The sequence below is a fragment of the Tiliqua scincoides genome, chromosome 4 (genome assembly GCF_035046505.1).
Source record: "Tiliqua scincoides isolate rTilSci1 chromosome 4, rTilSci1.hap2, whole genome shotgun sequence".
Lineage (NCBI taxonomy): Eukaryota > Metazoa > Chordata > Lepidosauria > Squamata > Scincidae > Tiliqua > Tiliqua scincoides.
In genome coordinates this window covers 221,798,638-221,931,437 of record NC_089824.1, presented here as the reverse complement: position 1 = coordinate 221,931,437, position 132,800 = coordinate 221,798,638, and the positions used below count along the sequence as shown (strand labels likewise).

Below are 132,800 nucleotides of genomic sequence, written 5' to 3'. Positions count from 1 at the left end.
AAGCTGCAGCCTTGAGGGCCAGCAGTTCTCCAGTGGCCGCTTGCCTCAACACTACTAGTGATGCTCTGCTGAATCAGTGCACCCCCACACTTCAAGTCCACATTGGGGAAGAGGGGCTTGTGCAGGAGAGCTTCCTGGTGGATTGTATCCCAGAACCGCTGGAGTTGAACTAACTCTCAATGGAGCCTTTTCTTTACCACTGGGTGAACAAACCTTTGTGGCCAGGTGTGATGTTCAGATGTGGTGACTGGGACAAGCTCAGATTACACAGCTGGGTGGAGGAGAGACAGCAACACTTGCTTGCCCTGATGGTGAAGCAGCATCCATATACAGCCGCAGGGGCTCTGTGGGGACTGGTGGCTCCCATGCCCTGCTTGTGAGCATCAGAGGTGCTTGGAGGGCTGCTGCTGGCTTTGAGGGCCCATAGTCTGACCCAGGAAAGCAGCAGCCCTTGGGTCACTTCAAGGCAAAATTGTTTTAATTATATTTATTTTCAAATATTTGTGTCCTGATTTTTCACTGTCAACAAAATGCTCAAGGAAGCCAATGATACACAATGAAATTATTCAGTGAATAAATACTAATGAGCAACAATTGAATCTATCACCATCAGCAGTTCAATCACGTTATCAGCATGCATGAAAATGTCATCGCTCCAACACAATGGGAGTGAAATCCAGGAGGGAGGAAGAGGAGGCTCTAAAATGGTTGGTTACAAATGGGACCTCCATGCTTAGCAGCAGTCATCCGTTTGCTCACAGAGTGCCTGGGGTATGTTGCTCACAGAGTGCCTCCCCAACAGCGTTTGGCCATGAGGGCTGTTCACAAGGGACTGCTGGACTGGGGGTCCAGCGTGGCAGCCTTTGAGGTGTGTTCTTCCCTAGGAGCTTGACTGTCTTGTGGCATACACAGAAGCCCAGAGGGGAGAAGGCCCTGAGTCCAGCAAGGCAGCGGTTGACTCCTGCCCAGGAAGGAACTCCTCGCTTGCAGAATGTCAGGCATGGGGTGTCTTTTTCTGCTCCTGGCACAACACACTCGAGACCCAAAATAAGCCTGGAAACAAACCAGGCTCAGGCAGAGGAGGCCGGGAGACCAGGAGGGTCTCCGATGCAAGTTCTGGCTTGGGATGGAGATGCCCTTGATCACCCTAAAGAACGCAAAAGGAGACTGTGGTGCCTTGACCTCTCCAGTCAAACCAGCCCTCTTCCAGATGGCTGCTGATGAGCAGAGATGAAGCCCAGAGATGGCCTCTTTTTCTGCATCCTAGCAGGGGCACAAGGGGAGGCCCACACCCAGATTAGGGGGCACCAGCGAGCTTGGGAGAGGGCAGGCTTGCCTTCAGTGCTCACTCATTCCCCCAAATGCAGGCAGCCAGAAAGGGCCGTGGAGATCGCCTCCTGTCAGGCTGCCAGCTTCAAACTACGTAATTAAACAAGTCATCCATCCGCTTCACTCGCTCTCGTGCTGGGAGTTGGATTCTCTCAGTGGAGCGTGCCAAGGATCAGAAGCTATAAGGGCTTTGGGTGAGCTGCGGGGCTGGCCCAGTGACACAAGCAATACACACTGTTGTTTGGGACAGCAAGGCTTTTTGCAGCATCAATGAAAGCAACGCATGGTCTGGAAACTTGTGCCCCAGGAGACCTTCAGTGCTGCAGAAGTTTACTCACCGTCACTCACGCAGAGCTGTAGCGGTAAATCGTAATGTGCGGGAGCCTGTGCTTGTCCTAAACCCCCAATGACACACCTGTAGCTACATCCCATCAAGAACAGAACAACAAAAATCAGCTCTACAATTTCTTCATTAAAGTGTTTTATTTTCCTGCCACTTAGTCCACACATGTGCCACCTGCCACATATAAAACCGAGCTCATTGATCCTAAATGCTTGGAGTGAGTTACATTAGTTTTAAAACAAATGGATAAAAACTGCAAAATGAAATTATAAAATATTCCAAATAAATATAAAAGGTATATCAGTGTACTATTCTATCCATGTGTTCTCAGAAGTAAATCCTGATATGTTCAGCGTACCTTAGTCCCAGGCAATAGAATTGTACCCTTAACGTAACATGAGTACACATGGCCCATGGGAAAGACAATGATTTAGAACAGGTTGTTAAGCAGAATGTCTGTGAGCAATTAAATCATCGGGTAGCGTCTAGGAGCCAGTCAAGAACAAGTTGTGCCGGACACATCTCATCTCCTCCTTGGACAGGGTGGCTGGTTTGCTAGACCATAGGAACAGCAGGGACATGGTGCACCTAGATTTCAACAAAGCATTTGACGTCTCCCATGAGATCCTCCTGGATAAAATGGTGAAATACGGACTAGATGCGCTTACTGTTCAGCAAGTTCAAAGCTAGTTGAACAACCGTTCCCAAGGACAGCCATTAAACGGATCCACATCAATCTAGAGGGAGGTATGAAGTGAAGTGTCACAAGGCTCTGTTGTGTGCTGTTCAACATTTGCATAAATAACTTGGATGAGGGGGTAAAAGGGGATGCTTATCTAATTTGCAGAAGACACAGAGCTGGTGAGGGGAGACAGCTAGCACACTATGTATTGGCAACCTTCAGTCTCGAAAGACTATGGTATCGCGCTCTGAAAGGTGGTTCTGGCACAGCGTCTAGTGTGGCTGAAAAGGCCAATCCGGGAGTGACAATCCCTTCCACACCGGGAGCAAGTGCAGTCTGTCCCTGGTCTGTCTCCCTGGCTATGGGCCTTCCTTCTTTGCCTCTTAGCCTCAGACTGTTGGCAAAGTGTCTCTTCAAACTGGGAAAGGCCATGCTGCACAGCCTGCCTCCAAGCGGGCCGCTCAGAGGCCAGGGTCTCCCACTTGTTGAGGTCCATCCCTAAGGCCTTCAGATCCCTCTTGCAGATGTATCGCAGCTGTGGTCTACCTGTAGGGCGCTTTCCTTGCACGAGTTCTCCATAGAGGAGATCCTTTGGGATCCGGCCATCATCCATTCTCACGACATGACCAAGCCAACGCAGGCGTCTCTGTTTCAGCAGTGAATACATGCTAGGGATTCCAGCACGTTCCAGGACTGTGTTGTTTGAAACTTTGTCCTGCCAGGTGATGCCGAGGATGCGTCGGAGACAGCGCATGTGGAAAGCGCTCAGTTTCCTCTCCTGTTGTGAGCGAAGAGTCCATGACTCGCTGCAGTACAGAAGTGTACTCAGGACGCAAGCTCTGTAGACCTGGATCTTGGTATGTTCCGTCAGCTTCTTGTTGGACCAGACGTGGTAGCTGCTTTACCGATGCACTTGTTTAGCTCGGTATCGAGAGAATGAGTGTCGGAGATCGTTGAGCCAAGGTACACAAAGTCATGGACAACCTCCAGTTCATGCTCAGAGATTGTAATGCAGGGAGGTGAGTCCACATCCTGAACCATGACCTGTGTTTTCTTCAGGCTGATTGTCAGTCCAAAATCTTGGCAGGCCTTGCTAAAACGATCCATGAGCTGCTGGAGATCTTTGGCAGAGTGGGTAGTGACAGCTGCATCGTCGGCAAAGAGGAAGTCACGCAGACATTTCAACTGGACTTTGGATTTTGCTCTCAGTCTGGAGAGGTTGAAGAGCTTTCCGTCTGATCTGGTCCAGAGATAGATGCCTTCTGTTGCAGTTCCAAAGGCCTGCTTCAGCAGGACAGCGAAGAAAATCCCAAACAAGGTTGGTGCAAGAACACAGCCCTGCTTCACTCCGCTTCGGATGTCAAAAGGGTCTGATGTGGAGCCATCGAAGACAACAGTGCCCTTCATGTCCTTGTGGAAAGATCTGATGATGCTGAGGAGCCTGGGTGGACATCCAATCTTGGGGAGAATCTTGAAGAGGCCGTCTCTGCTGACCAGGTCGAAAGCCTTTGTGAGATCTATGAAGGCTATAAAGAGTGGCTGTCGTTGTTCCCTGCATTTCTCCTGCAGTTGTCTAAGGGAGAATACCATATCAGTGGTGGACCTGTTGGCTTGGAATCCACACTGCGATTCTGGATAGGCGCTCACTGGATAGCACACTGGAAGATCAAATTAGATCAAACTGATTTCAACAGGCTTCTGCTGACAATCTGAAGCCCCAGCCCCAAAGTTCAATAGAGACAAATGTAAAGCCCTGCACATAGGAACAAAGCATCAGAGACACAAGTACAGAATGTGATCGGGAAAGCCTGGTTTGGCAACAGTACTATACATGTGAAAACAACTAGGCACCTTAGTGGACTATAAACTGAATATGAGCCAACAGTGTGATACAGCAGCATAATAAGCAAATGTAATCCTGGCCATGGAGTCCAGATCACAAGCAATGCTGCATTTAAACTCTATTTTGCTTTAGTCAGCCCACACTTGGAATACCATATCCAGTTCTAGGCACCACATTTTAAAGACATTGATAAGCTGGAGCAGGCTCCAAGGAGGGCAACAAAAGTAGTCAGGTGTCTGGAAACCAAGTCCTAAGGCAAATGGTTAGAAGAGACTGGAATGTTTAGGCTGGAAAAAAGAAGACTAAGAGAAGATATAATAGTTGCCTTCAAGTAACTCTCATGCAGAAGAAGGGGAGAACATGCTCTCTGTGGCTCCTGAGGGCAGGACAATGGGCTGAAGCTACAGGGAGTAGATTTTAGCTAGGCATGAGGAAGAATTTCTTAACTGTAAGAGCCATGTGGCAGTGGTACAGTCTCCTCCTGGGGTAGTGGGCTCTCCCTCCATTAAGGTTTTCAGAGGCTGGATTGGCACCTGTCAGGGATGCTATTGCGGTTGCCTGCACTGAGCAAGGAGTTGGACTAGAAGACTTCTAAGGTCACTGCCAAAGGTGGACTAGATGATCTCTAAGGTGCCGTCCAACCATCAGCATTCTGTGATTTTAATTTTATATAAACCTAAGAGAATATTTATGGGTTAACCTGAGTGCCACCTTTTGAGATTGAAGCTCTGTTACCCTCTCTCAGTCCTAGATGGTTATGACCAAGCTTGACAGACCAATATGGACTTTTACTAAACCTCTAAAGTTCCCTCAAGCAGAGCCAGGTGCACGTCACTACTGAGGGCAGAGCCAATGACCTCCTGCTGCCCATACACCATACCTGGGGGTGACCTGGAGATACAAGTACAAAGCTCTTTGTGAAGTCGCTCCAGCAATTCTGTAGTGGCCATAGAACCCAATCCTAAGCATGTCTACTCAGAAGTCCCAGTTATATTCTATGGGGCTTACTCCCAGGAAACCGAATAGGTGGTGGAAAAAACCTTTTTGCTGTTGCAAATGCTGAACTCTTGCGAGTCAGAAACCCCTTTTGCCAGTCTCCTGCAAATCATCTAGCATTCAACCAGTAAATCCTGGTCTACCCCATTCTAGAGCACTGCCAAACAGCTTAAACATTCAAAGCAGTCTTATCCCAGGCCAGAGCATAGGTGTGCCTTGCACACACATGGCTCGTTGGACTGGGAGCTCTCCCTTTCCAGACCCTGCTACATGAGAGCTACTTGAAACCAAGACACCCAACCTGGGACCTTCTGCATGCAAAGCAAGTGCCTGCCCTCTCAACCATGGTTGCTGCCTTGGTGCAAGTTAAACCTATTCACTAATCCAGGGGTGCCCAAACCCAAGCCCTGGGGCCACTTGTGGCCCTCAGGGTCTCTCAATGCAGCCCTCAGGGAGCCCCCAGTCTCCAATGAGCCTCTGGCCCTCTGGAGATTTGTTGGAGCCCACAATGGCCTGACACAACTGCTCTCAGCATGAGGGCAACCGTCTGACCTCTCATGCGAGCTGTGGGATGAGGGCCCCCTCCACTGCTTGTTGTTTCACGTCTGTGATGCAGTAGTGGCAGCAAAGAAAAGGCCAGCCTTGCTTTGTGCAAGGCCTTTTATAGACCTTCAGCTATTGCAAGACCTTCATTCATTCATATAAGTTCATCTTTAATATATTCATTTATGTAAACCTATGTAAATTTATTCAAATGTTAAATGTAAATTAACTCTTTTTTTCCCCAGCCCCCAACACAGTGTCAGAGAGATGATGTTGTTACGTGAAAATCCCCTTTTGCCTTTTAGTTGTGATTTTCTCTATATATTTGGTTATGTTACTATGGACTAAAATATCATGCAGGCTAAACTTCTCACACAGGCCACATTTCCAAAACTCTGGTCAAGTCACAAGCTCATGGTTACACAACCACCACCTCCCCAAGGTCACACATTATGGGAGGAAGTCTGGCATCTTAAATCATTGTTTAAGTGTCTCCTACATTACAGTATTCATTGTATTGTTTTAACCCAATCACTGTTTAAGTACTGTATGCAAACTTGAACTGCCTTCTTGTGTTGCTGATTCATTGTATTGTTTAAGTTCCCAGCTGCATCGTCAGCAAAGAGGAAGTCACGCAGACATTTCAGCTGGACTTTGGACTTTGCTCTCACTCTGGAGAGGTTGAAGAGCTTTCCGTCTGATCTGGTCCAGAGATAGATGCCTTCTGTTGCAGTTCCAAAGGCCTGCTTCAGCAGGACAGCGAAGAAAATCCCAAACAAGATTGGTGCAAGAACACAGCCCTGCTTCACTCTGCTTCGGATGTCAAAGGGGTCTGATGTGGAGCCATCGAAGACAACAGTGCCCTTCATGTCCTTGTGCAAGGATCTGATGATGCTGAGGAGCCTGGGTGGACATCAAATCTTGGGGAGAATCTTGAAGAGGCCGTCCCTGCTGACCAGGTCGGAAGCCTTCGTGAGATCTATGAAGGCTATAAAGAGTGGCTGTTGTTGTTCCCTGCATTTCTCCTGCAGTTGTCTAAGGGAGAATACCATATCAGTGGTGGACCTGCTGGCTCAGAATCCGCACTGTGATTCTGGATAAACGCTCTCTGCAAGTACCTGGAGCCTCTTTAGTGCAACTCGGGCAAACAACTTTCCTACAACGCTAAGGAGAGAGATGCCACAGTAGTTGTTGCAGTCACCCCTGTCACCTTTGTTCTTGTACAGCGTGATGATGTTTGCATCCCTCATGTCTTGAGGTACTCCACCTTCTCTCCAGCAGAGACAGAGGATTTCATGCAGCTCAGTAGCGATGATCTCTTTGCAGCACTTTAGGACTTCAGCAGGGATGCTGTCTTTTCCAGGTGCCTTGCCAAAGGCAAGGGAGTCCAGTGCCACGTGAAGTTCTTCTAGGGTTGGTTCACTGTCAAGCTCCTCCAGCAAAGGCAGGCACTCAATGTTGTTCAGCGCTTCTTTGGTGACTACATTTTCTCTGGAATATAGCTCAGAGTAGTGCTGCACCCAGCGTTCCATCTGCTGCACCCGATCCTGGATTCCTCTTTGCCGACAATGCAGCTGTCACTACCTATGCAGCTGTCACTATCTGCCAAAGATCTCCAGCAGCTCATGGATCATTTTAGCAAGGCCTGCTAAGATTTTGGACTGACGATCAGCCTAAAGAAAACACAGGTTCAGGAGGTGGACTCACCTCCCTGCATTACAATCTCTGCGCATGAACTGGAGGTTGTCCATGACTTTGTGTACCTTGGCTCAACGATCTCCGACACTCTTTCTCTCGATACCGAGCTAAACAAATGCATCGGTAAAGCAGCTACCACGTTTTCCAGACTCACAAAGAGAGTCTGGTCCAACAAGAAGCTGACGGAATGTACCAAGATCCAGGTCTACAGAGCTTGAGTCCTGAGTACACTTCTGTATTGCAGCAAGTCATGGACTCTTCGCTCACAACAGGAGAGGAAACTGAATGCTTTCCACATGCGCTGCCTCCGACGTATTCTCGGCATCACCTGGCAGGACAAAGTTCCAAACACAGTCCTGGAACGTGCTGGAATCCCTAGCATGTATGCACTGCTGAAACAGAGATGTCTGCGTTGGCTCAGTCATGTCGTGAGAATGGATGATGGCCGGATCCCAAAGGATCTCCTCTATGGAGAACTCGTGCAAGGAAAGCGCCCTACAGGTAGACCACAGCTGCGATACAAGGACATCTGCAAGAGGGATCTGAAGGCCTTAGGAGTGGACCTCAACAGGTGGGAAACCCTGGCCTCTGAGCAGCCTGCTTGGAGGCAGGCTGTGGAGCATGGCCTTTCCCAGTTTGAAGAGACACTTGGCCAACAGACTGAGGCAAAGAGGCAAAGAAGGCAGGCCTGTAGCCAGAGAGACAGACCAGGGACAGACTGCACTTGCTCCCGGTGTGGAAGGGATTGTCACTCCTGAATCGGCCTTTTCAGCCACACTAGACACTGTGCCAGAACCACCTTTCAGAGCGCGATACCAGAGTCTTTCGAGACTGAAGGTTGCCAATACTAAATACTATACTAATATTAAGTTCCCCCATCTAGGAAGCCAGCCACAGACCCTTTTGAATTTTGCTGATAACTGACACCCTGATCCTTTCAATGTTTTATACACTCCAAGCATTCTGCTGTGTGGTAGTAATCCAGCTCAGCACTGTCTCTGACCCCCTTTTAAGTGAGGGCTTCCTCTCACATGCGCTCTCTCTCTCCAAGGACCAACACATCTGTGTTGTGTCAGAGGGTCCTCTTCACAGGACTCTCCCCTGCCCCTCCAACTGCTCTACAGGACAGGTAACTATCTTGTGCCTGGAACTCTTTCCCTTATTCCCCCCTTTTTTTCTCCCCCTTCTCTCCTCATCTCTAGTTAGCAGCTACGGTTGGCAGATCAGGGACCCCTAAAATCCTTCCCTACAACCTTTCCTTTTTCTAATTTCCTCAAATGCACCACATACTCGTCACATACAACCACCATGAAAGTTAGGTACATTGGATTCAAGTACTGGGACCAAGAAACACACACTTATCAGGAGGCAGGAGGTCAGGTCTAGAGGGTTGAGCCTCCATTTGCCTGAAGATAACATCCACAAGGTCGCCAGTTCGAGGCCACTGGCACTGTGCGACCTTGAAGCAGCTGACAAGCTGAACCGAGCTATTCCATCTGCTCTGAGTGTGGGAGGATGGAGGCCAGAATGTGCAGCCAGATCAAGAAAGAAACATCTGAATGTTCTGGTTTCTTGAAAGATAGAAACCTTCTTTCAAATTGTAAAAATCCCTACGGGGATTTAAATTGCCTGCCTATGTAAACCGCCTTGAATAAAGTCTAAGGAGAAATCTGAGGACCAAGAAAGGCGGTATAGAAATACCTGTATTATTACTTATCATTTCTCCATGTGCATTATGTTTACCTTTGTGCTTTTGTAATAAAACTATAATCTTTTATTAAAAGTTATCTTTCTCTCAGTCTCCTCTTTAAGCAAAAAGGAATTTCTCTGCATTATGCCGTCTTGTTGTCCAGCCTACGATACTAAGGTTCCAATAAGGGCAGTGTAATAATTCCCCTAAACAAAACAGCCCTTTTGGTAACAGTGTGGCCCTCCTGCCAAACTCTGGACACCCCTGCACTAATCCCATCCGCAGCTTTGGCCCCAGGCCCAGCGATTCCTTCCTTTGCAGCCAGAGCTCCAGGTGATCAAGCTGCAAGCATCTTTCTCATCTTTCTTACAAGCTAAGAAAGGAACAGTGATTCATACTGTATGTTGTTGTCTGCAGCATAGCAGCAAGTTAACACCCCAAGACTATTCAATTCACCTTATTAGCTCTAATCAGACTGTTTCATGCAACAGCCAAGAACCAGCAGCAGAGGAACAATTGTCCAATTAGCCTGGACTTTCACAAGTCCAGGCCAAACGGAACTACCAAGGCACCACTCCTAAGGCAGCTGGGTCCGTGTGGAATGTCTCAGAGAGAAAAGACCCAGTGCAGCACAGAAAAATCCCACCGGGGGGGGGAGTGGCATGGGGTAGAGAAAGGGGAGGGCAGCATAGGGCAAGCTTTTCTTTCCTTTTACATAGAACTAGAACTTCATGCTCATGCCTGCGTATTGCCATTGCTGCCTGGCATGGCTCTAACAGCGAGTGCAAGGGGCCGCTTACATGGTATGTTGTACTTACTGCATTGTCCCCCCTCTGGCTATGCTACTGAACAGGTTCCTGCTTTTACAAATCCGGTCTGCCTGTAAACCTTCCCTGGGATACCTACTTGGTCACAGCCAGAGGCAGCTCACCCCTTGGCTGAAGCCAGCACAGCAGCTGCTTTATGAGGTCCAAGTCACTAGGACAACCTGGAGATGTTCTGGCAAAAGGCCTGATGTGAGCAGAGTGAGGCCTGGGTCAGGGTCTCCGAGAGGAATTTTTTTAGGGGGTACAAAATTTCTTTTGGGCTCTTTCTGCAAGGGGAGGGGAGGGACAAAACAGAGCAGAGGGAGGTTGTTAACAGCCAGAACAAGCCTTTGGAGGCCAGGTCTACTGTGCTTCCCACTGTGGAGCCCAGGTCTACCTGCCCACATGGTTGTTGGCAGCTAGATACAGTTAGATAAAAAAAACCAGACACACTCTTAAGTCTCTCTGAAAGCTTTTCAATATAGAAAATCATTACAGGAAATTAGCATCATCTTATTTAGGTGCACACTGGAATGGAAAGTGTCCTGTGTGTGGCAAAACATACTTGGACAGCAGTTGTAGTCCCACAGCTGTGTCCTTGAACTACTGTATGCTCCTTCCTGGCAAGCAGCTCCAGAAGTCAAAGAGCTCCTGGTGCAGGCCAGTTTCCTCCCAGATTTGACAGTGTTAAGGAGTGCCATGTATGCATTCCTTGGCTCGGCGCATATGGCTTATGGCAACAGCTGCTACTGCATGCCCATGGTAGCTTCCCCAGCATTTCACATGGGTAGTGAGTTCAGGTGAGATCAGAAAACATACGATCGCAGGAAGTTTCTGGGCCCCCCCCCCTTTGGCTCCTGGGCCCAGGTAAAAATTATACCCTTTACCACCCTCTCATTGACCTGGCCCGGGTGGTTGGATTCTTTCTGGAAACAATGAAGTTTCCACTGCTACCAGCAGGTTTGATGTCAAAGCCACTCTTTCTAAAAGAGCCTTCTGCCCTATGCTTCAGAGCACCATTGGCCAGTGTGTCCTCCCTGCACACTACAGAAAACAAGCACACAGGACTTGGGTAGTTTGACTCTGCAGGCAGCATCTCTCACTGCTTTGGTGGGTGCAGAGAGCACCCTGGGAGAGATGGCCAGGACTCAAGCATGCCTGTTGCCCTGGCTACGCTGCCGTCACAGCCTCCAGCAGGACACCCTTTAACCTTTCTGCTCTTTCCACGGGTCTGAGAAAGCGGGTGGCGCAGCCAGGCCTCGCTCCCTTCTCAGGGAAACTTTATCCCTGGCCTAAATTGAGCCTTGCGGCAGGGGCAGCTGAGTGGAGAGGCTGGGAACAAGGGGCTGGCGGCTCCCACCTGAAGCCCAGTTGTTGTCCTGCAACTTGAGAGGACCTGGAGGGGCCAGAGAGGACTCCAGGATGTCATCAACAGCTTCTCAACTGTCCACATCAGCACTGGGGATTTCCCTGGGAGGGAAAAAAAAAGGCCAGGAATATGTTTTGACAACTATTAACAAGGTTGAGAGAACAAGTCTATACCATGCTGATTGACAAAGTCCTACTTCTTCCTTGGAACCTCTGAAGGGGCACCCCCAAAGCAGCACAGGAACCCTCTAGAACAGGGATGTCAAACATAAGGCCCAGAGGGCGGATGCGGCCCCTGGAAGCTTTTTATCTGGCCGTCAGGCTCTCAGCTGCTGAGTAGTGCTGAGGTGTTACCACTGAAACAGCAGCCCATATGAAAATTGGACTTTCCTATATCTTGAAATTTGATCAAGATTTGCGTATTTTCTCTTCTGTCATTCGCAGTTAATGAACTTCTGTATGAGAGCAAGGTGCTGATTTCTGGCCATCAGCTGCTTAATGATGTCACTTTCTGCTTGATGACATCATTTCCGGCCCTCAGCAGGCACCCTGAATGTTTACTGCGGCCCTCTGTATGAAACAGGTTTGTCACCCCTGCCCTAGAATGTACCCGGGAGCTTCTGCTTCCTTCGTGCATTCTGTTCAAGTTACCGGCACTGATCACAAGCTCTGCTACTCAAAATTCCCTCCTGGATTCACAATCGAAGCTGCACAATTTTAAAGTTTGCGCATTTACTGTGTCAAGGGCCACCTCCTAAACACACATCCATGCAGGTGGGAGGCTTCCTTCTGTGACTTTTGCTATCAGAAAACTGTGGTGGAATTTTAAGTAGCCCTCCTCTTGCATCAAGGGTATTCCTGTGGAATATTTAACTGTGACCAAAGCAGGCAGTCAATTGATTCACACTGACCTTAGGAACAACCCCAAAGTCAGCACTGGGATGACATGTTCTGTATGCAGGCTGCAGGTTCCTTCTCCGGTTAAAAGGACATCTCAGATAGCATGACTGGGAAAGACCCCTGGCTGAAGATCCAAGAGCTACTACTCAGAGCAGACAGCAGTGACCTGGCTATACATGTGACCATGCATGTTCCAATCCTAACAGAGGACATGGAGGCCACAGGACTGTGGTCACATGTGCACCATCTTCTTAACACCAGTGTCAGAGGCCTGTTTCTAAATAGCCTTAAAATAACTCTTCCATGGGTATAGTATACAACATCAATCCAAAGAGGCAGTACAGAAATGTGAGGACCCCAGAAGCATCACCTTTGCCTCCAAAACAGAGTTCTTTCTGCACCTTGATGGGGGAGGAGAAGAGGAGAGACCACTCAGCTGCAGTGAAGATACAATTTTGTTGCAGTGGGATTTTGTTCCAGAATATGTGGAATAAAATTTTAAGCAGGGATAGAGTGGAAAGACTGCTGTGGTATCAAAAGCTTGGGGGGGGGGGAGAACCACCACCTCCTGATCTGCAATACCCCCATGGAGGACTTGGATCAGTACAAAGTTAGCAAGAGAGAAGTATGGCTGTCTTAAATAGTCTTAAATACTATTAATTCTTGAGTTAATCAATGATATGTTGCTTTGAGCCCTACCTACTTTAAGGGATTGCTGTTCAGGGTACTGATTTCTTCCTAGTCAAGGGACTCTGGACATTTGCAAGATGAACATTCTTCTGCATGAGGCTATTTAGGAAGTTTCCTATTGAAGCACAAGTTCAGTTGCAGAGGTCTGTACTTAGCACAAGTTGAAACATTTATGCAACAAACAAAATTGTGACCAATTCTGTAGAAGAATGGTAAAGAGGGCACGCTGTCTCTTACGCCTGCATCAGTATACCTAGATGGGAGCTGTCATTTTAGAGGAGGGGGCTTGTCTCCTACAGGAATCAAACACACAAAGGAAAAAGCCTGAGAAGGAACCTTGCAGCACAGTCCCGTAAGCAGGACACACAATCCTATACATGCCTACAGGATACAAATACAGGTGGGACCCTTTATCTGTGGATTTGCAGATCCTTGACCCCCTTGCTTAATTACATTTTTGGTATTGTAGAGGCACTTGCAGTGCTGGTTAACTGAATGTGCAGGGAACCAGCCCGCATGCTAGAGAGTGACTGGCAGGAAGCAGGAGTTTCTGTTAAAGAAGCATCCACACTGCAAGTGCTTCTACAACAAAATAAAGAGGTAATGTGCATAGGAGAAGGCACATGGGGCCACTGTCCATACAGGCACCCCTGTATCCATGGTTTCCGTATCTGCGCAAGAGGGTCCAGAACAGAATCCCACGGGAAGGCACCTCTGTAAGTCCTAATGAATTCAACAGGGCGCTCTCACTCTCAGGTGGGTGGCCACAGGCTTAATTCTGCAAAATTGTAAAACCAGAATGCATCTGGGGATTTCAAGTCACTGGAGACTGCTGTTTCTTACCATACAATTGCCTGCTCTTTCCCACAACCACTAGATTCTTCCCTCCCCTGCATACAGGCACATACACAAAGTTATTCAGGTTTTGAATATCCTGGTTGCCCTATTGGTGCAATTCCTTAAACAAATCCATAAATACTGCTCTCCTTTACCCCCCGGAATGGGAAGGTGTCTGGATTTTGGAATAGCTGCATAAATAGATTGAGAAATGCTTCCTCCTGCTCTTTTCACTGCTATCTATACAGGCATCTGCTGGCCTCTTTAACATTTTTCCAAGAATGTATTTACGGGTACACACCCAGAGCAGAGAACTGAACTTACAGCTTGTATCTGCTCTATAGATAGGAATGAGCACAAGACCGTCTCGTGTTCACACAGCAAAAGACAAATCTTGGACAAAAAGTCTGGATTTCGGAATAGTCCAGATAAGGGGTAAACTACCTGTACTTTTAAAAGTGCTTTACAACTGTTTACAAGGAACAAATAAATGACCAACTTTAATGGCCTCAGGCCTGAGAAGGGAATGAGAGGGTAAAATCCCCAAGGCCCAGGCCATGACATTAGACAGTACAAATTAGGGAAAGGGGGGACCATATCTTGCCTCAGGGCCAGTGCTCACTTTCAGTGAGCCTAGATGGCCTTCCCAAAGGATCTCCTCTATGGTGAACTCGTGCAAGGAAAGCGCCCTACAGGTAGACCACAGCTGCGATACAAGGACATCTGCAAGAGGGATCTGAAGGCCTTAGGAGTGGACCTCAACAGGTGGGAAACCCTGGCCTCTGAGCGGCCTGCTTGGAGGCAGGCTGTGCAGCATGGCCTTCCCCAGTTTGAAGAGACACTTGGCCAACAGACTGAGGCAAAGAGGCAAAGAAGGAAGGCCCATAGCCAGGGAGGCAGACCAGGGACAGACTGCACTTGCTCCCAGTGTGGAAGGGATTGTCACTCCCGAATCGGCCTTTTCAGCCACACTAGACACTGTTCCAGAACCACCATTCAGAGCGCGATACCAGAGTCTTCCGAGACTGAAGGTTGCCAACAGAAAGATGGCCTTCAGACATACAAAATAAAACTGAGCATGAAGACCAGTTTATAGGCCAATTCAATCCCCAACCCTGGCACAAATGGATTTGGGAAATGATTCCCATCTCTGCCCACCGACCTCTCAACCTTTCCACTCTGTCCACCAAAAACACACACAGAGACAGGCCAAAGTAATTTATGTAATACTCTTGAAGTATATTTACAACATGGTCCGAAGGCAGAAGTTAAGTAAGAACCAAGTACAGGAAACTAAAGGGGCAGCAGGAGCACTGCCCCAAAGGAAAACAAGGCCAAAGGGTGGTGCAGGCAGAAGGGGGAAATGGCATTTCCTCCTCCCAGGGAAAAACCTGCCCAGTTGCAACATTTTATTTTTTAGTCATAAAAAAATCATTTTGCTTAGTCGTTTTGCTTCCGTATCCAATAGTTTACTAGTGTGTACAATATAAAATTGGCTCAATCTTCTCAGATTAGCCTCTCAAATACAAACAGACACATGGAAGTGACTAAGGTCAGAGCTTTTGCATCAAAAAAGTAAACTACAATGAAAACCAGCAAGAGGCAGTTTAAAAACCCAGCGCATATCCATGCGCACACGCACACTCAAGGGTCTGTACTAAAAAGTCCCAGTGGCAAGAAAGCACCACTCCCGTTTCCTCTTTGCTTGCTGGTGGCCATCCAGGCATTCACACATCAGCAGCGAAATCGGTCTGAGAAATTTGGAGACTGTGGCACCGTCAGAGGCTGGTCGCTGGGCTTGACCTCCACAGCCTGGTACTTCCGGATGGGGTTGGCTTTGTGTACCTGAGAAGTTAAAAAAAGCAAAAAGAGTGAGTGCTTGACTGCCAGGAGGCTTCCTGAGGACATGGCTGCCTTGCAAGAGAGGTCATTAGTTCATCCCCCCAGCAAGGGCTGAGCAATAGCCCTCCAAGGTATCTGCAAGGTAAAGGTTTTTCCCAGCGTTGGCACCTAAAACCATTTAACAGGAGCTCCAAGCATCTTCCCAGGGTCCTTTGGCATGGCAAGTACTCATTCAGCCTCTGAGATATGAGCCAATCCCTCCCCCACTTCCCCAACCTGAGGCTCATCCTCATTTCCCCTGATTTAGGGGAACTGCAGCAGCTGACACTTGAGACTCTACCCTCAAATTACTGCCAAACGCTACAGTCCTGCGTGTCCATTCAGAAGCAAGTCCCATTGTGTTTCATGGTGCTTACTCCCAGGAAAGTGTGCAGGATTGAAGTCAAGCAGTGGGACTCCAGCCACAAGTTTCTTGCCCTGGCGCCTTGCTTCAGGTGCCATCGTGTTCCTTGTGCCCATATCAGGGCACATCCTCTGAGGAACAAGAGTGGGAAGAAGACAAGGTCCAGAGAGACAGCCACTTGGGGACCAGGAGTGGAGAAATAAGGTCTTGAGCAGATAAGCCCGCAATTTTCAACCTTTATCAGCTCAGGGCACACTGACAAGGCGCTCAAATTGTCAAGGCACAGCACCAGTTTAAGGATATTTTTTACATATTTTAAAAGTACAGTATTGATAAGTTTTAAGATGGCATTAAAACATGTAACAAAATGCCCTAGTACAGGCTTTGATCTACACCTCATCTGAACAACTGACTGCAATGAACTGACAGCTTTCAGTTTTACATAAGAACATAACAGCCCCACTGGATCAGGCCATAGGCCCATCTAGTCCAGCTTCCTGTATCTCACTGTGGCCCACCAAATGCCCCAGGGAGCACACCAGATAACAAGAGACCTCATCCTGGTGCCCTCCCTTGCATCTGGCATTCTGACATAACCCATTTCTAAAATTAGGAGGTTGTGCATACACATCATGGCTTTAGTTGCATCACTGGAAGTATCATCTCCTAATGGAGCTATTTGGCGATTCCCCCCCTCCCCAGATTAGGATTTGCAGGTCCGGAACTGGGGGGAGGGGGAAGAAACAGGACAATTTACGCCCACGACCACCCCTCAGACAAAACTATCTTTGGAAAGGTACAAGGAACTGCAGAGGCACTTTGCCCCCAACACTAGGCACGTTTCCAACTGCCTCTTCTGGTTTTCATGCAGTGTTAGGACTGATGTATCAAGACCAACACCACCAGGGGGAGGGGGGTCAGAACTGGTTATGCATCAGTGACTAGATCGGGGCCTTCCAGTCCTTTCTTTAGAGCCCCTTCTCTGTCCTGTCGAAAAACAATTCTTTAACTGGGCTAACTGCAGCAGCAACACCTGGGTGGAAGGTCACGTGGGCACCCCATGGAAACAACTGCATTTGCTGAAGAACAGGTGACTAGGGCCATAGAGCTGCACCTGGCTCCAAATGGGAATAAAATCTGAAGTCTCACCCCTTTTCTGCCAAGGGATCTGACTGCTAACCTGAGATACGGAAAAGGGGAACACATGAAGCTTATGGCCCTTCTTAGCCTGTACACTAGACTTGGGTTAGCGGCAGCTCTCTGAACGCAGGCGGTGTTCTTTCCCAGCCCTGAAACCCGAGACCGTACAGCAGATGCCAGGGCCTGAACTTGGGAACTCCTGCCACAAGGCAAGAACTCTCCCACTAGGTTATGATCCCCGCCCAGTGGTCTGGCACAGGGCTTTGATTCAAAGCTAATGCCAACATGTGCATCTACATTCTCAGGCAACCAGGCACCTGTTCAGTTGCAGTAACTTCATGCCCCTGAGGCATTCCGCCTAAGTGCATGTCTAGCAGCATCCCACCCTCTGGGCACCACAAGGGCATCATTTACCATCTCTTCTCGGAGTTTTGCCAGCTGCTCCCTTTCGTGCTCTTCCTCGTCACGCCTCGCAGCCTCTTGCAGCCTTGCCTTCTCCGCTTCAAGCTCCGCCAGCCGCATCTCAAACTCCTTCCGTTCTCGGGCACGTCGCTCTGTGGCCAGCTCAAAGTTCCCAGGTACTGCAGAACCAGAAAGGGTCTCTGAGTTCAGAAAGTGGGGTGGGGAGGGAGAACATCCAGTAAGCAGCGCGCCAAGACACCTTTGCTGAATGGCAGCTCACATTCCTGACTCCATTTTCTAGTTTCAGGTTCTGGTAACATCTGAGATTCAATTCTAAAAGGGAAACCTCATGGATTGCCCGATCCATTTTTTTTTAGAAACTTCAGAAACTACTACTGTTTGAGAGGCTCTTTCACCATGTGTAAGTCCCTCTGCACCTGGCCAACCAATATGTCCAGAGAGACTTCAGGTCGAGCCATAAGCGACAGCCTCCATGTATTTCCCAGACCCATACTCAGAATCAGAAAGCAGGAACTGTGACATTCACATTACTTGGCACTTGATTTTAATTTCCATTGCGTTTTCACCTTGTTAAGAACCACCCTGAGCAATGGATTCTGGAAGGCCAACACAAGAAGGGAGAAATACCCTACATCGAGAACCACTTTACTGTAGCAGATCAAGCCCTGGATGGGAAGGGGGGAGAGAACTGGGCTCAAGACCCCTTTCAGCCAAGAGGTTCATTCATTGACCTTAGATCAGTCACACTCTTGCCTCTCTCACAGGGATGCTGTAAGAACAAAGGTGGAGGCAGTTGCCATACATGCGGTTCAGAGCTCCTTGGAAGGACAACGGGCTTGGCACTGCCTATCTGAAGTGGGCAGGAAAGACAATCGTTCTGAAGGTAGTGATTTATCAAAGCTTCCCCCTCCTTCATCCAAACCTTCCCCTACTCCCAGCCCCACAAGGCATTCAATTTAATCTGATAGTTCAGAAGCCAGTCCCATCAAGTGACTTAACAATGACCACCCTTTCCTCCAACAAAGAGTGGTATTATTTCTCAGGGCACACAATAACACTACCTGGGCCAGCCCTGAGGGTTGGCCAAGGAAGTCCCACCTGAAAGAGGTTTGTGGTCCTTCTTTGGCACGAAGGGCACCTGGTGCACCACAGTGCTGGGCTGAGCCTTGAAAGAGGTTGCTTCCTTCTGTTGCTTTATCTCTTCCTTGAGCTGCAGTAGGGGAGAGAGAGAGCGACCAAATCACTGCAGGGGGCCCCTCCCTCGACTAGAACAAAGGTAGGCCCCGAGAGGCCACAACAGTTCAGCAAAGCAAAGAACTACCTTTGGACTTTGATTTTGAAATTTATGATCAAATTTAGAGCATCTTCTCAGCCCATTGAAGCAGGTCCCCAAAAAGCCTCACCCATCTTTTCTGTTTTCAAATGGCTACAAGGTCACAAGAAAGTGTGGGAGGAACAGTCACTCCAAGGATAGAACTCCCGAAAGAGGTCGCTCTACCTGTGTCTGTGTTGCGGCAATACAAGTCTTGTGACAATCAGTCAGTCTTTAAGTTGCTTCCACTCCAAGAGCATCTTTCATCTCAGAGCAGCAGGACATGCATTGTGGCCAGCATTATGATAGCCACCGAGTTGACTCCATCCCCCCCATGGAAAGGGAGGAGACCAAGATGGGTTTCAGCTAACCCCATGAGCCACATCCAACTGCTACTTGCAGCAGAGCTGCCCACTCACCTGCTGCTGCCACATTTCATGCCTCATTGCCCCCCGCTTATCGATCGCCAGCTGGAAGGGCTCTGGCTTGGTGGCGCTCTTCACCTTCTTCTCCGGCAAGTCAACGTGGTCAAACTGAGGTAGAGGTTGTGCTTTGAACTTGGGCACCTTTAGGGAGGGAGGGGACACAGAGATTAGCTGCACCACTGGACTGGGAAACTTGGAATCTGCCTACACATTACATATGAAAATGAGCTCTGCTAACAGCTATTGAGACTATTGAGGGCTCTGAGACCGGCAGAAGAAGCTGACCCAAACACAAGCTCTCTTACTCCCATTCAGCAGCTAGCTTTCATTAGAGTTTGGGACAGCAAGGATCAGGGCTAAGAAAGTCTTAAGGGAGAGAGGAAGAAAGTCATGAACCAGTCAGATGGAGAAAGCCTTCAGAACTCTCTGCAGCCAGAGCTTGGTCAACAAAGGGCAGCTCTTCAAGGCTTGTTATAGCCCACGGTGGTCTACCATGTGCAGAGCATCTTTTGTGCAAAGCAGGAGGGAGCATTTTTGCTGATCTCTCCTTCCCTCCTCAGATCCCCATTCCCCCAATCTTTAGAACAAAGCTTTGAGGGCACAGGGAAAGGCAAAAATCACCCCTCTCTCTTGCACAAATGGTGCTTCTTCTGCAGACAGAGCTCCTTAGGATACAACCCCAACGTGCAGCCAGATTCAGAGACAACACTGACACACAAGCCTAACAAGTGTTTGGTTGGTCAGCTGTTCCTAGTCATGAAAGAGCTGGCCAAGGGAACAAATCAGAACTAGAGTTCTAGAATGACTCATCCAAAGGCAAAGACTGGACAGGCACTGGGGAAGCGTCATTCAGCTGCAATATCTACAGCTGGAACTCTCCAAGGGGGGACTGGACTTCAGGCATTCTGATGGGTTGGAAGTATAGAAGTCATCAGCCAAAGAGCAGGAATAGCTAGGGAAGCAAAAGCCAACCACTTTTTCCTACAGGAAATGCAGACAGCAGTGTCAACAATAGTTAGACACCAAGACAAGAACCCTCTGTCTCGATTACTTTTAGAAATATTCCCATAAGCAGAATTAATTTCAAGCAGTATTGCCAACCAGACACGATGCGGGTTTTCTGAAACCCACAGGAACATCTCACTCTCTGGCCTACTCTTTCATTGTAGCCCGTTTCATTGCAAGGATTCACTTTATTTGGCAAGTGTGGACTAGGACATCCCAAATAGCAAAAGCAATTGGCCTCCAAATCAAAAGAGCTTCACTGCCCCTACCCCACAAACAGGCCCCCTTTCTCCCCAAATACCTCTTCTTTCTGCAGCTCTTCAATTTTCTTCTCTTTCTGGAGCAGCCTCTCTCTGTCTCGAGCATCAAAGGAAAAAGGACATATTTCCACCTGTCGTGGCTCTGTGGCTTTTGGCTTAAAGGGCACTCCAAAGTGCGGCATGGGCTTGGCTTTGATCACAGGGACCACTTCTTCCTGCAGGAGACAACAGTCTCAGGAAAGATGCTGGGAAAGCAGAGCACCCTTCAAACTTCGGAACTAGTCATAAATCCTCTTGTGGCAACTCAACTGAGAGAGCAGACGTCCATCTACAACAGGGGTGCTCAATAGGTAGATCGCGATCTACCGGTAGATCGTGAGGCAAAATGAGTAGATCGCGGACCCGTCTCTCCAAACTGTTAATATGTCAGTTTCGTCTAGTGATTATTTAGCTGACACTAAACTGAAACTGACACTTTAGCTGCTCTTCAGGGGGCGGGAGTTCGAGATGGAGTCGCTCCGATGGCGGTAGCCGCGGGAGGCCCCGAGTGACCCTCCCCTTCCCTTCCAGTCCCTCGATTGGGGCTGACAGGTGAGATGACCCCCCTGCCGCCTGCACGTGCAGCCCCTCCCTATGGAAACAGGGAAGCCCCCCGCCCCTTCCGAGGAGGACCTGCGACACTTCCCTCTCCCTGCTGGTCTCGGGGCGCAGCCACAAAGAGTTTGGGGGGCGGGGAGCAGGGAGCTCCTCCCCCCCGTAGTGCAGCAAGGTTGGGCATGTGCCTCTTGGGGGGACCTGTGGCTGCCCCCAGTATGTGGGGTGGGGAGAGAGGAGAGGCCTCCCGTGTGCTTCCTGAAGCATCTGGTGGGCCACTGTGGGGCACAGGAAGCTGGACTTGGTGGGCCTCCTCTGACCTGGTCCAGCAGGGGCTCCATACATCAAAGGGGGTGTCTGTCAGACGCTTCCTTCCCCCCCGGTAGATCTCCGGGCCTTGCTGGGTTTCAAAGTAGCTCTCGAGCCAAAAAAGTGTGAGCACCCCTGATCTACAAGCATGGCTATAGTCCATACTTTAACAGAGTTAAGTATTGTAACTACCGGGTAGATGGGACTCATCAGCCTGGGAAGGCAGCTCATCTGAGAGAAGGAAAACTCTGATCCCAAACCTCCACTGCCTTGTAGCTACATCTAGTTAAGGAAAAGGCTTCAGGAGCCAAATGGTTGGCAACCTTCAATCTCGAAAGACTATGGTATAAGCCTACAGCACCCAGTATTCCCAAGCGGTCTCCCATCCAAGTACTAACCAGGCCTGACCCTGCTTAGCTTCCGAGATCAGACAAGATCTGAGGCAAAATCAGGAGCCGGAGTCCCTGAGGCAGTTCATGGCTGAACACAGTCATAAGAACATAAGAACAGCCCCACTGGATCAGGCCATAGGCCCATCTAGTCCAGCTTCCTGTATCTCACAGCGGCCCACCAAATGCCCCAGGGAGCACACCAGATAACAAGAGACCTCATCCTGGTGCCCTCCCCTACATCTGGCATTCTGACTTAACCCATTCCTAAAATCAGAAGGTTGCACATACACATCATGGCTTGTACCCCATAATGGATTTTTCCTCCAGAAACTTGTCCAATCCCCTTTTAAAGGCGTCTAGGCTAGAAGCCAGCACCACATCCTGTGGCAAGGAGTTCCACAGACCGACCACGTGCTGAGTAAAGAAATATTTTCTTTTGTCTGTCCTAACCCGCCCAACACTCAATTTTAGTGGATGTCCCCTGGTTCTGGTATTATGTGAGAGTGTAAAGAGCATCTCCCTATCCACTCTGTCCATCCCCTGCATAATTTTGTATGTCTCAATCATGTCCCCCCTCAAGCGTCTCTTTTCTAGGCTGAAGAGGCCCAAACGCCGTAGCATTCTGGCAACTCCTGCGACGCCGCTGGAATCAACCATATTGGCCTCTGCCTTTCCACTGGACCATTTTGGCAACGTGGAGAGGGGGGGGATTTGCTGCATGGGAAACAGTCTATCCTCCATATCTACTTTACCCAGGCTTCGCGCACTGAAGAGGACACTGTTCCCGAACTACTATTCATAGCGCGATACCATAGTCTTCCGAGACTGAAGGATGCCAACAACATTGTAACTATAGGTCATCCCTCGTTATCCACTGGGGTTCCAGAACCCCCAGTGGATAAAAAAAAATCAGTGGATAAAAAAACAGTGGGAAAATAGATTTAAAGACCCACTTTCAGGTTTTTGTCCCTCCATTGCTCCTAATAGAATAAAGTCATGCCTCAATGTCCGCAGGAGTTTGATTCTGGGATTCCCTGCTGATACCATAAAATATACTAAATAAAAGCAGTTTAAAAAAATTAAAAAGTGCATCCCTTTACAACTGCGGTTTAGAAACAGTTTTTCTTCCTGTTGTAGAGAGGCAGTCAGCAATTAGAAATGAAAAGGACCCCCTGCCTTTGCCTGGTTCAGATGAAGAACGGAATGATTGCTTGCATGACTGTTTCTCTACAACAGTAAAAAAAAGTTTAGGGATGCATTTTTCCCCTTCTCTAGGGAACAGCACATTCCTTCTCATTTGCAGTGGCCATTCGTGTTGAGTCAAATCCGTGTATAAAAAATCTGTTTATTAACAAGGTTGAACTTGTAATATTGCAGAAGGGAGCAGACCACATTAATTTGTAAAGAAGTGAATACAGGTGTCATCCCCGTATCCGAGGTTTCACTTATCCACCAGTGAAACTCACAAATTCCCTCTCATCATGCAAATAACTGGTTTGTCTGATTGCAGTGCCCTCCTCTCAATGCTTCAGTCTCTCTGTCCTGCTGTAAACACTAACAGGAAGCGAGTTGGAAGGCTGAACACAAATAGTTTGCAGCAACACAGAGACAGCGAGACACTGCAATTAAATACAGGCATGAGAGAGACGCACCTTCTCCTTCTCCTGCTCTCTGGCCAGGGTGCCCATTTTGTTCTTCAGGGCAAAGGCTGGGGACTTGGGAATGGTGATAGGAAGTGGTTTTTTCTCTGGAACACCCTGCAGAGAGAAAATAGCAAATTAAAGCAAGGATGCCAAGCTCAGGAATTCTGAAAATGCATCACCAGGAAACCAGCAATTTGAGAAGCAGACCCCCTCCTCAGTCACACATTGAGAACATCAAGTTTCCACTGGGAGTCCAAAGAACACAGGCAGCTTCGGTTGATGACCAAGACCTACAGACCTTAGGTGGAGCCTGGGGGCCCTCCACAAGATTCTCATCTTGTCCAATCACTTTACTAGCTCAGCTTTGGTTCAATGATTACAGGGAAATAGTTTACAAATTCCAGAGGATTACAGGGGAACAGTGTTTTAAAACTTCTGCATTCACAGGACTTTCCGTAGAGATGTCTACTGAAGAACTCCGAGCATCCACAATGGAACCTCTGGGCATGGCAAAGCCTTCTGAGACAAGTGCTACCTAGAGCACAGAACAAGGGTAATGTGGAGCGCTGACCAGGCCTACTCAGCCTCACCATTAACATATACTCACTGAGCACATGCTCCGATTCATACTCAACATTCCCTGGGGGAAGGGCTGTGCAGTCTGGTAATCGACGGTCATACTGGTTATTGAAACAGCAGAGCACTAGTTCAGCATAGCAGACATGAGACCAAGATACAAATCAGAAAACCCTGATTAGTCTCTTCCCCGCCCATCAATCTAGGAGGTGGGCCTTAGTTACACAGTCTGCAACATGCTGAAGATACTGACCTACCTCACAGGGATGTTTTAAAGATAACAAGGTATTCATGATGTACTTTGAGATCTTGAAAGCACTGTATCAATGCCACCTATGATTTCTTACTGAAGAACCCCCAAATAAGTTCCCCCAAAGGATTCCGGTGCTCCTTGATCCCAGTACAGTTTGAAACTGACTATCAGTGAAGAAAAAGGGAAGTATACCAGTATAGTGGACCCCAAGGGCAGAATCTATTTTCTGCTTGGAGTTGCTTAAGGGGACTTTCCCTCTCAGTAGATAAGGAAGTGGCAAACATTACCACAACATCCTCCAAAATTTTCATTGGACATGGCCGGGACCGGAACTCAAAGCGCTCCTCCTCCTCTTGTGGCCTTTTGCTCTCGCGCTCCTGAATACGTTTTTCGATCTCCAAGTCAAAGCCAATTGGTTTGGTGGGCTCCTTCACAGGAGGCTTCTTGGGCAAGACTGGGCCACCCTCCAAAATTCGTGGGTTGAGTTCTTGAGCTTTGAATTTGTACCTGCAGAAGAAAGATGAATAATGAGAAACGGCCCAGTGCAAAGTGGGAAAGAGCACCTGCAACTCATGATGTGGAAAGATGCTTTAATCCACCTCCACAAGACTGCTGCAAACGTGGAGCTGGACAAAGGAGTTTAGAGTCCAACAATCCCCTTCCTCAATGGGTCTCTTAAGACTGTAAGTTCTTTGAGACAGGGACCTGTCTTCTCACAGCAGTGAGACATCATGATCTACACCTGGGTGGTGTTACTAGGTATGCTTGTTGAACATATATTTTAACAGGAGCACATGGGGGAATTTTGTGTGCTGGGACCCTATGCAGTGCTCAATGGCACAGCTCCATGCAGAAGGGAAGAGGGCAATGGTACACATACACGCTTATTGTGGGGATCACCAAAACCCAGTGTCGCTTGGTCATTCATAAGGCTGACTCTAAAATGTAAACAGTTGGTATGTACAGAAAGCAAGAGGAAGTCCTTGAAGAGGGAAAATGAGCATGCGATGGAGCAAGCACGAAGTGAGAGAGAAGAACGTAGGGATATAAGAAGGGTTTGCCAGGGATAAGGGGAGAGGCTGAGAGAAAGAAAGGAAAGCTACAAGAAGGTTCCTCACATTTGAGCCTCAGCAAAAGGTTATGGCTGATGGTTGTCTGTGGCCTGACTCAAGGGCCACGGGTAAGAAGCAAGTACCTCAGCATGGCCATGAAGTCACTTCACTCACAGGCAATGAGGGAGCCAGTCTCTCCCACCAAATGACCCCTCTTAACTGATATCCCAAGCCTTCAAGAAGGGCAAGGCAGCATGAGAGTTCGGACAGACAAAAGAAAATTTTTCTCAGCATGTGGTTGGTCTGTGGAACTCCTTGCCACAGGATGTGGTGATGGCATCTGGCCTGGACACTTTTAAAAGGGGATTGGACAAGTTTCTGGAGGAAAAATCCATTTTGGGTTACAAGCCATGAAGTGTATGTGCAGCCTCCTGATTTTAGAAATGGGCTATGTCAGATGCAAGGGAGGGCACCAGGATGCAGGTCTCTTGTTATCTGATGTGCTCCCTGGGGCATTTGGTGGGCCGCTGTGAGATACAGGAAGCTGGACTAGATGGGCCTATGGCCTGATCCAGTGGGGCTGTTCTTATGAAAGATGCGCAGCCCCTCTTTGGCATTCTTGGTGGAGCTGGTTTGTTCGATGGAGACAGAAGGCTGATCTCAAGCTTTTCCAAACACAGTGAAGAACACCCTATGCTCACATGCAAGAGGAACTGATCAATGTCATCAGTTTGATTGTACACAGGACAAAGGAAGATGGGGGGATTGCAAGTTGAAGGTGAGGCTGTACCAAGGACTGCCATCAGCCCTGCTTCAAGTCATGGGACTAGCCTGGGTCATGCTGTGGTGGACACTCAGGGCCATGTACTGTGTATATACACATTGTGCATCTTGCACCCTAAACAAAAATGCTGCTTGAGCAACAGGGAGTGGCCAGCTGTCCTATCTACTAGCCACAAGAGACCTTTATCAGGCAAGTCTGACTTTCCTATCTAGCGGCAGAATATGCAAGTCACCCACACTAGAGTCCAAGAGAATGCTACTATGTTCATTTTAGTGCTCCTGCACTGGAAAGCGTTTCCACCTCCTTTGGCTCACATCTAATGAAGACATTTCCTTGGTAGCAAAAGTTTACCCAAAAATGAGCACACACAATAGCAGCCTGGCAGATCAAACCACAGGTTTATCCAGTCCGGAATCATGCTTCCCCATAGGGGACAACCCAATGCCTCTGGGAAGCTCAGGAGAGAGAGACAAAGCCACACCCCTCTCTCAAAACTGGTATGCAGAGGTACACTGCCTATGGGACTGGGTCTGCACACAGCCAGTGACAGACTTCTGCTTCGCTATGAGGTTTGTCTAATCACCTTTTATTAAAGCTGCCACCCCCACATCTGGTGACAAATTCCACTGACAACACATGCATTGTCGCCTTCCTTCAGAAGGAAGGCTCTCCAGCCCCTAATAGCTGTGGTTGCCCTCTTCTGCAATATGCTTTTGGAGACATGGTGACAGGACCAAATGTAGTATAACCCAAATGAAACTGCACCAGAGATCTGTGTAGGGGTATTATAATATCAGCAGCCTTATTGTTGATCCCTTCTCCAGAGGCCCCAGCATGGAATTTGTGCCTTCCTCACATATGCTGCACCGTGTTACCATGTTCTCTAAGATACCCCCATGGGTCCCCACCTCAGTAACAAAGTATCTAGGCATGAACGGCCCAACCCAAGATCATCAAAGAGGAGAACCATGGTCATCCTGGTAAAAACCATGTTTGAGGTTTTTGTTCTTAATTTTAAAAAATTTATCACCCCATACCCAGGATTCACCCAAACACTACCACACAGTGACCAACTCCAGCAGAATTTAGAATTCAAAGCAAGCCAGAGGATGACTGTCACGTACAACGGCCTGAGCAACCAAGCAGCAACTGCTTGCCAAGCGAGACTTGTTCTCATATTAGCAGGAAAAGGCCAAGAGCAACAGAACCTGCTGCCCTGCCCTGGGATGTGTTCCATGGAGCAGCAGGCCCCCCCCCCCCACAGCCACTGCCCTGCTACCTGCCCTCAACAAGCAAACGCTTGGCTCCATTGCTATACAAACACAACACCCAGGAAACACATCCAGGCTGTGCACTGAACTTGGCCCAGGAGTCTTTTCCGGTACAGCCTTCAGGCAAAGAGTACCACTTACTGTTGGAGCTCCACAAGCTGCTCAGCCTCCAATTCAGCTGCACTCTTGCAAGTTACAGGTCTCAAGCGGCTCTTGGTCTCAAGGTGTGGAGTTCTGGGGTTGGTCAGCCTGGCCTTCAGTGGTCTTCTCTGAGGTACACCTGCAGAAAGAGGCCGGAGGTAGCAGCACAACAGTCAGGTCTTTCAGGCAGCCAGGATAGGACAAGCCTGAGAAGCAGGACAATTTGAGAGCCATGGACAGCCATCTGGTTCGCAAGGAAGAGCCCCACTGCTGAAAGTTTGAGCTGAATATGCAGATGGGCTCATCTTTCCCAGCACCTCCCCACCCAGCAGAAAACACAGTTCTAAATTCTGCAGATTGACAGTTTTACTCCAATGAAATTGATTTGGGGGGCATTTTTCTAAAACAATCAAGTAGTCCATTTGAGGTTGGGGCACCTCAAGTCCCCCACCCTGAGCCATCTTGGCCCCTCCCTTTCACCACTGAGGGAAGTTCATGCAAGCTTAAAGGGGATGACACTGGAGCTCCCTACCTTGGGGAGTGAGTGAAGTGATGTGATGGTTTCCCAGCCAGCCACCAGCAGATTCCAAATGGATGGATCATTGCACACCAGTTAGGAGGGGCTGGTCACAAAGAGGCTCAGAAAGAGCTCTCTGCCAGCCCACCTGGACCCTTACCTTCCTCCTCCTTCCTGCTCCTCAGGTGGTAGCGCGAGGGAGTGCGTTTCTGGAAGTTTTCCACCTGCAGGGCCAAGGGTATGTACTCTGAAGCTGCTTCCTCGCGCTTCCTTTTGTTGCCCTCAGAAAGGTTGAAGGGCTTCGGGACTGTGGGCCCCTTTGGTCCTCGGGCCTGTAAGCAGACACACCCAGTGGGTTACACAGCCAGAAATTCTGACAACAGAACTGAGGTGAACAAAGACATTTCTTCTGAAAAGACACAAACTGCTGCCTACCAAACATGCCTGATCTGCAAGCCAGTTTGTTTCTAGAGTCACAATCCAGTGACTCTTCAGAAGAGGTTCAGTGAAAATAACCTTGTCTACTGCTGAAGCAGACAGTCTGCTAACTGGAGAGAGTCAGAACAGGCCCAAGTCAGAGGCCCTCAGAAGCATTTGCTCTCTTCCCTTCCATCTCCATCTTCCCTGCATGCCCTGTGCAGACCCTGCCAGCTGCAAAGAAGCTGCTGTTCTCCCCCAGGAGTAGCATGAGTGACCAGCTGAAGGTTCTGTAGGCAGCCAACCCAATCTTAAGGCCCAGTGCCTCCCCCTTACCGGAGACGGTGGGCACTTCCTTAAGGCAGCTGTGAAATCCACCTCCTTATACTCTGTTCCTGGCTGACTTTCACCACGCAGCTTAATTCTCTCATCGGTGCTGAAGTGGAAGTCCACTGGCTTGGTTATGTGGCTCGCCATCTTTGATTGTGGTCCTGGGGGAGGGGGAAGAGATGGTTCCCTGGGTTAGAGGGAAGCCAGTGCAAACCCAGAAGCATTCCAGGAACATGCATGAGTCCAGTAGGACTAAAGGAAGCTTGGACAACACAGGCTGAAGCATCAGTAGACAAGAAAGCATACAGACCAATGTCAACTATATGCCTTCAAGCCAAATGGACAGGAATAGCTGGGCTGAAAGCACAACAGGCTGGGAGCTGCCAAATACATCACAGACCAGAGGTATAGCTATGCAGCTCCTTTGCATCCGCTTCTGGTCAAGGGAAGACCAAGTTGAAAAGAGGCCATTGGATGCGATCCCTGGCCGGAGCATTTTCCTTTGAAGGGCATCTATGGGGTTGAGCTGTTGGGATCTGATGGTTGCAACTCCCACTCATTAAGTCCCTCTCCTTGTGTCTTCAGGGCCCTATCAAGATTTGCTAGCCTGAAAGGCCAGGAGCAATGCATTGGAACACTGCCTCTAGCTTAGGCACTTAAAATAAGCAGTAGTGGTAACGGCTGGGGGCTGGGGACAAGAAGAGGCCCTCAGTTCAGCTGTACTTGTCCTAAGAGGCAACTAAACAGATGGGACAGGTCAGCCTGGGAAGGCAGCTCTGATCCCAAACCTTCACTGATCCCAAACCTCCACTGCCTTGTGGCTACATCCAGTTATGGAAAAGGCTTCAGGAGTCAACCTCGAGGCAAAATCCGGAGCCGGAGTCCCTGAGGCAGTTCATGGCTGAACACAGTCACGTTCTGGCAACTCCTGCGACGCCGCTGGAACCAACCGTACTGGCCTCTGCCTTTCCATTGGACCATTTCAGCAACGTGGAGGGGGGATTTGCTGCATGGGAAACAGTCTATCCTCCATATCTACTTTACCCAGGCTTCGCGCACTGGAGAGGACACTCTGTTCCAGAACCACCATTCAGAGCGCGATACCATAGTCTTCCGAGACTGAAGAATGCCAACAAGACAAGGTAACGGCAATGATAGCAGTGGAAAGACTCCAGAGTTTGCCAGGACAGTTACTCTTCACACAGTTCAGAAGGAAAGTTGTATCAAACACTTAGTTTCAGTTGGAAGCACTCTGCACAACTCACTGTTGTGGCTCTGCAAATGCAGTTTTGAGGGCCCACCAGTGGTCTAAGATGGTGCTTATGAACACAGTGTACTAGATGGGCCTCGGCATTGAATGCAACAGGTCTCCAAGGCAAGGAGAGACGCCTGTATTAGGCACTGTACAATGACACCCCTATTCATAGCAAGCTCCGAGCAGTAAAGCCCACGTTAGCCAATTCAGTCACAACCAAGCATGTTTGCGCAGCATGGCTGAGTCTGAAATGTGCACATATCCTGACGCAGATGTGCAATGAAGTTAGACCTGTGTGTGCAAGGCCAGTGCCCTTGAAGGAAGTGTAGGGTGAGAGAAGGACGCAGATCAACAGTGCGTCACCATGGCAGGTGGAAGCCACCACCTGGGCACTCCCACCAAGCAACCTCCAAGCCAACCTGGTCCAGCAATGGCGGCTTTCAGAGACTCCTCATTCTTCTTGCGCAGCTCAGCAACCTCTTCCTGCATCTGCTGCATCCTCTCCAGCTCCATCTGTTCCGTGGACTTCAGCTTGCTGGGTGGATTCCTAGCCCTGGGCGGGGTGGGGGAGAATAAGGTTCGTGTCAGAAAGAACATGTCACAGCAGCTTCCACAGGATTGGAAGTGACGGGTGGGGATACCATCATTGGTGGAAAACTGAACTAGCAAGATGCCCCATCCAACAGCATGGGAGGCAAGGGCTTCCAAGTGTATTTGGGGCCAAGTCCTACTTCAGAAAGCTGACAGCCAGGGACAATGGGGAAGATCCAAGCTGCAATCGCTGCTGAATTACAGATTCACTGAGCAAAGCCAGTAGTTAGCACCCCTTCCCCCTTTTTGCACAAGCTAGAGCAAACAAGAAGCTGAAGCCACCTGCAAGCATCCCCTTCCTCAAAGGTCATTTACCCTCTTGCAAAATTAAACTGACAAGTTGGCATCATGTCCAGGGAGCAGCACAGTTTGGTTTGGGGCCACTTTGCACAGTGCTGAATGACTGAAGAGCTTCACGTCACAAGAGCATTTTGCAGAAAGATACGAGTTTGTCAGGCATGGAAAAGCACACACAGATGACCAGCTACTGCAGTTCTGGTGAGTTCCAACCCCACTCGGAGCAGCAGGAGGACTACAAACTCCTGGACACACATCGAGCCATAAATGTGCCAGAAAGCCTTGCGGCAGCCGAGGAAAAGCCAGGAGGCCTCCTCTACTCAACACACAGTGCTAGGTGCAGCACTGCTATATCATTCCCAACCATATCCTTCCAGATGCACCCAAGATGCCTTCCTGCAAGATCCACCTCCAGCATTTGTCATACAGCAGCTGGATCTGCTGCCTCTGAAGATGAAGGATTTTCACTGACATGGCTATGATAAAACTATGAATCTGGAAGGCATCAAGCAGGGCCGGCCCTTGCATCTGGTTGCAGACTCGGGCCCGAGCAGAGGAGTGGCCACAAGACACCCACCACCTTTCCCCATTTCTGCCACTGTGGATGGAGCCTCCTTACCAGCCCCTCCTTCCACAGGGCTCTAATCAAAGCAGGCCACGCTCCCTGCTCTGTGCAGAGCCCACATGGAGAGAGGTTGCTCCATTCCGATCCTTAGAGTGCAGTGATCGGACTTGCTCACCTTCTTCAACTGGGAGCTTTAAAAGAGTGGGGGGGGGGAGCAGGAAGGAATGAGGTTGCTTTCTTCTGCATGGGTTCTTTAAATGCAAAGCATCCTGCAAGTGATACAGGGGTGGGGTGGGGAGGGGTGGCACATTCCCTGTTTTGATTCAAGAGTCTGCACAGAAGGAGGAGCCAGGTAAGGGGGACCAGCAGAGCTGGGTGAGTGGGTCGGAGAGCAGTTGGTCGCCACAGGCAGCCCGAAAGGTGCAGGTCCAAGTTAGCAGCACCCACTACATCTCATGGTAGTTAGTTCTATTGCCAACTCAGGTAGCGTCAACCCTCCATGCAGTGTTTCCAATCTATAAATCCCACACACACCACAGAGAAAATAAGACACCTGCATGTTTTTGCCTGACCCCATTCATTTCAGTGGGGTTTGCACTGGCAATGATCTGTGCATACCTTCAGACTTTCAGCCTGTGTAACCCAGAAGCTCTGGACACGCCACACACAAAGCATGACCCTCACCTGCTTGCAAATATTTATAAGAACAATCCATGTTTCTAATTATTTACCGGGCCATTGAAATCACAAGCTCTTATTAAAGGGTCCTTCACCTCATTTCTGAGGTGGAGGCAAGAGTTTTGGTATGGGAGAAGCATGGACCACATGAGCACATATTCATTAGCTGGACATACACTTTTTTAAAATTAAAAACTAAGCAAAGTAGTCTCCAGCTGAGCTTCTATGAGGACAAAACAGGAGCATGAAGCTTTCCACTGAGTAGACACAGATCGCTTTAATCACAGCCAGAAACAAAGGCTCTCAACTGAACCACATCAAGCTACCTACTTAGGCGTCGCAGATCTGATGGGTGCTTTAGTCCTCGACGGCAAGATGTTCAAGGCAATTTCACCCAGTTTCTCCGAGTTATTAGATCTGTAGGAAAGAGTGAAAGGGATCAGACCTCTGGCTACTGGTCACATACTCTCCAGTACAAGCAGTATCCTAGCCATCACCAGTCTGTGAAGATAGACCAAGACACCAGTGTTGCAAGGCAATTCAGAGATTAGGCTTACCTCAATACATGGGCAGCCAAGTAGCGCCTAGATATCTTGGGCAGTCTGCCAGAGCTGGAGAAGGAACAGCACATGACCATTTACTTGCCCTGAATATGCTGTACATTACATGGGCTGCTGCCATGGCAGGGAAGCGCCTGCAGTTTTCAATTCTTCAGACCACAGGGTCAACCCTACAAGGTTCACTGCTGCTTCTGACCTTTCCCAGACACTGCCAGGTCCTTCCCACAACCATGAGGGTCAGAAGCATTAAACAAAGGGTGTACTCTGCACACGTGTCATCATGGCAGTTCTGCACCAAGGCAACCAAATTCTACAATGAATTCTGCAGTTTGGATACATTTGAATAGTTTCTCTTTCTTTACATAATGGTTTTGTTAGCCATGGAAGATGGGCAAGAAGCGACACAAGCCGCAAAAACCCTCCCTTCAGTCACTACAAATCTCCTTCAGTAATCTCTAGCTTCTCAGAGTTCACACAGATGGGAATCTTCCCATCTACTTGAAAGGACATCTTCACAATCATAAGCACTTGAAAGGTGCCTTTTTTAAAAAGTGCATCAAGTTTTCCAAGAAGCTGCATTCTATGCCAAGCACCAAAGTATGCGCTTAGACAGAATGGGAGCACACACACAACCCCAACATTCATATTTTTGCACAGCTCTCTTTGTTTCAGTGACACATGTGATAAGAATATCCAGCTACATTTTTTTAAACCAGATCAGGCATCTCTTTGAGCACTTTGTTTTGTACTTGAGAAGGATTGGCACTACTGCTAAGTAATCCAGATGCAAAATAGCAATCCATTCCTCTGTACCTCCTAAACCAGCAACCCGTCAAACCTACATTTTCCGTTTCTTTGTGGGTGGTGTCTCTTGCTTGTTGGCCTCAGACCTCTCCGCTTGGCTCTTGGCTACAAGTCTGCGCTGGGCACTCTTTCGTCTAGCTGAGCATCTTTTTGCCACCCTAGATAGGAGGAAAGATGTGGTTAAGAACATAAGAACGCAAGAACAGCCCCACTGGATCAGGCCATAGGCCCATCTAGTCCAGCTTCCTGTATCTCACAGCGGCCCACCAAATGCCCCAGGGAGCACACCAGATAACAAGAGACCTCATCCTGGTGCCCTCCCTTGCATCTGGCCTTCTGACATAGCCCATTTCTAAAATCAGGAGGTTGCACATATACATCATGGCTTGTAACCTGTAATGGATTTTTCCTCCAAAAACTTGTCCAATCCCCTTTTAAACGTGTCCAGACCAGATGTCATCACCACATCCTGTGGCAAGGAGTTCCAGGGACCAACCACACGCTGAGTAAAGAAATATTTTCTTTTGTCTGTTCTAACTCTCCCAACACTCAATTTTAGTGGATGTCCCCTGGTTCTGATGTTATGTAAGAGTGTAAAGAGCATCTCCCTATCCACTCTGTCCATCCCCTGCATGATTTTGTATGTCTCAATCATATCCCCCTTCAGGCGCCTCTTTTCTAGGCTGAAGAGGCCCAAACGCCGTAGCCTTTCCTCATAAGGAAGGTGCCCCAGCCCAGTAATCATCTTAGTCACTCTCATTTGCACCTTTCCCATTTCCACGATGTCTTTTTTCAGATGCGGCGACCAGAACTGGACACAATACTCCAGGTGTGGCCTTACCATTGATTTGTACAACGGCATTATAATATTAGCCATTTTGTTCTTAATACTTTTTCTAATGATCCCAAGCATAGAACTGGCCTTCTTCACTGCCGCCGCACATTGGGTCAACACTTTCATCAACTGTCCACCACCACCCCAAGATCTCTCTCTTGATCTGTCACAGACAGCTCAGAACCCATCAGCCTATATCTAAAGTTTTGATTTTTTGCCCCAATGTGCATGACTTTACACTTACTGACATTGAAGCACATCTGCCATTTTGCTCCCTATTCTGCCAGTCTGGAGAGATCCTTCTGGAGCTCCTCACAATCACTTCTGGACTTCACCACTTGGAAAAGTTTGGTGTCGTCTGCAAACTTAGCCACCTCACTGTTCACTCCTGTCTCCAGGTCATTTATGAAGAGGTTGAAAAGCACCGGTCCCAGGACAGATCCTTGGGGCACACCACTTTTCACCTCTAGTTAATTCTAGTTACCTCTAGTTCACTTCTAGTTAATTCTCTACCTCTAATTACCTCTAGTTAATTCTAGTTCACCTCTTAGTTAATTCTAAAGCCACTAGAGCAGTGTTTCTCACACATCTAGCACCGGGACCCAAGTTTTAGAATGAGAATCTGTCAGGACCCACCAGAAGTGACATCATCAAGCAGTAACATTTTTAACAATCCCAGGCTGCAATGCTACCCACCCAGGAGTAAGTCCCATTTACTATCGTTGGTAAAAGAATATACATAGTAGGTTAAGAATACAGGTCTGTAATATTTCTCCAAATGCAGTCACATACCATGGTAGCATCAAGTCTAATATATTAAAAATAAAATATTGTAATGAATGGGGACCCACCTGAAATGGGCTCATGACCCACCTAATGGGTCCCGACCCACAGTTCAAGAAACACTGCACTAGAGAGTTGGGCAAAAAGAGAGAGAGCATCCTAAAGCTTCCCGGCCAGACCAGGAAGGAATCTAGCTGGAACGAGGAGTTCTATGAAAGACTAGAACTATTCAATTGTAAAAATCCCTACGGCGGTTTAGAACAGCCTGCCTGCGTAAACCGCCTTGGATTAAAGTCTGAGGAGAAATCTGACGACCAAAGAAAGGTAGTATATAAATGCCTGTATAAATAAATAATAAATAAAGCCAACATCAAATTCCAGCTATGATAGCACTATGGAGCCACTTCTGACCAATCAGTCAAAGGTTGATGTGGCAAGCCAAGTAAGCAATGGCAAGGCCTCTGTACCAAGACAGAGGTGCAATTGCTGCACAGGATACTGCCTATCCTGATATCCCAACATAACACCAGTTCTCAAGCGCCAGAGAAGAAAGGAAAGGGTCTGCCAGATGGAAGGCACCCAAGCCATGATCTGGAAAAGCAGATCAGTTACTACAGAATGCTGGAGCATCTCTTACGCTTTTGAATGCTCCATGAAATAGTTTACTCAGTCGCAGAACTTTCCATTAGTTGCTTTAGAAAGTCAATGGAAAAATCCCAACTGGTGTCACTCTTAAACCCAAAATAATAAGTTAGATCCTTGAGCGATGCAAAAGATAATTTTGCTCACTTGTATGGAGATGAAAGGCTGGGTCCTTATGCAACATCATGAGATCCTCAGTCCAGAATCACTGGGCTATTATCAACCTGCAAGATCCTGGGCAGCAATGACGATTAGAAGCCTACAGTCTCGTTTTAGGATTTCACCTCCTTTCCATTGCAGGATGGGAGCTGAGAGACAGACACTGCCTAGTCTAAGGAGTCCCTTTGAGGTACCTTGGCCAGAAGGGCTGGGCAAATACAAGAGCAAAGACTGCCATCTCTTTGGTTGTATTCCCATTTAGAGTTTATCCAAACTACAGACTTGAAACAGAGCCTGCAACCCACCAAGCCCAGCCTGCTGCCATGAAGCAGGAAGAGGCAGCTTCTGGCACCACAAGCAGTTCAGCACCTGCTGCCAAGGTCAAACTTGGTGTCCTGAGGCAACCAACTTAAGTACTCTTACCTTCCTGGAGTCCTTGCAGGAGCCTCACTTTGCGTTCCGTGCCACTCTGCCAGAGAACCAACCACGTTTAGAGGCACCCTGCCTGCCAGGGCCATCTCCTTCGTGTCACTGCGATTCTCATCTAAGGAGAGACAAAAGACAACTGTTTGCCTGCTCCAACTTTATGATCAACCTAGAAGGGGAAGAACATGCTCTAGTACTAGAACAGCCATTTTCAAACACTTCCATCTCACAGCACACTGACTAAAATGGTCACGGCACACTGCAATGCTGATAGGGAGCTCACACCCCCCAGGGACCCTCCCCCAGACTCCCGCAGCACACCTGCGGACCATTCACGGCACACCGATGTGCTGCAGCACACTTGTTGACCATTGCTGTACTAGTATATTATTAAAACTAGATTAAACGAATGGCAAGTTTCTTATCACGAAGCAAAAATGAGGGGAGGCAGCTAACCCCTTTGTCGCTCACAGTTGCAGCATAGAAAAAGAGAGATTAGCAAGCTGGGCAACAAACAGAGCAAGAAAAGTTTGTAAAAACGCACTTTTGGGGTTGCACTCAATGCAGTTATTCGAGATTTGGAACTCCACACTAGGTCGGTGCTTCTCTACGTTCTTCCACTACTGTGCCACTTCACATGGTCCACTTATCTGAAGTACCACCGGAAGTGACAGGCGATGACATCATTGCCAGTTACTTCTGGGTTGGGAGCCCAGATGCAACATGGCAAACAGCCGTAAGAGGTTCAGGTTGGGCCGGAGGGCCTTTTCGAGTACAGAAAAGCACACTTTGGAGCTCTGCCTGGTGAGCTGAGCCTCCTACCCACTGTTTGTTGTGTCGTGATCCTGGCCTCGCTACCAGGCAGCAGGTGTTTGGGGATTCCACAAGTACCACCATATACCACCTCAAGTACCACTGGTGGTACCTGTACCACTGGTTGAGAAACACTGCACTAGGTTGTACTTTGATAGCTGCTGCATGTATCAGCATGGATATGGGCTATTGTGAATTCAACCCGTGAGGGACAAAGCACCCTGGCGTTCAGCTCTGACATGGTCGGGAAATCAGTACTGGGATTATTGCCATTTCCTTTGTTACATAAGAACAGCCCCACTGGATCAGGCCAGAGGCCCATCTAGTCCAGCTTCCTGTATCTCACAGCGGGCCACCAAATGCCCCAGGGAGCACACCAGATAACAGGAAGACCTGCAAGGCCTCCTGGGAATTGTAGTTTAAGAACATAAGAACAGCCCCACCAGATCAGGCCATAGGCCCATCTAGTCCAGCTTCCTGTATCTCACAGCGGCCCACCAAATGCCCCAGGGAGCACACCAGATAACAAGAGACCTGCATCCTGGTGTCCTCCCTTGCATCTGGCAAGTTACAATACATCTGGGGCAGTGAAGTGACCAAATTTTCAGACACTGTCTTGAATAATTTGTGTTTCCCCAACAGTGGATCCTGACTTAATTGTTGGTGGGTTGTGAAACTGACAAGATTAGATTATTGTAACCGCTCTACATGGGGCTGCCCCTGAAGTCAATCTGGAAGCTACAGCTAGTAGAGAATGTAGTGGCTCGCGTAGTTGCTGGAGGTTGGCAGTTTAATTCTGCCACACCACTGCTCCGATGGCTGCACTGGCTGCTGATTCATTTTCAGGCTGAATTCAAGGTGCTGGCTTTGACCTTTAAAGCCCTAAATGGCTTGGGATCAGCGTAACTGAGAGACCGCCTTCTTCCGTATAATCTGGTCTGTTCTGAGGTCATCAGAAGGGGCCCTGTTGGTTGTGCCATCATTGAAAGTGGTGAAGGGGTGGCGGCCAGAAATGGCCTTTTCGGTGATGGCACCTGCACTACAGAATTCCCTCCCCTTTGAATTAAGGACAGCTTCCTAGTTATTAGTGTTCCGGTGGGGCCTGAAGACTTTTTATTTAGGAAAGCCTTCATGGCCTTATAATGGCTGCTTTTATAAAATATGTCTTTTACTGCGTGTTTTTATCTGCTGATATGTATTTTATCATGTTTTAATTGTTTGACGTTTTGTATTTTAATTTTGACTGTTAGCCACCTTGGGTGCCCTTCAGGGAGAAAGGCGGAAGACAAATCTAATAAATAAATAAAATAGATGATAGCTAACAAGGAGAATATATTGAGCCTTTCGGAAAGTGAAACCGAACCACATGTGCACATTTACTCATGAGTAGGTGAGTATGCCTCAGTCCACTGCAAAAGGCAAACTAAGAGAAATGCAATGTCACCAGAATGATCCTGATCTGATGAATACAGGCCCTAAAAAACACTCAGGGAGGAAGTCCCCCTCCTGGTGACAAGGAAAAATATATTGAGCCCTATAGAAAGTGAAACTGAGCCACATCTGAGTGTTTTCCTCATGAACAGGCAACTGTACCTGGACTCCTATTGAAGGCCAGGCAAAGGGGAAAGTAAACTCCAGACGGTGCACCCCCCCCCCCCAACATAGTAAAAAGGATAAAAGTAGAGGCTTGAGTGGCTGGTAAAGTGAAACTTTGTTTTAGTCTTGTAAAACTAGATGAGTCCCGATAGAGTGTTTTGAAAGAGCAAGACCCAGTGCTAGAAGGTTGGGAACCACAGATTCAGGATAATGAAGGGGAGCTGCAAAGACCTCCAAAAGACCATCTTAAAACTGGGAGAATAAACACATCCACTTTCTGTTTGAACTGAACCAGTTTCTGATTCCATGCAAATTCAGGAGAACAGTGGTTTATTCTGCATAAACTTGGACTGAATTAAGACTACAGAACTTGGTTTATATGTAATGGGAAACTATAGCTTCTTTGTTCAAATTGGAAGATTTAAATTGCTTCCTTTTACATGCAAGGAGAGCACGTTACCATTGCAGGCCAAGATGGTTTCTTCTCCCACCAGTGTGCAGCCTGCTTCAGAAGAGGACTGACCCGCTCAGGCCTGCAACCAGGAAAGTTCTTGGGAGTCATTGTGGATAGCCCCACAAAAGCATCAGCTTGGTGTGCAGCAGCAAGAGAGGTAGATTTAATGGTAGGGAATCTGTTGCCGTCAGATGCTTCAGATCACCTTGGGATCTACAGGCCGACACTCCCTTTTCAATGGGAAAAGAGCGCCCTGTGCATAGTCAATCAGCACAGAGAAAGTTTGGCTTTAAGCCCCGCCTAACACATCACTGAATCCTGGGTCAACTTAGCCACATGATTATCTTTCATGCAGTCCAAGCCAAGCCTTCGCCTGGGATCAGGGATCAACTGACAATACACACAGGTTGTGGCTAGACTAAGCCCATACCTGCTCATCACCCCAGCAAGTTACATGGTGCTGTTTTTCTAAAGCATGGCAACTTACTGGATTTCACCATTGGCGACACGATGGCACAGGGAAGGTTGGCCCTGGACACAGGCGCTTTCAGCACGAGGCCCGCTGTCACTTCTCCAGATGGGGTATTTAAAAGAGGAGCTCTGACATCTGCCAAGAATCAACAGTATCACAGCACACATTCTTTACCTGGGCTGTGACAAGCATATGCCTGAGTCAGGCACATGGATGGACCCAGTGAGAGCAGAGGATCCAGAAGTGGGCACTGATAGCACTCCCCTCAATCCCCACTGCAGCTCCCACATCACTCCTGGATCCAATGCAAAATCTTTACTTTCCCCCCCATGCCCTTTTCTACCCACCCTCACATCCCTGCCCATGCCTTTCCACCAATCCATCACCTTCAGGTCTCCCCCTCTCCCAAATGACTATGCCAATAGGTAGCTCCAGGCAGAAAGGGAACATCTGCATGATGCTACCTCTCGTCCTTGAAGCCCCTCCTCAAAACGCACCATTTCTGTGAAGAATCTGGTTTAGACTATTATTCCCCATCCCTTATGGTAACCAAGAATAAGTATGTGCAACAGGACTAACTGCACATTTATTCCCCCCTCCCCTGCCTCCTGTTTCTCTGCATCACAGTTTAGGCAGCAAGCTCCTTGGGACTTCATAAAGCACCGTGTGCTTTATTTTATAGCATATCAATAGTTTGCTAAGAGAGGTATACATTGGGGTGCTGTCTGTCCACACACCCTCCCCCCATCACACGCAGTACAGCAGACTGAAAATCAGCTCTTCCAACTTTCTTGTTTTAGGCTGTGGGAGGGCGAGAGGAAGTGGCACAGGGATCTAAGTTGCCCATACAATTGGTTACCATACAATATGGTTGCCCATATAACCAAAAGCAGCTTCAGGGCAGGGAAAATTTAGAAAATGGGGGGGGGGGGAAGGAAGAGAAGGGTAAAATTACTCTCCTCTAGTATGCCTGTAATTGGAAGAAAAAGTAGGTGCACACCCCATTTGTACACACAAACCATCAATGCGAGAGAGTCCGTCATGGAACTCCCACATAGTTTGTCTTCGAGATTTATTCAAAAAGCAAGTTTCCAGTCCTCACTGTAGAAACTGCTAGGTCACATGGGCAGAATATGCGACACCACTGGTTCTCAAACTATGTGTTGTGGCACCTTAGGGTGCCATAGGAGGTCCCTGATCCCTCCTCCTACCAGCTCTAGCGGGTTCCGCCATCCTAGAACTTGTGAAATCCAGATCTTGCAAGTTTTGGGCACTGCCATCTTGAATCTCATGATATCCAAGATGGCAGTGCCCAGCTGAGCTAGGAGCACTGTGGGGCACCATGACCCCAGCAAGTTTGGGAACCACAGTGCTAAACCTAGTGGAATGACACCAAACACCTTGGGGAAGATGTTTCCAAGGGAGACTCAAGGACAAACTGGACCATCTCCTACATTATGTCTTACGTTCCAGATTGTGCCATGCTACCAACCACTCGTATTGATTGCCATTATGAAGGCAATCAATAGTGGGGTTGCATCATTAAGAACATTTATATCACTTTTCACAGTAGGTACAAACCTGTTTGATAAATGGAAAAAACCTACAAAAGACTATTCTCTTTCCCAAGGTCCCAGATCTTAAAGGAAGAGGCAAAAAGATAGAAGCTAGCAGTTGCTGGAAAAAAAGTTGCTGGAAGCAGGACGCTGGCATGAAAAGGGATAGCCAGGGAAAGGGGGGAGGAGAGGAGTTTCACTTCTTCATCACATCACTTCTTGTATTGTCTGCATAGGATACAAGCCTGCTAGACAGCAGACCCACCTCAGTCAGTGCCAACCCCTGGCCAACTCTGCAACACTCTCCCCCACCCCACCCCACCCCAATTCCTTATCTCAACTTGAGATAAAGGGAACCATTCCCTACTCACCGAACCAAGCGTCAACACTGGTCGCCTCTTCCTCATCCATGTCCTTGAAGTTCAGGCACTTGTCAGGGACATCAAAGGAATATCTTTCCTGAGACATTTCTGCTTCTTCCAGGGAGCAGGTCCCTTCCCAGAAGTCCCAGAGGCAGACACCTTGGATGCAAGGATTCATAGGGCATTATCAGTGCGGCAAGTCCTGCTCATTCTTCCCACAGTCAGTCCGTTTGCATCTGGGAAAGAGTAGTCAGTGTTGTCTGCATCACCTGCCTGGGCGGGGATTGTGCTCTTGCCATTTAAGGCCAAGGACAAGACTATACAACAGACTACACAAAGCAAGGCACAAGTTTGTGTAAATAAAGGAGGCATGCGACACTGTAGAACAGAAGAGCTTTAAAAGAAGATCTACCCCATTTGTGGTGAATGGATACCCTTCCCACAATGGGGAAAACCCCCGTTTAAGACAGGCCAGCACCACACCATCAGCTCGTACAGCCCCACCATCGTGACCCGCATGTCCACAAGAAAGACTCAGCTGTGGACAGGTATCGACAGCAACAGGGTGGTTGGCACTTGGGTTCTGCCTGGCCCATGGGTGTGCACATTTGGTCCTTGTTGCGTATATGCAACGTTGGGCAGAAATGGTTTAAAACAAACAGGCCAAACACACAAACACCTCACTGGATCTGCTGACACCTGACCCCCTGGTCTCAAGTGAATTGAGAAATGGGCCCATGTTCTCAGATATGTGGTTGGGTGGGTGCCCATGTGCTTACACAGGAGGCTTTGTGCTTCCCATGCACTGAGGTTAGGGGATGGGGGTTTAGAAAAACAACACTGAAAGAACTCTTTCCTTTTGGGCAAAAGCATCAGAATCTCCAGTTGAACAACAGTTGGCGTATATGCGCACCACCACAAGTGCTCCGATTGGCTTCCATGCCAAGCGATGGCTTCTCTAAAGGAAGGTTTAGCTGACACAAGAGGCCTCAGGCAGAACTACTGCAGGCTCAGATGTTTTTAGAAAACTGGCTTCACTCACACATGGGAAGGCTGCCCAGATATAAATTACAGCACCATTAGCAGGTGCCACGCTAATTCATCACCCCATGCTAAGGTGTGGCATGTTGCCACGTACCAAAGGAGACAGAGGTCTCCAAGCATGGACTGGATGGAGGGGGAAGGTGTACAGAAGGTCCTGCCACAAGAAAGGAGATATCCAAGACTGCAGAGGTATTGGACAAGGGACCAAAATGCTCAGAAAGAAGGAAGCCTGCAAGAGCCCCAGGTCAGAGTCAGCAGTGTGCCACAGCCCAGCCAGAATTAGATCCCTTCTTAGCCCCCTTAATCAGGATCAAGTTTCTGTCAACACTACTAACGTTAAAAAAAAATCAAGTGCGTCAGACATTCTTTGCACCCGCTCTGCCCAGCAAGTCAAGTTGCCAAGCAGGAGGAACGGGCATCACATTTCAGAAGTGTTTGGATCCAGCACCAGCCCTCTGCTGCCCCAGCCTGTCACACTGAAGCAGAGTGACAATGGGCATTTCATTAGTAGAAGCCAGCAAGGCAGGTAGTGCCAGAGCAACAACGGGAAGAGCCTGCGGGGTGCCAATGGAGGCCTATGAAGGGAATTCCCCACCACTGAAGGACGACAATTATGAGGTCATTTCCGAACAGGGGGAAGAGGTAGGTGAACAAGCATGGTGGTGAGGGGGAAATGGAGGAGCAGTGGCACCAATGGTTTCATCACTGGAGAGCGTATAGGCAGTCATGGGCCCCACCCCTCAGATATTAGGTAGTGGGTCTTCTGCCTAACCCCCGTCACTACTTCTGGTTGGCAAACTTGGACCATAAATCCCTTGTTAGCCGTCACACAACCATGACCAGGTAAGAGACCAATCCAGGAATCAGAACAGCCCCAGTTCATTGCATCTGGTCTCCCCCATGAACTCATACACTTTCCAGAAGGAGCTCCAAGGATGCTTGCCCCAGAACCATCATTCCCCCCACTGTACCCAAATGACCACCTGCAGAAAAGATGGAGGCAGTTATCTCAGTCACTAAAGCTCGAGACCGTGCACTCTCTGTAGATGCAGGCCCCCGTGATTTCAGTTAGACCCGCAACCAAGAAGGTATGTGTAGCACTGGGCACCAAGAGAGAGCAGTCTTCCACCTGCCACGTGGCTACTTTCCCAAAGTAGTCTTCAGAATGGGCCAAAGCCAGCCAAGGGAGAACATCTAGTTAGCAATAGTGAAGAAGAGGCACTATGTTACATTACCCACCTGGCTGAAATCCCTTACAGAGAGGTTTTTTTTAGGAGACCCTCTTCATGAGAAGCACGGAAAGATTTTAAAACCAATGAAAAAGTAGTTTCTTCTTGCAATACTGAAGTTGACCAGTTATGGACTGAACACGGCTTTCCAACAAGTCCACAAAACCAGCTAGCCCACATGCCCACACAACTTAGCATGCTACAACTGATTTGCGCAAGGTCCAAAAGAACATGAACTCCACAGTTACAGAGACTGGAGGGGGTCTTCCTTGCCACAAGTTACCAGGCAAGCAGTTATTTAGAAGCCAGGACAGCCCTGCTGAACGCAACAAAATGCCTCTGGATACCCAACAAGGGGAGCATAGAAGCAGCAGCCCTCATTTGATTGTCGTTGCCTCTGGAAATTCAAATACTCTCACACATCTCCTGTTCATCACAGGGAGGTTCGCACCTTCTTGCCACTGCCTCGCAACATAATAAGATGTCCTTGGGCCATGCTGAAATTCAGAATACAGGTGGGGCCTTGGTATCTGCGGGGGATTTGTTCTCAGATCCCCAGCGGATACTGAAAATCGCGGATAAGGAAATCCACAAATTTTGGCCACTTCAGCCCTCCAAAGGGAACCAAAGCTGTGCTTTGGTCACCGCTGGAGGGTTTTCTGAAGCCTGCAGAGGCCATGCACATCTGCCCGTGGCTTCTGCGGGCTTCAGAATGGCCTGTAGAGCAAAAAAAACATGACTTGCTATTTCCCAAGGAAACCAGAAACGACATTTTTATGCCTTTTCCCAAGTCATGACTGTAAGCCATGTTTTTCAGCTCTACAGGCCATTCTGAAGCTGCGAGTGGATGCGCGTGGCCTCTACGGGCTTCAGAAAGCCTTCCAGAGTGCTCAGGTTGCCTTCGGAGGGTTCAGGTGGGCCAGGGAACCCGCGTGGAGCCAGATTTGCAGATGTCAAATCTGCAGATAGACAGGCTTCACCAGTAATTCTAGATCACAAGTGGAGGTTTTGGTTCTTTTAAAGAATAGGGATAGCAACCATCATGAGACGGCTATGTTTCTGCATCTTCACTGGAAGGCTTTGTGCTACAAAAGAAAGTGAGATACAAGATGTCTTCTCTGTAACTAGGTGCCATAATAGCACTACTTAAGATACGGACTACCGCAAAGTCTTTTTTTTGGGGGGTGAAGACTACATGAAGTCTTTGATGAAGACTACCGCAAAGTCTTCATCAGTTTCCATAACCCCCTTTTGCTGCAGATGAGTTCCAAGAGTAAAGCGTGAGACTGAATTCAGAGTTAAAACCCAGACTCAACCACTCCACTCCAGTATTATTTAGGCTAAGATACAGCAAGCAGACTCAGTACTTACTGGAAACCAAATCAAATTTCTATAAAAAATTATTCTCAACTTTTTTGCTCAATGAGAAGTTTTTCAGCACTTTGCTGCCTCACCCCACCTTTCCCAGGCCTAGTCTCCGAGCCCTTCTTTCACCCTGGCTAACTCTTCTACTTGATACTGCCCACTTTCTAGGGTAGTGGTCTTCAAACTTTTTCATGCCACAACCCCAACAAATGAAGTATGGGACTGGGAACAGTGGATCAATACCACACTCTTCCCAGGACCCTATCTGCCCACTCCCCACCCCCATTACACCCTCCCAGCTATGTTCACTGTAATCAAATATTCTTATTTGAGAGAGCAGAAAGAGTTAGCATGAAGCCTGGTACTAGTGAAACCTGTTTTAGCACAATTGCTGAGCAGGACTGGCACACAATCTCCTGATACCTGAAGAGGTACACCAGATGCCTCCTCCTTTACCCAATGGTACTCTAGCCCAGTGGTCTTCAACCTCTTTTGTTCCCATAAGTTGCCACAACCAAGGCTTCGCAACCCCATTGGGGTCCCAACCCCAAGGTTGAAGAACACTGTTCTAGGGGAATGAGCTGGTAGAGGTTACGTGTACTGCTTGATATAGGTTGTGTGTAATGACACTCTGGTGCTAGCAGTGCTGCTCTGACTGCAAGCCAAGGTCACCTGCCTTTTAGACCACAAAAGTTTCCTCTGGTTGCAGTCTTTCAAACACATTCAGGAACTCCAAGATGCAAGTCTTAATCTGTCACCCTGGGAGTGCTGGTGGATTTGCAGTGGAATCCTCAGCCAATTCTACTTATCCATCATGCTTGATATGGCAACATATCCATTTGTGAAAGAGGGGCAGTCAAATGAGGGAGGTTTTGCCAGGCTTCTTACTGCCCACCCCATGCTTGCTACAGATAAAGATCTGTGTCTCCCTTCCCAGCAACCCAAAAATAAATGCCCCTGACATCGCATGCCCTGTCATTCAGGGCCACAAGCTCTAGGAGACATCAAGATGGGACAAACTAAAAATAGGTGTTAAAGAGACAGTAAACAATTTGGGGCCAATATGAAAAACTTGCTACAAAGAGAATCCAGAAAACCTGCCCAAGTCACTGGTTAGTATGCCATGCCTGTTTTTACCTAGTCATCTCAAAGATTTGGTACTGCATATTGGAAAGGCCCTGGGGTTTGGAATCATGGTACTCACAAACCAATTTTCATAACAAAATCCTCTTCCCAACACTTCGAAGTCAACATTTGGCAAGTTAGTCCAAGTAAATACAAACTTTCCTCCAGAAAGATGATCACACTTTTGCTCCCATCTTCTTTTGTCCAAGACAGACAAAGCCTGGATTTTGGCAAATACATTTTACTTAGTAATCAAAAGCATGCAGTTTAACTTCTTGCCCCAAACTTTATTTAGCAGACTAAAGATGATATAAACATGCAGCAAGAAGAGAGGAGATGCCTTGTAAATTTTTGACATGTGTCAAAAGAAAGAAGCTGCGTTGAGGTGCAACCACGGATCAGAAGCAGGCTTAGACTGTTCCCCTCCCTGCATGCACTTGATCAACTGCAAGCTGTGCTTTGATCAAATAAGGCAGTCACTGAATAAACCAAGCACACAGGGAAAGAAGTGAAGAGGAAGGACCACACCAGCACAGGGCTAATTCCCAATACTTCAGGTTTCTGAATGCAGCACCTGTGGACCTGCAACCATCCATGTTACATGGTCAACTGCCATCAATACACAGCTGTGCATCACTTTACAATGGGGATATATTCTCTGATCTCCATTGTTAAGCAGATGTGCCATTAAGCAAAAAAAGCTCCTTAACCTTGCAGTGGTGGTGCTCATTAGACACCCCAGAGGCCTCTGCTGGACTGCAGACTTTATCGGCCTCTGCGGGCCTCAGAATGGCCCTCTGAAGCCTCCATAAAAGCACTTCTGGTTTTCGGAAGCAAACTGGAAGCAGCTTCCAAAAACCGGAAGTAGCTTCCCCAGCTTCTGGGAACCATTCTGAGTCCCATTTGGTTCCTGGCTCCAACTGGTGGATCTCAACATTGCAATTCAAAAACCACACACACCACAAAGGAGACACCCTATAATCCTGAAGAGTCCCTACCCCTATCCAAGCTAACCTCCTGTTTTCAGCAACGGCCAGTCAGATGCCTCCAAAAGAAAACCAGAACATTTAGGCAGATCTTCCAAATGTGGCCAAAGAACACAGTCAGGAGACTGCCCTGTATGTGGAGGTCCCACTTAGCTACCAAAGCTCTCATTGACCTCTTCTCTTCTTTTAAAACTATCTAAGCTCAGCAGTCACCACTTTTGGATGGAGGACATGGATGTCAATGAACCAAAGTACCCCTTCCCCAGATAAAATTCAGGGAAGGACTCTGTCCCTGTGCAACTGAAGGTCTTTCACCACCCAGAAAACACTGGAGGATCACCATGTTCAATTCTCTACAGTGCCCCCAAATGCCTCAGTGCAACTAACTCACAGCTCTGTTGAAGATGTCTTGGCGTGCGAGACACTTTATCCAAAAAGCACATGCTACAACAAACCCATCAGCTTTAAGAGTCACAAGATTATTTCTGGACAACCCTATACAAAGTTATTCAGAACAAGTGCCACTACATAAAATGGGTAGTGGTGTTTGAAAACGGTCACATTTACCTTACTCAGGCCATCATATTCAGTTAGCCTTAAGAACATAAAAGAGCCCAGCTGGATCAGGCCAAAGGCCCATCTAGTCGAGCTTCCTGTATCTCACAGTGGACCACCAGAGGCCTCAGTGAGCACACAAGACAAGAAGACACCTGCACCCTGGTGCCACTCCCTTGCATCTCACATTCAGAGATGGCCTACTTCTAAAATCAGGAGGTTGCACAGACCCATCATGGCTTGTAACCTGTAATGGACCTTTCCTCCAGAAATCTGTCCAGTCCCCTGACTTAGGCTCTAAACTTACTTTACTCACCAGAAAAAAAAACAGCTAACAATGGGCCCTGTGTTGCCTAGTAAGCAGAGCTGACTCAAGACCTCCTGCAACCCAAGGTGGCAAAATACTGCCACCACTTATTTGTGCCAGTCTCATAGTCTTTTGAGACTGAAGGTTGTCAGCCAACTGCACCTCCCAATGCACAGGCTGGAAAAGGAGGGGTAGAGCAAAAAGGAAATGCAATGAAGTGTAGCGAGCCACAGCACTATTCTCTCTGCCTGATTCAGGGGTAGAGGCAGCAGGGGTAAGTGGGTGGGCAGCTGTGGGTAGTAGTAGCACAGCTAGAGGGAGTCACAGCTTTGCAGAGTGCCTCAATGCACCATGCAAGTGGCCCCTTCCCTTCGTAGTCATTCCAGGCTTTGCCTCCCTTTTGCTCTCACCACCAAAGGGGAGCCACCGATGGCTCCAAAAGAGAGGGACTGCCTGCACAGTGCATTGAGGTACCCTGCAAAAACCCCTGCCAATCTGCTCCTTGAGGCAATGACTCCAATCGGCCTCCATGATGCTCACCTTCATTTTGCTCTCATCACATGGAATGGCTCTGAAAGGGGGGAGGGACAGCTTGCACAGTACACTGAGGCACCAGTGCTGTGACCTCCCTCCAGCTACACTACTAGTGGGCAGCCCCTGCCAACCTGCTCCCTTAGGCAACGACTCCAGTCAGCTTCCATGATGGGGCCAGCCCCAATAATAAGCTCACCTCCAGTTTGCTCTCACTGCCTGTAGCAGCTCTGGAGGGAGGGGGGAAGGACTGGGGGGGGAAACCACTTCCATGGTACATTGAGGCTCCCTGCACTTGTGGGCAGCCCCTGCTAACCTGCTCCCTTAGGTAACAATTCCAGTCGGACTCCATGAGGGGGCCAGTCCCAATAACAAGCTCACCTCCAGTAGCAGCTCTGGAGGGGGGGGGAAGAGCTCAGGGAGGGAGAGCTTTGGGGGGGGGTAGAAGACCACTTGCATGGCACACTGAGGAACCCTGTGCTGTGACCCCCCTCTAGCTACACTACTAGTGGGCAGCCCCTGCCAACCTGCTCCCTTAGGCAACGACTCCAGTCAGCTTCCATGATGGGGCCAGCCCCAATAACAAGCTCACCTCCAGTTTGCTCTCACTGCCTGTAGCAGCTCTGGAGGGAGGGGGGAAGGACTGGGGGGGAAACCACTTCCATGGTACATTGAGGCTCCCTGCACTTGTGGGCAGCCCCTGCTAACCTGCTCCCTTAGGTAACAATTCCAGTCGGCCTCCATGAGGGGGCCAGTCCCAATAACAAGCTCACCTCCAGTAGCAGCTCTGGAGGGGGGGGAAGAGCTCAGGGAGGGAGAGCTTTGGAGGGGTAGAAGACCACTTGCATGGCACACTGAGGAACCCTGTGCTGTGACCCCCCTCTAGCTACACTACTAGTGGGCAGTCCCTGCCAAGCTGCTCCCTTAGGCAATGACTCCAGCAGTCAGCCTCCATGATGGGGCCAACCCCAATAACAAACTCACCTCCAGTTTGCTCTCACTGCCTGTAGCAGCTCTGGGGGGGGGGGAAGAGCTCAGGGAGGGAGAGCTTTGGGGGGGGGGAAGAACACTTGCATGGCACACTGAGGCACCCTGTGCAGTGACCTCCTCTAGCTACACTACTCATGGGCAGCCCTGCCAAGCTGCTCCCTGAGGCAACATCACCAGTCCCATGATGGGGCCAGCCCCAAATAATAAATGTGCTTAGGCTGGCAGCTTTGGTTGTCCACAGAGGCTTCCAGTGAGCAGAACAGGTTTACACCCCAAGCACACATTGAATACAATGGGCTTACTCGTGAGTAAGGTAAGCAGCCTTGTCTTTACTCACAAGTAAGCCTATTGTGGGTGCAAGCTGTCCCTGCAGCACATGAGCCACCCACAGACTACAGGTGAGTCCCCCACCCGCCCCCGCGGCCGCGCCTCACCTCCAAACCGGCCGCGTCTCCTCCTCCTGCCACAACCACAGCAGCCTCTCCGCACCCACCGTTAACAAATTTCAAACTCCTGCCCCGCTTCCGAACCGACCAATCGCCGCTCGCCTGCGGGACTTCCGCGCACACTGATTGGGTAGACGACCGGGAGAGGTAGAGGGGAGGGGAAAAACCAACCAATCACATTCCGGATCCGGAGTCCGCCCCGCCCCACTCCCCCTCCCTCAACCTGCTGCGGAGCCTCTTGGGAAATGAAGTCCTGTAGCGGAAGATTGTAGAAGGGCGAGGCTAGGAGGGGCTCGAGAAAAAAACTACAAGGCCCAGATAGCGTCGCGTAGAGGCTAAAGCCTTCCCCCGGCAGCCCAGCCTGCAGCCCAAAGTGGCCTCTAGGGGGCGCAGGAGATGAACATGGGGTGCTCTCCCTTCCTCTTTGTCTTGGTGTTAAAGGTAGACTGGTCTTGAAGCTGGAGGTTCCATCACGAATAGTCACAGGCACGTTCTTATCCTCCCTGAATTTATGTAATTGCTTATAATATATAATTAGCTATGCCTCTTACACCAGAACATCTGCTTCAATCAGGTCAGCTTCTCGTTGGACCAGACTCTCTTGTGAGTCTTTGTGTGTATTATAATTACACTTTGATTATAGAAATTTTATTATATTATATTTTAAAATTTTATTATAAAAATTATAAAAAATTTATTATAAAAATTATATTATACTTATTATAATAAGAAAAAACGTGTACTATTACAATTATTTAAGGAATGGCATTTAGAAGCCTAGCCCCCCTTCCCGCTACGCCACTGGTCCTCTGAGACAGTAACAGTCTTTCACCAGGCGAGGGCGCTGTCGCCTTTCCTGGAAATTCTGAGGCGCCTGGATCTGCGCATGCGAACTACTTTCCCAAGCCTGCACCTCCTCCCAGTCCACGTTCCACTTTTGCGCATGCGCACTTTGCCGAAAGTCGCGCATGCGCACACGGACTTCGAGCGGCGACGGTTGACCCGCGCATGCGCGCCGGTCCTTCTCCGGCCGGTTAAGGAGGGCGGCCGCAGCAGCGGAGAAGCCGCCGCCTAGCGGGCGGGACGGAGGCAGCGTTGGGGCGGCCGCCGGCCTTTGCCGCCCCCTTCTCAGCGGTTCCTGTCAGCCGCCCCTTCCCAGAGACAACCGGCGAGGCGCCCGGCGAAGAGGAGCGGGAGGCGGGGCCTGCATAGATTTCTGAGGTAGCGGCGGGGGGATTGACGGGAGGCTCGGCCAATGAGAGAGCGGCTTTCTCCAGGCACGCGCTTCTTGGCACTGGCTTTTCTCCGATTGGCTCAGTGCTGCGGGGGCGGGGCTAAGCTGTGACCTGTTTGAATGGGAGGAAAAAATGAATGGAAAGTGGGAGGGTGGAGGAGGAGGAGGAGGAGGGGATGTAGTTAGGAGGGCAGGCTGCAGTCCTTGCATGTCTACTCAGAAATAAGTCCCATTGTAGTCAATGGGGCTTACTCCCAGGAAAGTGAGGAGAGGATTGCAGCCTGAGATCCCAATCCCATCCATGCTTACCTGGGAGTAAGCCCCATTGACCTTAATGACACTTACTTAAGAGGACCAGGCACCCAAAATGTAGGACATCCAAGAAAAATGTAGGACTTGGCAGAATAAAAGCAAAGAAAGCTCATTTATTTCATGTGGTCCATTTAAACAGTATGATTTAAAACTTTATTGTATGTAATTTATTGCATAGAACTTATGAATTGCCAGAAGGCTGTGCGGAGGCGTAGCTGGAGGGGGGGTGGAGCGCCCAGTCTGCCAGGGAGTGGGCAAGCGGCCCCTCCCTTCGGAGCCATTCCCGGTGGGGGGAGCAAAACGGAGCCGGAGCCGTATGGCTCCTTTTTGCTCCCCCCTGCCGGAAATGGCTCGGAAGGGAGGGGCCGCTTGCCTGCCCCGCTGAGTCTCCGCACCGGACTGGGCGCTGCTTCCTCCCTAGCTATGCCACCGAGGTTGTGCACTGCTTGCACAGTTTGCATTTAAACTCTTTTTCAGGATATGAGGCTAAGAAAGAGGACGTGCCCTGGAAAAAGAGAACGTCTGGTCACCTAGGGATGGGATGATGTGGGAGTGGGGAGGGTGAGAGCACACACCCTTGTGTGTGCATATCAGGGATGTGTGGTGGGGGGAGGCAGAGCCTCCCCACTGGAGTCCTTCGAAAAGCTCCACCACCATGGGAGGCACGCAAGCAACCCACGGCGGCAGCCCTTTTCGAAGGACTCTGGTGGGGAGGCTCTGCCTCACCTGCCTCCTCACCCACCGCACATCCCTGGTGCCTATCCTTCCACCACCCCCTTCCTCCACCTTCTCAGGGTGACCAGACCTCTTTTTTCAGGCTATGGCCTCTTTTTTTTTTAGACCTGTGTCCTGGAAAATAACTTAAATGTCCTCCTGTTCCCTGTGAACAGGCAGCATGTAGTCTTCTTTTGTTCAATTATATGTAATATAGTTTCAAATTTAGTAATAAGTAATATGATGTTTAAATTAACCACATAAAATCAATATATGCGTGTTTTTAGCTTTTATTGTGCCATGCCCTACATTTTTCTTTGATGTCCTACATTTTGGGGTACCTTGTCCTCCTTTGCGGTTATGATATCTGGTTACCCTGCACCTACAGGGCCATTGTGGACTTGGCCCAGTTCATCACCTTCTTCATGGGATTAGCCCTAGGGAGCAGCAGGGGGCAGTGTGGGGCAATGGATGGAGGGCAGGCAGGTGGTGAACCACTCTTCTGACAGGAAGCTGGGGGATCTTGGGAAGCTGCTGGTTAGTATCTTTCCTTTGCCAGTCTGTTATAAAACCTAAAAATGGTATGAGATAGGATGGAATGATAACAGCTTGTAGTGTTTTGGGTATGTCAGTACTGGGGTATGATGGCTGGGAACTGCAGAGAGCAGGCAGTGGGGGAGGAGGTGGGTTTGGGGCTGAATGTGGGTTGGACAGCCTTAGCTGGGGATGATCAAGATAAGAGGAAATGCAATGGAAGAATACAAGAATAATAATACTGCTGTTATTTTCTGTCTTATGTGTAATACATGAATGTTTTGCAGTCTCATTATTGTTTGTTTAAGATGTAGATGAAGAATTTAAGATAGTGAGCCCTTGGGGGATAGATAGAAGTACTGTAAGCTGCTCTGAGCTCATGGGATAAAGTGGGATATAAACTGAAGTAATAATAATAATTTGTTTTTGTATCACACCTGTGAAGTAGGTCACTGCAAACTGAGAGGGAGAGTGTGGATTGCCACTGGCACCCTTGTCTGTGCTAGGACTATGTTTCCCTGGTCTGATCTGTGTGCAGATGGAGCTGTCTCCTACTGAGCCAGATCCATCTAACTTGGTGCTCTCTTCTCCACTTGGCAGTAGTTCTCCAAATCCAACTACCTGCAATTCCCTTTTACCTGGAGATTATACCATGAACTGAACCTTGGACCTCTGCTCTTGAAGAGCAATCTAGACCTGTATCATTGTTTAGATTGGGGGTTAGTTTCTCTTTAAAATAGTCTGTGTTTGGGGGCAAGGGATGTTTATTTGTGCTGTTTCCCCCCCCCCCACTATGCCCCCTCCCAAGCTGTTACAGATCCCCAGAGGTGCCAATTGTCTCATTGGTTCCTTTGGGAACCCATAGCAACTTTGGGAGGAGGGTGTAAGTGCCTTTACCCCTGTGTCGCAGCCCCAGCTCTGGATTGGATCAGTGGACTGCTTGTATTTTCAAGATAAAATCACCCCAGAACAATCTAATTTGGCCCTGAGTTACAGGCCATTCCCTGTTAGACCACACCTGCTCCCAATTCTCAGTCAGAGGCACAGAGAGAAATTGTGCCTGAACATGGGAGTGAAGAGAGAATTTCCTGAGTTTCCCATGAATGGATGTAGCAATCTGTGCTGAGGAATGCCAGCACTAGTCAAAGATGTGGGCACTGCTTTGTATTGTATGCTGTGTCCTTTCTTTTGAGAGGCATATTAATATGTCATATTAATAAAGTGCTTTTGAGCTGAAGTGAATTACGCATGAGATGGGGGGAAACAGATGGATTATGGCCTGTGGTGCATGTAGAAAATGAGCAGGGAGGGGGAGCTGCAGGGAGGGAAGGATGCAAAAGGCAGCACAGCAGAGATGAGCTGACCCTGCACAGAATGATCTGCAAAACCTGGAGCATAAGTAATGCTCATCCACCCCACTTGGAAGCATGAATCCACATTCCTCAGCATCCTATGGAGTCCCTGCTGTCCCAAATGAAGAGGCAAAGTGATTCCTCAACCCATAATTGAGGGGCTCTGATAGAAATTTGCGTAATACTTTTCATAGATGCAAACTGCTCTGTCTTGAATGAAGCAACGCTCTCTTCTTGAGCCAACATAAGAAAAACTCTGCTATATTAGTCCCAAGCCCTTAATATTCCTAAAGCCTGCTTCTCACTGGGGCCCCCCAGCTGTCCACAAGCAGGGCCTGAATTTTTTAAGAGAGACTCTTAGATTTGTGTTCCTGATCATACCATGTTTTTTATCCCAACTAAATTTCTTAATTTCTCTGGGCCCAATCCTATCTGACTTTCCAGTGCTGATGCAGCCATGCCAACGGTGTGTGTGCTGTATCCTGAGGTGGCAGGAGCAGTCAAAGAGGCTTCTTTAAGGGAAGGGAACATTTGTTACCCTGACCTTGGTGTTGCACTGCTGCTGCATCAGTGTTGGAAAGTTAGATAGGATTGGGCCCTCACTCTGTGGCAAACCCTTTCAGGATTGGATTTTTTCAGCACACTTTGCAGCACTTTCATACACTGCTGACTGATCATTTCAGAAGAGATGGAGTTAATTTAGAAAAGGAACCTTTTAGAAAAGTACTACACGCCCCTTTAGAATAGAGGGGTGTAGTACTGGAACAGGCAGACCAGTCTCAGACCTTGCTACATCTGCTTTCTGGGTTGCCTTGGGCCAGTTGCACTGCTTTAGTTGGAGCCTTCTCACAGGGTTGTTGTGAGGATAAAATAACGGACCCTGTGTGCTAAGAAAGGGTGGGGTAGGTGATGCAATGAGCGATCCCACCCTGAGTTTCAAGAGTGTGGTAGCTTGTCTTTAGCTTGCTGCAAGGGTTAAGACTTGAAAAATGGCATTGCTGCACATGGGGTGAGTGTGCTTCTTTGGGGTGCTCTTTAAGGTTGGAAACATAGTGTTCACTCCTGTGAAAAGAAGTGTTCCTAGGTTAGCTTCAGCCCTACCATTAGATAGATTGAGGGGATGCTGAACTGCTGGCAGATGGTCACCTAAGTAGTCCACCTGTTAGCAGCAGCTCTTACTCTGCCTGTCCGCATTCTTCTTGTCTGCCTCATCTTGAGTCTCTTCGCTGTTTTCTTTGTATGCCATATACAAGAATGCTGCTTTTGTGCCCCATAAGCCATGAATGGGAATGGGCCATGCATACCAGGACCAAACCCAGGCTGTTTCCAAAGCATTGCTCAGAGGATGAGCTTTAGTATCAGTCGGAGATTCTGATGGCAGTGAAATCCTACCTATGCATCATACACACGTATACAGAGAAAAACACATCAGGGTTCAGAGGGGCTGTTGGTGCGAAGACATACGTAGAAGTGATCCTCAGTAGATGGCTGCAAGACTTGGGTCTGAGGATAATATGGTCTCCCTTCCTCTGCTCATGATATGATGTGCCATTTGGCTTCTGGTCCTTTGAAGAAGTCACTTTTGCACAATTCCCTATGTTTTTGTGACATTTATCAGGAAGCAAGTTCCCACTGCACTCTTGAAGGGCTCTGCTTCTATTCCAGCTTACTGAGGCGGTGCTGTTGGAGAACAGAGGGACCTGAGGGCAGAATGTATTTCAATCCCAAGGTTGCAAGCAGGTTGGATCTGTGTCAGGCAAATAACTGGAAACTGTCATTGGTGAAGATGGTATAAGAAGGAGTTCTTTGTAAGGAGAAAAATATAACACTTCTGCCTAAAGATGCACTTACCAGAAGGGACACATAGCCTTAGTTCTGTAGTGGGCGATGGCTGTGAGCATCCCCAGATGCCAGAACCTTGATATTTGCAGGGGGGGGCAGGGTGGCTTGATGTTTGGGGAGAGCCTGCCTTTGGGGCAGGGCTATGCAAATAACAGGGAGGATTGGCTAGGAACTTATCCCTGCTGTCTCCTCCTCCACATTTGCTCCAGAAGAGCTTCCTCTGCTGAAATTTCTCAGACCTGAGCCCGTCAACCCTCTCCAGGGGGTGAGTACACTCGCGCTCCTTTTGACACAGATCCTGGTAGAGTGTTGCTGGGCTATTGTTACCCTGCAGGCCTGTTGGGAAGGCAGGGATGCTTCCACCTCAGCCCTTCATCTCCCAGGCTCTTGTAAAGGGAGACTGTTCTGGGAGAGAACAGCTGATTCCCAATACTAATGTAACATTATGTTGGATTTTCTAAAGAGCAGGTCATGGAGATCTCAGCCTGTCATCAAACCTCTGCCTGGTGCCTGCACAGTAGTTTGTTTATTCATGCAAGAGGTTTGTTAGTTAGAATTTGTCATGGGTGACTCATTGCTGTTTGCAGGGTGGTTTGTTGGGGTACTAGTGGTGGGGAGCCTGTGTTATGGATTTGCTCCAAACTTTTCTTCTTAGTTGCGCAAAGGACTGAAATCTGCTAAGTGTTTGTTTCCTTGTCTTCTGCAACCCCTCGCTGTTAATACATAAACCAGCACCAAATATGCTTTGAAAAGACACAAGGAAACTTTACTCCCAGAGCAGGCTGTAGGGAGGGGCTGGAAAATGAGCAGTTTGTTTTTTTTCCAGTGGAAAGGCCATGCAATAAAACTCCTTAAAATTCTTGTGGTTTTGATAGCAAAACCAAGGTCATCTCCCTGGGCTCTTCATTTGAGCGCACTTGGAGACCAGCTGCTGCCCTGAGAATGGGCAGAGGAGGATATTGGGTGCTCTCACTTCCCTCTTGAGTTAATTCTTTGCATCTGGGAAAGGTTACTGGAGAGGAACAAGAGGCAGTCTTGTTGCTGTTTGTCCTGGGCCATTGTTGGGTAATAAGCAAATAGCATTGAGAAGCCTCACCCAGTGCTTGTCCCTTTAAAGAAATCAGGAAGTGCTTTGATCCTTTCCATTGAGGAGGGAGGCGGATATGCAGGGGGCGTGAAGAGAAGGAGGGGCCTCCATGCTTCAGTGCTGCAGGAGCCGCAACACTCAATCAAGGTGGCAGAGGGAGTCCTCCTGGGCTGCCAGAGCGTCATTTGCCGGCATCTTTTCAGCTTGGTAGGCTGCAGAATCACTCCATGTGGAGCTGGTTTGCTTGCAAAGGTTGATTTGAGATGAGGCCGTGGGACTGCCTGGGTGACAAGCATCCTGGCCCTGCTGCACAGAGTTCGGGAACAAAGGACCCAGCCGGCGGCACCTGAGCCCAGTAAAGCAACTGCTTGGGTGAGTCCTGTACATGTGACCTGGGACTAGTTTGAGGGCAAAGGGGGGGGGTTGACTTGTGTGCAGATGCCGGCATGACTAAGGCTGAGCCACAGAGATGCTCATGAGTACTGGAGCCTCCCAGAGTGGGAAGGGGCTGCTTCTGTGTGCCTGCCAGGAAACGAGTGCTGGTTCATTAACCATTTCCTTTGCTTCTCTCTCTCTCTCTCTGTCTCTCTCTGTGTGTATGCTTTTTTCTCCTTTGAAGCATTTCTGCTTGTCGTCTGGATGGTTGCCACAGACATGGAAAGGAGCAACATCTTGGCCCGGTGAACGTGCAAGTGGGCTTGTGTTCTGGACCATGAACTCACTGGGGCATCCTGAGGTGTGAAAATGTTGACCAGGAACAGGGCCCTCGTGGTTGACTTTATTTCCCACAAGCTGTCACAGAGAGGCTACAGCTGGAGTCAGATTGAGGGGGACGGCGAGGACAGGACAGAGCTGGCTGATGACATGGGCAGTGTCCCCAATGGGAGCCCATCCTGGCATCCTAGTACCAGTCCGATCATAAATGGAGCAACTGGGCACCCGAGTGTCCTGGAAGAGCATGAGAACAGCCCAAGGGGGGATGTGAGGCAAACACTGAGGGAGGCAGGCGATGAGTTTGAACTGAGGTACCGGCGGGCGTTCAGTGACCTAACCTCCCAGCTGCACATCACTCCGGGCACAGCGTACCAGAGCTTCGAGCAGGTGGTGAACGAACTCTTCCGGGATGGGGTGAACTGGGGGCGGATTGTGGCTTTTTTCTCCTTTGGGGGGGCCCTGTGTGTTGAGAGTGTCGACAAGGAGATGCAAGTGTTAGTGGAACGGATCGCCAACTGGATGGCCACTTATTTGACGGACCATCTGGACCCCTGGATTCAGGACAACGGCGGCTGGGTAAGCACTCGATGGAGGGGGACCAGTGGAGGGGGCACCTCCTGAGTTTGCCTGGAGAACAGGCCAGGTTATATTTCTGGCAACCTCTGAAGGCAGCCTTGGGAATGTTGAGTGTGAAAGAGAAACCTCTGGCATAACTGGCTGTTCCTTGGGGATCTTCCTCTTCTGGCAGCAGGAAGGGAACGGCTCTCTGTAGAAGCCACTTTTGGACGTTTTGAGGAAGTGTGTGTGCCTTCCTTTCCTCATGAAATGTGGAACTTCCATTCACAAAAGTAGTGTCTGTGGCTTCCCTATCAAGGTGCCTTCAAAATGCTGATCCCTTCAAGCAATTCAACAGGGAGTAAAACATTATATTTGTATTCTTCCAATATTATATGCCTCTTCTCTAGTCTTCTGCTTACTGATTGAGAGAGGATACGAGGTGAAATGTTTCTTCCTCTCCCCCCTCTCTTTTCTCAGTATATATAGGTCCATGGTACTGAGCCTTTTTGCCTCGGTTATATCCTTGATCAGTATCAGCGGTATCTTTAATTATTAATGTTAGCTTGGTTCAGATCACCTGCTGGCCTGCTTCTGGATCCTCTTGTTCCTTTGAGCATTCCTTGGCAATGCAGCCCCACCCCACCCACCCACAAGTGAAGCTGAATGCTGCCCCAGAACTGCTGCTGTGCCCACTGAGATGAAGTTATGCTCTTCTTAGTTCTTACAGCAATGTTAAGCATCTGAAATGCTGGGTTACAAGCTTGGATCCTGATAGGTAGCAACTTTCCCCAAGACTTCCAGTGAGTTCCATGCCTAAGCAGGACGTGTTCTATTTGTGCAGTCCAACTCAGTGTTTTAGCCAACACACCACCCTTCTAGAGGGTGTTCATCTCTCGAATTCAGAGCTTCAGAACCTGGGGTATGTGAAGTATAACCTAATTGTGGTCTGGCTTAGATGGGGTGCCTTTCCAGGACTGAGTCACTCTGAGAAGTGGGTGGTGACTAGTCTTGGGTGTGGATTGGTAGTGTTCAGTTACCTTGGACTGTAGATGAATTGGCAATTTGCTGTCACAAATAGTTGCATTCTCAGGAAATGTAATTTGGTGTGTAATCGGGATGCCTAGACAAAGTCTGAGTATGCTGTGGAAAAGGTTAGGTCATGAGATTTACTCAGTGGGTGAGGTGTGGCTTTGGAGGTTCTGGGCTTTGCACTTGAATCCTAGTACTCTTTTTGTGTGGCAGGAGGACCCTGTTGTAGCAGCACTTGTATCTGGTGGGGATAGAGTATGGTAGGCTCTTGCTCAGTGCTGGCGATGGAGCACTCTCACCGCCTCGAAATCAGAATTTTGTACACTCTGTAAAGTTTTGCTGATGCTCTTTACAGGAAAAAACATTTCACTTTTCCTTGCAAACTAGGAAAACAATTGTTCTGTTTATGAAAAGTTTTGCTAGGGTGGTTTGAACAGTAGGCTTAGTAGTGTCATATGCCCTTGACATCAGGACAGGTAGCTGATAGCAAGGCAAATTAATCTGAAGGGCAGAGGAGCTGTGTTGTTTTTTCTTGTCTGATGTGACAGTGGGCGTAGGTCACTGAGGGTCCCTGTCTGCCTGCCTCCATGGCCTGCCTGCCTTCTTTATTTGGTCCCTAAGCTGCCAAGGGCTCTTTGCCCCGCTCTTCTCCAAAGTCCTTGGCAAGACGAACTCCAGCAGAATGCTATACTGCAGTGTTCCTCAAACTGTGGGTCGCGAGCCAATTTCAGGTGGGTCCCCATTCATTTCAATATTTTATTTTTAATCTGTTAGACTTGATACTACCACGGTGTGTGACTGCATCTGGGGAAATGTTACAGACCTGTACTTTTAACAAACTACTCTGAATATTCTTTTAGCAATGATAGTAAATGGGACTTACTCCTGGGTAAGTATGGGTAGGATTGCAGCCTAGATAATAAAAAATGTTCCTGCTTAATGATGTCACTTCTGGTCATGACATAACTTCTGGTGGGTCCTGACAGATTCTCATTCTAGAAAGTGGGTCCCAGTGCTAAATGTGTGAGAACCACTGCTCTTCTGATGTCCCTGAGGTCAGAGGCTTCAGAGAACCAGGGTTGCTGGCTTCCTGTATGGTCCGTGCTTCAAATCCAGAATGTAGCTAGGTGTGGGTGTGAAACTATCTAGTGAACCTACCCCCTGCTGGTGAATTCACTTCAAGATTCGACTCAAAGGTGGGTGGGTTTCTTTAATTCTCATGACTTGCTGCAACAGCCAAGGAAGGGGGAAAGTGTCAAAGGTACTAGAAACTGCAGGGTAGGCTGAGGTGTGATTGAGGCTGGGTCCCAGGATTGATGGGAAGGCAGAGGCTAAAGAAAGTAGGCTCAGGAATGCCTGGAATGCAGCTGTCCTGGGGGCACCGCCCGGGGTGTGCCTGCCCAAACAGACCCAACTGGTTCCCCATGCTGACAGCCCCCCACAGCCCCCCTCCTTCATCGGAGCTGAGTACATCTGAGTGTCTGGCCCCATTAGCCCCTCCTCCTCTGGCTCCCTAGATTAGTCCAGTTTCCATTGGAGATTCCCAGTCCCTGTCGCTCTGGTGAGGATTGGGCTGTATCCTGGAGACCAAGGCGATAATGTAATCTGATTTTGTAAAGGAACTCCCCAGGGGGATTTAGATTAAATTGCTGATGGTAAGTCACTGGCCCTGGCTTGTTGGGAATGTGACTTCTCTTCCCCACCCAGCCAGTACCACCCGCTGAGGCTTTTCCCTTTTTGTGTCTACACAAAACAATGCACAAATGCATTGTTTGGGCAAATATTTGTTCAGCCCATATTTGTAGGAGGGGCAGGATTGCTCTGGGGTGGCACACCTCCCAGTTCCTATTGTGAGTGCTCTGTTTGCCCTCTCTGGGTGGCAGCATCTCCTTCTTTCTTCTGGAAATATTTTACTGGCTTAAATAGATTAGTGGGGAGGGGTCTAGGTAATGGAAGAGGCACAGAGCACCACGCCACAGAAAAGTTCTGGTGACAAAGAGTCTTCTGGCCCCTCCAAGACATTTTATTGTGGCTTCAGTGCTGGTTATTTAAGCCACAATCAATTTGTTAACTTTGGAGGGGCCACTGGATGCTTGGTTTTTCCTGCAGCAAACCCACAGGGCTGAGTCCCTCTGAAATAAAAGTTGTAGGTTGTTGCATTTATTTATTTTATGTTGTTTGAAGTGTTTGTGCCCCACCTTTCTCCTGGTAAGGGCAATGAAGGCAGCTTATGCATTTTAACATATAACAACAATAAACATTAAAAACAATTGGAGTGATAAAATCAAGCCAAAAACCCCAATGAAACATATCCCTGCTAACAGTTTTTAAAAAAAAAAATCTAGAATCCTTTCCTATTGAAATTTCTGCTAAGCAGGCACAGTCTTCCCAGCACAGTGTAGAAGCCCCAGCAATCCAGGGGATGTAAGAGCTGAGCCCAGGCCTGACTGAGCCCTTCTCAGCTCCTGAGAGTGGCTTCTGTGTCTCCATCCTTCACAGAGCTCCTCGTGGGCTGTCAGCATACACCTCTTTCTCTGTTCTTGCCATGGCCTTGATAGCATGGGATTAGTGCTTCCCTGGGGTCCACAGAGCAGCCTCTGCCTGGCCCTTCCAAACAATGCTGTTGTGGAAAGGGTGTAGCTGGCAAGAAAGGCAGACCCACAGAGAGGCTTGCAAGTTCTGGCAGGCCTGCCCCTGGCAGGATGCAGGCTTCGTGCTTTCTTGCGCATTCCCCAGAGGCATCCAGCATTTTATGTCTTGGGGAGAGGGCAGAGGCGGCAGCAGCAGCAGCACACTTCAAAAGGACTCAAATGGAGACTTGATCCATTTGCAAGAGATCAAAGTTCTCCTGAATATAGGTGGAACATGTGGAGGGGAACTAAGGTGGCCAAGGGGTGATGCATGAAGGGGGTCCTGAGGCAGTGGTCTCCTTCTGTCCTTGCAGTGTGTCCATCCAGGTGTTCCTGGCCTAAATAAGGTGAAGTCACTGCGACCACCTTTGTGCTCAGCATGAGACTGCTGTTTGTGACAGAAATCTAGCTATCCTTGTCTTGGTTGGAATAGCAGCAACTGTGTTCAGTGAGCAGTGGCAGGGCTGGCTGGCTCCTGTGCCTGGTCAAAGGATCAGACCTGCACCCAGTAGCTGGGCATCCAAGGCAGGAGCACGCATTCTTCCCAGAGCATTCGGAGATGACATTTGGGGGGCAAAAAGGGCCTGTTTCGGCGTTGGAGTGAGCATGTGATTGACTTTTGACACACATTTCCATCTCTCTGTTTCTCTACAAATGGCTTTCCAACAAGACCACAAAACCCTTCACACAGTGAGTGAAGAAGAAGGGTTTTTGTGCATGAGTCTATTAACCCAGTGCTGGAATTAAAGCTCTCTTGCCCTGAAAGGCCACTCGTGTGCTGATCAAGTAACTTTTGGTGCATAACTGTGTGAAGTTGTTTGCCACCTGGTTGTTATGCAGAAAGGTGTGTGCCAGGTGTGTCTGCATTGTTTGCATTATTCAAGGCACTGTGGCAAGGTGAACTGTCCCCTATATGCACAACTTTTAGCAGTGTCTCTGCCAGCCTGACTCTTCTTCAGGAGCTCTTGGTATGCTCAGAACTGGCACCCAAACATGCTGACTTAATCCTGGGAGAATCTCCACATGGCTTTCTCTTTCATGTCTTTCTTCTTGTGCCTGGAATTGATGTGGTATGGCATGGAACCCAGACAACCAGAGTGCTTAGAGCTGAAATTCTGATTGTTTGGCGGGGCACACCCATGAATCACCTGTGATGTTAGGGCTCAGTTATTTACATTACAGTTTTGCAAGTCAAAGAGCTGATTCTTTCATTTGCCCAATAAAATGCAGCCACTTCTGGGATAGAACACAGGAGTTGAATGTGGCGTAAGCAGAAATGGCACTGCTAAGTGTGGTTTTGAAAAATGGCCACTTTGATACAATTGGAAGCAGGGCTGCTCAGTAATTATTTCAGTGTCCAGAGTGTACACCAAGCAGAGTGTTGGCCTGCTGCAAGACACAGCATTTGTGCAGACTTCTGCAAGTTGGTTTTGCTTCATGCTCAGTGGGCCCCTCCCCAGGCAAGGGTGGTCATGGCCAGAGAGGAGCATGGGCATTTCCTGGGGTCACCAGTCTTTGGTCCAGGTCTAGATTTGTTAATGGCTAGAATAAATCCATTTATTCTTCCTCTTCTGCTCCAAATGGCTTAGTAGATCCTTCTCTTACTCTCCTTTTGAGTGTGACTTCAAGGCATTGAGGCATGGAGACTGGTCCACATAGACAGCACCCTGGGATAACTGAATGTTTCATTTTCTTGTAGACTTAGGAAGTGGGACTGTGAAGTACAAGATGACCAAGGACTGACCTTACTCTTGTAGACCCTGGGGAGAAAACAGGTGCTGGTTGAAGCTTTTGTGTGAGTTCTCTCTTAACATAAGTCACAGCTGGCAGGTCTCACAGTTGGGAGCCAGCAGTTGTATCTTGAATTTTGAATGATTCTTGTACAAGTTACTCTCAGCCTCTGTTCACCTTTTGTACAATTTTCTTATTTCTGCAGTAGTTTGCTGTGCGTCCCATATTTGAAATTCTTCCTCCATCTTTGCAGTTGGCCAGTTGATTTGCCCAAGATTGGCCATCACCTTCAATGCTGAGTGGACAGCTCGAGCCTTGGTCTCCTGCTGCAAAGTCAAAATTGCCCACTTCTTTGCGACACTGGCTCACCAATGTCATTCTGCAGCTGAGGTGCAGAGAAATTATTGAGGGTTGGTTCAGCACAGAGCCAACAAACCAGCTTTTCCCAGAGCGCTTCTGCCAACAGAACGTGCTGTCCTTAAGAGGGACCTTCCTTGTATGAGAATATCTGACATTCCTCCTCCTGCCTGCACCAAACAAAACTTGTCAGGGCAACAGTTTGGGTTTTGTTTCCCAGGAAGATCCTCTTGTTTCTGAGTGGGACAACCAGACAGGCTGAGCTGCAGGTAGCTGCTGTCAGAGGAAAGGGATTGTTCAGTCTGTGTGCTGTTCCCAGGTTTGGCAGCTGCCCAAGCTGTTTCGGAAGTGGGAGGGGTTTCTGCAGAGCCCTTCAGGAAATACCAATGGAATGACTTCCCCAGGCCATTTCCTTTCCCAAACAGCATTCCTGCCATGGAGAATGTGAGAGATAGAAAAGAGCATTTGCAAACATTAACGTTTTGGTTTTGAGCCTCAGTTTGGGGGCCCTTATTTTTCTGTCCTAGGTAGCTGCAAGTTGCCACACGCTTTTTCTGTGTGGCCAGAGCAGGTAGGGTGCTGTGAGTTGGAGAGCACTGCTCTCACTCTTGCCTCTGTAAACCTTGTGGGGTATGTGTGAGATGTCGATATTTTTACCAGAAGCAGGCTGCTGCTGCTCCTCTCAGTAGCTGGGAGGGGCAGGGGAAAGGGAGAAGGTGCTTCTGAAGTCCCCTGACAAAGATGCAGCTATGGCAAAGGAGTTGTTTTCCTAGTGTCCTTGATGAGTACCGTTCCTGGGCATCTTGACCTTTGTGGTTGTACAGTCTGAGTCCAGGCTCTTAAATGTGAGCTTTGTCCTGTTTCAGAGGTTGTAGAGACAGTGTTGTAGATGGAGCTGTGAATGCAGGCTCAAGGGCTTCATTCACAATGTGGGAAGCTCGAGCGCTTGGTGTGCCTGGCTCACTAGGCTGTGCCTTGGAGAGTGACATAACCCTCTTGTTATATAATGTGAACATGCTCGGTGAGCCAAGGGGCACACGGGAGGAGGGGAGAAATGTCCGTTCTGACCTGTTGCTCTCTTCTATCCTTTTATCATTACCTTGAATTCCTGAATGAAATCAGCTGCTCTTCCAGCATTCCAGATATGGCCAGGTGGGTCTCTGAGGGAGCCCTGTGGGAAAGAGGCCCCATCTCTACTGATCCTCCCTTCTTTGGTGTTGCTCAAAGCAAGGGCCATTCCTCCTGAACTATGTTGCAACAAGATTGCAACTTTGATTGAGTGGCTTCTACTCCTGCTGAGGGATGAAAGCTCAGCCAAGCTGTTTGTGTCCCCTCCCTGCCTCTGAAGCTGCTTTAGGTTGAGGCTGCCCTTGGTCCATCAATCCAGTACTGACTGGCAGCAACCCACTATAGATTTTTAGGGAGCATTAGTGCTTAAGTAAACCTTTTCAGGGGTGAGGGCAGCAACATGGTCCTTGGGATCTCTTCGCTAAGGGGGTGAGGGTGTGCTTTTACTTACTGTGGGCTTCTGCAAGCAGCAGGAGGTTTGGGGGACTCCATGTAGCCCTCCGCAGGGCTCCCCGAATGTTCGAATGTTGAGACACAGCAAGCGCATATCACTTTTGGTTTGCAGGAGGTGGCATGTACATGCTGTTTCTCAACATTCTAGTACTTGGGGAGCCCTGCGGAGGGCTGCGTGGGGCTCCCTGCACCTCCTGCTGCTTGCAAAAGCCCACAGTAAGTAAAAGTGTGCCCCTTAGTGATGTAATCCCCAGGATCGCGTTGCTGCCTCACCCCTTGCCCCCTTAAAGGAACAGGGGAAGCTTTACAAGAACTGGTGGATTGCAACTCACCAGTTTGAGAACCACTGCTATGCAGCCTTGGGGGGGGGTGTCTCTTAGAGTCCTGCTATGTGAAAATTTCTACAGGCTCTGTGGTACCTTTCTTGCTGTTCTGGAGAGTAGAACTGGAGCAGCTCCGCTTGTGGGTAGAGCAGCTACTCTCACTCTCTTGCAGTTCCTTCCTAACAGCCACAGCATGTATATTCCGCTATAAGCAGCCATGCAAGTCCTTAGAAAAGCCACAGTCGAGTTGGGGAACACTTTCATTCAGACTAGCTCAAAGTGTCAAACAGGGAGCTTTTTGAACAGAACTCTTCATTAGGCGTGGGAGTAAGCAAAAGGATGGGGGGGTGATATTGGAGGAAGCTTGACAGTCTGCAGAATTAAAAGATGGCTGTAGAAGTTTTTCTGTAGACCTGAATCAGCTTCTGAAAAAGTTGAAATGAAAAAGCGCTTTTGGAGGGCTGCTTGGATAAAGGAAGCCAAAAATGGTTGCTGTCCCCGCACATTTTGGAAATATAAGTATAAAATTTGGAAGTTGCTCAGTTCTGTTCCCAGTTCCCTATAGTGCATTAGACTGTTCACACAAAACCTATTACCTTGCTAATCCTGGCAACGGAGGCTAGTAACATGGGTAGGCGCTGAAGTTGAGCCAGGGGCTTCCCTGTAAACCCTGGTAAGTTTCTGACTGAGGGGGAAGTTGGAAAAGGAACCTCCTGGCTGCTTTGCTCATCTGCTTCAAAGGAAGGTAGACTAGGCATTTCGTGTTGGTCTTGACAGTTGTTGGACTGGGGGGGGAGGTGATTACAGGAACCAGGCTGAGACAGAACAGAAGCCCCACAACCTCTGCCCTGTCAGTTTCCCTCTGGAGCTGGTGTGTGAGGCAGTGTGTGTCCCAGGAAGGAGCCTTGCTTCCCTATAGGCTTTTGGAATGCTTTTGTGCCACGTGTCCCTGAGAGTGATGCCATTAATCTGGGGACTGAGAACTTATGGGGCTTAGTTTACTGCTAGTAGCCTTTGCCTTTCCTGGGCTATCCTGCCTTGCACCTCATCAACACCATCTGTATGTTGCTTAAAGAGGGGACAAGGTACAGGCAGGCCCCTTTTCTGCTAGGCAGTTTTTGCCCTTTGGGGTATGTGTACTGCCCATGTGTGGGGGCCAGCAGGAGGCCAGTGAGGTCTGGATATAAGTTACACTTTGCAGCACAAGTAGCACAGATTGGGGTGGGGAGAGGCTGAGTAAAAAGGGCTGCCTGCAGGGCAGGCCTACTCACTGACAGATGGTTCCAGCTGGGTTTGCAGGGAGCAGGTGTGTTGCTCAGGAGGACGCACCAAAGAGACTTCCCCACCCAGGAGGCTTGAGAAGTTGCTCGCCTGTGACACCAGAGAGCCAGCTTGACCCAGTTACTGTGCAGAAAACAGTGACAGGCTTTGTTTTTGTATTTTTAGGTGTTTTGGCTTATTTTTATCCTCTGCTTTATTTTAACGAGACTGAGCACCAGAGCCGGCTAGGGAAGCTGAGGACGGCCTCCAGGCAGGAACACCCAGCGCGGCTCTGTGCAGCCTGCTCATCTGTGCAGTGACACGTGCTTGCTCCCAGGAGCCAACTCATGTGGACTGTGCCCGTGCCATCTCTGAGGATTCCCATAATGGGGAGTCAGAGCTGCTCCCAGCTGCACCCTCTCCAGGCTCTGAGGGTTGTGGGGGTGGAGCATTGGCTGAGATGCAAAGGGGAGTGAATCAAGCTGCAGCCCAGGTATCCCCCGGGTGGTTTCAATGCAGTGTTTTTCTCTTCTGAGGCATGCAGGGAATTGCAACACCCTGCTTAGTTTCAGGAGCCCTTTGCACCCTGCTGACTGTCGGCTGGGTCTGATCTTTACTCTTGCAAGGTTGGAGCCCCGTACCTTGCTCTTCTCTGCCACAGGCATGGCTCATTATGGGGTACAAACAAAAAACATGTCCCTTTATGTGAACATTTTAGAAGTGCAACGCAACTCACTGCAATTCAGGCTATTTTATCTTGCATTACCCTAAGACAGTGGTATTCAAACTGGGGCGTTGCGATGCTGCAGCCTGAAGGCCCTGACCTCTTTCAAGGAGTGGGGGCGGGGGGAAGGCAGCAGCACGACCCCTAGGATCGCATCAGTCAGGGGGCTGCAGGGCCTAGGATGCACTCACCAGTCCCTGTAGCAGCTTTCCTGGGGTGCGGAGAGCCCTGCGTGAACTTCTGCAGGGCTCCCCAGCCTTCCAAAAGTGAAAGGATTGCACTCCACTTCCGCAAAACTGGAAGTGGAGCATGATTGCTCCACTTTCAGGTTTAGAAGCCTGGGGAGCCCTGCAGACGCTTGCACAGGGCTCTCCACACCCTGGGAAGGCTGCTGTAGGGACTGGTGAGTGCATCCCAGTCCCTGCAGCCTCCTGAGCAATGGGATCCTGGGGATCGCGTCACTGCCTTCCCTTCCACCCCCGCTGCCTCCCTCCCCTCCCTTGCAAGGACTTACTGCAGTTTCCAAACTTCCAGAGTTTGAAAAACACAGCCCTAAGAGCTTAAGGCTGCAGTCCTAGCCACACTTTCCTTAGAGTAAGCTCCATTGAACAAAATGTGACTTATTTCTGAGTAGACCTGGTTAGCATTGTGCCCTAAGTATATCTTGTATAAACTGGCCTAAACCAGAGTTGGCTTTGAGGAACTGGGATGTGGCATGTGATGAGATAATGAGGCATTTTATCTTGTGAATGTTGGTGCATTGCTCAACCTGAATACACAGATTCAGCAAATGTTCAGTTCTAGACTCTGGCAGTTGGCCATAGGAAGGGAGTTCCACTGTTGAGGAGCAGCCAGCAAGACATCCTCTCTGTTTCTTGGGTGTTGCTCAGGACTAGTAAAGTACAGTAATTTCTCTTGATTGGCTTTGGAAAGTAAGGAAGTTGGCGTCTTCTTGGGATATGTGAGGCCCAGGCTGTTCATGAGCTGCATGTCTCAAAGAACTCCCCACCACCACCACCAGTCCCTTGAGTGGGAGGGGCAGTTCTTTCTCTTCCCCACCCATGGTCAGGGCATTGTAGCCTGAGGATGACTTCATGGACTGAGTCACTCTTGAAGCACTCACTTCCTGTGTGACTTACAGACCCTGGCAGTGAGGGTTGTATTCCTTCATCAGTCCAGGTCTGGTTCCATTGCATGGTTGCCCCAGGGTGGGATCTTGGTTTACTTGGAAAAGGGAGATTGTGTGTTTGGTCAGAGAAAGGCAAAGGGGCTGGATGAAAACAGACCCTATTTCTTGCCTATCCCCATTTCTCTAACCTTGCATAGGAGCACGTCTTGGCTTCCTCTCTTGATCCAGAGATTCAGTAAGCAGGAGGGATAAAGGGAAGCTGGAAACGGAGCCCCCTTTTAAGAGTCTCAAGAGGGAGAATCCTTGTCCATGGCCACTAAGTTCAGCACTGTTCCTGCTCCCAACTTTTGGGGCAACTTTTGATGAGGGCCCACAACTGTCCCTGGCATGGTGAGCCAGACATTTCCAGCCTGCACAATGTAGTGCAGTATGATTAAAGCAGTGGGGAAGGAACTCTTGCCATCTGCTGACAACTCGCCTCCAACCTTGAACCAGCTGGTCTAGGTAAGAAAGGAAGCTTGGCACTACTTGCAGGCTCTGATTCCAGCGCTCTGTACGTCCTCTGAACTCTGAGCCATCCTTAAGCTCCGAGTCCCCTAAACTTGCAAGAGTTTTCTCAGGAAGAGTGAGCAAGAACACAGGCCTGAGTTGTAGGTACTTGGTGGGGAGAAGCTGCTTTCACAAGAAGCTCAGGTCACATGCTCTTGTACAAACCTTGAAGAGATGGAAGTGACAGAATGAAGATTCTACTGGATTTCTCAATCTCTGTGCACTTGCTTAGCAGGCAGACCTGACCAGATCGTACTCCAATCTGGCCTCTGTGGGTGGCTTGTGGACAAGCTCACCATCTGTTTGATAGTGCAATAAATTGGTTCCATGGCAGATCTTTCTTGTGTCCTTGCAGCGCTTCTGTGACCAGTCAGCAGTCTTTCAGAAACAAAACTGACCATTAACCCCAACCTGCAACATGGGATTCACTTGTACCTTTTTACTAGACTTGTCTGTCCTCAGTGTCTCTCGCTACATCTCCTGGTCTTTTTTCTCTTATCTTGTCTTCAAAATATAAAGAAGTTCAAAAATGGTAGCCTAGAGTTGCTGGTTGTGGCAGAGGGCTGCTAGGCTGAGAGAGTGAAATGCTCAGGGCTGCCTGCTGTACTTATGGCTGTGTGAGCACATTTCCCGTGTCCAGACAGCATAAAAAATGCTGCTGCTTGCTGGCCTTGGAGAAAGGGCAACAGCGACCTGCTTTTTGAGACTGTTCTGAAAATGAGCAGGAGGGCTAGGAAAGGAGGATTGAATCCAGTCCCCCGACCTAGAATAGGACGTCCTCTATCAGTCTTTTCAACCACTTTTCTAGACACAGGCCCATCCATGCTTTCCTTGGAAACCTCAGCAAGGGAGTTTCTGCAGCCTTATCCTAGGCAGTCTGGACTCTCCTTAGAGCAAGGCAGTTCTTCCTTTGCTAGAGCAGAAACCCATAGTTGCTAGTCTGGTCTTGCTCCTCATATCAAACCAGTGCTTGTCCCCCACTTTGGATAAGGTTTCTGAAATATAATGGGGCATCTGTCACCTCCTTTTCCCATCAGCTGTTGTAATTATCTGGGGGGGGGAGGACGACAGGGGACAGACACTGAATATCATGTGAGATGGTTTCAGAGATATGCATTCAAGACCTCACTCCATCAGGGAATGACTTGGTGGCTTGGACAATCCACTATTTCTCTGCCTTGGTTTTTTCCCCAGAGGCCAGCATGCACAGTTGGAACATGCTTCAAAGAGTCATTTACTGAGTAGGTAATAATAATAATACAGGTATTTAATACAGGTATGTTGTATTTAAGTACAACAGAAAGATCATGATGAACTTGTTACACTTTTTAAAAGGGATTAAAAATTAGAGGAGGCTTACTGTGTCTCTTCCATAACTAGACAGAAGTCATTGGAGGGGGTCTTCAAGGCCATCCAACCCCTTTACTTGAAGGAGGAGAATTCTCTACAGAGCATCTCCAAAAGGTATCTGTCAAGCCTCTGCTTGAAGGCTTCCAACAAGAGAGAACCTGTTGTTGTTATTATTATTAATAATAATAACAGTACTTATATACCACTTTTCTTCTAAGTTCCCTTGGTAACTGGTTCCATTGTCAAACTGGTCTTACTGTTAAGAAATTTGTCCTGATAGTCAACTGAAATCTCTTCCCTTCAGCCTAAGCCCATTAAACTTAGTTCTACTGTCTGGGGCAGAAACCGATCTTTTTTCCATGTGACAGCCCTTCAGGTATTTGAAGAGTGCTCTCATGCCCCCCAGTCTCCCCCCTCATTTTTTGTCACACACACAGGCTAAACACGCCAAGTTTCCTCAACCTTTCTTCATCCGACTTTTTTTCCAGTCCCGACTATATTTGTTGTCCTTCTCTGAACCTGCCCCAGGTTGGCCACATCCTTAAACTGACACATTCAGAATTGGACTTAGTACTCTAGGTGAGGCCTGACCAGCACAGAGTAACCACTTGTGATGAGCACTATAATTCCACAAATGCAACCTAAAATCACATTAGTCTTCTTTGCAACCACATCACACTACTGGCTCTTGTGTGGCTTGTGTCCCACTGCAACACCAAGATCCCTTTCACACATTGTGCTGCCATGCCAGGTTCTGCCCATTCTCTGTCTGTGCCTTTGATTTTTCTCTTTGCCTGAGTACAGAACCTTCATTTGTCGCCACTGAACTTTATTCTGTTAATTTCAGTCTATTTTAAAGCAACAACACGTGATCACTGTAAAATATTAAAAACAGCAGGGAGCCCTAATAGACCACATCAATTAATAATTAACCTACAATTAAAATGCTTTGGAATTTTGAACCTGAATGCATTCTATTGGAATGTTTGGAATTCTGAATGCTTCTAGTGTCTTCTATAGTGTTAGCTAGTCCTCCCGGTTTAGTGTCCTGCAAATTTAATATGGATTCTTTTGTCTAAGTTTTTGATTAAAGGAAGAGAACTGCCCAAGACGGCACCCTGGGATGCTCCACTTGAAATTGCCCTCCAGATTGATGAGGAGAGATTAATGTACATTCTTTGTGTATGGTCATCCAATGCATATCATGTCCAGGTACTGCATGCCCCCTGTCAAATACAGGGGGAGAGCGCATGACGGAATAGTGTGTGTCTTTTGAGCCCCTCTCTGGGAGAGAGCTCAGACACTGTCTGTCTGTGAAGGGGGTGGGGGCTATAGGAGGCAAAGCAACAGTATTTTCCAAAGGGCATTAAGCAGGATAATCAATGGAGCGCCACCCCCAGTAGGTGTTAATCTCTTCCTTGACCTACATGTGTTGTCTTTGTGTCGAAACCTCTTTTGTTCTCCACTCTCACCCCCTGCATGTGCCTACTGGTATGGTTTCATTGTGTGAAGCACTGAGACTTTCTGCTTGACATTTCTCTTATTGGGGGTTGGGATGTAATGTATACCAATGTTACATTTGTATAGTACTTTCTGAGTGTGCAAGGTGCTTCATGTATTATCTTGGTACATGCTGTTGTGTGTGAGGGCAAATGCTCTGATTGAATATTTTGTGTAGTCTTGAAAGCTGCTGTTCCCCTGTGCAAGGAAGTTGCCAGGTGGAAAGCAGCCCAGAGTTCCACTGGACTTGAGGAAACCTGGGTTTGGTTTCCATAACTGTCATGGATACCTTGTGGGGCCTGAAGAAGTCACTGTCTCAGCCACAGTTCTCCATGAGTTACTTGATTTTTCTCTGTAAACCGCTTTGTGAACTTTTTGTTGAAAAGCGGTATATAAATACTGTTAATAATAATCCAGAACATGCAGTATCATAGTGATTGTCCTAATTGGAATCTTTCTCTAAGAACATAAGAACAGCCCCACTGGATCAGTGTGCCTTCACCACATCCTGTGGCAAGGAGTTCCACAGACCAACCACATGCTGAGTAAAGAAATATTTTCTCTTGTCTGTTCTAACTCTCCCAACTCTCAATTTTAGTGGATGTCCCCTGGTTCTGGTGTTATGTGAGAGTGTAAAGAGCATCTCTCTATCCACTCTGTCCATCCCCGGCATAATTTTGATGTCTCAATCATGTCCCCCCTCAGGCGTCTCTTTTCTAGTTGAAGAGGACTCTCTAAATATTTCTGTATCTCTTTCCCTTAGACATTCGTTTGAAGCACTTAACACTTTTCCATAAATAATGCAGTGAAATCTTGCCACCATTAAAGCAGTTAACTACACAGACAGTCAAAAGTGGCAACGTTCACGTTACCAAAGTTAAGGAGCTGCGCAGAGGATGGTTCTAAAGGAAAAACTTTTTACAACTTTTGAAACCTGTCAGTTTCCCTGTGGAGGATATTCCATGTAAACTGGGGCTACAACAGAAGAGGACCCCCTTCCTAGCTGGCTTCAGTGCTGGCCTAATCACCCCAGCCGGAGTTCAGCATCCCTGGCAGATGGAACCCAGGACGTAGTGGGACCAAGGACATAGTGGAAATGGAAAAGGTGCAAAAGAGAGCAACTAAGATGATTACTGGGCTGGGCCACCTTCCTTATGAGGAAAGGCTATGGCATTTGGTCTTCTTCAGCCTAGAAAAGAGGCACCTGAGGGGGGACATGATTGAGACATACAAAATTATGCAGGGGATGGACAGAGTAGATAGAGAGATGCTCTTTATCCTCTCACACAACACCAGAACCAGGGGACATCCACTAAAATTGAGTGTTGGGAGAGTTAGGACAGGCAAAAGAAAATATTTCTTTACTCAGCGTGTAGTTGGTCTGTGGAACTCCTTGCCACAGGTTGTAGTGATGGCATCTCGTCTAGATGCCTTTAAAAGGGGACTGGACAAGTTTCTGGAGGAAAAATCCACTACGGGTTACAAGCCATAATGGGTATGTGCAACCTTCTGATTTTAGAAATGGGCTACGTCAGAATGCCAGATGCAAGGGAGGGCACCAGGATGCAGTCTCTTGTTGTCTCGTGTGCTCTCTGGGGCATTTGGTGGGCCACTGTGAGATACAGGAAGCTGGACTAGATGGGCCTCTGGCCTGATCCAGCGGGGCTGTTCTTAAGCCTCAAAGAGAGATTTTTGGCTCCTTTCCTGGGCAAGGGATTCCAGTGCTGAACTCTTCTGCAGGTTAAGGAGTCCTTCCTCTGTTGTGGCTGCAGCCCATGGCTTCTTGTTTTATTCTCATCCAAGAGTTTGTTGTTGGCCATGGCTTATTCTAATTGAAGTTGACATTTCCTGCACATAGAGGTGTTCTGTGATGTTTGTGGTGGGGGACATTCAGTAAAAATTGAAAAGCAGTTTTCAAAGAAAAAGTGGTGTATCATTTTCCAGACTCACAAAGAGAGTCTGGTCCAACAAGAAGCTGATGGAACATACCAAGATCCAGGTCTACAGAGCTTGCGTCCTGAGTACACTTCTGTACTGCAGCAAGTCATGGACTCTTCACTCACAACAGGAGAGGAAACTGAACTCTTTCCACATGCGCTGCCTCCGATGCATTCTCAGCATCACCTGGCAGGACAAAGTTCCAAACAACACAGTCCTGGAACGTGCTGGAATCCCTAGCATGTATGCACTGCTGAAACAGAGACGCCTGCTTTAGCTCGGTCATGTTGTGAGAATGGATGATGGCCGGATCCCAAAGGATCTCCTCTATGGAGAACTCGTGCAAGGAAAGTGCCCTACAGGTAGACCACAGCTACGATACAAGGACATCTGCAAGAGGGATCTGAAGGCCTTAGGAGTGGACCTCAACAAGTGGGAAACCCTGGCCTCTGAGCGTCCCACTCGGAGGCAGGCTGTGCAGCATGGCCTTTCCCAGTTTGAAGAGACACTTGGCCAACAGACTGATGCAAAGAAGGAAGGCCCATAGCCAGGGAGACAGACCAGGGACAGACTGCACTTGCTCCCAGTGTGGAAGGGATTGTCACTCCTGAATTGGCCTTTTCAGCCACACTAGACGCTGTTCCAGAACCACCATTCAGAGCGCGATACCATAGTCTTTCGAGACTGAAGGTTGCCAACAGTTATTGTCTTGCTCTTGAACTAATTATTTCATTTGCAGACAGAAACGCCACCACAACTCTAAAAGAACAGGTATCTTGCCCCCATCTAGGTCTCTTGTGCACCATCTATACCTAATTATGGTATAATCTGCCACTAATTTCTTGTTAATCTACCACACTATGTATATGAACAGAGTAATGTACATCTTGCTTTTAGATGTTTGAGTATTCCATTTCACGCAGATGAAAGGGGAAACCAGTTTGAGTTTAGCTTTCCAGTGTGCCAGTTTGACAGGCAGCTGGTTATTGGAACTGGGAGGTACTGGCAAGTATGCATGTCTGGGCTGGGGAGGGCAAGAAAACTGGCTGTACCACCACCTGCAATGCGTTCAAGGCGTGTTTGAACACCCCTGTAGTCAGAGCCATAACCCAAACTAGAAAGGCTGGTTGTTGCTGGGGTAATGTCAGCTGGAGCCAATCTGCTGATGGAGGGGCAGGGAGAGATGGGGACCCCTTTTAATGTTTAACCCTCTGCAGGTACCCATCTCTTTCTGTTCTGAGCTTCTTAATTGCCACCACTCTGGGCTTGTTTGCTCTGCTGGTTGCTGAGCCCATATTCCCTCTTTTGTCATTGAAATGCACCAGCTGCTCCCATGTAGGTCAGTCATTTGCATAACAGTTTAAATGGAGTCCCTGAAGCATTTGCACCTGCATCTCTGGGGTGTCTCCCCTCTAATCCTCCTCCTGTGTGTGGAGGGGGACTTGGGGGAGGTTATCAGGGCCTATCAGCAGAGCTGTGAGAGGGCATGGTGGAAGGGAAAGCTTCTTTTGGCTTTGGAGTCCCCCATTATGAGCTGGGGAAGCAAGAGGAATGGCAGTCTGACTGGAAGGAAATCAGAGAACACCACCTGCTTACAGCCCTTTCCTGAGTGCTCTCTTGCATTCATTCTTGCAACAGTCCTGTAAGGTGGACCAGTTTATGGGGACTAAGACAAAAAGGTAGTGGCTTACCTGTAGCCTCCCTGCTTGTTGATGTCTCAGGTGAGATCTGGATTTGGGAGTTCACAGTTCATTCTCTTAACCCCTATGCTGCGTGGGGATTGCAGTTAATTGTGTTGGATCTTGGTTGATCCTGGGATTTTGGAAGGTAGTGGCAGGGGAATCCCTGGGCTTTGTCAGCTGCTCACTCAGGGACTCAGTGTTTACAGGATTAAAATTGTGGCCTTGGAGAATACCTGCCTTTTCTTTTGGTGTTCCTGGAAACTCTTAGCTGCTTTTTCCCCCTCCCAGTAGGCTCTTGTTCTGAGTTGTCTGCTATCTGCGGGCTGTCCTTGTTGCAGAGTTTCCGATTCCACACCAAGTAAACTATACCTTGTTAAGAAAGGCATCCGGGTTCATATTTGAATGCTGTTGATAGAGGCCAGGAGTGGAAAAGTCAGGTCCACTGTGGACCTTGCAGGGCCTGCTGGGAAATATGGAGAGCCTACTCACCATACCTTTCTGTTTATGAACTTAAGAGGGCCCAGAGCTCTCTGTGGTAGGAGCAGTTGGGGGCTAAGCTCCCTGCAGTCAGGGACATGCTGCAGTTTGTCATCTTTTGTATAAGAAATGTAATGAGGCAGAGAAGAATGAATCTTGTTGTTACAGGTAGGACTAATCGCTGGAAGAGTTCAACAGAGGATTTCATCTTTATCCCCTTACAGAGCTATTCTGTGGACCAGGAATGTGCCAAAATAAGCTGTCTTTACTGGGAAATTCTACAGTCCCCAAAAACGCCGAGGTCTTAGAAAATTTTTCAGTTTGTTTGGTGGACACCATTATGCTTCTAGACATGTTTGGGAACCAGAAATTATAGATGGTTGCCATTCCAAGTTTCATGGCTGCAGATTTGATTCTTGTACACAATGAAAATTGAAGATGGTTGTGTTTCTGAGGGGCAGAAGGAAAGCTTTGGCCTGTTCCCTAACAGTTGTGACTACTTGTGAAATACCTTTTGGGGGCCACCCTTGCCACCCAGGTTCTGTGCAGGGGGGTGGTCTATATTTTGTGCCTTCTGTTGCAGCGTAGCTGAGCAGCTTCCTGTGTTATAAGTTTGCCTTGTGGTTGCTTCAGGCTGGTTGCTTGCATTTTGAGGAGGGGTCATGCAGGACCTTCTCTGTTTCCTGTGCAATTGCTTTCTCTCCTGCAGGCAGTCTGCGACTTCCCCCAGCAGGCATCCTTTATGTTGACAGGCTAAGGTGTGGCAGTCAGGCCAGCCTGTTGGGGGTGTGTGTGTGTGTGTGAGTGTTTCAGTAGAGAATGTTCTGTGTGAAAGGCTCTTGGCATTTGCTTTTGGACTTTGTCCCATCCCCTCCTGCAGCTCAGACTTATGCCACTGCTTCCTGGCAACTGCTGACCTTCTTTCTGTGTAGAAGGAACTCATGTTTGCTGCACATATGTACTATGCACAACCACATAGCTCCTCCTGATAATAGGCCAGTGTTACCACATGCGCACCCCAAGCTGACTGGGCAGTGCATGCGTGCATATATCTCTTTCACTGCAACACATGCATTTCACACTCTGTGGTGCACTTTCTCCCCATAAACTCACCTTACAATACTAAAGAACTACACCTTTGCTCCTCCTGCGTGACAAGCATGCGCTGAATCGTTGATCTCACACTTTTTGGGGGGGGAGCAAAATGCTATACAGTTCCCCCCACCAAAGCACAAAAAGTCTGTGAGATAAGTGGAGATCATAAGAGCCCTGCTAAGTCATAAAGATGCACCCCATTTCTCATGCGGCCCGTGGAGGGCCTCTGTCTGGCCCGCAGCCAGCCTCTGATCCCCTGAGAGCCTCTGGCCCAGTTGACCAAACACAACCAGAGTTGTGCTTGTGAGGTGGGGGAATGGAGGTTCATTTAAGTGTGTGCGCTTTATTTCTTGGGCTGTGTTGGTGCTTGGAGAAAGCCTGGACATTTGAGCCCATTCATTCATTTCAGTCATTCATCTAAGTCCCATCTCTAATGTATTTATTTAAATTTTGAACTCTCTTGTCCAGGGCCGCCTCCTGTTATTTTGAACTTCATAGTACAGAAGTGGTTTATGCAATGCAACTTCCATAATTTCAGTGGGACTTTTCAAGAAGGAACCTCCTGAAGTTTGTGCTGTTTTTGTCTGAAGACAAAAAGGAGGGGTGCAAGGGGGTTACTGCTATGTATTGCACCAAATGATTTTGAATATAGGTTATTTGTATACTGCTAGGATGAATAGGGGCATCTGCTTTCCCTCTACTAAAGATAAGAGACTTTAAAAGGTACCCAGTTAATGGGGTAGGTATCCCTTGGCCATCCATTGTTCACATATGTGTTTGTTATCCCACCCTTCCTGTGAAGTGATCAGGGAAGTGGGCCAATGCCATGGGTTCAGTTGTAGGAGGTCCCACGATGTAGGGTGGCACACCAACTGTTCTGCTGAAACACTTGCTGGAATGCCTTGCGGTGCCAGACTCTCTGCCATGAGGTGAAAAGAGCAGGCCCGAGAACCCGCAGGAATCTGAGCCTGTGGCAGGACGTTCTGTTCCTCTTGGCAGTGAGTGTACAAATCAGCACATGGCTACTCACCCTCTGCTCAAAAGAAGCTGTTCCTGGAGAAACTCAGGAATTCCAAGCATTTCCTCTCAGATAAATAGGAGGATGGAAATATCCAGTCATGTCCAGGCAAGCCTGGAGTCCGAAATCTTTGGCTGAAGAAGCCCAAACTCACCTGTGACTTCTCTTGAACTCTCTGGCTCCAGACTGGCAGTGCCAGTCTGAAAGGGATGCCTTTCTGGAGGAGAAATACCTTTCTGGAGGAGATCTGGGTACTACTCCATCCTGCATCCTATCTCTCTGTTGAAGCAGGGAGGCACACCTTGGGCCTTTGGAATGAAACAAGTGGAGTGGACATTCTCGCTATCATCTCCGTTTTATTACCTTTCTAGCACTGTTTAGTGTTCCAAGTGGTTTTGAGTAGGGAGGGATGCAAAGAGATTCAGGGTAAGCTCCCTATCCAGCAGATCTCTGCAATCTCTGCAGCCCGTCAGGGTGACACAAGCAAAGAGCAGGTGGATTCCAGAGATGTGCACAAGGCTTGAACCTTCATTTTTCCATTTCCTGTACAGTGGTCAGCCTCCCACTGCACCACTTCTAAGGGAACTGCGGATGAAGAGGCTGAGGGCCCTTCCTTATTAAATCCCTTGCTGCCAACGCAGCATGCCAAAGGAGCATGTGCATGTGGGGAGGGGGGACAGTTGCGGAGGTCTCATCAAGATAAAGGAACTTTCATTCCCTTCCCCCGGGGCAAGCCTCCACTTCCCCAATGCTGATGCAAGTGCAAGGAAAGTAAGGGAGAGGGAAGGGGGCAGGGAATGAAGTTGGGATCCAGTGCATGCTGGTGCTGCTGAGACCTGTCCCTTTCGTCCCCTGTTCCCCCTGCCCTTTTCCACCTACTCCCACCAGCACCACCACTTGCGGTGGCAGACTTGAAATGTACCCCGGTTGCCAGAACCGTGTTCAGCTTTCATAAAAGGCAGCTCAGTCCTGGTTAGGATTGGGCTATCTTTTACTTGAGGTCCTGATGAGCTACATGACTGTGGCAGGACCTGAATCTTCTCCTTTGTGCCTCCCAAGGACAATGCTCTCGCCCCCTTCCAGTTATTCAGTGAACATGTGACACAATCTGTGGGGAAATGCTCTCTCACAGCTCCCAACCTTTTCAGCAAAGCTCATACATGATACATTCCCAGTGGATTATATCCCACAATGGTCAGATCTGACTTTCGTGCCCTTAGTGCAGCCCCACCTCTCCCCCTGCATCATGGCAAGGGAGATGTCATTCTGCTGTGACACCTGTCGGCAGGCCATGTATGTCCTTGTGCAGCATCTGCTTAGGTCAGGATGGAGGTACCTGATCATTTATGCACAAACTGCTGTTCTGTGACTGTTGCATGTGGTGCCGTCAAATGTGCCTGCTGCTCTACAGAATTGTTACCAGGTGTCATTCTCCATGTCTGACAGAGTGGCCTGTCTGCCCTGCTCCATCTTCTCTGCCTTCCCTACTGTTATGTGGACATGAAGGAAGGACGCTGAATGTAGATCCAGGAAGTTGCAGATGATGCAAGAGGAATGCACTGCATGAAACCGGACACCCCTCTTCCTCCACCACAGCAGACTGCATTTGGGTATTCTTGGTGCACGCCAGGGTCAGCCTGCTTTCAGCCTGTTGTCCAGTTTGGGAGATGAGGTGGGCACGTCACTGGTGCAGCCCCTCCCAATGGCTTGCAGTCCTTGATAGCTCCAAGCTGTTACGAGGAAATGTTTATCTCTTGCTCAGCAAACAGTTCTTTTCTTGGAAGGAGGACTTTCTTAGAATACTGTCCTCCTTTCTGTCTTGCACACTCTTGTTATGAGGAAGAGCCTGTTGCCCAAACCCTCGGCCATCCGTTTTGTCTTTCAGTGAGGGTACTGTACCTCCTCTTCCGCAGCCCCCCCATGTAGGATTCTGCTGAAGGCCGTCTTTCTCCCCAAGTATGGTAATCACCTCGCTGCTCTGCTGCAGTTTGTCTCCCTGCAAACGCAGCACATCAGCTTCTCAGCTTCTTTGTGCCAACTTGACTTTGTTCTGAGTCAGACCATTTGCCCACCTAGTCAGTATTGTCCACACAGCCTGAGAGAAACAGAGAATGGCCTTTCCCAGCCCTTCCTGGACGTGCTGTCAGGGACTGAATCTGGAATGTTCTAGATGCCTGGTAGGATCCCTGTTTGACTCTTCCCTCTGTTATTGGGTGGCCTTTGACAAGCCACTCCCTCAGTCTTCCGCAGCAGCAATATGGGGGTACTAATACTTGATGCCCTTAAGCAATGTTTCTCAAACTGTGGGTTGGGACCCACTAGGTGGGTCGCCATTCATTTTGATATTTTATATTTCATATATTAGACTTGATCCTACCATGGTAGGCTGCATGGAGGTGGCTGCCATCAAATTCTGCTCTAGCTGATCGTAGTCACCCTTTTGTGCCAAGTTACACCATGATCACTTCATTGTCCTTTCACTGTATATTACATCACTGTCCTTGCCTTTGTTATCATCAGAATTGTCACTTTGGAGCAAAGTGTCTTCTTTGTGATACTGGTACTTTCTATACTGCTGTTCAGAAGTAATTGTGCAGGATCACTAGATACCAATGTTGATTGTCACTTCCTAATTCCATACCTGATGTTCAGTAGGGTAAACAGCCAGTTTTGTTCTTGTAAAGTTTGTTTGTATTATAAAAGTATTTCTATACACCCTTTCTCTCCGGCCATGGGGACTCAAGGCAGCTCGCAAATTCATAAACCAAGAAAAATAACCGACATAAAACAGTCAGCAACTTAAAACAGATCTAATGAGACACCTCAGTTTAAACCAAATGCCTAGTGAAATAGGAACACTTTCATAGTGCTGTACTGCAAAAAAAAAAAAAATGAGGGTAGGGGCTCCACAGATATCCTCCAACTGGAAGTTCCACAAGGTGGATGCCACAGTGCAGAAGGCTCTACCACACATCATGCATCCTTGAATGACAGCACGCTGAGCAGAGGAGAGACAGTCCTTTAAATCCCTGGGTTCCAGGTCATAAAGGCTTTAAGTTAATAGGTAAGGTAATTCAGGACCTTGAATTGTGCCTGAAAATAAGCTGGTAACCCATGCAGATGACGCAGGAGGGGTGTGACATGGTCACAAGCCCTTGTTCCTGTTAGCAGTGTGGCAACTGCATTTTGAACCAACTGAAATTTCCAAGCAATTTTTGTGGGCAACCCCTCATAGAGTGCATTGCAGTAACCCAGTCCTGATGTTCCCAACACATGGGTAACTAACAGGTCTGACTGACCCAGGAATGGGTGTAACTGGTGCACTAGGTAACGCTGAGCAAAGGTACTTCTGACCATAGTTCAATACCTGAGTATCCTGGACCCGCACTGGATCTAAGCTGCAACATGTTCCTTTAAGGGGTGTGCAGCCGTACCCAGAAGAGGCCCATGCTCCACCACTGGAGCTGATTGAATTACCAGAGCTTACACTTCTAGTAGGACTGATAGATGTGTAATATTCAGCTCTGTCGATGTGGGGTAGATAAATCCATTATTTCTTTGCCCATTAGCAAAGTTGCCAAATCCAGGTATTGCCCACTTTCTGATGGTTTGTTTTTCAACGATCCGCTCTTTCAACACATTTCAGTTATACCTGAAAGTCATTCATTCAACACATACTCTGCTCTTTCAACCTCTCTCTTCTGTTATGAAGTCTAAAATTTCACTCTCCCATGTTGATTTACATATGACATGGTGATTCAAACTGTTTTGGGGTGTGTGTGTGTGTGTGTGTGTGTGTGTGTGTGTGTGTGTGAGAGAGAGAGAGAGAGAGAGAGAGAGAGCATGCACATATGTGCCAGCTTTAGCTCCCAGTCTATTCCTGAACTTCCTGAACTGTTCATGAGAGTCCATTTGTAGAAATCTTTGTGTGACAGCAGGAATTAGCAAGATAAAAAGGCATTTGCAATTTGCTAGCTAAAAAGCATTGGAAGCAACATTTGTAAACTAAAAAAAAGACCAATCGTTTCGGTTTTTCACCACTGCTCTGGTTCCTAACCTATCAAATGAGCAGGAGACACCTGTAACACGTGTTTGGGCTCTGTTGATGTTTGTGGTGGTCTTCTGTTCGTATGCTGGGCAGACAGGTAGTTCCAGAACTTTATACAATATATCTTCTATCTCTCAAAGTGATCCTAATCAATTGATATTTTGTTCTGCATGTTTGTTTAAGCCATGTATGTAAATTAAACCAATTTTCTTTCTTTGAATAAAGAAGGAACATAATGACTTCCCATCATGTTATGTAGCCACAACAGTGCTTTCCTGGTTGCATGTGGTAGGGCAGTAGTTCTCAAACTGGGGTGTCACAATGCCCCAGATAGAGAGCCTTGGCCTCTGCTCCCTTAAGGGATGGAGCAGGGAGAGGGGAAGGCAGCAACATGATCAGCTGCATCATGCTGCTTTGGAGGAGCGTGGAGGCGCATAGGCTTGCTGCCACTTACCAGAGTCTGCAGCAGCCTCTGGGGTGTGCAAAGAGCCCCTGCACCAGTCTCAGCAGGTTTTCTCATGCTGCAGAGACCCTCAAAATCATGCATGCAATCACTTCTGGGCTTGTGATCTCAAAACCGGAAGAGGTCACAATCACAATTTTTACTGACTCTGCAGCATGGGGAGCCCTGCAAAGGCTGGCCCGAGGGCTCCCTGCACCCCTGGGAGGCTGCTGCAGGTTCTGGTCAGTGGCAGCAAGCCCTGCACCAAAGTATCAATTGATTAGGATCACTTAATATGCTAAAAGGTTATACCTGTATTATTCTAATTACCCACGGATTTTTTACCTGTGGTTTTATCTCAATGTGATGAGCAGAACCCTTTAAATTAAAGGAAAAAAGTTGTTTAACCATAGCCTCCTTAATGCGAGAGAGGGCAGCAGGCTGACAATCCATCAATCATTCTCTCTCCAGGCACTTAGAATAGCTTCACTCCAAGGCAAGTGACCCCTCCCTTTCCCCTGGCTCAGAGTGAAGCCTTTCTAAGCGCCTGGATTGTCTGCATAATAGCTGCGTCTTACATCACAAAGGTCAGCAAGGCTGTTTTTAAATCACTTAGCAGAGAGACATTGTTTTTTAAATGGATTTGCTTTAATATGATTTTTGCCATCCATATGAGTTTTGGGAACAGAACCCTCATGAATAAAGAGGCTCAACCTGTATAAGTATTTCTGGATGATGAATATAGAATTGGGCCATCCTTATGTGACAGTGCCTGAAAAGTGGGCAGTGGCATTTCTGAATCATTTTTTTTCCTTATTGCAACAGAGTAGGTCTTCCTTAATTTGGTAATAGCCTAATTCCCTTCAAAATAGTGGAAGCTTTATGTTACCAAACCCTCATTACGACATCAGTCATTTTATTTCTTGTTCCGGTTTTCTGAATTCATGAACCTTAATTTAGAAAACATAATAGAAAGTCTAACCATAGAACTCTTCAATCGTGTAGTTATTAGCCAATCCTTATGTGTTCCTTTTAGATGTCTTGAAAGGTGTTCTTGTTAGGTCTGCATCTGCAGTCACAGTCTGGAATTTCACAAAATTTAATAATCCAGAATTTCACAGAAAATGCACATTGCAAGTTCAGAAGAAATTGCAGACAGTTTCCCCAATGCTTGTAATAGTAGTAGTAGTAGAGGTCAGCAGCGTCAACACGTACACAAGATACTGAAGGAAGAGCTTTGGCACTTATTTCCCGAAGTGGCCTGTGGTGCAATGAACAGGGGGTTGAATGCCAGCGGCCTGTGCCAGGTTAGAGGAACTGGCCCCAGCAGGTAGGATGCTGCTTTCTTTATAGCCTGCCTATGTGAACCGCCTTGAATAAAGTCAGAAGGGCAATCCGATGACCAGAAAGGCGGTATAGAAATACCATTATTATTATAATTTTGATCACACACGCTCCCAGCCTGCCCAGGTGAACCTGTGACCATATTTTTTTCATAGGAAATATAATAATCCACCTCACTCCAACAAAAGTCCCACATGCTTAAAAATCGGTTAACCTTTTCTTGGAGTCAGAATTCTTTGCTTGACCCTTTCATTGCACACCTGCAACAAGAAATGGAACCCAAAGGGTCCAGATGTTCATAAGAAAGGGGGTGGGGAGTCAGCAGAGTAGATGCTGGGCAGGAACTCAACCCGCTCTGGCAGCGTAGCTTTGTCACATGGGTGACTTCTCTCTTGGTCTGCTCACAGTGGATTTCCAAAGGGGGAGAGCCATTTTGAAGGAGGGTAATATGTTCTTACAACACAACCAGCATCTTACGCCGATATGAATTTGGAAATGGGGGAAGAGTCTGTTGCAGGATCTGAAACTCCCTGCCCCCTTCACTCAACCGCTTTCCATTGGAGGGTGGAACAAGACATGGCAGCAGATGAAAGTGGCCTCCAAGAACTATAGTCCATATCTCCTCCTCTCCCACCTATCTACTGATATGAGCTATGCAATACAGGCCCAAATCCTAACCAACTTTCCAGCCCTGGCATAGCTGTGCCAATGGGATGTGTGCTGCATCCTGCAGTTGGGTGGCACTCACAAAGGCCTCCTCAAAGTCAGGGAATGTTTGTTTCCTTACCTTGGAGCTGCATTGCGGTTATGTCGGTGCTGGAAAGTGGGTTAGGATCTCACCCTTAATGTCATTTGTGCCTCTGCTCCACTTTATTGGCTGCTGCTGGCAGGGAAAGTCAGAGCAGTGATGTTGCATCATGTGTTTTGTGTTCTGGGCTTTGCCAGGGAGAGCATGATGTGGGGTTGCTGGTTTTGGTATCCACCCCAAGTCTTCCTCATGGTCTCATTCTGACCTCAGACTGTTCAGCATGAGCTAAATGCTGAATGTCTCTGAAAAATCCTGGATTTCTCTTGGGGGTGGGGGGGGGGAGAGATCTTCATCCCCAGCTAATGTCTTCTACAAGGACAGAATCTCCCTGCTTGTCTGAAACGTAAGCGTTGCTGACATCCCCATTACTCCTCCCCCAGCCTGTTCATTGCAAACGTGCAGTCCTGCATGTCTCACAGCCACAGACGTTGTGCTGTGCGCTCGATCCCTCCAGTTGCTGCTTGAAATCAGGCCTTGTGGTGGAAACATGAGAGCCACACGTGCTCCCCTCACTGTCTGGGATGTCCAGGGGCTGGAGATGCTGCTTCCTTCCCTCATTGTATAAAGGGGTCTGTTTGGAGCCCCAAGGTTGCAGCTGTGCTTTGTTGAGAAGACAGCCGGTCTCGTGTGTTGTATGCTTTTAAATAGATGGCAGTGGTCACCTCAGTTGTGTGTCTGTCTGTCTGTGTGTGAAGGTGACGCGTGGCACAGTAAGACCGTAAGAAACCAGAGGGTCAAGATATCTGCATAAAACCCTTGCAATTTGGTTCTCTGGGCTTGCTCAAATGTGGGACTGGTGCAAACATTCCAGTAGCTGGTTGCATGTGTAGGTCCCCTCAAATGACACCTGTCCCAGTTTACCTGCACACTGTGTGGGAGCTTGTGAGTGCTGCAGAAGCAAGAAAACCGAAGTATAAATTACATCTATTAAATCAGGACTTGAGGTTGCAAGGGAAGGATTTTCCAAAGGCTTCCAGTGAACATTTTTTAAAAAGCGTAACTATTGAGCAGAAATTGCTTATTCTTCCACCTCTGTTCTCTGGACCACACTGGAAGGCTTGCTGCTGCTTTAAGCTCTGAAGCCTTTTCTTAGCTTCTGTCCAAAACATCAATGCCTGCATTAAAATGCACCATGTTACCCTCTTGACTTCATCGTTCCAGTAACCAAGAAAGGCATTCTTGGTGGTTGCCATGCCCTGGAAGCTGATTGGTTGGAAGCTGACCTCTGCCTCAACAAGACTTCAGAGTGGCACATGCAAGGTCATTTGGGCTTGTATTATGGCATGGTGAGCAAGGGACTCTGCTGTGAAACAAGTTTCCCTGTTTGACTCTTCCCTCTGTTATTAGGTGGCCTTTGGCAAGCCGCTTTCTCCAGACTCAGTCTTCCGCAGCTGCAGTATGGGGGTAATAATGCTTGATTCCCTTACGCAATGTTTCTCAATTTTGGGTCGGGACCCACTAGGTGGGTTCCCATTCCATATATGATATTTTATATTTCATATATTATGACGACACTTCCAGTCATGACATCACTTCTGGTGGGTCCTGGCAGATTCTCATTCTAAAAAGTGGATCCTGGTGCTAAATGTTTGAGAACCACTGCCTTACAGCATTGTTTAAAAAAAAATTATATATATAAACTGCTTTGTATAGCTCCAAAAGCTATATAGAAATTTTAAGTATTATTAGTATTATTATTGGTTCACCTTGACATTTGAGAGCGACTGAGATTTGAGACCCAGTCTGAGAGAACGTCCAACCCCACGAGTCCATGTTCTGCCCAACTGGCTTTAAGGGGCATGTCGTGCACTGCAGACACATTAACAGGGTTGAATTTGGAAGCGGAAGCAACTGTTGCTGGGGCAGTATAGGTGAAGTGATTGGCCTAAGATCTGGGAAACTTGCGTCCAAGTCATACTTCTGCCACAGGTTCATTGTGTGATCTTGAGCAAGTCTCTTTCGGTTGTGTCTTTCGGATGCTGGAGACAAACAGGGAATGACCAGCTCCATTGTGTTCAGTCTATGAACTTCCTCAGGGTAGCTCTCAGGCCTGCTCTGAACTGGGGGACCTTTTTATGATACAGCAAAACAGCTCTTAAGTGCAAAGATTTCTGCTCTTAGCTCCCAGCTGCAAATTTGACGGATGGTGCTCCGTTGCTGTGAGGAAGCACCTCATTAAGGTTGTGTATCCCTTAGCAAATTCAAAGTGCGCTGAGTGCCTTTCTTCCAGGGGCAAGTGGAGATCTGGCAACCCAGGGCAGATGGCCAGAGTAGCACATGGGCACAGGCAAAGCTGGCATCCGTGGGGGCTCCCTCTGGTCATTCCTCTTTGTGTCAGATTGCTGAAATCACAGCCCCAGTGACCTGGCAACCCTTGAAAAGCAGCCACTGGGATTGATGAAGTGGGCTGAAACCTAGCGCTGATCCCAGGGAAAGCAGGTGCTGTTCCTGCAAGACTACAGCAAATGGGGGGAGGGGGTTTGAAACAGAGCAGACTCTTGAGGGTATGATGTAAGCATTATTGTGTTGGATCTGACCAGAGTGGGCCATCTAGGCCAGCATCCTGCTTCCCTCAATCGCCACAGCCAGCTGCTTCTGGGATACCCACAAATAAACAGGGCGTGAAGCAAGAACCCTTCCAGCATCTGGCGTGCATCTGCTTCGTAGCCATTGATGGGATAGGCCACATTTCCATGAATCTGCTTGATCCTTCCCAGAGCCCTCTAAGTGAGTGGCTGCTGTTCTTTTCTGGTCACAAGTTCTGGGAAGGAGGACTTGCTTCCATTTGACCTGACTCTTTGGCCAGTCTGCTTCATTCTGGTGACCTTGAGCATGATAGAGGAATCAGAGCTGCTCTGTTTCTCTCTCTCTCCATACCATGCAAAGTTTTATTGACAGAGGTTGATGTCAGGTGTCCTCTTGCAGTCATCTTTTCTTTCAATTAAAAAGCCCCAAGTGGTGCTTTGATTCTTCCTCGCAGGGAAGATTCTCCAAGCCCACAATAATTTGGACTGGCCCCTTTGCACTTTTCTCAGCAGTAAGCTGTGCAGGGAGTAAGTGAGTGAGTGACAGAGCAAATGTCAGCCTGGGATGCTTCATGGCTTCTATGGCAACGGGGAGGAGGGACTTCTGTATCTAGTGGTTTAAGTGGAGGTGCTGGAGAGAAACCATTGGGCAAGCGAGCTGCTGATTGCCTGAATGACCTCGAGGCTGGGAAGGCCTCGCCAGCATCCTTGGCAACGGCCATAGCTTGGCTCTTGCTGTCATTGGTGGCCTTGCTGTGCATGACACAGTTCTCTGGCAGCCCTGCAGGAAGCTTGGTCGGCTGCTGCATTGTAAGCTCCAGCCTAGAGAGTGGAAGGAGCAGGGAGGAGGAAGCCTCTCATTGCCCTGTGCTTTTTGAGGCTGTCCTTGATCTGGCCAATGGTGAGAGTAGTGAGAGTTCCAGGCTGTTCGAATAATGTCGAACATGTGTGTGTATGAATGGGTGTTGGTTTGTCCCTTGCCTTCTGTATGTCAGGCAGCTTCTAAAACATTAGAATCAACAGTACTGCAGCATTGAATGCATCAAAACTCTCAGGTATTTTTTTTTTAAAGCCAGCACCTGTAACTAGTCTAAAATCATGACATTGATTGCCAGTTCTGAAACAGCCAGTCCTTCACTAAACTCCAGTCAGAATAAACATATATTTTTCCTAAATTCATATAGATGTAGAATTTGTTTTCTCTGGCAGAGAAACACATAGAAGTAGGGCTGCCACAGAAAACACTCCCAACCGCCACCACAAACTCGTCAGTGCCTTCGCTCTCAAGCCAAGAAGGGAGCATGGAGGAAGGCCCCATTTGCTGGTTTCCAAGGATAGGGGTTCCAGCTAGGAGTGTGCATTTCCCCATTGCACTGGACCTGTCTTTCCTTTGTGAAATGAGGCTGAGTGACATTAATTTTTCAAAGGACAGCACTGGAGCTGAGGTCTGATTGGGGGCCATAGCCTCATTTTCAGTGCCCAGACGTTTGGGTGGAGGCGATAGGTCAGCATTTGCTCTAAGCAGTGCAGCTGTAATTAAAGCCCTGTGCAGCTTCCCTTTCTTGCTCAGGATCTCAGTGATGACATCGGTAAGCACTCTAGAGCTTCCCCCACACAGCCAAGAGAGGACTGCATGCACTCAGGGCCAAAGATAAGAGGGAACGCTGTTGCAGGTTCCTGGGTGAAGTGGAGATTGCGCTCGACCTGTGCTGTGAGGTGCAGGTCCCTCTGCAATCACTTCACCTCTTCCAAGACTGCATGCTGGTATTGAAAATGCCAGCTAGGCTGGACAAGGAGGCTTTCTGTAATGTTCCTCTTTCCATCCCAGCTTCATTGGGGAGGGGGGGTTATTTCTCCACAAGGGGCAAAACTAACTTATCAAGCAAAAGCTGAGGAGATTGACTCAGCCCCTCCCTTTTCGGAATGCTTTCCTGGGAAATCTACTTAAGAACAGGTAGGGCAGAGCTCCTTTGTTCTCCCTGTTGGGTAGATGGCAGAACTGATAACTCTTGGCTGCCAAGGAATAATGTTCTTCTGTTGTTTGGATGCAATAAGTCAGTGTACTACTAGCCAACTTGAATAGGCGTGGGGAGCAGGTCTGCTAAGAAGGCTCTTGGAGTTTTATAAAAGAACATGCAAACTAATACAGAACCAGGCAGCTGATGATCTTGCTGGGGCCATAAACCCACACTTGGCTATTTTGAGTTGCAGTTGCAGAAATCCTGCCTCTCCAGTTCAGGAAGAAGTTGGTCTCTTCTTGAGGGTGCTTCGGTCTCGGCTTTCTGGGTACTGGAGCAAAGCTTGAACTCCACCCTTGAAATGTAATTTCACCCTTGTCAGATTGGAGAGGTTTGTTGGAGAGCATAGGGAGCTTCAAAGAGGAGGCCTAGGGAAAGGCTTGGTCCAGAACTCACAGAGAGGAGAGGTTGAATCCAGAAACTGTGGCAAGCAGCATTGCATGTCTGGCATGAAGTCCTTGGCTGCTTTTCCACCACCATCCCTTTCCTGAGAGCAAGGCATTAACTGTCATGATTGTGACCAGCCCAGCACTACTGGAGTGCTGCATGGAGCAGGTGGGCCTCTCTCAACACTTGATTTTTGGAGTAATCCTTGGGCTAAAGAAGAATAAGGCATCATCTCTTGGAATCATGTGATCTTTGTCCTGGGGCTTCCTTGGCAAGCGGGATGAATTCCTTGCAAATGTTTCCCTTGGGCAGAACAGAGTGCCGTTTTCTCCTGACTGCAGCCTCGTGGTGGGTGCAGCTTTCCTGCTGCCAGCATGCTCGGACCTCGTGGCTTGCCTGTTGTTTCAAACTCGTGGCTTCTCCTGCCACTCCTACTCCTGACGGGTCTTGTGCTTCAAGCACCTTCAGCCTTCCTGCCATCATTTGCTCATTGTGTCTTCTGCCCTGAAACTAATGGCTTACTCTCCTTCCTTGAGGAAGCCTGTTTGAATGCAGGAGCTGAACAGTGTTTGGGTAACTGTCCAAAGTCTGTAACAGATGATTTGTGTGCAGCTACAACTATTATTCTGCAACTACAATAAATAACTTGAATTCATAATCCACACCTCTAGTCCAGTGGTTCTCACCCTTTTCAGCCACTTCTGAGAATGACAATCTGTCTGGGACCCACCAGAAGTGATGTCATCAACCTGGAAATGATGTCATGGCAGGAAGTGACATCATCAAGCAGGAAGTGACATCACTGTTCTTACCTAGGAACTCAAACTGTAAATGGCAAGAGAAAATATTCCAGCTCAGAAGCCTCTTCCAATTCTCCCCCCCCCCCACTGCTACCATTGTTCCATACCAGAAGTAAGCCCTTCTTACTGCCCATTGTGTTAAATTGGGAACATCATTTAATGTAGCTTTGTGATATTCTCCAAAAGGAAATCTTATTACTCACTCCCTGGCACTAGCCTGGGTCATGGTGCTTTGGAGACAAGGATGCCAGCAGGTGAAACAGTGTTTGGGTGGGCATAGGGCAATGTGGAAGTCAGGGCTCCTGAGTTCACAAAATTAATGACATGATTCTGTGCTCTGAAAAGGTCTGGTGTTTATATTTAAAAAGCAATTATCCATTTCTACTGAATATCTTAATGCTTCCAGGAATAAATATGAAAGTTTATTCATTACAACCTGCATTTGTAAAACCACCACCAAGAAGTAGGAAGTTTTAAAAAAATGCCAGAACTGTCAGCTGGCAATAATAAAGCAAAATTGGTGAAAGACCATGGCAGAGCTGAAATTCTCTGAAGATTGAACCAGAGATACAAGCAAGGAGTGAGCCTTGTGGGCTTTGAAATCACAGCTGCCAGGACAGCCACCACCATTCCCATCATCAGTAACGCACCCCATTTCACAAATTACCCTGAAGATTCCAAATGCTTCTCTGCCACATACACTGACTTTACTTTCAGTTAATTTCACATACAAACCTAAATATAACCAAAATCATGGAACTGGAAGGGACATAAGAGGTCATCTAGTCCACCCCCATCTGTAGCTTCTCAGACATATGCTCAGTGCTTACTTTCAGTCCATTTCACACACAACCCTGATGATCACCAAAATCATGGAATGACCTAAAAGGTCATCTAGTCCAACGCCCTGTCTCTAGCTTCTCAGACATATGTTCAGTGCAGAAGAGATGACCAAGGCACTTGGAGAGATGTATCATATCTGTTTGACTACTTTTAATGGTGTGCATCAGAGAAGTGTGGGGCGGGGCCATGGTGCATCCCCCTCACAGCTGGAAAGATAGGGATGCCCTATTGTTCTCCTCCCAGCTGCTAAAAGGAGCCAAACAGTGGGGTAGCTATAGTGGGAGCGCTCACTTGTCCTGGCCTCTCCCCACTCCCTCTCACCTGGCTGAATACGTGGTAGCAGAGCGCTGTGGGCGCTGAAGCCTCCTCCTCCGCCACCCATGGTCCCCACTCCAGGACGCTTTTCCACTCCCCCTCTCGCATGGCTGAGCATGTGGCAGCAGAGTGTGGGCACTGAAGCCTCCTCCGCCGCCACCCATGGTCCCCACTCCAGGGCGCTTTTTCACTCCCCCTCTCGCATGGCTGAGCATGTGGCAGCAGAGTGTGGGCAATGAAGCCTCCTCCGCCGCCACCCATGGTCCCCACTCCAGGGCGCTTTTTCACTCCCCCTCTCGCATGGCTGAGCATGTGGCAGCAGAGTGTGGGCAATGAAGCCTCCTCCGCCGCCACCCATGGTCCCCACTCCAGGGCGCTTTTTCACTCCCCCTCTCGCATGGCTGAGCATGTGGCAGCAGAGTGTGGGCAATGAAGCCTCCTCCGCCGCCACCCATGGTCCCCACTCCAGGGCGCTTTTTCACTCCCCCTCTCGCATGGCTGAGCATGTGGCAGCAGAGTGTGGGCACTGAAGCCTCCTCCGCCGCCACCCATGGTCCCCACTCCAGGGCGCTTTTTCACTCCCCCTCTCGCATGGCTGAGCATGTGGCAGCAGAGTGTGGGCACTGAAGCCTCCTCCGCCGCCACCCATGGTCCCCACTCCAGGGCGCTTTTCCACTCTCCCTCTCACCTGCCTAAGGTTAAAGGGAGCCAAGCAGAGGGGTCCTGCATGCCCCCAAGAATGAGGGAGCACTCACCTGAAAATCTCTAAGCATGCTCCTCTCCCCTCCTTTGAGTGGGGCTGATCAGCAGCACACTCACAGAGGAAAAGTGGGACGCTGCCTGCCCTGCGCATGTGCAAGCCGCTCTTTCTGTTTGTGCCTGGAAGCCTAAAATAGGTTCCCAAGGGTCTGTTTGCCCTTTTTCAAAATGGCACCGCCTGGGTCGATTTGCCCTTTTTAAAAATGGCTCCTCCTGGGTCTACTTGCCCTTTCTTAAAATGGCTCTGCCTGGGTCATTTGGCCCTTTTTCAAGATGGTGGCCACCATCTTATCATCTTATCTTATCTTATCTTACCAAGTGGGTCGCGACCCACAGTTTCAGAATCTCTGCTCTAGTCTATCCAGTACCATACTTGTGGCAGTGAAGGCTCTGATATTGGCTACATTGGTACAGAATGTACACAGATCAAAAACAGCCAGATGTCCACTGCTACCTTCTGTGAGGGAAGGAGCAATAAATGGCTGGAACTGAAACCTTGTGCTTGCCCTAGAGACAAGAATAGCTTTGAAGAGCAGGCTGAGGTAGCGATCCTAAAGGGCAGGGAACCCAGATGCAGGTTGGCTGTAGGAAGACTGAAGTGTCTGGAAACTCAGCCAAAAGATGCTGGTGAGTGAGGGTCAGTGAAGAAATGGCACAGGAGTGCTGTGATGTGGCTTCCTAAGCAGAAGGGACTGAGAATGGGTAGGGAGCAGGACCTGAATGCCATGCATTGGCTTGAACCAGCAACCTGTCCAGGCTTCTGGTTTGAATGTAAATGTGCCTGTGTATTGCAGGACAATTGACGCCCATTAGTCAGGGCTAAGGGGGAAGAGAAATTGTCAGGAATGCAACAGTAAGTTTCCAAAGAGTCTGCTCCTCTTGAACCCCACGCTGGACATCATTCATTACTAGGGTTGTTTTTGTTTTTTTTCCCAACCAACAGAGAACACGAAATAATGAGAATTTCTACTCAAATCATGATATAAAACAATATTAAGCCATTTCTGCCCAACGTTGCATATATGGAAATGGAAAAGCTGCAAAAGAGAGTGACTAAGATGATTACGGGGCTGGGGCACCTTCCTTATGAGGAAAGGCTACAGTGTTTGGGCCTCTTCAGCCTAGAAAAGAGACACCTGAGGGGGGACATGATTGAGACATACAAAATTATGCAGGGGATGGACAGAGTGGATAGGGAGAAGCTCTTTACACTCTCACATAACACCAGAACCAGGGGACATCCACTAAAATTGAGTGTTGGGAGAGTTAGAACAGACAAAAGAAAATATTTCTTTACTCAGCGTGTGGTTGGTCTGTGGAACTCCTTGCCACAGGATGTGGTGATGGCGACTGGCCTGGACATCTTTCAAAGGGGATTGGACAAGCCATGATGTGTATGTGCAACCTCCTGATTTTAGAAATGGGCTACGTCAGAAGGCCAGATGCAAGGGAGGGTACCTGGATGAGGTCTCTCGTTATCTGGTGTGCTCCCTGGGGCATTTGGTCGGCCGCTGTGAGATACAGGAAGCTGGACTAGATGGGCCTATGGCCTGATCCAGTGGGGCTGTTCTTATGTTCTTACAACACTACAATTTGCTATTTTAATCAAGAAATTTTGGCAAAATAGCACCAAAAAACCCCACCCCTATTCATTACAGATGTCTTCTGCGTAAGCTCAAGTGAAACAAAGGGATTGTGTGCCTGAGCAGTGGATACGTGTGAGCTGCTTCTAGTGACTTGCACCCCCTAGTTTTCTTGACCTTGGAGGGTGACAGTGACCCAATACAGAGGGCCATCACTGCATAACCAGAAGGTCTTGTTGTTGTCCCTCTAGCTGATAAGGAATGCTGCAGGAGGGCACAAGCCACAGGACCTTATTCTGACTTATTCTGGAATGAGGGGCTTTTAGTGGAAGTCTTCATACTTCCAGGCTCACTTAATGCCTGGGAAGGTGACCTACAGTGAGTCTTGGAGTGATTTGTTCAATGGTGAGTTTCTCAAGGAGTCGCAACTGCCAGCACCTTAGTCCTCATCGGCTTATGCTAATCCTGGGGGTCTGCTTTCTTTTTGTATAAGCTACTTTGACTGCTGGTGTCTGCTCCCTCATTTGGGTCAGAAGTGAGTGTCTTCATCCAAGAAGGCAGAGAGACCATCACATTCCCACTGAAGAGATCTCGAGCAGGTGATCCCCATGAGAGGCTCCGGGGATGTCAAGTCTTTTCAGTTATTCTTAAAATTAAGAACATTTCTGTAGGATTAAAGAAAACAAAATCTGTCTAATATGCTTATGTATGCCATGGATAAATACAGATTTACAGGTCTATCCATGTATGGCTCTTCTGATAAATGATGCATGCAGATAATGCATCAGTCGCGAAAAGGACAAAAATGCAATTCCAAAAATAAGTATTCAAAAAGTGAACAAATGGAGGGGGCCCTGAAGATGCTCCTCAGCTGAGGAACTGTGTGCTCAGGGACTGATAGGAGGAAGCGACCTTCTGTGGAGTCAGGCTGTTGATCTGTCAACCTTAGCCGTGTTGCACTGACTGGAAGTAGCTCCGCAGGGTCTCAGGAAAGGTCTGTGCCAGCCCTTTCAGGAGATGCTGCCAGGTACTGAAATTGGGATCATCTGCATACAAAGCTGGAGTGGCTCCTCCACTGGGCCCACTTCCCTGGAGATCGTGGAGATGGAGTGAAAATGGAAAAGGTGCAGAAGAGAGCAACCAAAATGATTACATTCCCCTATTTGCTTGTTTTGTGCAATTTTTCTTGGCTTTTGTAAGAGATGGGTGCATTCTGTGTTGTCTCTGTCCCTCCTCCCCTAAGAACTGGAAGTCCTGCTCAGTCTCCCTCTGGCTTCTGTGAGTTCACCAGGCACAGCCCACAAGCATGTAGTCACACTGCTTTCTTTAGGCATGAGAACTAGGAGTGCGTGTTTTGTTTTCAGTGAAAGCCGAGATGCTCAGGATACTCGATAGCACTTATGATTTGCACAGTGCGGTCACTGATGTGTGGTATGCAACTAGCCCTGCTTGGCAGTTGACATTCAGAAGGCCTGACTGGGTATGCGTGTACTGTGTTCTGTTTGATCCGCTTATCAAGTCACACATAGAATCAGATGTACCTTGTGAAATTTACTGCTAGGTAATCTGGGTTTTGTATTTCATAAATTTGGATTATGACATACTCTCATGTGGCCAGGTAGACAGTGAGGCAGTGTCCTTTGGAAGACTCTTGCTTCCTAAGGGATTATCCCATTAGCATTACTGTGAGAGCCAGTTTGGAACCATGTCAGCAACAGCACATAGAAGGGGTCAAGGTACTGCAGCCCAACCATGTCCCTTTTTTATTCAGCCGAGGTAGCTAATCGGAATATCTCTGCAGGAATCTTAGGTGTCTTTGGACAAGGTTGTCAGACATAAAGCCCACAGGCCAGATGTGACCCCCCCCCCCAGACAGGTTCTCGCCAAATTATAATTGGGCTCTCTCAGGGCCCAATCCTATCCAACTTTCCAGCTCTGGTGTAGCCACAATGCAGCCCCTTGGTAAGGGAACACATGTTCCCATATCTTGAGAAGGCCCCAGTGACTGCCCCTCCACCACAGGGTGCAGCTCACACCCCACTGGAACAATTGCACCAGCATTGGAAAATTGGATAGGATTGGGCCCTCAGTGTGATAATTGGGCTCTCCCATACTTGAAAATATGAACAAGATTTGCATATTTTCTCTTCTGTCCTTTGCAGCTAATTAGTTTCTATGCGGGAACAAAGTGCTTATTTCTGGCCATCATCTGCTTAATGATGTCACTTCCTGCTTAATGATGTCATTTCCAGCCCTCAGCAGGCACCATGAATGCTATCTGGCCCACTACATGAAATGAGTTTGACACCCCTGTCTTAGAGAGTGACAGGACCACTGCATCAAAGTGTGTTTTGTGTGTGTGTGTGTGTGTGTGTGTGTGTGTACTGTTATTTAAAATACTGTTATTTATAAAAAAAAAAATTTATAAGAAATATTTATTTAAAATATTTATAAAAAATAAATAATTTTTTTATTTTTGAAAGGGTTAAGATTAAGGCTGGGATAAGAAGCTTAGGGTGTATAACACAGGTTTGTTGCCCAGTCGCAGTGGGCAAATAGCCAGCGTGCAAATAACAAATAACCTACATGCAAAAAACCAGGTGCCAATGACCAGGATGCATTTTCTAGGGACACAGTTGACCAGGATGCAAACACCCTTGTGTCATCTTAGGGCGAAATAACATATGATGTTAAATGAATCCTTTGTTCTTATGTGTTTAAACCCTGAAACAGAATTAAGTAGCAGTCACAGAGGGGTGATTGGGCAGCAGGTTGCTGGGAGGGAGTATTTACTCTTTCCCACCACACTGCAGACCCAACAAAACTAGCATCCCCCAAGCTGCTCTTTTTCCTAGAGGACCCATTGGCACCATTGCTACTCAGGCAGCCCAGTCTTAAGTTGTGATGTTGCAGCCAGGCCTCATGGCCTGTGCTGCATCCAGTGGAGCTCAGGAGGTGGCTGGAGGTCTCCTCAGGGTGATATATTTCCCCTTACCTTGGGTAAAGTCTCAGCCACCCCTATCGGTTGTCTTGGATCTGCACTGGCCAGGATATTGGATGTGGCCTGTGCTGCCACTAGTCTCACCCCCCTCCCAGGCCCGATCCTCCTCTCATTTTGCTCTTCCCCCTGAAACACCCCCTCTCCACCTCCAACATGCCCTCCCACCACCCTCTCCCAGCCCCCATGCCGCCCAGTGCAACCTTACCTGTGCTGGCCAGCACTGGGATGGGATATGGTTCCGGCAGGCCAGCACAGGCTGTTGGGCTGGTGCTACTAACTCCTGGGTATCTGCAGAAGTGCCTTGAAACACAGAGATGCTGGGATGGCTGCACCAGCTCAACACAGAGTTAGGTTTGCACTGTAGGTGTAGTTTTGTCAGGATTGTGGTTTGGCAAAAACAAGTTCTGTGTGCCTTCCTGTACACTGCAATCCCGATGCCCTCTCCCTCTAGCTGGTATTTAACTTCTACACCCTCCCCCACCCACAGAGAAATGTGAGATTCTGCATTGTACATCCCGTGTCGCTTGCCTGAGCTTCCTCCCTCCCTTGTCTTCTGGTTTGCAGGGCTCTCAAGCACTTGCTAGCGGGGAGCTTTGTGCAGTTCTGACGCCTGCATTCATACTGTACCAAAGCAAAAGTCAGTCCAGAAAAAGGAATTGTTGACTGTTGACTCGTTCCATCTGTCAGTAGTGAAGTGGGCAGGGCTGGGCAGTTTGCGAGGTGGCTGACCCCCTCTTGGGCCCTTACCTGGGCTCTTGATTTCCATGCCGGGCTTCTCCTGAAAGCCTGGACTCCTCCACTCAGGACTCTGTGATGGTTCAGCTCAGTCCTTCACTTTTCTCTCTTCCTTGTTGAACATTCATGGTATGCCACCCCCCCCCCCAACCAGGCACAGTCCATGCACATTCTGCCCCAATCTTGCATGTCAGTGGAACCTTTCCCCCATGACTCACTCTGTGTTCTTCTGCTTTCAGGAGCGGTTTGTGGATCTCTACGGGAACGATGCCGCCGCCAAGAGCCGGAAAGGCCAGGAGCGCTTCAACAAGTGGCTGTTGACGGGGGCCACCGTGGCAGGGGTGGTCCTCCTTGGCTCTCTGCTCAGCCGCAAATAGCCAGGCATGGACTCTGCCCTGTGATGGCTGCTGAGAAACCCACTGCGTTCTGCTCCTCAGCCTTGTGATCATTCCAGGGGGGGAAGGGGGCTTCTGCACGGCAAACCCCCACTCTGACCCCAGGGCTCATCCCCCCCCACAACAACTCACAGACCTCTTTCTGGTGCCTCCTACTCCACAGCCACCTCCTACCCCAGGGCACTCTTGCGTATGTAGGGACTTCCCCACCACCTCTGAGTGCTGTGCACCAATCTCTGTCCCACCCATCTCCAAGAACTGATTTTTCTTGGTCAAGTTAATCACTGTTGCTCACAGTCCTGGTGTTAGTTTGATTGTATTTTTAAAACCCCAAGACAGGCCCAGCACTTCTGTAGATGGGGCGGGGGCACTGCTGAGCAGGGTTCTCCTAAGAAACTGCACCCCCAGCCCTGCCCAGTTCTTCTGAGCTCAGTGAATTAGAAGTGAATTGAGGCTTATTTTATGTGTATCCTCCTGATTCTCTGCAAGGCAGAGAACGATGGAGAACTTCTCCCCTTCCCAGAGAGGGACCTTGCAGTCCATGGCCACAAATCCAGTACTGGGAGGGCAAAGCGACTGCTCCTGAGAAAGCCCTCCTTTCCATGGGGCAGAGCTTGGCTGGGTAGGGAGAAGGAGAGGGCAGCCTGGATTCTGGGGGGGACGGGGGACGGATGGACTGGAGCATGGTCAAATAGGATCCATTGTGGGCTACTTCACTTGTCCTAGTTATGACCGGGGGGGGGGGGGTTTGAGGACTGCCCCAACCCACTTGTGTGGCTTTCAGAATTGAGGCTGCCCTGGACAGAATTCTTGCTTGTCTTCATCCCCAGTGCCCCTCATGTTGTCTGGGACACACAATTCCTGGCCCAGACTGAGCCACGGGGAGGATGAGCCTTTGGGGTGAAGCTTAGAGAACCACGGACATCTCTTTGGGTCCGGGTCCTGTCTCTGAGCCTACCTGTCCTATCCAGCCTTCACCCGGTCCCTTCTCCCTCCTCCAGTCTTGAAATCACCTCCCCTTCTCTGCTTCTTCTGAGAGCTCCAGGCTTTCCAACCCCAATGGCTCTCTTTCCTCATATGCCTGATGCATGAGGACACCCTGCTCATTTCACCAGCCGTGCTAGCTTGTGCACGCTCGGCCTTGGTTTGCATGTGCCCAGGCGACATTGTGAAGTGTCCTGGCGATTGGGGACTGGGCTGCAGCATCCCTCTGGAGGAGAAGGGGCAAGGGGGTTGATGAGAGCCCCCACTGTGACCGGGTAGGTGGCAGGGCTGGTCCCCTGGGCACAGAGCTCGTGTTGGTCTCCATGTCTTCACCCCCCTTCAACAAGGTGCCTTGAGTCCTTCCTCTTCCACAGTAAATGATCCTGGATCGTGTGCTGCAGGCGTCTTAGGTTTATCTAGGATATGCTCAGGCCTGTGTGTGATTTTTTTCCTCACCCTCTGCGGTTGCAAAAAGAGCAGGCGCAAGATGGAGGCAAGGGAGCCGGGCTGCACAGAGAGCTCACTCGCAGCGAAGAGGGAGCCTGTTCTCCGGAGCAGCCTCTGGAAGGTGTTTACGATTGACGGCTAATTGCTAGCCTGGCTCTCCAGGGACTTTCCATGGCGGCTACCCAAGGAACTTCCAGTAAGAGCAGAAATCAACAGTGTTTGTCAGGCCAAGCAGCACAGAGGACCTGGAGGAAGGGGGTTGGGGTGCAGGCACACGCAGGCACTTGCCGGCTGAGCCTCTGGAGAGGAAGGTGGGCGGCAGAGATGGCTTCCTCCCCCCTCCCCAGTCTGGCTGTGTGGGGTGCTGCAGTTTCTTTCCTTCCTGTGTGTGTGAGATCAGTAGAGAAATAAATGATATATGAGTGTATGGGGGAGGGGGCGGTGTGTGGTGCTCGTGGAGTGTGACAGTAGCAGCGGGCCTGCATGGAGAGAGAGGCGATGGGAGGAAGAAGAGGGACCTCCAGATATAGGGCAGCCCCAGATAGGCGCAGGGCTGGGCCTTGCCTGTGACCGTGGCACTTCAGTGCCTCATCATGGCCAGATTCGTCTAGCAGTTGCCATGGTAGCCTGGCCCATGGGGTCTAGGTGTGTGTGGGGGGGGGGGGGTCTGGCAGCATTCAAAGACAACTGTGCTCAGAGGTAATGCCTGCCGGCCGCACTGCAGTGTGGTCTATGTGGAGGCCGGGGACACGCACAGACACTTCCTGTGGGCTGGCAGCTGGCCCATGGGCGTCTCCCTTGGTCTCTGCAGCAGCCAAGGGAATGGGGGCTGCCTCATGGTGAGGTGGGCCAAGCTGTGTGGCAGGTTGAGGGGCGTTGAGGGTCTGACCGTGCTCACCTTTCCTCCTCCTAAGGCATCTTCAGTGCCCACTCTGTCCACTCGCCCCCCCCCCGCTTCTGGGCTCACAGCCCCCACTGAGGCCCCCTCAGACCTTCCCTGTAAGGAATCCCTTGGCTTGTTCATGTGATCTCAGCTGCTTCTGCCACATCCTGCCCTGCCCACAGGCCAGTTAACCCTGCCTGCCTGCCTGCCTGTGTCCTGCTCCTCCTCGTCCCTCCCTGTACAGGCTCAGCTGTATATATCGGAGAGTAGTTTTTATTCAGTTGTGAATACGATAATACTATTTTTGTTAACTGTATGTCTGTATTTATGTGTGTTGGCTGTGCTCCCTGCCTTCCCCCCATCCTGATTAACCTTATTTTCATGATCCAGGCCAACAAATGAGAAAGGAACACGGGGCTAGACAGAGCATCGGGGTTCCCTCTGCTGGGAGCTTGTCTCGCCCTCTCTGCGCCTTTGATTCAAAGGATGGCTGTTGAACCCACAACTCACCTACCCGTCAGTTTGTATTGAGGCCCCACATGCACCCCTTATTAGAGGAGAGGTTTGATTTGGAACCTTTGGAAGTTCTGTTCTTCGAATAAAGTTGTAGTGTTCTAGGTGTGTGGTCTGGCTTGATTCCTTTCTTAGGGGTGTCCTCTACTATTGTCAATTATTGCAGCCCCTGTTCCCTGGGTATGGATTATGCATGTGCAAGCCCACATTTGCACCACTGTGTGGATGTGTGTGCTAAAAATACCCAACAGGAAGCTGAAAGAGCAATGCCAAAGAAAATTAGAACACACATGGGGCTGGTCGCAGCTGGTTTTAGGGAAGGGGTCATGAAGTCAGAGACTAGATTTCGTGTGGACTGCCCCTTCTGTGGTCAGAGGTTGCCTGCCCACCCCCTTCTGTGATTGCCCCCAGATGCTAGGGAGTAAAAGCAAGGGGGAACATTTCTGCTGTGGTCTGCTTGAGAACATTGGGGCACCTGCCCTGCTCCTGTTGGATAGCAGAATGGAGCTGGACAGACAACTAAGCACTGCCTGCCTTGAGCCTGGGGAGCCCTGCAAAGCCTTTTGCTTAGGCAGTCGGGAATCAGCCTCCTGGGGCTGACAAATAGGTTCCAAACACAGCCTGAGGACACGTCCAGGAACTCAGTGGACCCAGTGCTCAGGACAGGGCAGTTGCTCTGCAGGCAGGCAGTCCAAGGCTCAGCCCCTGGCAGCGTCTCTATTTAACAGGATTCCAGACATTGGGCAAGAGCTCCAGTGCAGATTTTGGACGGCTGCCACCAGTCAGAGAGACTAGGCCGGGTCAGGCAGACCATGAAGCCCCCATTCCTTGCTGACTGCGCAAGAGATATGCGACACAGGACCTGAATTCATGTAGTGTTTTTTTTTAATTGTGTGTTAATAAAGATCTGACAGTTTAAGAGGTGCTGATTATGGGAAGGCCACACAAGGGGCTTGGTCTAAACCCTCCGACACAAGAGGTGGGTACCTGGGGTAGAGGCCTGGGCTTTTTCTGCAACAGCTGACATGGCACAAGAAAGGGAAAGGCACACTGGGTGGATTGAGAAGGCTCTGGCCTGGAGGAGAGACAAAGGAACAACCTGGGGTGGGCTGGAGGCTTGCCTTCCCTGTGGCCAGTCCTGGCATGGAAATGACACCACAGTCAAGGGGGAGCAGGGGTGAAGGTCACATCTCCCGGCCTTCTGCTGCTCTCTTCTACTTCTTCCACTCATTCTTGTCGTAATCCCACTTGGCGGAGAAGCCCTGCACTGGGTTTACGCGCATGTCCAGCATTCGCTTGAGTTGCTTGGCCTTCCACTCATCCTCCAGTGTGTGCGGCTTTGGGGGGAACACTGCAGAGACAGGAAGATGCTGAGTGAGGGTGGGAGCTGACCAAGCCAAGACAATGTGCTGATAAGAGAGTGCAAGTGAATCATGTTGCACAAATACAAACTCATTATGGTCACTGCTACGTCATTCCAAGCAGCGTGCATTTTGTACAATTAGATCATCCAGTCACTCCCCAACGAAGAGACACAAGCTGTCAGTTGTGTCACTCCAAGAGTTGCTGTTCTACCCTTGCCCCTTTGCTCAACTAACACTGGGAGTGAGTGGTGACTCTGTCGTATCTGGGCAGTGGGTGCGATTGGATCATTCAGTCACTCCCAGTGTAGGCAAACCGAAGAAGGATCCAGCCACCAAGGAAACAGCTGGTGGTGTCTCTGCTGGAGTCATCATTGCTGTGAACTCATTGCTTACCTGCAAGATGTGTGCTCCAAACAGTGCTGTAGAAGCACAGAGAGGGGGGTTCTCAGGTGGGTGCCTTTTTTCATTCTCACAGTCAACCTTTTGGGCATAAGAGTAAAGGGTCCCACTGTCGCTCATCAGGCCACTGCACTCAGACAGACATCACGTGCTAGAATACTCCCAACACACATACTGGCTCCGTTCCCACAATAAATGGAGTGCAGTTGCTGGTGTGCTGGGGTTGGATGTGGGAAATCCCACAAATCCTGCTCCCGGTTCAAGCAGGCAGCCTTATGGAGTGACCGTGGGCAAAGCACAATTTTGCGGATTGTTGTGAAGCAAAAATGCTGCTCTGAGATCCCTGACGGAGCAGCCAGCTGCCTGTGCATTACTAAAAATCAGAATACATCCCACCAATCCGTGTTGAACTGACAATAAGCCTGCACTGAAAAGACTGGGAAAATCTAGTTGTCACTGTTGGATCCCTTTTGCCCATCCTGACAGCAGTTTGTTGAGAAGGTGTGGATGACTAATTGAGTTCTCACCTAATAAATGAAGGGCCTGCATGGGAGGTGTTGAATGCGGAACAGGAGAGGGAAGTTCTTCTGGACTAATTAATGTGGAGGGCAAGGGAGGAGTCTTGTGTCCTGCTGCGCTGGTTGCAGAGCCTACCAGATGTGAGGGAGGGCACCAGGATGCAGGTCTCCTGTCGTCTTGTGTGCTCCCCTAGGCATCTGGTGGGCCGCTGTGAGATCCAGGAGGCTGGACTAGATGAGCTTTTGGCCTGATCCAGCAGGGCTTTTCTTATGTTCTTACCAGGGAGCTGGAACAGACTGTGGGCCACATGGGAGGACCATAACTCAGTTTGTTATCTTTCATATGCAGGGGCTTCCCAGCACAGTCCCCAGCACCACCTGCTCAAATGCCTTCAGAGGGAAAGGCTGCGTAGATCTTCTCTGCCTGAGACCTGACAATCTCCTGATTATCAGAATGGCCAGCACTGGGCTATGTGGGTCAACACAAGCCTCACATGGCAGCAGGAAGGCTGGCAAGAGAGGGGTATTCCTGAGTCCGATTTGAAGGCATCTAATGAAAAACCAGACTTTGGCTCCAGAAGAGACTCATCCAGCCTTGGGGGCAGGACCCACCTTTTGCCTGGCTTCGTAACTATTGGTCTTGCACATAAGCAGATTTAACTACCCTAACCAAGATCCATATGATTAATTGACTGAAATGAATGTGATCAGGTGGCAGGCCCGGCCAGGTGGTGGAGCATAACATCAGAACATATGAAGCCAGCTACCCTGCAAGGCTCTCTGGCAGTGGTTGGGCCATCTTGCCGCACTTCTGGATGTGCTAAAAAGAGCACAGTTCTGCATCCATCAAAGCTGGATTCTGCAACCCTATAAAACTCTGCAAACGGAGCAAGTGTGTGTGAATTCTCTGAATGGGGTTTTGCTGCCTGTAGGTAGGCTGCGAACAGAAATTGGCCGCAACAGGCCCAGTGGATTTTCCAAGCACCAGGCAAACCCACCAAAGCGAGAAGCCCAGAGCGGAGCTGCACGGCCAGGGAATTGAACTGGCTGCTCTCCTCCCCTCCCCCTCTTGCTTGGCAGATGGGCTATGATTGCAAATCCAGGAAAACAGCTCCGTGGGCACTGGACCAGTGGGAGCAAAACAGCGGCCTCTTTGTTCCACCCCACCCTGGTTTTCAGGAGCACAAGCTGACAGGACTGTCTGTGGGTTGTTTACTCCCTGATGGTCCAGAACATCAGCTGTGGGCAGAGGCCTGATCTGGGAGGGGGGGGGCTTCTTTGGGTGTTCTGGTGGGAAGCCTGACCTGCCCTCTGCTGGAGAAAGTCCACCTGTACAGCAGCTCCATCAGATTGCAGAGCCTGCAGTTCAGAACTGATCTCCACGCACAGATTTCAAGTGGTGGGTGCAACTCAAGCTGATGTTTCCAACTGTGCTGGTGTGGTTTGTAAGTGCCCAGTTCTTCCAAATAGTCAGACTGGGGGGGGGGTCAAAATTCCCCACACTGTGGCTATATTTATGGTATAGTTTCATTTAGAAACACCATGGACTGTTTAGGTTGCCCCAGCTCAAAAAGGATATTCTAGAACTGGCAAAGGGACAGTAAAGGGCCTTGCAAATGATCAAGGTGTTGGAGCATCTTCCACAAAAATAAAAGTCATTGGGGCTTTTTAATGTGTTTGTACCTAAAGCTAATCTACAGTGAGCCAGTGGCGTAGCTAAGAGTGGGCACAGAGAGGAATATTGCCTTCACCTTCAGAGGATGCCAACATGTACCCTGGCCCTGATGGCAAGTCCCAAGGCAAAGCGAGTGCAGGAGAAGGTACAGCAGCTACAAGAACACCTCCTCACTGCTGCAGTATTTTCCTCTGCCTCTCCCTCCCCCCATAGGCACTGGAAGTGGTTGCAAGCCACTCTGAGCAACCAACCATTTTTTATTTTTTTTTTTGACATTTTTTCAGCTGTAAACCTGGAAGTAATTGGTGGAGGTAACTAGCAGTAATTATTTCCAGGTTAGGTACTTCTGGAGGGTGACATCTGACATCACAGCCTCGTGTGCAAGAAGCCCTAGCTACCCCACTGCAGTGAGCCGGGACTTAGAAAGCAGGAACATAGTAAGCTGCTTTCTCCTGAGGCCATTGGTCTATCCAGACCAGTGTGGTTTGAACTGACTGGCAGCAGTTCTCTGGTAGAGGATTGGACTTTCTGTATGCGAAGCAGCTGCTCTACACAATACAACAGATCAGATCAGGCTTCAGGCAAGGGATCATATTTTTTGAATGCTTCCCTATATTTTTTTTAACTCACTGAAAGTAGTAGTAGTAGTAGTAGTAGTAGTAGTAGTAGTAGTATAAAACTAGCAAAGCAGGAACAGGGATGGCCAAGAATTTTTCCTCTCTGATGTACTAGTTTTCTACTTGTAGGGATTTTGGTGTGGGTTTTTTTTTCAAACCTCTTGAACAGTGTTTCCTAAACAGTGTTTCCTAAACCCACCAGTGGGCTGCAACTCGATTTTTGGTGGGTCGTGAAACTGACAAGCTAATATCTGAAAATAAAATGTATTGAGCCCTATAGAAACTGAAATGGAGCAGCGCGTGCATGTTTGCTCATGAGTAGGTGACCACTTGATTCACTTCGAAGAGCAGGTCTGGGGAAATACAATGCCAATTCCTCTCAAGAAGGAAATCTTCTCCCCTCCAAGCTCACATAGAAAATATATTGAGCCCTAAGGAAAGTGAAACTGAGCCACACGTGCATTTACTCAAGAGTAGGTGACTGTGGCTTGGATCTTACTAAAAGACAGGCATAGGGGCCACTAGAATGGTCCTGATCTAATAAATCTCTTGTAAAGCTGGGTGGATCCCAATAGAGTGTCATTTTAAAAAGTGGGTCCCAGTGCTAAAAAGTTTGGGAACTACTGCTCTAGAAGCATTCAAATATGGACTTTTCCCTCCCACCTTCAGTCTGAAGTGGTACAGAGCAGGGTTTACAAAATTACGTAGAGAGAATGAATAGGGTTCACTTGGCAGAAGCCTAAAGATAGCTTATTCAAGACATCACCTTTTAGAACCAAACTACATGTGATGCTGAAGGCATCTTCCTACTCCTGTGTGAAGATGCCTGAACATTTGTCTTTTCAGTGCTGGCCCCACATCTGTGGATGTCTCTCCCTGGGAGCTCTGCCAGACTCCCTCTGTTTGCTATTTTTAAATGGCAGTTGAAGACCTTTAAGTTTTTACCTCCCATCTGGATTATAATAGCTTTAGATTGGCAAAGTGTTTATGTTTTAAGACTGCTGCTTGGGTATTGTTTTACTGAATGAATTTTAATGAATTTTATTGTTTCATTTTTTTTTTGTGAGCTGCCTTGGGCTTGTTTTTTTAGCTGGTTAAGGTGGGGTAGACAATATCAAAATACTATAAAATATTAATATATGGTTCTTCTGTATTTATCTCTTTTCATGAAAGGCGCAACTGGGGGAGCTGCAATCAAGCAGGCATGACTCCCAGCGATGATGACATGAAGACCTCTCTCACTCCATGCTGGTGCAGTGAGCAGTGTGTCGAGGTGCACCGGGGAAAGGGCTTCTGTACCTTGAGTGATTGTGCAGATGGGACATTTCAGTACCTGCTGCTTATCTCCAGGAGTGAGAAAAGCTGCACCTACAGAAACTCCTCCTTCTGCAGCTATCAAAAATGCAGTGTCCTGTCTTCCTTTGCAACCGATTGCCCCCTCCCAGGAAGCAAAATACCCACTTTGTGAAGTCTAGCTAGGATGCCCACCTTTTTTCTATGACAAGCTCCTGGCATTTAACAGCTGAGTGGCAGGAAGAAATTCAACAAGCAAAGCAGGCCTCAGAACAGCAACGCAGCCGTGGACGTTTTCCATCATCATGCAGTCATTAAAGGCACAAGAGCTCCACCAGGAAAAGGTGGTACATGTCAGAACACAACCAGAAATGCCACCACGGTTGCACCTGTCTCCTGCTGCCCCTCCTGCCCATACCATAGATTCGTTGCCACCATACGATTAATCCTGTAAGGCCAAAGAAGATGAAGATGCCTCCCAAGACGGTCTTCCATTCATTGGTCGGTTTGTTCATCTCCGCAAAACTCTGGTGAAACTTCAGCCGGTACACTGCAAAGCAAGAGGAGGGTTCCCTGTCAAGCTTCTCATTTACTAAGACAACTCCTTTTCCCAGCCCCTCCCCAACCCTGGGCACATGTGCACATAAACCTCTCAGAGGCTTCCCTGATGGTATGTTGTGCTGTGCAATCATAGTGCAGAGGGGCAGGCAACCTTCTGAAGTCTGATGGGCACATCCACTGCCCACCTGAGAATCACAGGCTCACTGTCCTTGTCCCAGTGGCATATCTGAGGGGGTGTCAGTTGTCGCAAGTACTCCTGGATGGCATGGCTGGGGGTGGCGCTCTCTAGCCATGCTACCCCGAGGACCACCCACACCTGCTGCTTCCCCTTCCAGAGGCATTCTGAGGGCCTTAAAAATTCACTTCTGGTTTTTCAGGGAAAACTGGAAGTGACATTTTAAGGCCCTCCAAAGGCCTTAGAAGGCCTTCTGAGGGCCGTGTGGCCTCCCTGGCCCTCAGAATACCCCTGGAGGACACACGACACACTTTCAGGCTTGCCCTGGGGCTGCTCTGTGGCTAGGACTGCCACTTCTGTTCCCTGGTGTAGCATTCTTGGTTTTGCTTCAAGGCCCACCTTGCTGACTAATTCAACAAAGAGTCTTGTGGCACCTTAAAGAGCAGCAAGTAGCAGAAGGTTGTGTGAACAGAAGCTCATTTTATCTGATGCAGGCAGAATTATCCACACTTCCTTGTCGGTTTTGCCAACAGCAAACTAACACTGCTGCCCCTCTGACGCTGGCTGGCAATGACTACATCTTTCTTTTCATATTATATGCCAGTAATAAATGTGTCCATCTGTCCATCCCCACACACACAGGAACAGAATCTGATGCAGTAGTAATTAAACAAGGCTATTCAAAAGGCAATTATGAGGATTTTATTATAATTAATCCTTTAGCCATGGAAAACAGAAAGAAATAAAATGGGCAGGACGTGCAAACAGGACACTTTGAATTCAAGGTGCACAAGCCCTGGACTCTGTTGCACTTTCCCCATCCACCTAAACAGACGGATGCTGAGTTTAAGTGGAGGAAAAAAGAAAATCCACCACTAACCAAGACAAGGCATGCATGAAGACAAGGCAAAAAACTTTGGATTGCAAATCTTTGATATCAGTGTCATCTAAATTCTCCTGAAAAAGTGCCTGAAGATTGGCTGTCCTGTTCCTGTGCCTTTAAAAGGGCCCTGATGGCATCCACCCAAGAGTTCTTAAGGAATTAAAGAATGAAGTTGCTGATCTCTTGATTAAAATATGCAACTTGTCCTTCAAAACGGCCATGGTGCCAGAGGATTGGAGGATAGCAAATGTCACGCCAATCTTTAAAAAGGGAAAGAGGGGGGACCCGGGAAACTATAGGCCGGTCAGCCTAACATCCATACCGGGTAAGATGGTGGAATGCCTCATCAAAGATAGGATCTCAAAACACATAGACGAACAGGCCTTGCTGAGGGAGAGTCAGCCTGGCTTCTGTAAGGGTAATTCTTGCCTCACAAACCTTATAGAATTCTTTGAAAAGGTCAACAGGCATGTGGATGCGGGAGAACCCGTGGACATTATATATCTGGACTTTCAGAAGGCGTTTGACATGGTCCCTCACCAAAGGCTACTGAAAAAACTCCACAATCAGGGAATTAGAGGGCAGATCCTCTCATGGATTGAGATCTGGTTGAAGACCAGGAAGCAGAGAGTGGGTGTCAATGGGCAATTTTCACAATGGAGAGAAGTGAAAAGCAGTGTGCCCCAAGGATCTGTCCTGGGACCGGTGCTTTTCAACCTCTTCGTAAATGACCTGGAGACAGGGGTGAGCAGTGAGGTGGCTAAGTTTGCAGATGATACCAAACTTTTCAGAGTGGTGAAGACCAGAAGTGATTGTGAGGAGCTCCAGAAGGATCTCTCCAGACTGGCAGAATGGGCAGCAAAATGGCAGATGCGCTTCAATGTCAGTAAGTGTAAAGTCATGCACATTGGGGCAAAAAATCAAAACTTTAGATATAGGCTGATGGGTTCTGAGCTGTCTGTGACAGATCAGGAGAGAGATCTTGGGGTGGTGGTGGACAGGTAGATGAAAGTGTCGACCCAATGTGCGGCGGCAGTAAAGAAGGCCAATTCTATGCTGGGGATCATTAGAAAAGGTATTAAGAACAAAACGGCTAATATTATAATGCCGTTGTACAAATCGATGGTAAGGCCACACCTGGAGTATTGTGTCCAGTTCTGGTCGCCGCATCTCAGAAAGGACATAGTGGAAATGGAAAAGGTGCAAAAGAGAGCGACTAAGATGATTACTGGGCTGGGGCACCTTCCTTATGAGGAAAGGCTCTTCAGCCTAGAAAAGAGATGCCTGAGTGGGGACATGATTGAGAAGTACAAAATTATGCATGGGGAGGATAAAGTGGATAGAGAGATGCTCTTTACACTCTCACATAACACCAGAACCAGGGGACATCCACTCAAATTGAGTGTTGGGAGGGTTAGGACAGACAAAATATTTCTTTACTTAGGGTGGTCAGTCCATGGAACTCCTTGCCGCAGGATGTGGTGACGGCATCTGGCCTGGATGCCTTTAAAAGAGGATTATACAAGTTTCTGGAGGAAAAATCCATTACGGGTTACAAGCCATGATGTGTACATAAGAACATAAGAACAGCCCCACTGGATCAGGCCATAGGCCCATCTAGTCCAGCTTCCTGTATCTCACAGCGGCCCACCAAATGCCCCAGGGAGCACACCAGATAACAAGAGACCTCATCCTGGTGCCCTCCCTTGCATCTGGCATTCTGACAAAACCCATTTCTAAAATCAGGAGGTTGCGCATACACATCATGGCTTGTACCCCATAATGGATTTTTCCTCCAGAAACTTGTCCAATCCCCTTTTAAAGGCGTCCAGGCTAGACGCCATCACCACATCCTGTGGCAAGGAGTTCCACAGACCAACCATTGTTGGCATCCTTCAGTCTTGGAAGACTATGGTGTCACGCTCTGAATGGTGGTTCTGGAACAGAGCGTCCTCTCCAGTGCGCGAAGCCTGGGTAAAGTAGGTATGGAGGATAGGCTGTTACCCATGCAGCAAATCCCCCCTCTCCACATCGCTGAAATGCTCCAATGGAAAGGCAGAGGCCAATACGGTTGGTTCCAGCGGCATCGCAGGAGTTGCCAGAACGTGACTGTGTTCAGACATGAACTGCCTCAGGGACTCCGGCTCCGGATTTTGCCTCGAGGTTGACTCCTGAAGCCTTTTCCATAACTGGATGTAGCCACAAGGCAGTGGAGGTTTGGGATCAGAGTTTTCCTTCTCTCGGATGAGCTGCCTTCCCAAGCTGAAGAGCCCCATCTACCCGGTGGCTGTTTAGTCGCCTCTAACGACAAGTACAGCCAAACTGAGGGCATATTCTTATCCCCAGCCCCCAGGGGAAACAGACCAACCACACACTGAGTAAAGAAATATTTTCTTTTGTCTGTTCTAACTCTCCTAACACTCAATTTTAGTGGATGTCCCCTGGTTCTGGTGTTATGTGAGAGTGTAAAGAGGATCTCCCTATCCACTCTGTCCATCCCCTGCATAATTGTGTATGTCTCAATCATGTCCCCCCTCAGGCATCTCTTTTCTAGGCTGAAGAGGCCCAAACTCCGTAGCCTTTCCTCATAAGGAAGGTGCCCCAGCCCTGTAATCATCTTAGTCACTCTCTTGTGCACCTTTTCCATTTCCACTATGTCTTTTTTGAGATGTGGCGACCAGAACTGGACACAATACTCCAGGTGTGGCCTTACCATCGATTTGTATGTGCGATGTGTATGTGCAACCTCCTGATTTTAGAAATGGGTTATGTCAGAATGCCAAGGCAAGGGAGGGCACCAGGATGCAGGTCTCTTGTTATGTGGTGTGCTCCCTGGGACATTTGGTGGACCACTGTGAGATGCAGGAAGCTGGACTAGATGGGCCCTTGGCCTGATCCAGTGGGGCTGTTCTTATGTTTCTTATGTTTCTAGGGGTGGGGCTGGACTTGACCTACCAGTAAATGTCCCAGACCACAGAAGAGGGATCCAACATGACCATTCCCTCAAATTCCAGGTCAGGGGCTGAGATGGATGAAAGAAGTGGCTTGCTCCATGTCTTTGGGTATCTTCTGCGCTCCTGTGAGAGGTCATCTCCAGCTTTCCCTCTCCCCTTTGTGTTGTACCTTATTGCTTCCCAACTCCAACCCTCATGTGGGAATTTTTGGCATCTGCAGGGCTGCCAGATGACCCAGAGCTGTGCAGGGTGTCAGTCACACACACACACACACACACACACACAAATATGTTGGTGTAGCATTGCAGTGTGGGGAGAATTGCAGCTCAGTGATTGAGAACCTGTTTGACAAGCAGAAGATATGCAGATTCCATCCCTAGTAGCATCTTCAGGTAGGGTTGGGAAAGACCTCCACCTGGGTCATCCTAGCCTCACCCTACTGGCTCCCTCAATGCCACACTTAAAGCAGATCCCACTTCTCCTTGGTAGAGTTTCCAGGTTCCTCCCAGCCCTGAGAGGCGACCCATTCAGGAACACAATCCCATGGCATACGTACAGGCTGCCTTCTCCTCGTTGCTCAGTTGCTTCCATGACCCTTTCTCCTTCTCCTTCAAGGCCTTCTGTGTGGCATCCAGATCCTTGCAGTAGGGGGCATCCGGAAGAGGGTAGCTGCGCTTGTCATGATACAAGGGCACTGAGAAATCCTCTTGAGTAGTGACTGGGGGGAGGGGGAGGGGGAGAGAGAGAACAAGAACAATGCCCATTACTGATGGGATTTGCTGCCACATGATGTTTTGCTAGCCGCCAGCTCAACCGCCCGGAGAAAGCCTTGATGCCATCCCAGTTAGTGCCCATCACTACATCTTGTGGCAATGAATTCCACAGACAGATCATGCACTGTGAGGAGGACCTCCATTGGTTCATTCTAAATCTCCTGCCATAATTTTCACTGGATGGTTCCATATTCTGCTGTTATGTAAGAGAGGAAAAGAAATGTCTCTCTCCATTTTCTCTACATCATGCATAACTCAATAAGCTTCAATCACGTCCTCCCTTAATTGCAATCACTAAAAAGTCCCAAACTTTGTAGCGGTGGCGTCGCTAGAGGGGGTGCAAAGCACTAAGTTTTGCAGGTGCCTAAATGCACTATGCAAGTGCCCCCCCCCCTTCAAAGCCATTCCTGGCAGGGGAGCAAAAAGGAGGTGAATGCAGGATGGCATGCATGGGCAGTCAAGGTGAATGCTTCCATTTTGCACCCATCACCCGGAATGGCTCCAAAGGGGAGGGGGCCGCTTGCATGGTGCGTTCAGGCGCCTGCAAAGTGCTTTGCACCCCCTCTAGCTTCACCACTGCATTGTAGTCTTTCCTCATAAGGAAGGAGCTCCAGCTCTCTGATCATTTTGGTTGTCCTCTTTTTTATCTTTTCCAGCATTACCACTTCCCTCTTGTGGTGTAGAATCGGTGGCATAGCTGGAGGGGGGCGGAGCACTCAGCTGGCAGGGAGCCTCAGTCTCCCGCTGGAATGGCTCCGAAGGGAGGGGCCGTTTGCCTACCCTGCTGAGGCTCCCTGCCAGCTGAGTGTTCCGCCCCCTCCAGCTACGCCACTGTGTAGAACCGTACACAATTTTCCAAATGTGCCTGCACCATAGGCTTGTTTGTGCATACCATAGGTTTGCAGAAGGGCATTATAATATTAGTCATCTTATTCTGGATCCCTTTCATAATGATCTGAGTATGGAATTTGCCTCTTCCTAATTCCTGCAGGCTGGGTTGTCATTTTCATTGAGCTGCCCACCACAACCACAAGGTCCAAGTGTCATTAACCTGTGGAACTCCTTGCCAAAAGATGTGATGATGATGCTTGGCCTAGATGCCTTTAAAAGGAGATGGGGCAGATTGATGGAGGAAAAGTCCATCATGGGTTACAAGCCATGAAGGATAAATTCAAGGGTTCTTCTAGATGCTTAATAATTTTATCTTTAACTATACTTTCCACTAGAGTACTTGGAACAGAGGTTAAACTGACCAGCCTGTAATTTCCTGGATTCCCCCTAAATCCTTCTTTAAATATCGGTGTTACATTGGCTACCTTCCAGTCCTCTGGAATGGAAGCTAATTTCAAGAACAAGCTACACGCTTTTATTAGAAGATCATATATGGCAAGATGACTGTGTGTTCTAGTGTATCTTTAGCCCAACAAGGAAACACCCTCTTGGCTTTTAAATCCATGTGGGAGGACAGGCTTTTGCAGAGTAAATGACTCCAGCCCTGAGAAGGCAGGTTGGAGCCTGGATGGGGAAGGGGGCAGAAGGACCAGACAGTGATCCTTGTTATACAAACAGACTATTTTTGTGTCTGAAATGTGGGATGTGTTGCTTATCTGCTGTTGTGCATATATTTGGGGATATTTGCATTTTCAGTCTGTTGCTTTTTGCACTTGTTCATTGTATATAATTATCTTCATAGTCTGTTTTTCTAATTATATTGTGTCACAATACAACTTTACTGTTTTTGTCATTCCAATTATTAGCTCCCTAGTACATTTGTGGAGGGAGAAGGTAGACTTCGTGTGCCTCCAGTTCTCTCCTCGGTGCTTCACCCTTCAGTTTCTGCTTTGAATCTAAGGAAGCCAAGGACATTGTACCAAGATGTGACTTGTGTCTGCATAACCTCAATGGGACATAAGAACATAAGAACAGCCCCACTGGATCAGGCCACAGGCCCATCAAGTCCAGCTTCCTGTATCTCACAGCGGCCCACCAAATGCCCCAGGGAGCACACAAGACATGACCTGCATCTTGGTGCCCTCCCTTGCATCTAAGAAACTGGTCGGACTCTGGCAACCTCTTGTGGGCATAAGAGGAACGGCACTTGACCTGGGGCCTACCATGTGACTGTGTGTTCCTTAACAATCTCTTGGCTCTGGAATCAGATACAAAAGTCGCATAAGTGCAACAGCTCTTTCACCCTCTTGTGGCACTTGTGAGTGACTGCAGTGGAGCTCACCATGCACTCGAAGTATTTAAAATGGTGACGCGTTCACAATTGATGCTGCTGCTCACACATTTTCATCAGGCAAATTCTGAGCAATCGAATTGCTCACCCATTCAGTGGAACAAACAAGACATTTAGGGGCTAACTGCAATTACAGCCTGGGCTTGATGATCTCATCACACAGAGATTGGCTGTTCTATCCTTTTATCCCACACAGCAATTTTAGGAGTTGAAATGAAGTATATAAAAGGACTCTATAATCGTAACAAAACAAATGTAATACTTCCACATTTAATTTTCAAAAATTAGTTAATTAAGGCCCTGATTCTTTGGCACCTTCGGTTGATGGAATGACCATGAAAGCCCTCTTTGTCAGTGCTGCAGACACACCATCAACATGTGCCAGGCAGCTGCTGGGGCAAATGGCTGGTGACCGCACACATGTGCCACCAGAGCACCCAGCCACTGCAGGAGGAGATAAATTGGTGGCAGGGTGGGTAGTGGGCAGGGAGGGGGAGTAACTGGGTATTTCATGGGAGAAAGGGGTGGCTCCAGTGTCAATCTCACGCCCCAGAAATTATCCCCCATTTTTCTGCCTGGCTGGCTCTCCTAGGACTTGCACCATCTATATACCTGGCATAGGTCTCAGGCGACCCATAGGCCATCCAGGGTCTTATGCAAAGGGAAAAAAATGCTTTCTCATACATCTTGCAGGCCTTCTGATCACCCCCCCCCCCCAACACACACACCAGGATAGCATGCAAAGTGCAACTCCATGGAGCAGCTGCATGCCCAGCATTAGTGGGGGGGGGGGGGATAGGGCCAGGCAGTAATACTATGAACTTTACTTCTACCAAACACCAATGTTTTCTGTGTTTTCTCTTGGAAAACATGCAGTTGCTGTTGTTCCTTGCAACTTTTCGAAAGTTGTTTTGCCTTCCAAAAGGGGAGATAAAAGGAGACTTAGAGATGGCAGAGAAATTAAATGAGTTCTTTGCATCTGTCTTCACGGCGGAAGACCTCGGGCAGATACCGCTGCTCGAACGACCCCTCCTGACCAAGGAATTAAGTTAGATAGAGTTTAAGAGAAGATGTTTCAGACCTCATTGATAAGTTAAAGATCAATAAATCACCTGGTCCTGATGGCATCCACCCAAGAGTTATTAAGGAATTGAAGAATGAAGTTGCTGATCTCTTGACTAAAATATGCAACTTGTCCCTCAAAACGGTCACAATGCCAGAAGATTGGAGGATAGCAAATGTCACGCCTATCTTTAAAAAGGGAAAGAGGGGGGACCCGGGAGACTATAGGCCGGTCAGCTTAACATCTATACCAGGTAAGATGGTGGAATGCCTCATCAAAGATAGGATCTCAAAACACATAGAGGAACAGGCCTTGCTGAGGGAGAATCAGCATGGCTTCTGTAAGGGTAAGTCTTGCCTCACGAACCTTATAGAATTCTTTGAAAAGGTCAACAGGTATGTGGATGCGGGAGAACCCACAGACATTATATATCTGGACTTTCAGAAGGTGTTGGACATGGTCCCTCAGCAAAGGCTATTAAAAAAACTCCACAGTCAGGGAATTAGAGGACAGGTTCTCTCATGGATTGAGAACTGGTTGAAGACCAGGAAACAGAGAGTGGGTTTCAATGGGCAATTTTCACAATATATTATATTGGCAACCTTCAGTCTCGAAAGACTATGGTATCGCGCTCTGAAAGGTGGTTCTGGCACAGCGTCTAGTGTGGCTGAAAAGGCCAATCCGGGAGTGACAATCCCTTCCACACCGGGAGCAAGTGCAGTCTGTCCCTGGTCTGTCTCCCTGGCTATGGGCCTTCCTTCTTTGCCTCTTAGCCTCAGACTGTTGGCAAAGTGTCTCTTCAAACTGGGAAAGGCCATGCTGCACAGCCTGCCTCCAAGCGGGCCGCTCAGAGGCCAGGGTTTCCCACTTGTTGAGGTCCATCCCTAAGGCCTTCAGATCCCTCTTGCAGATGTCCTTGTATCGCAGCTGTGGTCTACCTGTAGGGCGCTTTCCTTGCACGAGTTCTCCATAGAGGAGATCCTTTGGGATCCGGCCATCATCCATTCTCACGACATGACCAAGCCAACGCAGGCGTCTCTGTTTCAGCAGTGAATACATGCTAGGGATTCCAGCACGTTCCAGGACTGTGTTGTTTGGAACTTTGTCCTGCCAGGTGATGCCGAGGATGCGTCGGAGGCAGCGCATGTGGAAAGCGCTCAGTTTCCTCTCCTGTTGTGAGTGAAGAGTCCATGACTCGCTGCAGTACAGAAGTGTACTCAGGACGCAAGCTCTGTAGACCTGAATCTTGGTATGTTCCGTCAGCTTCTTGTTGGACCAGACTCTCTTTGTGAGTCTGGAAAACGTGGTAGCTGCTTTACCGATGCGCCTGTTTAGCTCGGCATCGAGAGAATGAGTGTCGGAGATCGTTGAGCCAAGGTACACAAAGTCATGGACAACCTCCAGTTCATGCTCAGAGATTGTAATGCAGGGAGGTGAGTCCACATCCTGAACCATGACCTGTGTTTTCTTCAGGCTGATTGTCAGTCCAAAATCTTGGCAGGCCTTGCTAAAACGATCCATGAGCTTCTGGAGATCTTTGGCAGAGTGGGTAGTGACAGCTGCATCGTCGGCAAAGAGGAAGTCACGCAGACATTTCAGCTGGACTTTGGATTTTGCTCTCAGTCTGGAGAGGTTGAAGAGCTTTCCGTCTGATCTGGTCCGGAGATAGATGCCTTCTGTTGCAGTTCCAAAGGCCTGCTTCAGCAGGACAGCGAAGAAAATCCCAAACAAGGTTGGTGCAAGAACACAGCCCTGCTTCACTCCGCTTCGGATGTCAAAAGGGTCTGATGTGGAGCCATCGAAGACAACAGTGCCCTTCATGTCCTTGTGGAAGGATCTGATGATGCTGAGGAGCCTGGGTGGACATCCAATCTTGGGGAGAATCTTGAAGAGGCCGTCTCTGCTGACCAGGTCGAAAGCCTTTGTGAGATCTATGAAGGCTATAAAGAGTGGCTGTCGTTGTTCCCTGCATTTCTCCTGCAGTTGTCTAAGGGAGAATACCATATCCGTGGTGGACCTGTTGGCTCGGAATCCACACTGCGATTCTGGATAGACGCTCTCTGCAAGTACCTGGAGCCTCTTTAGTACAACTCGGGCAAACAGCTTTCCTACAACGCTAAGGAGAGAGATGCCGCGGTAGTTGTTGCAGTCACCCCTGTCACCTTTGTTCTTGTACAGCGTGATGATGTTAGCATCCCTCATGTCTTGAGGTACTCCGCCTTCTCTCCAGCAGAGACAGAGGATTTCATGCAGCTCAGTGACGATGATCTCTTTGCAGCATTTTAGGACTTCAGCAGGGATGCTGTCTTTTCCAGGTGCCTTGCCAAAGGCAAGGGAGTCCAGGGCCACGTGAAGTTCTTCTAGGGTTGGTTCACTGTCAAGCTCTTCCAGCACAGGCAGGCACTCAATGTTGTTCAGTGCTTCTTCGGTGACTACATTTTCTCTGGAATATAGCTCAGAGTAGTGCTGCACCCAGCGTTCCATCTGCTGCGCCCGATCCTGGATGACCACGCCTGTGGCAGACTTCAGAGGGGCAATTTTCTTCTGTGTTGGACCTAGGGCCTGCTTGATACCATCATACATCCCCTTGATGTTGCCCGTGTCAGCTGCTATCTGTATCTCGGAACAGAGCTGGAGCCAGTAGTCGTTAGCACATCTCCTGGCAGTCTGTTGGACTTTGCTGCGAGCAGTTCGGAGGACCTGCAGGTTGCGCTCACTGGGACAGACCTTGTATGCTGCTTGAGCTCTCCTCTTTTCCTCAATGACTGGTGTCAACTCCTCAGAGTGGGCTTCAAACCAGTCTGCCGCCTTGTTGGTCTTCTTGCCGAATATGGACAAGGCGGTGTTGTAAACGGTATTCTTGAAATGTTCCCATCTGTTGGATGCGTTTGCGTCGGCCGGGCCTGGAAGAGATTCCTCAAGCGCTTGTGCAAATTCCTCCACTTTTCTCTGATCCCGGGTCTTGCTGGTATCAATGCGAGGTCTTCCTTCCTTTTTCGTGTGATACAGTCGCTTTGTTTGCAGTTTCACTCTGCTGCACACCAGGGAGTGGTCAGTGTCGCAGGCAGCACCATGATAACTGCGTGTGATCTTGATGCTGGGAAGGCTGGAGCGTCTGGTGAGGATCAGGTCGAGCTGGTGCCAGTGCTTTGATCTTGGATGTCTCCAAGAGACTCTATGTTGGGGCTTTTTTCACAATGGAAAGAGGTGAAAAGCGGTGTGCCCTAAGGATCTGTCCTGTGAACGGTGCTTTTCAACCTCTTCATAAATGACCTGGAGACAGGGTTGAGCAGTGAGGTGGCTAAGTTTGCAGACAATACCAAACTTTTCCGAGTGGTGAAGACCAGAAGTGATTGTGAGGAGCTCCAGAAGGATCTCTCCAGACTGGCAGAATGGGCAGCAAAATGGCAGATGCGCTTCAATGTCAGTAAGTGTAAAGTCATGCACATTGGGGCAAAAAATCAAAACTTTAGATATAGGCTGATGGGTTCTGAGCTGTCTGTGACAGATCAGGAGAGAGATCTTGGGGTGGTGGTGGACAGGTCGATGAAAGTGTCGACCCAATGTGCGGCGGCAGTGAAGAAGGCCAATTCTATGCTTGGGATCATTAGGAAGGGTATTGAGAACAAAACGGCTAGTATTATAATGCCGTTGTACAAATCAATGGTAAGGCCACACCTGGAGTATTGTGTCCAGTTCTGGTTGCCACATCTCAAAAAGGATATAGTGGAAATGGAAAAGGTGCAAAAGAGAGCAACTAAGATGATTACTGGGCTGGGGCATCTTCCTTATGAGGAAAGGCTACGGCGTTTGGGCCTCTTCTGCCTAGAAAAGAGGCGTCTGAGGGGGGACATAATTGAGACACACAAAATTATGCATGGGAAGGATAAAGTGGATAGAGAGATGCTCTTTACACTCTCACATAACACCAGAACCAGGGGACATCTACTAAAATTGAGTGTTGGGAGAGTTAGAACAGACAAAAGAAAATATTTTTTTACTCAGCGTGTGGTTGGTCTGTGGAACTCCTTGCCACAGGATGTGGTCATGGCATCCAGCCTGGACGCCTTTAAAAGGGGATTGGACAAGTTTCTGGAGGAAAAATCCATTACGGGTTACAAGCCATGATGTGCATGCGCAACCTCCTGATTTTAGAAATGGGCTATGTCAGAATGCCAGATGCAGGGGAGGGCACCAGGATGAGGTCTCTTGTTATCTGGGGTGCTCCCTGGGGCATTTGGTGGGCCGCTGTGAGATACAGGAAGCTGGACTAGATGGGCCTATGGCCTGATCCAGTGGGGCTGTTCTTATGTTCTTATGTCTATTTGTTCACACTGAAGGCCCAGCCCTCTGTGACGCAGCCTGCCTGATAGGGTCTACGTGCACAGCCTGCATCGGAAAGCACCAGGGCCAGTCCCAGAAGCCTCTAGCATCTCACAACAGTGCTTGAGATCAGGAAGACCTGCTGATGGACAGACTGAGGTCTCTCCGAGCAGGAGGCTGCTTCATGACTCATGGATATTTGTTCAGGCTCACCAGTCACGCTCTGCAACCCGGCATGGGAGAACCCCATTCACGGTTTCATACCTGATTATGGTGGGAGCATCCAAAATATGAAAGCCCCTCACAGTTCAGAAAGGGTAGTGAGCCACTATCCAAAGTTGCATTATATGCGTCCTCCACCCACCATCATTCCCATGTTGCTACCTATTTTGACCATGGAAGAGTTGTCTCTTCCACAGTAGCCATGCGTCTTGTCACTGCTCTTGCTCCCAAAGTGGTGTCTTGTGAAGTGTGTTGGATCTTGGAGATGGGGTTCAATCCCTTCTCAGCCGTGTGCCCAGAGCTTCTTCGCACCGGCATCATGGGGCACACCTGGTTGCACCTGTTTTCATCAAACTCGGCATCTTCTTCCATGGGTGGAGCTCAACAGAAGGCAAGTGATAGGCCTCCTCTTGGAGACCCTTTCCACCAGTGGGGCCATGGAAGGAAGAAATGACAAGACCCCTCTTACCATGTCCCCCATGTCCATGAGCTGCTCGGACGCTCACAGCACCCAGGACCCCTCTTCTGGCCAAGAGGCCCAAGCGCAAGGACGGCAGTGACAGCATCTGCAGGAGCAAAGCACAGCCATGACCCAGTCATGTGTATGAGGGAGCACCATCACAATATGTCACAGTTAAAGGCCAAGATCCTCCACAGCAGCAAGCTCAAACTGTAGGCAATCTGTGATCTGGTCTGGGTTTCCCAGTCTGAGGAAGCCAATCTCCCCCTGCCCTCACCCCCAGTTTCTGCTAGCATTTGGAGCTCACATTCATTTACTCAGGAGAACCTCTAGGACAATTGTGCCCTTGTGCTTGGTAGTGCCCCTATACAATACTTTTTGGGTGCAGGAGGTTTGCCTATACTCCCAGAAGTGGTTGGATTTGGCATTGGAAAGGAAGCTTCCCTCTGGGTCAGAATGGGCCACTGGCACTCACAGAGGGCATCCTCCCTGCTTGTGGCACACTGCGTGGTCTGGATTTATCATAGAGCAGTGGATCAGTGAGGTGGGAATGCTTGGTCCACACTCCATGAGTGGGATGTCTGGGCTTTTGAAGAGGGTCATGGTCTCTGTAATGCCATGGCAGCCAAATGGAGCCTCTGATTACCATATACTAGGAATACACAACAAGGATGCTTAACTCTGCCCAGCTCTGCTTGTGAACTTCTGGGGAATACCTGATTGGCTGCAGCAGGGGAGAGAATGCTGAGCTAGATGGTTCTTGGTCCAATGCAGCACAGGATGTCTTTGTTCTCCATCATGCAACTCAAGAGAGATGGCCTGGGAGGCCGGGAGGCCTCATCTGATGGGTGCTGCAAACGTTCAAAGAATCTCAGCTCCTGGGTATGGGCGACATGCCAAACCAAGCAGCTGGGTGGTGCGTGCAACCTGCTCCCTGACAAAATGGGCTCAGGTGTGATCGTGTTCACAACCTCCTTGCCACACAATGCCACAAAGGCTGCTTCTCTCAAAGTCTGCAGACCAGGGAGGGCACCAGTTGCCCCGGAGAATCACACACAGTCAAGTGACACAGTGGGGTGTGTGTGTGTGTGTGTGTGTGTGTGTGTGTGCGTGAGAGAGAGAGAGAGAGAGAGAGAGAGAGAGAGAGAGAGATGTCTGCTGATTGCTCGCTCAATGCCAGAGCCCTCTCAGTGGGTCCCCACCTTGCAGTGGGTGCCCACCTGAAATTTCCCCTCTGCCACTATATCTGAGTGGTCTTGCCCCCCTTCCTTTCTCTCCCAGAGTCCCAGCTGTCTCTGGGGCTGGCTGACAGGCAGCCCCTGCTAATTCTAAACAAGGTAGCTGACCGGAAGCGGCTGGAGTGGACGACCCGTCCTGTGTGACCTCTAGCCATGGGAAATAGCTCCCCTGCTGGATGAGAGGGGCCGGGGGTAGCTTTGGAACTCAGTGGCTCCCCACCTCTCTGCTGGGCTTTTGGGGCAACCCCAAAGTGGAACATTTTCCCTGCCACAGAGAAATTGGAGTGGATTGAAGGGAGAGAAGAACTGTCTTTCCTCTTGGGCGATCCAGATGGGATGGGGGGGAAACCAGCCTGGAGTTGGAGGGCTGTGGGAAGCCTTAGGACATGGCTGTGCAGCAACAGAAGTTCGGCATCTTTCTTCCAGACCTCAAAGTTTGCCACAAATACGTGGCAGGAAAGACCCAGGGTGGGAGGCTGGAGCCCAGGAAACCGAAGCCTGAGAGGCACAAAACGGGCCACTCTCCCTCCCCTTCTGTTATCTGCCCAGTCCCTGGACAAAGCTTATTGGGGGGGGGGGTCGCTCCTCAGTCTGGCAGTCCGATGGTGCCAGCTGCTGGTCTGGCCCAGGGGTCCCTGCAGAACCTGAGTGGGCCAGAGGAACAGCACTTACCGTGGGGCAGAGAAAGACCCTGCTGCAGCCGAGGTGGGAAATGGAGGCAAGAGCCTTCCTCCGAGAGCAAACGGACTGGAGCCTGGCAGCCGGCCAAGGCACAAGCAGCTGCCAAAGACTCTTATTATAGAACAGACCCAGCACCGGCAGCTGAAGTGAGGGATGTACCAGGCCCACGGCCTGCTGGCCAGGCCCCTGAGGCGGCAAGAAGCCCAAGCCCCTGGTTCCCCATCTGTGTCCCGTCCCCCCTGCCCTGGCATGGAACAACTGTAAGGGTTGCTGGTTAGGGTCAGAGGCTGTGGCAAGGGCTGGCGAGGGGGGTGCTAGTTCCCAGCCAGACTCTCCCCCTCCCTGCACACACACACACGCACTCTGCACACCAAGCTAAGAGTCCCTGAAGCGGCTGGAGAAGGGGGAGGTGGGGAGCAGACTGTCTAGAGGAAGACTCTGCTGCTGAGAGAACAGCCTTCCTCCCGCTGCCTCTGATTATTTCCGTAGCACTGCTCAGTTTTTAAAAGCACTGGGCAGTCTTTATTGCGTTTACTGCCACAGCAACCCTTTTCACTTCCATTTCACAGAAGGGAAACTGAGGCTGACACTGACTCAATGGCCAATGCCAGGCAATCATTTCTGAACAGCCACAACGTCGCAGGGTTGGCTATGATTTCTCAGTTGTGTGGAAAATGCACACCACACATGCTCAGATGTCCTCTCGTGTTGATGTTGGCCCTTGTTCCAAATGCCTCTGCATGGTGCTGACTGAGATCAGACTGCAAGCAGACATCATCCATGTGGGGTGGGAGCCATTTGTCTGCCACAAATTAATGTGGGGGAGAAGCCGTCTTTGGCCGGCCCCGTAGATAAGAACTTGCATTTTGCTGGCTTGACTGTGTGGCAGGCTGCTCCAGGTGAAGAACTTGCTGCCTAGAGCCCCTGGGGAAATGGATCAGTGCCAGGCCTGCACCATTTGACCCATCAAGGCATCCACAGCCCACCAGCCATTGCTGGGGACTGCCAGATCCTTGATTGATCATAACTCAGTCCCTGATAACAGGGTCTTCAGTGGTAGAGCTGGAAAAGACCATCACCTGAGACACTGCCAACCAGAGCCCATCCTTCTGGGCTTGAGAGACCAATGGTGAATGCCAGCCTCTTCAGGCCCAGATGAAAGCAAGAATTGGGAGGTGTAGCCATCATACATGTTCACAAGCTCTGCAGGACTGATTTACAGAGTCTGCTGGGCAACAACATGTGCGCATCCAGCCACATTACGGCAGAGATCAGACTTGCACCTACAGCCCTTGGATCCAAGTTGAGCTCCTGCTCCATTGAATCAGTACGACAGCAACAAGCACCTATGTATGTGTGTACCCTCAGCTCCAAGCCCCAGTTCTGGGATGGGAAAACATTCTGCAGATTCCTCAAATTGGCCACATCAAATCTTTCTGTCACGCACCTGCGAAGGCGATGCCAGCCTCCCAGCAGCGGTCATGAAGGAAAGGCCTGCATTGCAGCAGCTTCCATTTGAGCTTCCACTGGATCAGGCCAAAGGCCCATCTAGTCCAGCTTCCTGTATCTCACAGTGGCCCACCAATGCTTCAGGGAGCTCACAAGACAGCAAGATTCAACCTGCATCCTTTGCACAGGTCGCAACACTTCCAACACTTCTGGGGATCAGAGTGACTCTGAGGGTGGCCAGAGTGATGTTCTCACCTCATTCAGGCCCCAAGTATTGAGGGTTTCCTGATCAGGAACTATGAGTTTCAGAGGAAGGGTCTCAATGCTGGACTTTTGGGCAATTAAACCTTGCTCCATACTCATGACTGATGTGAGTATAAAAAAACTGCCTTGTGGTTATTCAAATGATTAGTCCATTTTCAGTGCAATCCTACACATTTCTACTCAGAAATAAGTCCCATCATGTTTAGTGGGTCTTACTCCCAGGAAAGTGCAGTATAAACCCTATATTTGTTTACTCTGACAGTCTCCATCAGCTTGCCCACCCTCTGCACTTATTGTTGGAAATTCCGCTTCATGTCCTGCCATCAACAGAAGGGCAGTTGATTGCAGACACAACAGGACAGAGCCTTTTCAGTGGAGGCCCCCTGACTTCGGAATTCCCTCCCCCTGGAGGACCAGTTGGCCCTGCGCTCTCTGCCTTAATGTGGACAGTTCAGACTTTCTCATTTCAGTTTGCTTATTCTTGAGTCCACTGGGTTTTGTTGCTGGCCAGTGTATTTTTTTTGTTTGTCTGCTTGCCTGTGGAGTTTGATAGTTCTGACTGTTGTTTTGAATTGTTTTTCCAAATTGTTTTATGAAATAACTGTAGGCCACTTTTGGTAGTTCTTGTGGAACAGAAAGAAGCCCTACAGGTCAGCGATTTTCAACCTTTTTCATCTCGTGGCACACTGAAGAGGCACTAAAGTTGTCAAGGCACACCATTAGGTTTTTTTACAATTGATAAGGCACACAGCACTGACAGCAGGGGCTCGCACCCCCCCCCCAGTGGTCCTACTAAGAAATGATCCTTCCCCAAACTCCCATGGCACACCTGCAGACCATCTGTGGCGCACCAGTGGTTGAAAATGGCTGCTATAGATAGTAGCTATAATACAACTGAGTTGTTTAATACATCTGAGTTGGAGATGCCAGGGATTGAATCTGGGACTGTTCACTTACAAGGCATGTGCCCAACCACTGAGCTGAGGGCCCTTCCCTGTTGCTCAGAATTTTAGAACCCACTATGTGGCTATTCCCTTCCCCCCCCTTGCTCTGCAGCAGTGGCATAACTAGAGCGGGTGCAAAGCACTAAGTTTTGCAGGGAGCCTCACCGCAGTGTGTAAGGGGCCCCTCCTCCTCGAAGCCATTCCAAGTGGCGCGAGCAGAACAGAGGTGTAAGAAGGGGAGGTGGGGCCCCTTGCATGCTACATAAGAACAGCCCCACTGGATCAGGCCATAGGCCCATCTAGTCCAGCTTCCTGTATCTCACAGCGGCCCACCAAATGCCCCAGGGAGCACACCAGATAACAAGACCTGCAAGGCTTCCTGGGAATTGTAGTTTAAGAACATAAGAACAGCCCCACTGGATCAAGCCATAGGCCCATCTAGTCCAGCATCCTGTATCTCACAGAGGCCCACCAAATGCCCCAGGGAGCACACCAGATAACAAGACCTGCAAGGCTTCCTGGGAATTGTAGTTTAAGAACATAAGAACAGCCCCACTGGATCAGGCCATAGGCCCATCTAGTCCAGCTTCCTGTATCTCACAGCGGCCCACCAAATGCCCCAGGGAGCACACCAGATAACAAGAGACCTCATCCTGGTGCCCTCCCTTGCATCTGGCATTCTGACATAACCCATTTCTAAAATCAGGAGGTTGCGCATACACATCAAAACTCCCTGAAAAACTTAACTCTTTGAACTCCCTCTAGCTGTGCCACTGCTCTGCAGACCCTCTCCCAAGCTGGTAACAAACATCTCCCTCAATGGATGGGCTGTAAAGGAGAAGTAGTTGTCTATAGAGGACAACTAAGCAAAATCATAAATTAGGTGACATTTTGTAGAATTCTGAGCATACATGCTAATAATGTAGTTCATTCTCATGTTAATCACTGGAATGCTCTTTATTTATATTGTGTTGTGCTCTTCAGTTTGAAAACCCCCAACATGGTTTATGACCTGGCACGTCTTCAAAAGCCAAAAACATCAAACAGAAATGCAGCTGGTTTATTTGACCAGAACTTCTGCAGTCCAGGGCTCTGTGGGAAGACCTGTTCCTATGAACATTGACTAGATTTAACACTGTCAGTCCCAATCTCTCTGACTAGACAAAATGTGGAGGTAGCAGCAGTATTAACCCCCCCCCTTTTAATGAGGAATATTCATCCCATTCTTGATCTGTTTCAGCATTCTCCATTTCGACCTCATCACTAAGGAGATGAAAAAGGAGAGTCCAGAGTTGCACAGACTAAAATGATGACAACGGTCAGCACAAGAGGGGTCAGGGTTTTTTTGGCCCCATTCAGCCAGATGATGCGCTGGACAACAGCAAGAGGAGGTCAAACGTATAAAAGGAAAAACCATGTGAGATACCATTACTCACTCCAACACTTTGCCCAAACTAAGCAAGTTGGGCGCTGGCCTACAGCTATCTAGGGCAACTGGGAACAGTTTTTTGGGGGGGAGGACAGCCTCACCAACACTCCTTGTCGTGAGGAACCACCCCCTGGCCCAAGATACATTAGACCCCAAACAACAGGAAAAGAGCCATGCTGGATCAGGCCCAGGGCCCATTTAGTCCAGCTTCTATGGTCTGCCAGTCCACTGTATCATAGCTGCTACACCAGACAGCTGAAGCAATTCTTCCAGTGCCACACTGGAGTACCCACAGGTCTTCTCATCCACCCAAACAGCAGTGCGCATACATCTGCAGATGAATGATCTAGGTGGGGCAGGCCCAGAAGATGGCACATGTTCAAAATGGGATCTGTGTTCAAAGTGCTTGTGCACTACTTGCAAAAAGTAAAAAAAAAACAAAACAGAGTTTGGTAGCACTCATAGAATGAAATCACCAACAGACAGAGAAACCTTTGTCTCTGCTGGTGATGATGTTACAGGTACTGTCCAATGCACAGCTATGGAACCATCAGAACTGTCAGCCAGAGTCCACCTTTTCATACAATGGCTGTGCTAGTGGAGAAATCACATTATCCCAGCATCTCCGTTTTGGTTTTGAAAGTTGGTGACGTATTTCCCAGCACCAGAAGCTCTGGCCAATGTCTGTGCCGGCTGCTGTCTTCCTTGCCATCACATGATGAGCCCAATGTTTCCTGGGAAGGGTCAAGGAATTTCTGTTGGAGTTCTTCCCTCCATAATATGTCAAGTCATCCCTGTCCAGGGTGACCCCAGCAGCAATTAGATTTGTGTTCCTGAATGAGACTCTGCAGAGGACAGCCTTGGAGTGGAAGTAGAAGTCACCTGCATTTGCACACCCTTGTCCTTCTGCTGCCTGCAGCAGTTAGATGGCCCCTTGTGGGTGCGAGTTCAGATCTGTTGCTATTAGCATGAAGCCCTGAGAAGAGAAAGGAAAAAGGCAAAAGTTGGCACCATCCTTGCACATCTCTCTCTCTCCCCCCCCCCCCTTCCAAATGGTTTTGCAATCAGGCTTCTATATACTTTGTTTCTGAAGAGTGTTTTCTACATTCTAAATAAGAAGCTTGTCGTCTCATTTCATGTCATAAAGCACCAGACAACTCATTCCTACCTAACTCCCTGCGCTCCGATGCAGCCGCACCAACGTGGCGTGATCTGTATCCCTTGGGGTTTTGAGCCACAAAGGCCTCCTTGAGGTAAGACAACATTTATTCCCCTGCCCCAGGGTAAGTCTTCACTGCCCTGCTGGGTCTACTTCAGCCTGTTCCAGCAATGTCTGGAGCAAGTCTGCATGGACCCAGAATGTGGATGAAGGCCAGAAAGAGGGATACAATATCAGCAGTGCGGCTGCCATCCATACCAACCTATTCCCAGCCTCGATCTACCCTCCTCCCCACCCATCATCCTCTCTGTTCCGCCCCCTCCCTACCCTGTGGCTGTGACAATGGAACTCAACAAGGCAATGGAATGTAGGAGGGGGCTTGACTACTCCTTTGGCACCGGTACCGGCCCTGTGTCTCTCCTTCTTGCCTTCACACAGGGCACTCTAGGACTGAGAAGTTAGCTCAGAGCAGCCTCAGGGCTGCAGAAAGCATGTCTCTGTGCCTAGCGGGCCCTACTCCAGACTGGAAAGAGAGCTGCAGTACCACCACTGAGGGGGCCCTGGAAGGCAGATAAGTCTATCCTGGAGCCCCTTCCCAGACTGACTGACTGTTGGCACTGCTGCTGTGCCACTTTCCGCCACAGAGTGGCAGCCCTGCAGACAGTTCCCTGTGAAAGCAGAGCAGAACCGCAGCACCCAGGGAGCTTTCTATAGTTTAATGGAATAATGGGGGAGGGAAAAATTGCTCAAATTTAACAGGCACTTCTATTCCCCCCCCCAATCAGTCCACCAAGTTGAGGGTTCACTGTAATCCACATCCAACACTCTGAACATTTGCTTCTCACACAGGGCTCAGGGCAGGAGAATCTCTTACAGCAGGGGTAGCAACCTTTTTTGGGCAAAGGGGCCAGACATTTGGCAACGTCCTCACATCAGCACCATCTTCTTGGTTGCTGAGCTTCTGAAAGCAGCTGCACGGAGTTTGGCTTGGGAGGTGAAGCCTCCCACCCAATTTGCTGGGCATTGGAAGGGAATGTGGGTCACAAGCATTCCCTGAACCTGGGCAGGCAGCTCTACCATTCCCTGTGCAGCCTGTGGCAAATTAGGCAGGAAGCTTTTCCTCCTAAGCTGAGCTCCACACAGGCTGGATGACTTTGGGTGGCAGGCTGGATCTGGCCCACAGGCTGTAGGCTGCCGACCCCTGTCTTATAGGAAAGGGTTATTTAGCTGGCATTGCTTTGGAAACCAAGAGTGGGCGACAAGAACACTGGAAAGTAGGATGCCTGAGAAGGAATTGTTGCCCCCTGCACTTCCAGATATTCTGGTAATGCCATGGAAGACAGTACTGTGCGCCAGGCCTGAAGAGGAGGCAGCAGGACCATAGCGGAAGCACACCTCTGCACCTGTCTTTCAGAAATGAGTAGCGAGAGGCAGGTACCTGGGACATGGTGACTGTGGGGTGCACCAGACTGACATTGTAGACGTTGGGAAGAGCAAGTCCTTTCTTCAGACGTCCTAAAGATAACAAAGGATGAGAGGGGGGAAGGAGGCATAGGAAGGGAGCCCCCCTCCCCGAGTGTCAGCAGGCAGGCGGGGCAGCTCCTCTGGACTTACGGTTGACTCTTGTCAGTGTCAGCTGCAGGACCACTTTCAGCACCTTCTCCAGAAAGGTTGTCTGCAGAGCAAAAAAACAGCTGGTTAGCATAAAATGTGAGAGGTGAAGGAGATCTTCACTCATGGGGCGGGGAGCTGAGGCAGGCTAACCAGAAGTCCATGTCATCTGTCAGGCTGGAAGCAGGATTCCATCGAGGGAGAAACTCTCCCTGGAATTCCCCTCTCTCCCAAGGTCCCTCAGGGACCCACTCTTGGCCCATGGTCATTCTCTCTCCGCACAGTGTCCCTGGGTGACCTCCTCAAATGCCACGGCATTCAGTGCCATCTGTGCAATGATGACACAGTGCTCCCCCCTAGAATTCTCTTCCCTCCTCCAGTCTCACTTCTCTAATTTTCTGTCTAACACTTCTGTTTGGATACATCATCAGCACACACTCAGTACATTCTGTCTCAGAGGAACATCTCACCTTTCCCCAAGTCCCCCCTTGTGCTTCCCCCCTTTCTATTGACAAGCCTACCCAAAGCTTTTTACCTTTGACCCACCCCCATTTGATCACCAAATCATGCTGCCTCTCCCAGTCATCTCTCGTCTGGGCTACTGTACCTTTCCTCTCCCGAGCCTCCTACTGCAGCCCCTCGCCTACATCAACATTCTGCCATCAAATCACGTACCTCTCTCACTGCCCTGTTCATGTCATGTCCCTCCTTAAGCCCCTACCCTGCCGCTCATCCACTCTCAGGTTCGGGCCAAACTTTGGTCTCAACCCTCAAGGCCTCCTTGCCTCTGCCCGCATACCCTACTGTGCTCCTGCCAGGGCTGGTTTCTCTTCTGGCACCACCAACTTAGGCACCCAATCAGCCTCAGGGACCTCAGGCATCCTGCCCCCTCAAACGGCTCTGCTGTTCATGCTCCTTGGCTACCCCTTCTGCCTGGAACCCCCTTCAGGACCACCCGCGGGACTCCTCTCTTATTCCCTTCAAGTCTCTCCTCCTGGTCAACGCTTCTGTAGCAGACTTTGGCCAGTGCTGGTTCATCTGTGCAGCCACCTGCAGTGGGCTGCATCTGCAGGGGCCTGGGGGGGGGGGAGGGCTGCAGATTCAGGGTGCCTTTTACTCCAAGTCTGCTATCACCACCTCCCTGCAGCCAGTCACCAAGGCAAGCTGTGCTGAGCTCCATTCTGCGCACTGAGCAAGAAGCAGTTCATTGACCTCCTTATGCACCCTGCCATGAAATTTCTGCACTTCCAGGTCTCACAGCAGCACGTGAGGAGAACAGAAAGGAGGGATTTTTAAGCACAGAGATGGTGGACCTGAAACAACGTCACACCAGCCCTGACTTTGGCACTAGCCCTTATTGCAGCGAAGGCCAAGTGCATGTACACGAAACAAATTTATCTCCTTCACCTCTTCTCCCAGTCCCCACCCCCCATCCCTTCCTGCCTATATTTAGATTGGGTGCACCTTGGGGCAGGGACCTGCCTTCTGTGTTAAAGTTCAATTGAGGGCACAAAAACCATCTTGATGAGTGGGGAACCGAGGCGAGGTCCCTCAGGACATTTCTCCCTTCACTGCTTCATTCCTGAAGCTCCCTCTCCTCAGCACTTATCACTTGGTCAGTCAGCTAATCAGAAATTGAGTTTCTGGTCCACAGCCAGGGCTGAGTGCAGACAGGCCCAGTCAGAGGGCCGAGGACAGCACTGATACACTGGAACCAAGGGCAGAGACTCTCCCACTTCCACTCCAAGCCCACTCCATCATTTCCTCTTCACACATCCCCTCTATCCACGTCCTGCCCACCTGGATCTTGCCAATGCTTGACTGCTGCTGCGACAGGTGGAAGCTGTGGGACAACCAGAGAAGACAAGTGAGTGGAGGCAGGGGTGAGTCAGGGCGAAAGAAAGCTGAGTCATTGCTGTGACAATCAATGGGGAGCGCTAAGGTGGTACATATGTGCAAGAGGGAGGCACATAGAGCAGAGTAACTCACTCTTTCAGGGCCAGTGAGCCTCCAGCCCTGCCGACAGAGTTCCCAAGGCGGCCTGGTTCAAGGAGGAATTGTCCTGTGAAGTTGCCATCCTATGAATCAGAAGAGAACTTAGCCAGGCAGGTTTCTCTTGCAACTGGCAATGCAAAGACCTCCTGACCCCTGGCCTGCCAAGTGCTGCTCCTCTTTTCCTGATCAGCCAGTCTCTGCCCCCGCCCCACTCTTCAGTGTTCCAGTTCAGCACTCTCCTCTCCTCCCCATTTCCTCTTCGGCCCCCTCTTCCCTTTTCAATCCAGAGAGTGGGAGAAGGAGGAGAAGCAGAGGCCAGAAGGCAGAAGGCAGAGAGGAACAGCCGCCACTGAACTGCTGCCTGAGGCGACCACTTCAGTTGGCCTCAAGGATGGGCCAGCCCTACACCCAATGCTTGCTTAGGGAATTTCCAGCCCCAAAATATTGTGATGGCCACTAGGATTAAAAAGGGACTAGAAGAGGAGAGATTTATCTGCTAGTCATGATGGAACCTCCATGTTTAGGGGCACTATGCCTTAAAGCAGCTGGAGCATAAGGGTGGGAGCGAGCTGTTGCCTCAGGCCCTGTTTTTGGGCTTTCAAGAAGCATCCAGTTGGTCACTGTGGAAAAGTGGATGCTGGGCAAGGAACCCTAGTTCTGATCCAGCAGGGCTCTTCTTAGGTCACAAGGGGGGCCCCTTGGAGAGCTTGTGATCCATACTGATGCTGTGAAGGTTCCAGGCCAGGTCTCAACTTTGGCCAGGTCTCACCTGCCCTCC

At 49.0% G+C, this 132,800-nt stretch overlaps 4 protein-coding genes across 7 annotated transcripts in view; 1 reads left to right on the top strand and 3 right to left on the bottom strand.

The window, feature by feature from the left end:
• Positions 1-14,991: 14,991 nt before the first annotated feature.
• On the bottom strand, positions 14,992-50,268 carry TPX2 (TPX2 microtubule nucleation factor). The gene is made up of 16 exons (XM_066624741.1): positions 50,229-50,268; positions 41,672-41,821; positions 36,407-36,527; positions 33,603-33,722; positions 32,531-32,617; positions 30,489-30,622; positions 28,821-28,975; positions 28,228-28,399; positions 27,551-27,689; positions 24,590-24,809; positions 23,483-23,587; positions 20,577-20,750; positions 19,265-19,411; positions 18,632-18,743; positions 17,525-17,712; positions 14,992-15,570 (listed from the first exon to the last, which is right to left on the bottom strand). The coding sequence occupies exons 2-16, from the start codon at positions 41,766-41,768 to the stop codon at positions 15,460-15,462; spliced, it is 2,082 nt and encodes a 693-aa protein (XP_066480838.1). The 5' UTR covers positions 41,769-41,821; positions 50,229-50,268; the 3' UTR covers positions 14,992-15,459.
• Positions 43,281-101,834, top strand: BCL2L1 (BCL2 like 1). 4 transcript variants are annotated; one of them, XM_066624713.1, is made up of 3 exons: positions 43,281-43,348; positions 57,935-58,605; positions 98,748-101,834. In XM_066624713.1, the coding sequence occupies exons 2-3, from the start codon at positions 58,060-58,062 to the stop codon at positions 98,883-98,885; spliced, it is 684 nt and encodes a 227-aa protein (XP_066480810.1). In that variant the 5' UTR covers positions 43,281-43,348; positions 57,935-58,059; the 3' UTR covers positions 98,886-101,834. The 4 variants fall into 4 exon arrangements, with proteins under 4 accessions (XP_066480810.1, XP_066480807.1, XP_066480808.1 ...); XM_066624710.1 differs by lacking the exon at positions 43,281-43,348 and adding an exon at positions 51,264-51,461; XM_066624711.1 differs by lacking the exon at positions 43,281-43,348 and adding an exon at positions 56,434-56,493.
• A 763-nt stretch (positions 101,835-102,597) lies between these two features.
• On the bottom strand, positions 102,598-123,271 carry COX4I2 (cytochrome c oxidase subunit 4I2). The gene is made up of 5 exons (XM_066624765.1): positions 123,163-123,271; positions 121,262-121,358; positions 112,726-112,887; positions 108,015-108,146; positions 102,598-103,081 (listed from the first exon to the last, which is right to left on the bottom strand). Exons 2-5 carry the CDS (start codon positions 121,356-121,358, stop codon positions 102,945-102,947), a joined length of 528 nt encoding a protein of 175 aa, XP_066480862.1. The 5' UTR covers positions 123,163-123,271; the 3' UTR covers positions 102,598-102,944.
• Positions 123,272-128,179: 4,908 nt separating this feature from the next.
• LOC136648619 (bactericidal permeability-increasing protein-like) overlaps positions 128,180-132,800 on the bottom strand; it is a 29,555-nt gene continuing 24,934 nt past the window's right edge. The window contains exons 13-17 of the mRNA XM_066624740.1: positions 132,017-132,105; positions 131,828-131,870; positions 130,031-130,091; positions 129,855-129,931; positions 128,180-128,233 (exon numbers count right to left, since the gene is read on the bottom strand). Coding sequence (XP_066480837.1) covers positions 128,180-128,233; positions 129,855-129,931; positions 130,031-130,091; positions 131,828-131,870; positions 132,017-132,105 — 324 coding nt within the window. The remainder of the gene's footprint in view (positions 128,234-129,854; positions 129,932-130,030; positions 130,092-131,827; positions 131,871-132,016; positions 132,106-132,800) is intronic.

Excerpts from the sequence above, each read along its gene's own strand:
- BCL2L1 (XM_066624713.1), top strand. The coding sequence starts at position 58,060 with ATGTTGACCAGGAACAGGGCCCTCGTGGTTGACTTTATTTCCCACAAG. Across the intron at positions 58,606-98,747 it reads TTCAGGACAACGGCGGCTGG|GAGCGGTTTGTGGATCTCTA; the intron begins GTAAGCACTCGA and ends TTCTGCTTTCAG.
- TPX2 (XM_066624741.1), bottom strand. The coding sequence starts at position 41,768 with ATGTCTCAGGAAAGATATTCCTTTGATGTCCCTGACAAGTGCCTGAAC. Across the intron at positions 24,810-27,550 it reads CAGCTTGTGGAGCTCCAACA|GTACAAATTCAAAGCTCAAG; the intron begins GTAAGTGGTACT and ends TTTCTTCTGCAG. Across the intron at positions 15,571-17,524 it reads CAAAACTCCGAGAAGAGATG|GTACACAAAGCCAACCCCAT; the intron begins GTAAATGATGCC and ends TTAACTTCTCAG.
- COX4I2 (XM_066624765.1), bottom strand. The coding sequence starts at position 121,358 with ATGCTGTCACTGCCGTCCTTGCGCTTGGGCCTCTTGGCCAGAAGAGGG. Across the intron at positions 112,888-121,261 it reads TCATGGACATGGGGGACATG|TCACTACTCAAGAGGATTTC; the intron begins GTAAGAGGGGTC and ends CCCTCCCCCCAG. Across the intron at positions 108,147-112,725 it reads CAACGAGGAGAAGGCAGCCT|TGTACCGGCTGAAGTTTCAC; the intron begins GTACGTATGCCA and ends CTTGCTTTGCAG.